Source organism: Grampus griseus (genome assembly GCF_964374135.1).
Source record: "Grampus griseus genome assembly, chromosome: 4".
NCBI classification, from domain to species: Eukaryota; Metazoa; Chordata; class Mammalia; order Artiodactyla; family Delphinidae; genus Grampus; species Grampus griseus.
This window is the reverse complement of record NC_138997.1, coordinates 83,093,553-83,237,731: the sequence shown is the minus strand read 5'-3', so window position 1 is coordinate 83,237,731 and position 144,179 is coordinate 83,093,553. Positions and strand designations below refer to the sequence as shown.

General features: G+C 36.8%; 1 protein-coding gene across 1 annotated transcript; it reads left to right on the top strand.

The window, feature by feature from the left end:
• Positions 1-27,599: 27,599 nt before the first annotated feature.
• On the top strand, positions 27,600-97,820 carry DTHD1 (death domain containing 1; the record flags this gene model as incomplete). Its single annotated transcript, XM_082654028.1, is given in 16 exon segments — positions 27,600-27,815; positions 27,819-27,870; positions 29,800-29,835; positions 29,838-30,007; positions 30,009-30,064; positions 30,066-30,099; positions 30,103-30,298; positions 30,301-30,412; positions 34,119-34,449; positions 37,046-37,225; positions 38,299-38,543; positions 53,657-53,821; positions 55,521-55,810; positions 62,802-63,046; positions 97,397-97,444; positions 97,446-97,820. Coding segments are annotated over 16 exon segments (2,751 nt in total).
• Between the last annotated feature and the right edge of the window lie 46,359 nt (positions 97,821-144,179).

The following is a 144,179-nucleotide window of genomic DNA, read 5'->3' as shown; positions in this document are numbered from 1 at the left end:
CACTAACGATTCACCAATTTTTTTACTGGTTTTTAAAAGGATGCTTGCAGTAACATGGTACACTTAAAATTGTGAGGTCATACCCCATAAATAATTGCTTAATCAGTTTTAAATATCTTCACCTCCTTTTAACCAATTTCATCAGATGGCTTCTGTATGTATCCTAAACTAGGATTGATTGAGGATGTTTTAGGCTACACTCCCCACTCCCACGGTTCTGTAGTTTGCAGTTCAGATTGATGTACAATAATTACAGGCAGGTAGAGATCCTATGATACACAGGTTCTATGTTCCGGGCACTGTTACACTTTATGAACTCAATTCTCTCAACAGGGCTGACAGGTAGATACTATCATTATCTCTTTTTTTAGCCAGTGAGGAAACCAAGACATAGAAAGATTATTCCATCAAAGAACTCACAAGTAGTAAATAAGGAAGAAAGGATTTGAACTCAGTTAATGTAGATTCAAAGCCTATGCCTTAAGCATTCTGCTATGTTGCCTCAGAGAAGACTTTTAAAGTTTTGACCATAAGGACCTTTTTTCTGATGCCTAATTTTGGGGGGAAAATGATGTACAGTATATTCAGGCACATACAACACTCTCTCTTGGATTTTCCCATTACCTTTTCTTTTTACTGCTATTGGAGCACTTTGTCAGTGGGCTTTGCATTATGGATATTGAGACATTTTTCTTATTACTAAATATTTGTATAACTGAAGTACTATTACCTCTAATATAGTATTGTTGTCAGTCTGCCTTGCATTATGGATACCTGGAATCTTATATTTGAATTCTCTGAAGTACTTACCATAAGGCCTTAGATAAATGTTTGCTTTATTAAACTGAAATGCTATATATTCATTAGGTTGACTCTTTTCAGTACTTTGTTACAAGTTTTAAGAGTTGCTTTGAAAGTTTTTTCTTAACTCTTTCTCACCACAAGGGAATAGCTTATTGTAAGGTAGACAAAAGAGCAGTGTAAAATATTCAATCAATTCAATTATTGACTAAAAGTTGATGGTATTGTGGAAATAATTTATTTTAAAATATAAGTTTTTCAGAAACCACTAATAATATCAAGAAAAAAGTGAACACAAATTTTCCTATGAAACTAATATTTCAGGAACTCATTTAGGCTCTAGGGATTAGAGTATTTCACTGATACAGATACACATATTTTAACACTTTACTACTTCTGAAATGGAAATTCATCTTAAAATGAATTGCTGTTGACCAGGCAGCCGTCATAGCATAGTTGTCATTGCCTACATGTTCATGTACTTGATCATAGATGTTTATGTTGTCAACACTTCATTGAAGTTACTCGCACTGACAGTGCTACACATGTTGAGTCTGTCATTTGAAATGTCTTCAAAAAGATTATACTAGATTTCTTTGCAGAAAGGCAAAGAAACAGGGCTGTGTAAGATTTGATAAAAATCTATGTCTAAATAATTCTCAAAGAGCATTTTCATATGTATACATAATAAAAATTCTAAACGAATAGTGTTATATCATAGTTTAATAGTGAATTTTTTTTCTCATAGTATAGAAAATAATCATGTATCCAAAAGTAGATTGCATTTCAGAGTTGTGAACACCCAGTAGTTTCCACCTCTGCTAACATAAAAATCTAATTTTATTTTTATACGGAAAAAAGTTTCTTAAGGAAAACTCAGTGTTAAGAGAAGTTCAGGGCTTCCCTGGTGGCGCGGTGGTTGAGAGTCCGCCTGCCGATGCAGGGGACACGGGTTCGTGCCCCGGTCCGGGAAGATCCTACATGCCGCGGAGCGGCTGGGCCTGTGAGCCATGGTCGCTGAGCCTGCGTGTCCGGAGCCTGTGCTCTGCAACGGGAGAGGCTGCAACAGCGAGAGGCCCGCGTACAGCAAAAAAAAAAAAAAAAAAAAAAAAAAAAAAAAGAGATGTCCAGAAATCCTAACTATCACTCAGTGGATTTGCACATGAAATACATCAGCTGAGTGTAACATCATTGCTTTCACTTTGTTGTGTCAATCTTTCTCAAGTATTTCTAAAATTGAGTTACTAAATACATCACAAAATTCCATTTCTTTCTGCTATAGCTTGAAAATACTATATCGTTTCATTTTTTTTCCTTTGGCTAAAAATGCTGCCCTTAAAATAAATAAATAATATAAATAAGATAATAAACCTTGAGAGTTCTTCTGACATCAAGGAAAAAAGAAGTGGGGAGGGATTCAGAGAAGCAAAGTAGAGAAGTAGAAGTACACAAGCAACAGCTAGAAATAGATCCCTTATAAAATAATGAAATTTAACTGTTACAAGACCAATTTGAAAAGCACGGACTAATATTCATGTAAAAGGTAAATGAAAAACAAGAAAAGGATTGATAAAACCTCACCACAAGGACAACTACCATAAAAGCAGAGGTCACAAACTAGCTGCCCACGGGCAGCATGAAGTCTGAGTATCTTTCTGACTACATAGAGTTTAGCAATTTTTAATTAGTTTCTCAGATTTAGAAGATTTTACATTAAAATATGGATTTTCAGCTTCTTTTGAAAAATCAGAATGTCTGATAACACTGAATTCACATTCCCACAAAGCAAGTGTGAACAGATTGGAAAACTGACTGCCGTTTTTGGACACGAATACACTCTGTAATTTATTATAGTCTCTCCTCACCCTAGTTCTGCTTGCTTAAAACTTAGGCGCTGTAGAAGATGCGACTATGGGATATTGCCTGAAATCCTGACCAGTGAAAGACCAGCTATATGAGCGACCCTCGGAGGCAAACTTATGGATTTCTGAAGTGGAAGTCTTAGAAATACAGAGCCCAGATCAAAAGTCAATAACCTACACATCAATAATGTTTTATCAGCAAAAGCACTAACCGGTGTGATCATCAGAATAGCTAGCATCTACTGAGCTCTTAAAATAAGTCAAATAACATGTTAAACACTTTGCAACTATTATTCATTCAACAAATTTTTGTATTTATTATAAGATGTGATGAGTCACAGAGATGCAGAGATAAAGTAGACCTACTTCACTATCTTTCTGGAGGTTACAGTATGATAACAGAGGCAGATATTACCCAAAGATCATACAAATATATATAGTATAATGTATGTATACATATATATATAACTTATAGTACAGTACACTACATGTGTAGTATACATATACATAGGTATATATATTACATATCTTACTAGTATATCTATGAATTTATATACTGTATTTATATATTTACATGTGTATACAATCTATACATGTATGATTTTCTTTAAACCATATGAATTTGCTGATATTTGTCTGTATTTAACTTCAGAAATGGTCATTGCCTATGGTTCAAATTAATACATTTTAACTGAGAAGGCAGGCACTGCTTTCCCCTATTCCCAGGCTTTCCTTCTTGTGTAGTGAGTTTCTAACCCTCTTAGTTCCCTACCTCCACCCACATACACACCCTGCCCTGCGATCGTGTAGTGACTTATTTATTTGCTGTTTTTCGAAGGGGGAAATGGCCACATGAGCCCTGCTCTTTCATTCCCTCTTTCTCACAGGGAGCCAGAATTCTGTGTTGCTCTTCCAAGCTGTAAAACCTGTGGGAGGTTTGAATGTATCCATAGCTTCCAGAGCCTGGCATGTTGTCAAAAGCTAAGAAGAGTAATGTTTGATTCCTTCTCTGCCTGATTTCTGTCTATCTTTCCATTCATTTCAAACAAAGTACCCCAACATTTGTTGTTTTAGGAACGAATGAGATTCTATGCAAGAGAATAATAAGGGGAAGGAATGGTTTTGTATGGTAAATCAGAAGATTCTTCTTTACAAGCGATGTTTAAACTGAGAAGTACAGGCTGAGTGGGAGTGAGCTTGTGTGCTGTGCATGTGAGTGGGAGGACAGAGGTGTGTTCTAGGCAAAGAAGAACATTTGTAAAACCTCAGAGTTAGCCAAAATCAGGAATTTTTGAGGAACTGAAAGAGGGTCTTTCAACTAGACAGTGAAGAAAGGACAAGATGAAGTTGAAGGAACAGGCAGGTACATTATGTACAATGGTATAGGCCACGTCCAGATTTGGGGATTTTATCAGAAGGTTGATTAGAAGGCATCAAAGGGATTGAAGCAGGAGAGAATGTAATCATTTCCTTATCTTACGTAATCTTCAAAATAACCCCTTGATGGAATGTATTATTATTATGCTCTTACATCAGCTGTATAAACTGAGATGCAGAGAGCTTAAGTTGCAAATGTATTATATGATAGCTAGCACATTCGCATGATTCCAGGGACCATGCTTTTTTTTTTTTTTTCCTAATGCAGCCTCCCCATGTTTAGAGAACTGCCTTGTTCAGAACCATGGTAGAGGGATGACGTGAAGAGCCAAGTCTCCTGAAGAGGTGAAAACAATGCTTCGTAAGAAAAGCCAAAGTGAAAAAAGAGTCTTTTCAGTAAAACAGACTTCTAACAGGGACCATCCTTTTAATCACTCTTCTATTCCACCTATCTAAAAGAAGTACACAGTCTAATCTGTAGATATTTCAAGGGTATATGTCTATTTGTAGACTGCAACTTACAAATAATAGATACGACTGAGTCACAGCTTTCTGAGGGATTTACAAAAACTATTTGATACTTGTTATTTGATATCTCTGTGTTTAGGGACAATAAAATGGACAATCAAGTCGATTCATCCTTCTTGTTTCTACAGTAGAATCCCAATGTTAGGGAAAAATTAAGTTTTTAACTATGAGGTGCCTCTTTTGTGTTATATAAACAAATTTAATAATTTTCCCCAAACCAGGTAATTAAAAATAGATTGGCTAAAGGGGAACAGAGGTTAAAAATGTCCCAGCCCTTCATAAAAAAAGTTTTGGTAGATTTGAGAATGAAGCTGCTAACCACTTTACTCTCTCTGTCTCTAACAGTGCCAGACATGGACTCATGAGTTAAAAGTTCTTTCACCATTGACCTCAGTTTGTACATTGCTTACTAAAACTTCCGTGCCATCCACGTCTGTTGTTCTTACTTTAGAAAACAAAGATCCATATATCCTGTTTATCTGTCTGAAAAGGTAGTGTTCTCAGTTTCTTTAAAACACATTTTTACAAAAGATATCTATCTGCCATTTGATCATTTTCTATGTGTGAAATATGACATACCATCTCACTTATGCGCCACAGCAGGTGCACAGACCTTCAAAGACACAACTCTCAGGTTTGCATTTCCTTCACTCCACACGGTTTCTGTTGCATCCTGTGTAATGGTTTTATATTTTTTCCTGTGGAAACACTCATACGCACACTACTGCAACTTCAGCCTGGTTTAGCAATCAGAATACATTGTGTCTACCCAGTACATTTTGCAAGCCTATAAAGGAGACTGTGGCAGTCATGCTTGAATAAACTTTGCTTTCTTTCACTTGTAAAGGAACTACTGCTCATGCATTCATTCAGCCACGAATGCTTGGCTTTTTCATTACAGTTACTAGGACACTATAAAAGGAAGGTTTCTTGGTTTTTTATTCATCTTCAGAAAAACAAGAAAATAAAACAGCACTGGATGCAGTCACTTGCCTTGGGTAGGGACAATTTTTTGCCCTGGGTAGGGACAATTTTTTACTAAAGTAATATAAAAAAAAAAAAGACACCAAGTTAATTCATTAGATTAGCTTCAGAAGTGCAGAGTGCACTTTTAAATTAAAAAAAAAAAATTATACAATCCTCAGATAGGTAAATATTTTATCGAACCAGCTGAATTCAACAGGGAACACTAAATACAAAGAACTTTAGTCTTTCTTCCATTGTCCCTTTCAAACTGTGCTTTTGGACTTACTCTTCTACTGCCCCTGAATGAAATATGAAAATCCTTAGATTTTATTAACTGTGTCTATGACAAGAACAGTCTAGTGTATGTAATAAAAAAGTCCAGTCTCATCTAACATAACAGACTAATTCCAGTATTATTCATTCAATATAAAACGTACTGTCAGGCTTCCCTGGTGGTGCAGTGGTTGAGAGTCCGCCTGCCGATGTAAGGGACACGGGTTCGTGCCCTGGTCCGGGAAGATCCCACATGCCGCGGAGCGGCTGGGCCCGTGAGCCATGGCCGCTGAGCCTGCGCGTCCAGAGCCTGTGCTCCGCAACGGGAGAGGCCACAACAGTGAGAGGCCCGCGTACTGCAGAAAAAAAAAGTACTGTCCTCGGTCAACACTCCCTTTCCCACAAGTTTGCTTCAGGTTTGGAAGCCTTCCTTGGGGTGGTGGATAGGATCGGAAGGGTAGACTTTTTTCCCTTACTTCACTAGCTGCTGCATCAGACCCCTCAAGGTTCACATCAATGGGAAAAGGAGATGGAGAGGAAAGGTTATCTCTTAAATGATAGGTGCAGCTGTAATTTTCTGGCTCTCTCTCTCTCCTAGCTCTTGCCAACTCTGTCCCCACTTCACTCCTTGCCCCTCAACCACTGCTGGAGTCTGGACTCCACCTGCTGCTCCTGAGATGTTGGAAGTTCTTCCTCTCAGCCAATGGCTTTTGACACCCTCTCCTCAGTCCCTTTTGGGGACTGAGTATCCACCTCAAACTTCTCTCAGACATTCCACAGCCTTCAGCAAGGTTCATAGATAGCTGACATTTACTGCAGATGTGTGGACTGTTGTTCTACCTTCTTCAAAGCTGAAACTGAAACTACATTATGTACTACAATTAACATGACGAGAATAGTGGATAAGAGCCTATGGCCAATTATATCATTTGGTAGAACAATGACAAAAGGAACATGCTACTACATCAACAAGGCTGGGTTCTTGCATTTTTGCAGGAGTGCGTGCATGTGAGCATGTGTGGGTGGTCATATTTATTAAATATTACCTATATGTATTAATATTGGAGTCATATTTATCAACCCACAGGCAAGCTCAGTATAAAAACCCTCTCAATCCTCACACCAACTCTATGAATCAGATTCCACTATTAGCCTCATTTTATAGATGAGGTACTTAGGGGTTTAAGAGTTTAAGTAACTTACTCAAAGTCACACACTTTGAAAAAGTTACAGCTGAAGTGCAAGCTTAGTATCACTGTCAGATGTATAGGCCTAGCTCACTGTAATTACTACATCGGGCCACCTCCCCTTGGGCCTAGATTATTATTAAGTAGTGACTGGAACTAGACTATTCATGCATCTTTAGCCAAAGGTTTGCCCAGATAACAGACCTTAACAGCAGCTTTCATCTCTGTGTTATTGATGGAAATCTTTCACTGAGCGAGGTGTGTCTTGGGTACAGGCCTGTACAAGACTGTAATCATCCCATGAAACAATACAAAACAATAACAACCCAAGTCTTCAAAGTAGTCCACCCACTCCCTCACACATCTTCTTGCATATTGTATCAATAATACAGCCATCAATGTCCTGATTCAAATTTCTTCTGTTAATGAAATTTGTAGTTTATTTAGTTATAATATCTAGGATGCATGCATTTCAAATCCTAGTTTTCAGGTTCCTTGTGGCAACTTTGAACATTGAAGAGAATCTGAATACTCATGATAACTTGTGAGGAAAAAAAATGGGTTCAGTCAATAAAATTACCAGGCAGGTCATCCACAAGCCACATTAGTAACATGATGAATTCAGAGCAAGTGGATAAGCCCTGAAAAAAATTAAGGTTCTTGGCTATTAGGCCTAGAGGGACCTCAGTGGCAAGATTCAGCAGAGAAAGAGAAAGCTTAAGTCGGGCCTGAGGACAGGCCCTAGAAATAGTCATTATTTTAATGCATAGTGTCTAAAGCGGTTAAAGGAGGAAGGTATAGGGGCAAGAAAGCATTTGACTAATGATTTAATCTGATGGGATGGTTATGCCAACAGAGAACCCATTTAGCTCTCCAAGGCCCTGCTTAAGTCAATCACAGAATTAACATTTCCAGACTAGGGTTTCATACAAGGTCTATATAATGCTTTATGAAAACAAGAGCTACTTTACCAAGTAAGTTTGGAAAATGTTTCAATCAATGCTCTCTTCTAGAGACTTATGACACACGTTATCATATTAAAGTCTTCACGGGACTCCTGCAGAAAAGAAACCTGCTTAACCGTGTTTAACTTAGCATTTCCTAAATTTATTTGATCAGGAAAACATACTTTTGTGTAACACCTTTAGTTTTGGACCCACATTCAGAACTTTTAGAAAAGCTAATCCAGTGTAATTAGGGAACACCGAGAGCCCTGTATCTGATAGGTATGCTCAAAGATTACTGACTATTATTTCTTGTAGCAAAACTATTGAGAATTTTTTGGTGGGCATGGTTTAAAGAAATAATCTTTAAAATGTCACTAGCATGCATACATTCTAGACATCTGTTCCAGGTCCATAGAATTCAAGCTGGAAAGAGGGTTGACAAACTTGAATGAAAATTATAGAGCCTCCAGGACACAGGCTTCAATATAAGGTCTACCTACCTTTTAATGGAAATGAAATAAGATGTTCCTATGGATAAAGTTAGGGTTTTTACTTAAAAATCAATTCTAGAATCCCATCCAACTGACAACCAAAAAGTAATAAAGATCACTAAGTACTATACCATAGAAAAATTTAACCTAGGAAACTTGTGGATGGTAACAAATACCCATGAGCTTCGAAAGATCTCACTGACGTGCCCTTATGACATATAACTAATTTAGTTTAACTAGTGATGTAACTTCCAAAGAAACTCTTGAAATAGTTATTTGCCAAAAATACTTATATATAACTTAATGGGTTGACGTACTGCTCTAATATACTAATATTTTTGAAGGCTTACATGGATTAACTATATTAATCCTCATAGCAACCTACATTTTATAGAAGTGAAGGGAACCTGAGGATAAGAGACTTTCAGTCATTTGCTCAAATTCATATTGGTAATAGGTAGTTGAGCTAGAACTAGACACTCTATTCAATAGCCTAGTATAAGATTTTTATGTACTTGGGGTTTTGCGAGTTAGGATACTTGTTTGAATATGGTAACAAAGGCCAAAATAACAGTTACCTAAATGAGATTGAAGCTTATTCCTCTCTTAGTTCACATAAAAGTAGTTCAGAACTGGATAAAGCACTTTCCATCTTTATTAACATGTGGCATATATCTCATGGCTGAACATGGCTGCTGTAGCACTCACCATCAGATCCACATCCCAGCTAGTGGGAAGGGAAGAAGAAGAAAATGTACAATGTTTTATAGGCCAGACCTAGAAGTTGCCCATTACTTTACTATACTGTTTTACAGGCCAGACCTAGAAGTTGCCCATTACTTTACTCATATCCTCTGGACTAGAGCTTAATTAAATATTTATACTTAGCTCCAAGGGAGGATGAGAAATGAAATCTTTATTCTGGGCATCCATGTGATCACCTAAAATTCCAGTTGCTATTATTAAAAGAATAGGGGAGAATGCCTATTTTGGGGAAAACTAGCACTTTTTGCCATAGAGTCATTAGCTACAGCTAGTTTATTAGAGATCCTTCAAAAATTTTGTTTTGGCTTTAGGATAGTTAATATTAGGCAATCTTTTCTGCTAGAAATTGAATAACAGGGCCAGTTGACTGGAATGGTGTGGAGTCTGAGTCAAATAAAACTTCTTTGTTCACAAGGATGGGAGAGAGTTGATCTTTCTGTTATCATGATGGAAGATATGTCCAACTTCTTCAAAAGTATTATAAAGTCATTGAAACTTATTGTCCTATCAATCAAGAGATCAAAAATACTCACCATGTCTCTATGGTGCTGTTAAGATAGAGATTGTGATAAAGCATAAAGGGTCAACATTGAACTCATGCAGAAAATCCCCAAATAATACATGTCTTTCTACAAGGGTCAAGGAATAGTCACTAAGGCTAATAATAGTCTCATTTATTCCTACTGGATTAAATGGATCATAAATAAGAAAACTAAATATGAGTATGAGTAAAGTGTTATTTACCAATTAAAAGTCATATCATAAGAAATAAAGAATATTTAGCCTAACTGAATATATATGTGAAAACCATCAAGCTACCTTTGAGATTAACTTGGACACCATGTGAGAGAAAAATCTACATTAGAGCAATCCATTCCAAACTACATCAGGATACAACACATCCAAAAATTCTACAGAAATGCTTATTAAGAACCATTTTCTTTTGGAAAAAAAATCTGAGAAATCTATGGAACCACAGAGAAATTACTGCAACTATCGCAAGTAAATGGCTCAGTTTTTAAAGACTAATATTTTCCCACATTTTGCTTGTTTTAACTAATAAACACTAGCATATAGTGAATTTATCACTTTGACAGAAATAAACCAGTCTTAAAAAATCCTCTTTTCATATGGCTTCCTCCTATATAGAGTTTTGATTTCTTTTAAATTTTGTATTTTCATTAACCTTTCTTTTGTTTTTTACCTTTTCAAATATTTTCCCAGGTATTCACTTTTATTGAGAAGAGCATTGCAAATATCTACACCTTACTTTTGTTAGTACTTTTTAACTTTCAAATCCCTTTCATATGCAATTTTCATTTACTCCTTGGAACTAATGCATATTAATACAAAGTATAATGTTTTCTTAGAAATCTCTGAAGCTCAACACATTTCTTAATTTTCTCTTGTTTAGTGAAATCCAGGGGTTCTGATTTATGATCTTTTTCATTGATGGAAGTTCTTGTACTTAGTGCCTACAAAGCAGTAAGTGTAACTATTACAGTTTTTCTAGTAAGTTCTTTGCATCCACGAATACAATTTCAAGGAATGTAGGCCTTGAGTTTTCTTGAAGATCATGTACACACAGCAATATTTTTCAACAAATAAGGGAGAAATTCATTCTTTTTACATGTTCTAAAATTTGGGAGAAATTTTTATGTTGAATCCTAAGAATCACAGGCCACGCAAATATTTTTTACATTTGTAGCGGTGGTCCTAGATTAAAACTTAGGTATTTTCACCATTGGATTTAGGTAAGTCTGGACATACCAGGAGGTTCTATGTTAGCAGATTTGAAAAGTTTTTTGTAGCAGAAGACTCCTTTGTACAAATGAAATCTTCAGAGGAAAGGAAAATAAAACAGATAAAACAGATGATACTCTGATTGAAGTTGGGCAGGCATGGGGGTGGGGCCTCTTTGCCTCTGCGGGGACGTGGGTAATTCTAAGCAATTCCCTCTATCAGTGACACAGATTACCTTGCAGCTCAGCCCCATGAGATGGACTGTAAAAGTGGAAGCTATTCCCTAAATGTCTAAAAGATACTGAGAGCCCAATACAAAAGTAACTTGTAATGTACATCAAAGAAAGCAGCCCTGGAGAGTGGAGGTTATATTATGATGGATATTTTTGGAGCAAGGGGTGGGCACAGTAGATTGAGGGGCAGAATGAGTAGAATGGCTTGCCATATTTGGATCTGCAGGGAGAACCTCACCTTCAATGCCTATCAGCAGGACCTAAGTTTCATAGCTTTCAAGTCCTTAGCAGTAGACATCATATGGAACTGGGAAGAAGAAAAACACTGCAGATGCCCCAGAGTGGCTGATAGGATGTTTCTTGAGGACATTTACAACATACTTTAGAAACACTCATAAATACTTGAGGGGAAGAAAAAGGCAAGGAGGAAAATATAAGCCCCCCTTTACTTGCTAGAAGTCATGTAATAGTGATGGTAACAGAGTCCAATGAGTAAAACAGAATTCACATCAAGAGTTTCAACAAGGAAGATTTAATGCAGGGAATGATGACATAGGCTTTGGGGGCCTTCAGAGCAAAGAGGGAACACTGGGGTGAACCTAGAGTTAATAAGGATAAGCAACTACTACCCCAAGGGCTCTGGGAACAGAAGGGAAAAGATAGAAGTTACCAGAGTAGCAGCTTAGAGGTGGGGCCTCACAGAGTGGAGGCTCAGACCTCTGATCGGGAGTCCCCCTTGTTTGGTGCTGGTTTCTCTAAGGCATGTGATGAAACTTATTTTGGAAGTGCCAAAAGGAGTGGGAATAAAGAGTCACTTTGCGGGTAGATTACTGCGGACAGACAGTGCTGAGAGAAAAAGCAAGAAAGAGGAGGGAGGTCCTCTCTGCTCTTCCTGCCCCATCCCCCCATCCCCTGAACCAAATAGAACATCAGCTGGCACAACTACCATACAGAAGCATATGGAAGGATACATTAGTGGCAAAACCAAAATGGACAAACAGAGCAAGCACAGAAAAGAACTGTGTACGACTATAATTATGGACCTATATTTTTTTCCCCAGGTTGGTGTGACAGCACCATTGGTGACATATTTTTTCCATATTTGATTCTCTGTTGTTCAAAATTAAAGCTGAAAAGCATAAAAGAGATAAAGTGTCTCATAAAATTACTCTCAGAAAAAAGTTATAAATTATGACAAAGCCATAATTTTTGGAAGATATTTTTCAACATTCAATTTTATATATTGAGAAAGTAATATTAAATTAGCACCATTCAGTATCTTGAAGATGTATTTTGCAGGGAATTTTAGACACATTAGAAATTATTTAATATTAGGGGCTTAACTGGTAGATAATGCCTGCTCTTAAATTTTCTTGACTAAAGTGTTATCCTCTGCTTTTTAGGACACAAAAATCTGCGATCCCAACGAGGTACATTTGTAGGTGTCCATATTTATTTAATTTTTTGGACAAAATTTTTGCCCCACATATCACACACTGTAGGATGTTTATCTACTTAAAATATAATAATAATAATAACTTTTTGAATATTCACCATGTGGCAGATACTGTTAAAACACTTGGAAAACTATAAGTGAGTTACTTTAATCTCAATAACTTCTGGTCAAATTTTCTTCTTGCATATTTGAAACAGATGGAGCATGCTTGCTTTAATCCCAAACACAGGACATTGGACTCTGAAGGCTGTCTGTGTAGACCTCAATCCCTAGGCTAGGCCTAACTTGCCCATTCTTTCAATAGATGTTTATTGCACCATTACTCTACCAGTCATTGTTTAGGCAGGGGAGGAGAGTCGCTATGTGTTCTGGGAAAAGGAATTTATTATGAGAAATAGACTTTACAATTGTGGGAGGGGCTGGGGAAGTAAAAGTCTGGAAGGGAGCCTTTAGAAGATCAGAGGAGTTAGCAAGCAGTCAGTCTGAGAAGCCAAGTACATCCCATTCCTAAATTAGAACCATAAAAGGGGATTCCATGAGGAGCTTTATGGAGAGTTGTTCTTTCTGTGGAGGACAATCAACACTGTGGGTCCACAGCCAAGTGTTTGGGGGTATACATGAGGTCACTGTTGATCTTCAGGGCCAGTAAGCTGCAAGGAGAACAGCTGGCAGAGCAGAGAACTAAGACACGTTGGAACCCACTGATCACAGCTTCATCTGTCCATCATCTCATCTGGCTGCAGAATAACTTTCAAAGTAATGTCTGCTGCATCACTTCCAAGTTTCAAACCTCTTGCAGGTTATTCTTTTGGCTAACTCTATAGGTAGGGGGATCAGATAGGTGAGGGGATTCTGGGAAACATCGTTCTCAGTTTAATGAAGATGATGTAATAATCCATCACAGCCGGTCCATGCAAGAAACTCATTAGGCAATCTTTTGTAAAATGGGAATAATAACAGGGTGTTTGTGATGGTGAAATAACATAATGCATGTAAAGATTCTAATAGTATCTGCCACATGATGAACATTCAAAAAGTGACTGTTATTATTATATATTAAATAGATAAACAAATATAGAAAGTAGGATGATTAACTCTGCTCAAGGTAAATTAAGGCCATTATATGTACATCGTTTTGGTGGCCATGAGATCTCCAAAGTCCCTTGGATCTCTGACTACTTAGACTATAACTAACTAATGGACCCAGCTGCTAAGCTTTGCTGAATTCTCTTAGGGCCATGCCTTCCCACTGGCCTCTAGCCAGTGACTGGGTGTGGCAGCAATACTAAGGCAGGTCTGCTCCTGGGAGACCAGAAATTCCTCTCGCAGTAGAGACTTTGGCTCAAGACCTACCAGCTGACGATGATGAACTTTCTTTAGAACTGCAAGGCCCATCTAGAATCAATACTCCTCTCTTCTCTCCCTCCCTCCCTCGCTCCCATCCTTCCTTCCTTCCTTCCTTTCTTCTTCACCCAAGGTCAGACCAAGCCTCTCCCAGCTCCCTCCCCTTTTGTCTCATTGGAAGTTCCCCTGAATACATTTCTAGCATGTTTAATCTGGTACTGGTATTTGCTTCTTGGAGGACATGGAGTAACATGAGTGCAAAAGAAAAAGGTCAGTACCCTAAGAAAATAAGATCTAGCACCAAAAAGTGAAAAAAAGGAAAAATTAATAAACAGATGATTAATTTAGAAAAGCTGACCTTCATAATTTTATTAGACCACCAGAAAAAAAAAAGCTGCCTGTGTATTAATTCTAGACTTCCTTGTTTACAGAGTTTCAAGATAAAAGTTGTTTTGTTTTTTTGTTTACACAGAGTTTATGTAGTTCATATACCATGCCCTTCCTCACAGAAGCCAGGCTGTGATGGGGAGTCCTCTAATTAGAAGGGGAAAATTCTCTTTCCCTGAGACCACACGGATGAAGACCCAGAGAAGCCACTCCCATTTCATATCTCCCTACCTTCTTGTTCACATTCACTGGGCTTTTGGCTGGAATGAAGCTATCGCTTGGAGAGTACCCTGTGAAGGGTATCAGCCTTTCCCAGGTCCCAGGAATCCAAGTAGGTAGTGAGACATTTGCTCCTGCTGTTTACAATGTAGCGTTGAATGGACAGGCATCTATTCTAGTCCAAAGCACAGCTGATATAATATTTGAATAAAACTGTAGGGGATGTTAAAAGATAAACTGAGGCATATTAAAAATTTTAAGAGTTTATGTGGGCAAAAGTTGACTCAAGTCAGGGGGTGTCAAATCACAAGTGGTTAGGAGCACTGCATAAACAAGAGCCAGGGAAAGACCTATGTAAAGAAAGTGCAGAAGCAAAGAAAGGAAATTATTCGATTGGCTATAGTTTAAAACTTAGTTGGCTATTTGTGATTGGTTGTCCTTAGATTTTTGATTTCATAAACTTGATGCATTTACAGGCTTAGATTTGGGTTGGCTTATGTAGCCGCCATGGCATTAGAGGTCCCTCAATCTATTGGCCTCCTTTAATTTAACAGAGATAAACTAATCCTCATTTCTTCAACTGCTTTAACCTGTATTCCTGCTTCAACAGAGGTTATCAGTAATATGCATATCTAAGTAAGTACTTAATTGTCCTAAAGTCAATTCTTTTCCCATAATATAATGTTCCAATACTTCCACTAAATTTGATACAAGAACCATGAAGAAATTTTGATACTTTTCAAAGCCTCTTTTGGAGAACTTGTTCATTATTTTATTCCTCTTTACATAAATATCTATATGCTAAAATCATCTAGGATTCAGTATTAGAAGTGTTTTTTACCTTCTTTCATCTAAAAATGAGAACAGTAGACTTCATCCTGCCATGGCCTTGGTGGCCAGGAAGCTCAATGTTAAGTTCAATGCTTAGGAATGATCTTATCTCTTTGATAGTAATTTATTTTCTTTTTTTCCTTGAATGATTTCTAATTTTTCTGGTTTTATTTGTAATGATCATATATTCATGAGTTTATTTTAAGTACCCTAAAATATTTGGATTTTGGTGGGGAGGGAAATACATAGGCTATAAAATTTTAAATACCGTATATATTCCATATGTGCATCTATTTACAAAAACACGCTCAGGAAATGGACCCTAGTCAAGCATTTTCTCTCAAATTAGATTTGAATGTTATATATCACATAATGAGCCTTTTAAAGTTTCCAGAACTCAAAATTCCATCCTGTGGTCTGACATCATGAAAATGAATCCTTCACCAGTCAAAAAGAGCTAATTCATTATGGGAAAAAAAAAATGATGCTAAAAAGACCTACAAATGTCTTAGTCATTATAGTAGTTTTGTGAAACTATAACCAGTTTAAAAAACACTTTTTTAATACATTATATAAAACAGATACTATCAACAATGGAGAATACTCTTAGTTATTATTTGGAACTAGAGGAATCTGTTTTGTTTCAAGCATAACTGTTAGCAATTATTTTATTCTAGCAGTCAAGATAACCAAAGCTATCAGATCTGAAAGAATTTGGTATTAACTTTATTGTGAAATATCAGATAGTCTTTACATGCTGCAACAGGTGGGGAACTGGTCTTTTACCTGTAGCATGAAGATAAACTCCAAACAAAAATACATAATAAAGGCAGATTATATAGTATTAGAAATTATTTATTTAAGTTTATCTTAAAAAGTTTGCCAGCTAGCCTCTCCTAGTAATCTAAGCTACATGAACAGGATACAAGTCACACACTTTAACATCAGCTACATGAGGGATGGGACTTGTGTCTCCCAGTGCCTAAAAAGAAGACCCGACACACAATAGATGCTTAGTAAACATTTGTTAAATGAATGAATATCTTTGTAAGTTATCTTGCTCAATTTAAGGTTTAGAATTGAAGTAATTAGTACTCACAAAAATGGATGGATTTTATTTATCCACAATGCATGGAACACATTTTAGAACGTGTGCGTTATTATATATGTATATTTAGATGTCAGTGATATTTCTGGTCTAGTACACAGTCAGGGTGGTTGCTGTTGTTTTCTTCTAAAATACTAAAAATGAACTCTCAGAAATCCCTTGGGTGTGAGCTTACAAAGTGCTATAAGCTCTACTTAATCTTGATATTGAGGCTCTCCAAAGAACATACCTCTCAAAACCTCAAAAGGAAACAATATTTTACATAGCAGACACAATCAGTCACAGCACAAAAGCAGCGTTTCTCTGAAGATTTATGAGAGCTCCAAAGGCTTTGCATCTGAAAATTCAGCTGAAAGGGGCTAGAAGTAATTACCTGATATTGTATACCATTTCTGTGTCCAAGAAAATCATTTGAGAGTAAACAGGGGAAAACTGTCATGTTGGCCATTAACATAGAGTAGTAGAAATCCCAGGATCCCTAAGAGAAGAAGCCCGTGTGAGAAAAACTATTTCTTTCAGTGCCTTGCATGTTGTAGGTCAGAATGCTTAAGTTTTCATTCAAACTCACATCCACAAAATTTTCTCTGGGCCAACCAAATTCAATTATCCACCAGCCTGAAAGTTTCAAGAATTGAGCAGAAAAACGTCACTGCTAAAAATAAGTTGATATATAACTTAGAGGATTTTTTTTTTTTAAGTTCAAGACGGCTGCTTCACATTTCTTATCCCCACGGAAACAGGATGTGCTTGGTCTCACTAGATGGTGAGTGAAACAACAACCTCCCTGTTGCTGCAGCTGCATCCCTGGGGATGGTTTTACCAGGAAGTTCTCCTGACTTCTGCACTCTTGGTTCACCTGTGGTTCCACTGTTCTTTCTACAAGTTGGGGACTTTGCAACAGTTTTGACGTTGCATCTGAGGATGTCTCAAGTTATTTATATTTAACATCCACCATTCCACTTGCCTGCCTGTGCTATTTGCTGTGTCTTCCCTTTGCTTTCCTTGTCTAATCCATAGCACACACTCTTTTAAAACCCTGTTTAATACATGGCTAGTTTGCTCTTTAAATTTGTGGTTTCCTTTGATCCTTATCAAATGCAATGTTTAGTCACTCCTCCTAGATTTTTAAGATCCACAGGAAGAAGAGCTGTCTTTTAAGCCACCCAGAGGATTAGGACAATGCTTAGCATATCATAAACCCATAATATTAATTGATGGGTGGGCAAATGTCTCACATCAGTGTTCCTTTCTCTGTAATATGTAGATGTACAGGTCAATTGTCCTTATATTTATTCAACAGAGATTTGGTCATAAATACCTGGTTTCTATCCAGTAGATTATCACTGATCTTGTCTTGCTGCCTGTGCTAGTCATGGTTCACAAGTGATGTTGATTAAGGTTGTCCCCAAATGGGCCACAATATCTATTATTGGCCCAAATTTCACAGCCAAATTGTAGTGAGGGTATCACCACTACCACACTGAAATAGTTAACATTATAGGGAAGCTGAAGCTGTATCCACATAGCAAACTTTCTCAAGAATTCACTTTCCCTAGTATATTCTGCTTCTTTATTTTGTATCATACAAAAGGGCATTGCCACAGCTGCTGGAATAAGTCATGATTCAAAACATCAGTCTTCAAGGTCATGCAAATACATTACTGTTTCTTCCTTTGGACAAGGATAAAGTTTTCAACTTCTGCAAAAATCCCCTGTATACTCAAAAATAGCCCTACCATGGATCACCTCTTCCTCTCAAAAAAGCATATTAAAGATAGTTTCTATCTTTTTTTTTTAATTCCTAGCATGTCCCCTGCTATCTCTCCTTGAAGTGCTCCACTTTCTGGGTTCTTAAGAATAAGGTTGTTTTCCAGGTTTTAAGATTACAGCTTGTTGCTGAAATGAGAGTAAGTGAAGTACAATAAAATATTTAGGAGTCTAGTACTTTAAAAAAAAAAAAAACTAGAATTTCTTAATGAGAATATTTTGAATATGTAGAAAATGCATATTTAAAATCTTCCAGCTTATCTCAACAAGCTAAACTCTGAGGGCCCCTGTACTTCCAGTTACTGGATTAGTAATTTTCAATTCTTTAGAAATTGCTCCATTTTTACTATTTTAAGCTATCATTAACATTTTGAAGTTTTAACAGATGAAATTGTGGTTTTTAAAAGCACCCATACAGAGGACTCAGTTCTTCAATGGATGAATACATTACTTCTCTTGTACAATGAAATAAAAGAAGTCCTCTGGTCTTGATCATTCTGGCATATTTCTCCTAGTACCACCAGTCCCTCTTAGGACATGAATAAGGCACTGAGGGATTAACTTCTTCAAAACACAAGGAAGCCACTTCCCATACAGAGGCACTGATTTACTGCATCATTCTGTATAATCAAATGAATTCATATAGCATCTTTACTGAAACACAATTAAATCATTAACCCCCAAGCACCTGGTTTATTTTCTAGGAGCAAACTTAGACTTTCGAAAAGTGCAAACCAATTTAAGACTAAGGAGAGATCACAACCATGTATTTGCAGCAAAAGGGAGTTTGAGAGAGGTGGTGGGGTGGACAAATTGGACTATATTATATAAATTAGAGTTTTCTTACCCCCATCTCCACCTGGACAAAATGGTATATAGCATTCACTACCTATTACGAGTTTTGCTTTTAAACCAAAACTAATATTCTGAAGCAATATCTAAATATATTAAAAAGTATAGATCTGATTTTAAGACCTGCTTTTCAAACAGCACTTTTAGTGTCTTCGTATGTAGCAGCCAAGAGTTAAAAAACGACCCTCATCTTGTGTTAGATAATACCACAGAGAGTATTTCTAACATCAGCTTTAGCTTCTGTCTACTGGTTAGACCTATTTAAATTTCCTAACCTGTTTAATGAGCTCCAAAAATAAATGTATATTATAGAGAAAACTGAAACACACTCACTCTTTACAGAGAAATGACACAGAGAGGGCATTTATGCAGTATGTGACCTAAATAACCCAAAGCAGATTTAATTCAATATGGGAGCCTGGGATTAATTACATTGGGGCCATTATCTGGGTCTACCAGCAACTGTAACAGCATCTTTAAAAGGTGACACAATCCTGGATCGTCTGTGCCCTAACAAAGACTGAGCCCTTCTTGGGAATAGAAATGAATTCATTTTTGTTCTCATTTTTTTTTAAATCAAATGAAGTGTCCTTAACATTTTAAAGCTAGTTATAAATTAAGAAATGAACCAATAAAAAGCAAAATGATGCATTTCTGACAGTGCTCAGAAAAACAGATAAAACTGTTCCCGATGATAGAGCACTTCACTGTGTAGACCTAATGCATAGGCTGAGAGGTACCTGGAAAGGCATTCCATAGAAGCTTCAACTTTACCATCACAGATTCATTCTTTAAAAATTCAAGTAATCCTGGTGAGGAAATACACACCTGCCAAGACTCTAGCATAAATGGGTTTATCCAAGTGATTTTTGGCAGACGATTCAAGGCAGCAAACGAAAAACAACATGGAAGATATGCTTAAAGGGAGGGGTGGGTGGGAAGCAGGGCCAGAAAGGAGATGCCAGTGATTATTTCATAATAGAAATGCTTGCCTAGGGCCAGCTATGGTTGTTCCTCCCACCATCTGCCACTCACTGAGATGCTAGGGTGCCCTGAACCTGCTGATGAGAGCAATGAGGAGGGGAAGTGAAGCAAAAAAGAAAGGTTGATAACAGTTTTCAGATATCAGACCTGGTTAATATCTGTAGTGGATACAAATAATTTAACACAGCAGCTGATAGCGTAAGATCAAATGTGTCAAGATAACAATGGTCTAAGAGGAGAGAAAGTTGTGGTTCTAAGGAACTCGATACTTTCCATTTGTAATGAATTTTACTTCTGAGCAACAAAGACACATGAGGATTCAATGTGTACAATATCTTTCTCTGAGTAATGATGGACACCGGTGGGGGGAGATCCTGAGGTGGTCTCAGCTCATCCATATTTAGTTAGAAGAGTTCAGTTACTTCTGAAAAGCAGCAAATTGGGCACCACTCAGCATCCTTTCCCCACTTTATAAAAGAGCGTCCATCATGCTCAGGGTACAGTTCATGCTGAAGAATTTTTTTTCTTGCAGATTTATTTTTGCAGCGTGAGGAATAAGACTTCTGATCATAATTCAACTTTCAAAGAGATGAGTCTTGGTATGATATGTCCGGGAATAAGGTCTCTAAGAGATATCAGAGTGTGGGTAGAAGGACATTCTGTGGAGGTGAGGTCTAGAATAGCACAGTCCTATTCCTTTGGTGGATTTCCTTGTGACTGCCCAGAGGAAAGGAGGGAAACTGGAGGTGAACTTAAAGGTACATGTAGTGTCAAAACATTATCAGACCCTTTTACTTTTTTCTTTCTCCTTTTTTTTTAAAAATAATATTTTTCTTCTTTCACCTATATTTCTTCTTTCTCTTTGCCAGAACTATGCTTCAAATTTCTAATCACACCCTGGTAGAGGTCAAGCCATGAGGAAGGTAGAGAAACACATTCTCAGTGCTGGGATACCATGCAGTACACAGTAGCAATGCATCTGGCACACCCTCATTTGAAAATCTGTCTCTGAAAATTTTGGCAGAGAAGACAACTGTCTAGTTTTCATTTCACACGAAAATTTACTTCACTGGTTTCATGTCATAGGCCCATGACTGTATAAAGAGTCATAGTTTTCATAAACACAACAGTGACTCAATAGAGAAGGGTTGCAGGGCTTCCCTGGTGGCGCAGTGGTTGCGAGTCCGCCTGCCGATGCAGGGGACGCGGGTTCGTGCCCCGGTCCGGGAAGATCCCGCATGCCGCGGAGCGGCTGGGCCCGTGAGCCATGGCCGCTGAGCCTGCGCGTCCGGAGCCTGTGCTCCGCAACGGGAGAGGCCACAACAGTGAGAGGCCCGCATACTGCAAAATAATAATAATAATAAAAAAATCTAGAAACAATAAATGCTGGAGAGGGTGTGGAGAAAAGGGAACCCTCTTGCACTGTTGGTGGGAATGTACATTGATGCAGCCACTATGGAGAACAGTATGGAGGTTCCTTAAAAAGCTAAAAATACAGCTACCATATGACCCAGCAATCCCAATACTGGGCGTAAACTATGAGAAAACCATAATTCAAAAAGAGTCATGTACCACAATGTTCATTGCAGCACTATTTTCAATAGTCAGGACTTGGAAGCAACCTAAGTTTCCACTGACAGATGAATGGATAAAGAAGGTGTGGCACATATATACAATGGTATATTACTCAGCCATAAAAAGAAAAAAAATGCATTATTTGTAGTGAGCTGGATAGACCTAGAGTCTGTCATACAGAGTGACGTAAGTCAGAAAGAGAAAAACAAATACCGTATGGTAACACATATATATGGAATCTAAAAAAAAAAAAAAAGTTTCTGATGAACCTAGGGGCAGGACAGGAATAAAGATGCAGACATAGAGAATGGAGTTGAGGACACGGGGAGGGAGAAGGGTAAGCTGAGATGAAGTGAAAGAGTGGAACTGACATATATACAGCACCAAGTGTTAAATAGATAGCTAGTGGGAAGCAGCTGCATAGCACAGGGAGATCAGCTCGGTGCTTTGTGACCACCTAGAGGGATGGGATAGGGAGGGTGGGAAGGAGACACAAGAGGGAGGGGATATGGGGATATATGTATAAGTATAGTTGATTCACTTTGTTATATAGCAGCAACTAACAGAACAATGTAAAGCAATTATACTCCAATAAAGATGTTTAAAAAAAATTCCAATGCCTTCTGATTTAAATGTGAACTTTTTTCCTTCTTTGGAGGCTATTAGGATCTTTGTCCTTGATGTTTTGACTGTTCATGATAATATGACCAGTTATGATTTCTTCTTTTTTTAATCTATAGTTTTGATCTTTTTCAGTCTGGAATATGAAGTCCTTCATTTAGGAAATATTCTTATATTATTTCTTTGATAATTTCTTTCTGTTTTCTTTTTCTAGAACTCATATTAATTGAACCACCTAGATTGAACTATTAAATTTCTTAACCTCCTTTTTTCTTCCCCCTGTTGTTTCTTTGTTTTTTGTTTAACTCTGGGATACTTCCTCAACTGCTTCATTCTACCCATACACAAGCTTAAAAATTTCCTGTTATATTTTATTTTCTATGAGGTCTTTCTCATTTTCTGAATGCTCCTTTTTTTAGGAAAATCTTTTCTTATTGTGTGGGCTCATTATCTTCTCATATCCTAGACTTTAAGAGTGCTAATTATAGACTTATTTGATATTTTCTTCTCTTTCCTGTATTGGCTCTATTTTTTTCAAGTTCTTTATTTGTGTTTGCTTTAGTCTTCAGCATTATATGAGGCTTATTTCAAATGCCTAACCCCCTTGACTATTATTTGATACTGAAAAATGAAGCATTAGGGGCATTTTTTGGAAGCTTCACATACATAGATAGGGCTTCTGATTGGGTGCTTCATTATTGATGATCTGACAAGAGCAGGGTAATCCATTGAGGGTGGGGAGAAGGGGGAGGGACCCTAAAAGTTTCACTATGAATTTTTTTTTTCTTGTGGTATTCAGTTACTCTAGAGAACAAACTTCTAATCTTCTGCCTGAGAGGTTACACTTGCTTACCCCTGTTCTTGGGGCTGAGCAGAAGAATAGAGTGGGACCTCACTTTTTAAAATTGTAGAATTTCACTTAACCCTTATGTGTACAGCGGCACTTCCTTCTGGTTTTCTGCTCAGCCCAGACCTCCTGCCTCTGCTGCAGATTTTTCATAGAGAACATCTCTAGCTTCCAATGGGTGCGAAAGAGACTGTTGCCTGGCTATTTGGGGCAGAGGAGAGGGATTTCGGTATCTATCTGCTCCCCAAACTGAATTGGAACAAAACTTGTTTACAGCGCCAACTTCATTCTCACTTCCAGAGCTACTGGTTGTCTCTAATTCCTAGGTCCTCCTGAAACTCCATGGCAAGAACCAGCCTATTTTCCACCATAGAGGGACCCTCTTTACTCAGTTAGGTCATTTACAACTTGTCCATCTGCTTTTGATCTACTAAAAGTTTGTTGACATCTTTTCTCCATCATATTATCACCCATTTTCTTGTTCTTTGTGGTTTATATATTGTTTTATCTTCTTCAGTGGTGTTTTAGGAGGAAGCAGAAATAGAATATGTATTTAATCTACATTGTTTAACCAAAAGTCTTAACTTTGATCTTGACCACCTGCTTTTTAAAAACATTTTAATTTTTTATTCATCTGTTACAAACTTTTATTTATACTGTCTAGTTAAATGTAAAAACATTTTTAAATTGATATGCATATTGAGAATTCTGATATTTAATTTGTATTTTCCCAGTGCGATAAGTTATTGGGGAAAACAAAAACAAAACAACTATTTTGTATTCTCTGTCTACTCATCATCCAGTTGTGTGAGCTTGCTCTAAACAGATAAAAGACATTCAATAATAGAGTTACCAAATGGAGAAAAATTAATCTGGGCTAACTGCACCAAAGTCTGGTGTTGGACACTACACAGGAACTTGAAGAAAATAACAAGATCAGGTAACAGAACTAATAATGTTGCTAACATCTGACTTATCCACGGTTCCCCACCATAAACTCCATGGAAAGTAGCCCAGTTCCTTACACTTAAAAACTTTATTGTCCTTCCCTCCTGACTCGCATCAATAGGTTGTTCAGTCTATTGCAAAGTTTTATTTCTTCAGCTGGTAAATGAGTGATTATCCTACTTATTGGAATTTTCTTTCTACTCACTTTGATGCTTTACTATGAAGAACTGCTGTCTTTTCAACCACATAATGTTTTGTGTGAATTCAAGACTGCATACTAATTCCTTTAATGTCAGTGGAAGCAGATAATTCTCAGTAAAGAAAGTAAAAGAAAGTATTAGTAGTCATAATAACGAGTAGCCACAATGAAGATGCTAATTCAATGTTAAACCCAACGGGATGAATTTTTTTGTAGTTAGCTTCTGTGGGTTACACTTTTCTGGGTGTCACAAATCTTGATTGCAAATGTCAGTTCTTTCCATGGTTAGTGACATCAATTAATTGAAAACAAGATGCAGGAACATGCAGATGCTTGTTTTAATGAGTAAACACAGCGTGACCTGTGGTAGGTCTCACTTTGCAAATATTACATATTTTGGGGAAGCCAGACAGAGAACAAGTTTAGACTTGAGGATAGCAAATGTCAGTGAGGCTGAGGAAAAATGTTTGGGTTTTTTTTCCCCCTGACCTGAGAAAGAATTTTCCCACATCTGTAGAATAGAAGGGAATAAATGTATATTGGTCCAGTGATTTAGCATTTCATTATCAGTTTCATTCAATACTTAAAATGTACATGGTGTAAATTCCCCATCAATCCCTTCTATTTCCAGATAGGGATACATTCACTACCTATTGACTGATGACATTCAAATGTGCCAATATTATTCTGACTTCTAAATTTCTAACATATTCCAAAGAATTGCCCTGTGTATCTCAAACACAACAAATCCCAAATTAGTCAAATTACCTATCAATCAAGCTGAATGTTTTTTTTTCTAAATTCCTCAACTCAGTTGGTTTACCATCTGTTCAGTCACCTAAACCAAAATTTTTAGTTATACTCCATATAGAACAAGCACAGTTCTATACCAGCAGCCAATAAATATTTCTCAAATAAATAAATGAATGGATTTTCAGTGCTTTCTATTCCTTTTCCTCTAACTGATGATTTAGCAAGTTCTGGTTACTCTACTTCGAATCCCCTCTCAAAGCATCCCCTTCCCCTGCCTGCACTGTTGTTGCTCTAATATGGGCCCTCAAGTCACTTAATTCTTGTGTCTCTACCATTTAAACCATCTGCATTCCTACAGCATAGATTTGGCTATATATTTACTTGGTTCAAAAATATGTAATTTCTCTCTTTTGTCTGCAAAACAAAATTCCAGCTTCTCCTCCTGACTCTCCATAATTATTTCTCTTGCCACTTCCCAGACTTATAAACCCTCTTCTAGAGCCATCCTTTTCCCTTTTTGTTCACACGGTGCCATTTCCTGCCTCCCTGCCTTTGATGATATTATTTCCTATCTGGAATGTTCCTTCCCTCTGTTGTCAAGCCTGCTCAAATCCTGCTCATCATTTAGCTCCTAATTTAAACATCTCCCAGGCCTCCAATCCGAATGAAATTTTTACTCCTCAAAGCTTTGGTGATACTCTTAATTCATACTTCTGTTCTAGCCCTCAACACAGTCTGAGCTGATTTTAGTCATCTTTTCAGGTGCCTGCTTCTCTCCGAAGTCTCTCTGAAGTTCCCAGCATGTAGAGAGTGCCTGGCCCACAGCACATGCTACAGAAAGTTTTCAGAATCGGCATCAAATTAAAGCCACGTATGCATTATAATGCGAATTACACATATATTTCAGGCACTAAAGGAACAGAGGTCACTGAAAAATAAGATTTCCACTAGAGAATGAGGCCGCACCCCGAACCTCACCCTCACCACCCCTCTTCGTACCGCCGCTCCTTTCCTGTTCCTTCAGCCTCTGCAGACCAAAAGCAGCTTGGGCAGTATTTTACGCCTGTGGTGGCATTCGTTTTCTATTCCTTATTCACTGGGTTTGTGTTTCCCCGTCTCCTCTTTCAGGTGTCTTGAGTGTGGCTCTAAGAGGCCCAGTGCTTAAGATGAGATAAGGTGATGGCTGTGGGCAGGAGGGATTCGGGCTGTGCTTTGGGAGCTTTCATTTCATTCCAGTGCCCCCGAGAGAACATGAGCCCGTCCGGAATGCACGGCCCTCTCCCTCCGGTGCCGTGTTCTCCCTTATGAGAGGAGGGGATTGCAGAGGAAGAAGCAGGCTGCTCTGGGTTCCTCGGCGGACTCCGGGGCTCCGCCCGGTATCAGGTCCTGTGACGCCATGGTGTCATATAAAATGTGCCGACGAAGGGGCCAGCAGCCGTGAGAACGTGCTGTGACTATATTTTAATTACACATGGTGAAGATTCCTTGCTAGTTCAGAGAAAGCCACTCTTCAGATTTGCTTTCTGTTCGTGGAGGAGCATTTTACCCAATTAGAGAGAAATGATCAGAGAGGAAAGAGGTCAAGTACCTATCTCGATCTCACTGCAGACCTGCCATAGAAGAAGGTACTGATTAACCTAACAGAGCAGAGTGGTAATAGACGCTGCTCCAGCAAAGTAATATTTTTAAAATTCTTTATTATAAAAATGTTCTATGCTAACTAGAGAGAATTGTAAAGACCCCCACATGTAACCATATCCAGCTTCAACAATTATTAACTTACAGCCAACCTTATTTCATCTATACACTGCTCCCACACTCCCAGCTTCTTTTGAAGCAATTCAGACAACATATTAGTTCATTCATAAGTTTTTTGTTTTTTTTTTGTTTGTTTGTTTTGTTTTTTACGGTACACGGGCCTCTCACTGTTGTGGCTTCTCCCATTGCAGAGCACAGGCTCTGGATGCACAGGCTCAGCGGCCATGGCTCACGGGCCCAGCCGCTCCGCGGCATGTGGGATCTTCCCGGACCGGGGCACGAACCCGTGTCCCCTGCCTCGGCAGGCGGACTCTCAACCACTGCGCCACCATGGAAGCCCCATAAGTATTTTTGAGTTTCATATAGTTATTAGCAGTATTATTAAAAGAGTTCACCTTTGATTAATATACTCCTCATCCTACCACAGAATCCATATTTTGTTGCCTCAAAACTTGAAAAGTATATGAGGCTTCCATAGTACATCGAAAGTGTAAAACTTACATGGAAAGTGGGATTGTGTGAGGTAACTCCATCCCTGTGGTTAATCTATTCTGTACACAGTGGCACCCATGGTGCAGGAACGCCCCTCCTTTGGTCACCTAGTAACTTTTCACTGGTCAACAAGAAGCTGAATAAACTATTATGTTGCAGGAAAGTGCTTGGCTAGCTGACTTGGATCATCTCCTAGATTTTAGAAGAAAAAAACCACAGCCAAGCTTGAATTTGCTAAACCTTTAGGCTTTGCTGTTAGAAAACATCCCACCTGTGGAGCATAAAATGGATACAGAAGACATAGGCTCAGGTAAACTAGGCCAAATATTGAAGCAGATTTGGAGACAAAACTTGATGCTAAAGCAGGAGCTCCTGGGTGAAGACCATTGTGAAGGGGCTGGCGGGGGCACTTGGATAGCCACAGTGGTCTTTCTGGGTCAAGAACTCAGTAAGGCCCTTCACCAACTCTTGGAACATACTACAGGGACTCTGTGCTCCACCTAACAGCAGCTGTATGTACTGCTTGACAAAGAGAATTATTGTACCTGGAGACAAGGCAAGTATTTCCTTTATTCTTTCTCTAAGAAATATTGATTGAGTAGCCACTGTGAGAGCGCTAAGGAGCGTACAAAAACCAGGATAGAGTCTCTGTCCACAAGGGACTAACAATTTAACATGGGAAATCAGTTAAGGCAATTGCACAATAATGCAAGGGACATTGAAGCTAATTCCATTAGAGACATAAAAATGAAATGCGTTAAGTCTTCAGAAATAGGTGAGATTCCATTTTTAGAGTGGGGAATTTCACTAGCACAAATGCAGTAACTAACCTGAAGCTTAAGGAATGAATTGGATTTATGCAGCCAGAAACTGGGTACCTTAAAGAGCATTCCAGCAGAGATGTTATTAGTAGGACCCAACACTTAGAAGTAGGAAAATATAGGATTAGTGTGAGGCAGGACAAGCAGTTTTTTCATATTGGAGTATGATACTCTATCTTTAGACTTATTTGAACTTGAACCTGTTAATTGAAAAAACACTGGGAAGAATGGGATGGGATGGGATATGAAATTAGACCCCCCCCACACACGAAGTGGGGTGCAGGTTCTTGGGAATAGGGCCAGTTATGGATGCGAAATACAGCATGGCAGGAAGAACATGGTATCTGATGTCTATGATCTCAGACAACAACAAGTTACTCTAGATAAGAAGATAGGTGGCATCATCAAATCTAACTCTAAATAATGTAGTGTCAAGGCAAGCAGGCAGGTCTCATCAATCAGGAATCCAGATAACGTTAAGAAATTCAGTCTAGAGGGCAGACTGTGGACATGAGGGAAATCTGTCCAAAGGCAGCATGACCTAGAGACCATCAGCTGGATCTCATAGCCAGGAATGGAATCTCTGGAGAGAACTGAATGTGGTCCTAGGCAACACAAATGATCATTCATGGAAAATGATGATGACTCAGCTACCAGAATAGGAGTTCAAAATAAAGCATGAGTCTCAGATACAAGATAAAAAACAAGTTGTCAGAACTGGAGCCCAATGATAAGGCTAGACTAGTTAAAGGATGATTTACTGATGATTTTGAAAACACTGAGCTATAGGGCCTTAAATTACATATTCTTGAGTTCAGAATTGAATTCTAAAGATTGCAGAGTTGCTAAGCCTGTAAGAAGCCATCAAGTGACCCCAGCTGTGAGGAGAGGAGGAATGAACAAACAGGAAAATAATAAGAAATGGGGATGGAGTGAGAGATTATATCAGATCAGATCATGGTGACGGTTTACACCAGAGCAAAGAGGCTTCACTTGGTTTATTAGTCCTTGAGTAGCCAGGTTCTAATCAGAGAATTGATATAATTAGAGCTATTTTTGAAAGATTCATTTGAAAATTTCCAGTCATCACAAGTCCAGCAGGAGAAGTAGTATAAACCTAATCCAATCATAATAGCAAACAAAGTACCCAATAAAATACAGCATCTGCATCAGCAGAAATAATGTAGCTTTGGTATGCCTGCTACCCAAGTCTCATCTGGAGAGCTCTGCTAAACTTTAGGTGAATAATTATATGTGGATCATTGATAAACTGCATAGTACATCCAAAGAAGTAAAACAATTCTCAGAATCATACCAAATGAGGAATGACTGAGGGAGATATTGGCTTCAGTTGAATGGCATCTTATGGATGGGGGTCATGATACCTTTCTGCAAATACTCAAAGCATTTTCACAAGCAAGAGGGATTAGATTTAGTCTTTTCTACTATGTTAAAAAGCAATTTATCCCCAACTTCTAGATGTGTTAAAAGAATTACAGTTGTGCAAATGACTTCTTCAGAAGGGAGGTAGGCTTAAAAGCCTAATAAGGGTCTTTGTAGATTTCTAGGGTAATTTCTCCATATTTCATTACATATCAGTGGAGAAACATTATTTGGTTTAGTTTTGTATTTACTCTTTTTAATGTGTCTCTGTGTGTATGTAGAAATCATTGCATTCATAGATTGCCTCATGAAAAGAAGTAATATTTGGGGAGCACTGCTACATTTCTAAAGAAAGAAGAAAAGGAGATGTGTAATTTATGCAGCATGCATGATGAATGTACTCCACTGCAGACAATGTCCACCATTCAAGATATCAAAGCAACAGACATTGCTGCAAGAGGGGAACAAAATGTCATAGAAACAGCTTCTTGTTTCTCCCACAAATGGAGAGGAAAGTCATTACACAAACCAGGTTCAGTTAAAAAAAAAAAATACATAGGAGTTCAGAACTAGTGGGAAAATAAAACAATACATCATTGAAGGGAGATGTAACAGGGCAAGAAGAGTCACAGAACAAAATGTTCCCAGATAATGCAGAAAATGAAGATGATAAACAAATAGAACACATGACTGTTGAGAACATAAATAGCAACAGGGAAGAGATGCATGACATAATCCAGACAAGAGAAAGAGAAATTCAAGAGACCTCAGAAAGCCAAAGTAAGAGATTACCACATCCTCAACAACATGTGATATCTCCAGTAAATATGTGAATAGTCCTCTTCCCAGTGATTCAGAGAGTCTAAAGCAAAAGCATAACATCATGGAAAAGGAGTGAGTAAATACAATGTGAGAGGTGCTTGTATATTCCTGCTTATATGTGTTTCTACTTGTATATAAAACAATATTTATACATGAATAAAATTTTATATATACATTTCAGATCACCAAAAGATATTACAAATCAATAATTCAGTTTAAATTACTCCCATAAAAATGTTTATGGCTGCTATTAATAATATTGTTTGTTTCTTATAGTTTCAGGAAAAATATTAAAGGTTTCTTTAAAGGAAGAAAGAATTGACTGTATAAGAAAGTAGTTAAAATGGACAATTGTCGAGAACATGGACACATTCCTAAATCACTACTCTTTAGATTATCATAAGAAAAAACTAGGAGACTGCAGAGTTCAAATATTAGAAGAGAATTTCCAAGCCTCAGATTTATTTTATTTATATCCTCAAATGAATTCTCACATTTATCTGATTTATAAATCATCATAAATTCTTAACCCGTGGGTTAAGAACTCTGGGAGGGCTCATGGATAAGCTTCGGGAGGTTCCTAAAATTGAATGTATATTTTCACACCTATTTTATCTCCTTGGAGATGGTCCAGAGCTTTCACCAGATTCTCAAAGAGCCCATGACTTCGAAAAAATATGTTGAAACTGACTGATCTATTTTGTGAATTATCTCCCCTATACAAGGGGATAATAATCCATAATTGTCCAAATAAAATAAAATATTCACAAGCCATATTTTCACAGTAAAATTAAGACCCTTAGAAGGTAATGGGGAATAAAAAAAAAAATCATTGGTTTGGGAGACAGACTTAAATTTATCTCCTGTTTTATTACTTACTAGTTCTGTGACCCTGGGCAACTTGTTTCATTTCTTAGCCCCATTTTCTTATTTATAGAAATTATTGCTGGGATTATTTGGTAAGGTCAAATGAGAAAATCACCTGAAGGGCCTAGCGCCTTGTTGTTTGGCAGATGTTCACTCTCAGCTAAATATTAGTATGTTGATTTATTTCACTCCCAACAACCCTCACGTTCTCCACTCCCACACACCGCCAAACTTCACTTATCCCGTGTCTGCTCTTTCAGAATACAATACCATTTCCAGGACAACAGAATGAATGAGTCTATGATCTCAGGCACGTCATTTTGCGCGCTTTGACCTTAGTTGTCTCATCTATAAAATGAAGAGGTTGAGCTGGTTTAGCTGTAAGGTTTCCTGCATGTCTGAAAATCTAATGAATTCTATAGGTGTCACAGGAGTAATATTTAACCCGTGAAAGACCCCCCCCGGTGTGAAAGGCTTACTGCCCCTGCAAAACAACTATGAAAGTAGTCAATATGCGGTTGCCCATTTCGCTTGAGAAAAACATTAACACTTCATATCCTCACATTCAGAAATGACTCAAAGCATCAACTAATGAGTCATTGCTGAACCACTCCCTCTAACACCTCCTTTAGGTGTTTCCTAGTTAGTGATTTCCTCTTTGTGGCATGAAAACCAATTTTGCTTGGCTTGCATGTTTCAGAAGATGACTACTCATTGCAATTCCTCAGGCTAGGAAGCCATCATGCCACAAGAAAGATGAGAGTCATAAATAAAACCTAGCTCACAATCTGTCGTGATTCCTCCCGGGAGAGTGTTTTGAAAAAAGCCTATCTCTTCCAGGGTAGTTGTCTTAGTGTATACAAAGGGAAACGACACTAGAATAAACCAATGTGATTATTTTAGTGGCTGGACTAGATCTATTTGATTAGGTCTAGGGGAAATGGAAGCATTTACAGGGCCCCTTGCCCTACTTCATCTGTCAGTCTTTTGCAAGAAGAGTGTATTGAGTTGGGTTTCCAGGGCACAAAAGAGAGTCATTTTTGAAGTTATACAAGACTGGATCTGTAGTATTCCCCCAGCCTGAGAGCAAGAGACCAAGAGAGTGAGAGTAAGACCAAAAGGAAGGAAGGAAGGGAGGGAGAGAGGGAGGGAGGAAGGAGGAAAGGAGGGAGGAAGGAAGGACAGAAGAAATTGAGGGGAAACATATATAATGCAAAAGATGTAAACACACATCCTACTGACTGCAATTTGTGGCTTTTATTTGGATTCAGATAAAAGAAACTAATTAAAAACAACAATGGGAAATTTGAACACTGTCTATTTTATGATATTAAAGATTTAAATTAATTTATGAATAAAGTAATGCTATGATGATTTAGAAAAAGACTGGATCATTGTATCCTATATTAAACAATGTATCTAATTTTCTGAAATACCTTTATCACCATGATCAGAGAAGACTCAAACAGACCCATGTGCTGGATAATTTTCTATTCCTTTTAACTTTATGGGTTCAGAATTGTAAATATAAATAAATAACCCTCCCTGAAATTTCAACATATTTTCTAGATTTCTGCGTTAAGGGGCACTATAGCATTCAATTTACTAATTGAAAAATAATTAAAAGCTGATTATTCTAGAACTTGATATTAATGCTGCATTTTATAAAGATCCTCTTATTTCTCTTTGACATTGTTTATATTTCAATCATTTCACTGGTATGAAATGAGAAATAGCGAGAAGAGAGGAAATGCAAGCTGGTAGTTTTAACATAGAGAGCTAACATTTATTGAACACTCATTTATGTTAACCCACTACTGTAAGAGGTTGACATATTTTATCTCATTCAATCCTCACATTATTGTGAATCTGGTATTCATTTCAGTTTGTAATGGATAAAGAAACCAGTGTTTTGGAATGATTTGAGGAAGTATGATATTATATTAGAAAGTTTGGGCTTTTGTGTTAAAGATAGATGGACTCATTTATTGATTCTACAACTTACCATCTGTGTGATCCTCAGCAAGTTAAAATTTCTAAACTTCAGTTTCTTTATCTGTAAAATAGTAATGATAGTAGTACCTGCCCATGGGTGAGTAGTACCTCATACCCATGGTGTGAGGATTTGAATGAAATAATGTATAGCCTAAAACCTGGTACATAGAAAGAGCTAAAATATTAGCTATTTTAATAATAATAGTTGATGTTAAAGGTCAAACAAATAGTAAGTGACTGATCTCAAAACTGAATTCAAATCTATAAGACTCTAAAATCTTAGGCAAAGGTGATGGTACAAAAAGCAAGAGTAAAACCAATTGTCAAAATCAGTTTTTGGATTCATTCTTTGAGGACTGTAAATATTCTGTTTCTATTTACTTTGATTAAACATACATTCACAGTACTTTTGTACCTTTCTTTATTTTTCTTAAAAATGTAATAAACAATTCCAGTACCATATCTATACCTTTCCTCAAAATTTAGAAGACTATTCAGGCACTAGTACTTGGTTTATCAAGAAGCTTCAGCAATCTTCAGATTTATATTTGAAGTGAACAAAACAGGAATGAATCGTCTGCTTAAATAATAATAGTAGTAACAATAGTAACAATAGCTTAATATATATAGTACTTTCTAAGTGCCAGGCACGGCTTTTTAATTACTTACTGTATAATAGTTCATTTAATTCTCAGTCTTCCTATGAGATAGGTATTATTTTATCATTATTTTACAGTTGAGGAAACTGAGGCATAGAGAGGTTAAGTGTCTTGCCCAAGGTCACAGAGTTACTAAGTGGGAGAGCAGGGATTCATACCATGACAACGTGTCTCTAGAGCTTGTGCTCTTAGGCATTTCACTATACAGTCTATAAATCAAATATTTGAAAAAATGATGTCCTTTTTTTCCCCTGCAGGTATCTTGATGTGCTGAGTGATGATACTGTCATCCAAGTGTCTTGTTATATTACAGCACCATCCTATGTTCTACAACATCTAGAATGCCGGATAATTAATAACATGAGTTCTTTAATAGTGAGTGATAATGAAGAATTGGTCAGCAATGTTATCACTGTAGAGTGCTCAGATATGGAAAAGAGAATTCCATTTCCAATATGCATTGCAATTCCATTTACTGAACGTTACAGGGGAAATTACAGAGACATCATGGTGAAAGTGTCTGATGTAGACCTTCAATCAAGTTACCTGACTCCAAATTCACTGGAAGGAATGAGAGGAAGTTACAAGGTTGGTAAATCCTTGACTACACATACATTTGCTGTTTGACTTCTAACTATTACTCAGACTACCAGATCATAGTACAGATACAATTACTCCGTTGGTATAAAATGGAAGGGTTGATAAGATTTATGCCGGTGAATTCATGTGTTTTTGTTTTGTTTTGTTTTGTTTTGCTATCCATAAAGATAAAAGAACAGAGCTTATTGGTCAAATTTGGGAGTGAAGAACTTGAGTCTAGGACCCAGCAAGTGTTATATTTTTGCCTGGGAAACAAAGCCAACATCATGGTTTAATTAGCTTTACACCTTAGACTAGCTTTAGACTAACATTTCTAATGGGATGGACCTCTGTCTAAATTTAAGAATTCTAGGATCCCCAGATGACGTTAGCTTTATTTTTATCATTCATGGGTTGGAAAAATATGTAAAAACAACAATTTGTGTGTGTGTGTGTGTGTGTGTGTATGCCTTGAGACAGTTATTAAGTCTAGTTATTAGTCTGTACATGGAAAACAGTATATGTGGTAGTTAGGATGTGGGTTGTCGCGGAAGATTGGCTGGGTCTGAAGTTTGGTTCCTACACTTTCCTGATATGTGAACTTGAGTAAATTATGTAACCTTGATATGACTCAATTATTTTCATCTAAAAAATGAATACAATAATAGTGTCTACCTGATAGGGTAATAAGAATTAAATGAGAAAAAACACTTAAGAAGATAAAAGGATGTCTATAAACACATGTTAGTAGTTAATAAATTATCTTTTTCATGGTAAACTTTCTTATAATAACTCTCAAGCCATCCATGGTGACAAGTTCATATGTTTTGAAGAAAGAATATATACATAATTATCAAACTTAGCATAGAGTTGATGGGAGTTAAAGTTTAAGGTTCTTCTGTGGATCACTGAACTTATTTTTAAATAATTAAAATATTTGTCTTTTCAGCTTTATATAAGTTTTCATCTTTATATCATTATTTGAAGAAGAGGGCAGGGAATAAATATTAAAAAAAAAAGCCACACATGCAAACAATTCTTTTTAATTTATCTCTTCTGATTTGGGTCTTTTCTGAGTTACAAACAATGTTATACAGTTGAATATGAAAACTAAGCCTGTTCTAATTATGCCAATTCATGCAACGAAAACATTTTATATTTAGTCTAGGAAGTCTGTAAGTATAATAGTCTAGTTATCATTGCCCTTACGTGTGGCTTTTTAATCTTGACCCATCTGTGTGACTATCATAATAAAAACAAAAACAGTTCATAGCACATATGCTTTTCACCAAATGGGTATACAAGATGATTAGCAAATAGAAAATGCAAAAGAAAAAAATAAGAGAGCCAAAGTCTACTGAAAAAAATAAAAGCATATACTTTTCTTTCATAGTTTTCTAATGGTTGTTATCCCTATATTTAGCTCAAGAAAATTTAAACTCTAGGTTCCTTCCAAATTTTTATGTGGTTCATACAACATTTAAGAATTCTAATTCTGGAGTCAGACAAACCATCATCAGAGTTCTGCTCTTGACACTCCCCTGCTTAAAAACCCTTCCATTTCCCCAGAACCTACCAAATGTACTCTAACTGCATGGCAACCATAATGAGTTCCCAGAAAACCTTTCTTTCTTACCTCTCACCATTTTCCCTCTGGCCAATTAAGAACATCCATCATGCCCTGAATTTTCCCAACAATGGATTCATGACAAGATATTGTGAAATCTCTTCCTTAATCAGTTTTCAAATGATAGATTATTTTCCATTGTTACTGTCCCTGAAATGTTTGTGTGTGTGTCTTCATGAATATCCTCTCATGCCTGGGTGGAGCCCAGCTGATGTTTAGGGAAGCATGAATAGACCAGATTACTTCTAAGTCTTCCTCTTCATTTTAAGCTTTGGTGATTATATGAGTAGATAATTTTGTTTTCATTTATGTACTCAATTCCTTTTTTGTGATAAAAAAGCTTGAATATGTCCCTGCATATATGCATTCCAAATTTAAATGTCACTATATAAAAAAGAAACACAAATGTGTCTCTTTGCAATCATCTGCTCCCCCTGCATGGAAGAGAGAAATAGAGAAAATGACTTTATCAAGAGATTGTGAATTGTCAGCAGGAAGAATTTGCTGATAGTATAAGTGCTGTAGGATTTGTGTAAACTACCCAAATGATGAAATTTTTCAGTCCTTGGAATTCCTAAAACATTGTTAAATCTTCTGGATAAAGGGCAATATTTAAAGTCCAAGTCCAGGATAGGATTCCAAATATAATTAATATTTGTGAAAACACTAAATGTGATTACCCATTATCCGTTTACCTTTTGTGGGGAATAATTTAAATTTAAAAATACATTTATTTCTCTCTTTTCTATCATGTAGTTCAAATTTGAGAAACTCCTAGTATCTACTTCTACTTGATCTCATGAAAGGACCATCCATTTGGGGTTAATGAAGTAATTCTCAAATGTGGGAGATTACAGGGACAGCATATAGTTGTTGTTTTTTCCCATAGCCAGAGAATATGTACAGCATGTACTTCCAGAGCAATGCACTATTAATGTCCTTTAATGTCATTGTCTTAATGTCCTTAAATCCACACAGGTGACCTGTGCTGAAGTGAAAGTTTATAAGTTGGGTATCTTTTCTGTTGTGTCTTGTTTAAAGAAAGAGTCCTTGACAGTAACAAAGAAAGGCCTTACTCTTAAGCCAAGCATGGATTCTCAAATATCCTTAAATTACCCTCCAGGAGTTTTCAGCTCACCAGTACTTGTACAATTAAAGGTAAATATTAAAAACTGGTGAGTTTGTTCTCCTAGATTTTGTGGGTCATCTAACGTCATCCAAACAGGATTGAGAAGATACAAATATTTAATATAACAGTAAATGAATTCTTATACTTTTAATAACCTAACTTACAGTGTCATCATTGATATAGTGATGATTTGGAGCATATTAAATCTCATTCCAAAATAAATCCCTGCCTTATTTTAAAGCTTTTTATAGCTAATTTTTTGTGTTGTTTTATTTATGATATTTGTTGACAAAAACAAATGTTGAGTATCTATGATAGAATTAATGCCAGACATTGGGACTTTCGTATGATTCAAGCTTTCCACCTGAGAGGATGGTTAAAAGAAAGGTTAATCAATTAAAATACTTATGATTGTAAATATTTGGTTATATTTAATTATTAAACAGTACTTTTCTGGGATGAGAATTTAATACATACAAACATTATTTACAAGGTGTACAATGACATATCAATGTACATTTTAGAAGACATATTTCCTCAATATTTCCTTCTAGCCTAACTCTCCCTCATGCTCTCCTAGTTTCTCCCAGTTGTTACCATAAGTGGTAAGCAAAGAAGAAAAGTTAGGAAGAAATCATATTATGTACAATTTATTCAAGAATATTTTCCATAAACTTTGAAATTTTGGAATCATGTTAGCTATTTTTATCAGCCATTCTTATGTGAGAGGAAACAAATAAATATAGTCTTGTTTTTCTAGTTTCTGAAGATCACTTGATCTAACAATAGTTCTAATTAGAAATTATATAAAATGTCTATTTTGTTTTCTAGGTCATTTTTTTGCCTACAGTTAAGAGTGTTTCTCAGTTATTTATAACATAGAGCAAGGAACCTAGATTTCAGAAAGACTTTGCAAAAAGAAGACCAAATCCTGTGATCTTTTATAAATTAATATAGTGTAGATTCCAGCTAACAATGTAGAGAAAAATGTATAAAACTATGTTCTATTAAATTTTCAGGAAATTGACTTAGAAATGTGCTGATACTTTGTATCTTCTGCTATTAAAATATAGGAATATATATCTATTTTTTCTTTGTATAGGTCCAACCAATTGACCCATCTCTGGTGGCATATTTAAAAACTCAGCAAGATACTTCCTACTCAGTACTATCCACAAGCCCTCTGATTCATGTTCAGCACCCATCAACACATCTTTTCCAGAAGCCAATCACTGTACTCCTACCTTGCTCTACACACCCTGATAAAAAAAATCTTGGGTCTGAGATAGATCATAAAAGAACAGCTAGTGCCACAACAAACAGAATCATACCTTTATACCTCAACTGGTGAGTTAGACCCTAATGTCTCTAGTTGACTTGATGGTAAACAAAGAAACTTAAATGATTTAAAGTATAATCAGATGTATTTAAATATCGGTATTGAAATATGATGAAATATTTTTAATATGGAAATAAAATGTTGTGTATCCAGAACGGTAATGATTTTAGCTGTAACAGGTTCACAAGTATGCTATGTGAAAAGACTGACACAAAAGAGATAAAATCAATCCTTATTTTCAAAAAATTTATGATATGGTTAATTACAAAGATGTGATATGATGATTGTAATTTCTATGTTTAAGAGCATTCCGTTGATGTGGGAAAAGATTAACCTGATCTTTTAAAAAATAAATTAAATTTGAGTCTCTCTCTCTCTCTATATTTATTTATTTATTTATTTATTTATTTATTTATTTATTTTTGGTATGCGGGCCTCTCACTGTTGTGGCCTCTCCCATTGCGGAGCACAGGCTCCGGACGCTCAGGCTCAGGGGCCGTGGCTCATGGGCCCAGCCGCTCCACGGCATGTGGGATTTTCCCAGACCGGGGCATGAACCTGTGTCCCCTGCATCGGCAGGCAGTAAATTTGAGTCTATATTTGCCATATAGGCAGTTTCCTTTCTCTCCTAATTTTTATAATTCAAAAAAATCCCCACAAATAAGACTAATATACATATTGAGTTACCAGCCAGAAATGAAATCAGAAATGAGATGTTAACAACAAATAGGATACACTGAATAATAGTAACCCTGATCTTATTTTCTGCCCTTTCATTTAATACTTACTTTTTTTTCCTAATAAGAAATGTAGAAGGGGACCTTTCTATTCTTTGGTACTGAAGGGAATCTTTTTTTCTTTGAAAAAACATCAGAGGGAGAAACAAGTTCAGAAAGAAATAAAAATTATTATTAATTGAGAAGTTACTATTTGCCAGTTTCCTTATGTACATTATCTCATCCAATCTCCCCACCACCCTACCTTCATTTTATCAGTGAGAAGTCTGAAACTCAATGAGATTAAGAACTTGTACAGTTATCCCCAGGTTCCACATCTGAGGATTCAACCTACTGTGGGTTGATAATATTTTTTAAAAATTCTAGCAAGTTCCCGACAGCAAAACTTGAATTTGCCATGCACTGGCAACTATTTACATACCATTTACATTGTATTAAGTATTGTAAGTAATCTTGAGATGATTAAAGTATATGGGAAGATGTGCGTAGGTTATATGCAAAGACTACGCCATTTTACATAAGAGACTTGAGCATCCACAGATTTTGGTACCTCTGGGGGTCCTAGAATCAATCTCTTGCATCTGGATACCAGGGAAGGACTGTACGTGAGAAGTGTGCAAGCTTGGTCTGGACTCAACATATCTCTATTCCTAATCATGACTCTATGTAGCCATCATCTATTTAGTTTGAGGCTGCAAGACTAGAAATAGAGAAGTGGATTATTTGCTCTTTACCACTGTTTCTAATTTAGGAAGCTGACAATAGTAGAACATTGGGTTGTGGCTAGGAGATGAAGTTAAACTTTCCCTAGTATTAGGTAAGTGAGAGAGAACATAGAAATATAGACATGATCCATTTGTACCTGCTTTTGCTACTTGGGATATATATATATATCTCCCAATTGGCACTGAGTTAATCCATGTTCCTGTATATCATGGTAAGGTAAGATTTAAAACCGGAAATATCCTGGAGCTTCCTATTTAAATGTATTAGTCTAACAGATTAAGACATTCTCTTTCAAAAGCCCCTAAAATATATAGAAATATGTACTTCATATACACATACATTTTATATGTATATATACATATATATATTAAAGATGAGAGCTTTACTCTAAAAATTTATTCTGACTGGTCACCTATTGCTAGAATCTAGTATTTCTACTGTCTATAGAGTAGATTGCAAAGGATTAATAAAAATAATTTGTGCCTGACATGTACTTTACATCATAAAACAAATCAGTTCTATTTCACAGAAAGATAATAGAAAACCAATTTGCCTGTCCCTGATTGTTGATCCCATAGTCTATGTATACCAATGAGAATAAAAATGTATCCCTGTAATACACAGATATCATTTGTGGAAGTGACTAGATCAGTGTTTCTTTGCCTCTCCTTTGCTGTATTTCCATATCCCTCAGAAACAACAGGGCAGAATGTGGAAAGAAATTAGAGGCAGTGTATTGCATTGTCAAAAATGTAATTGCCAAAAGTATAGGGATAATGATAGAGGGAATAAGATCTCTAAAAGATATGCATGCTGAGTGTGGCACATTTTCATACATTTAGTCGACTCAAAGCATTGTAAATCCAATCAGCACAGATAGGAGAAGGTTACACCTTCATCCAGAGAAATTATACTCAGTAAAAATGACTAGACACTGAAAATTGGTTTAGAAATTGTGCACATGGATCTGCCCTCTAGATCTAAGAAAGAGATTCAAACAGCAACCAAATTGAAAGTGGGCAGAAAAATATTTTCAAGGATAAGAAAAAACCCAAGTCCTCCATGATGTCTTAAGGAAAAAAAAAAAATCAATACCAATCAGTACCAAGACTTCAAAAGAAGAACAAAAATAACAAAAAACAAACTATAGAAATAAGGAAAGAGAATGTCATCCTGACATTTCACAGTAATTTGAATAATGAGAATTACAGTTACCTGGAGGATTTTATAGAAATCTATTTGTAAGTTTAAGTAGTATTCAATAAGCAAAATTTCTAAGAAACAGAAAGCCATCAGGATAGACCAGGAAAAGAATGAAGAACAACAGGATGAGATACAAAGATAAAAAGCTCAGATGAAAAGTCACCAAGGTATGATAAGGACTCATCTGAAGTGATGTAACCTAATAATTATAAGGACCATTGAAAGAGACCAAAACAATCATACAAGAAGCAACAATCAAAGGCATGAAAATGTGATTTTCTGATGTTGATTAAAACCTTGAGTTAGAAAGTGTTGATTTCAAAATTTAGGAAAAAAAACCCTATACTTAGATAAAACATGGCAAATTGAAATGTACATTTAAATAAAACATAATTCTATAAGCATCCATTCAGCACAAACAGATTAAGAAGGAATAAAATCAGTCTAGACCTAGGCTCATTCTTTGCAGCATGAAATATCAAGGAAAAATGGACTAAAGCCTTCAAAGATTTGAAGGGAAGATGTTGTGGAATTAGGGTTTTCACCTAACAAACAAGTTTTTTTGTTTTTTAATACAAGGGCTCACAAAATGTACTACTCACTTGTTCTTAATAAAATAAATAAATAGATAAAATTAATGAGCTAAGGATAAAATAAAATTTAAGAAATCAAGAATAGGAGAGTAATTCTTATTTTCAAATATCTGGTATTGAATATAAATAATATAAAAGCAAAAGAAAAAGTAAAAATTCATACGGCAAAGTGGCAACAGAAAGTAAACAAGAAAACAGCATGGTGACATCAAAGAGAAAATACCATATAAATAAAATCATCAGTTATATTAAATAAATATAAATGGGTTAAACAATTTATTCTGTTGTCCATTTTAATGTTAAATATTTTTTAATACTTTATATGTTGTATTTGCAGAGGTTTCCTTAGATTTATTATATATTTTACCAATTTTACTGTCAATTGTTTAAGCTATTCATTTTATTAATTAAAATTCTCATTTCTAAAAGGCTATTGCTATATTTTAAAGGTCTTAAGAAAACTTTTCCCAAGGTACTATGTTTTTACATTATGCTTCCTATTTCTTCTTTTATTCTTTTAATCATTGTAAACACTTTTTTTTTTAAGTTTCATTCAGATTATTCTATCATCTACGAGCATGATGTTAACTATGTTATCTATTACCATGGTTAATCTAGTAGACTATCATACTAATTCCATTCTATGACTCTTAGCCTTAGAAATTCATTTCTGAGTATTGATTATAATTTTTGATCAGATCAGCTTTTCTTCTCCCCTTCCCTTCCACCCAGAGCAGCTTCTGTGTGCTTCTTTGTTGCTTTCTTGAGCTAGTGTTCAAAGGGATTTTGGTTGTTTTTGTTGTTTCTCATTTCATAGCCAGTGCTGCCCTTTGGGGATTCCAGTTTTTTGACTGAGTTAGTTCCAGCTGACAGCTGGAGGCTGTATCTAATGTGCCTGAGTACATGTTAGACTCTAGACTGCACACATCTGGTGTGTGTGCATGGTTGGTGGCGGGGAGCAGGCTGATGAGGGTGGGAGGATTCATAGATTCAGTCCTTCATGTTCCCAAGAGAGGAAAGAGGATTCTAGCTTTTTGAGATTTTTTTTTCCCAAATCTAGGAGATTTTCTTTCCAGCTTTTGAGTTCCTCCAACTTGTGTGTGTGTGTGTGTGTGTGTGTGTGTGTGTGTGACATTTCATCCAGCATTCTAAGATTGCCATTTGTCACCAATTCAACTAGCCAGTGTCAATTTCTTTTTTCTTCTCCATTTCTTTGCCTTAGTACATGATCTCTTCGCTTTTTCTACCATGTTTAGCTGAAGAACTCTCATTTATTCTATAAGCTGAAGCTCAGCTCTTTCCTTGTCTGTCAAGACAGTCTCTGATCTCCAGGAGGGATTGAACACTCCTCTCTTTGTGCCAGCCCTATTCTTTTGTACATCCTAAATCACACCATAGTGTTATTAAATTCCCTTTTCCATTTATCATCCCTCAGCATAATTATAACATAGTCAGTGCTATGTTGAATTAGGTGAATTAAATAAATTAATGAGTAAATTTGTGGAAAAGTAAATTGTGTCATTAATTTTCTATACTTTCTGACAATACTAAATTGATAAGTTATAATATGCTCTGTTGCTATTAGAGATAGACATGGGTGGTGCATTTTCCCCATCCAGTGTAGCATAAAACAATTAAATGAGAACCTATATGAACTATTTATTTAACATTCTTTCATCAAAGAGTGAAAGCCAGTTGAACATTTTCTGTGGAAATAGAAACACAATGAAGCAATCCATACCTCAGAAGATAAAAACGATTTGAGGCCAAAACATAGTTTGAATATAAAGAATAAAAGGTCTTTGTTGCAGTTCATTCTTTCATGTGTAAATGATTTCTGGGGAAAAGATGAGAGTTATTTAATTACCAGCCAGAAAAGATTTCTTGACAGTAATGAAAGGAGAAATTAATTTCTTAAATGGAAACTTATTCCATATTATGCAAGAAATATTTTAGAGAGTTAGATGGGAAATTTTTTGCATGAAAAATGCCATTTCTATATAATGCTATTGGTTTTAAGATCATCTTATTAAAATGTAATATGTGAGTCATACACAAGAATATTTGTACAATATATGCATCGTATCACAAAAAATAATAAAATGGAGAAACTGGTAAAGCTACCACATAACTTAAGAAATTAGATATTATCAATACAATTACATCTCCTTACTTATCTCTCCCCATCCCATCCCTTACTTCGCTACCCTAATTGCTCTTCATCTTCACCAAAGTTAACCACTACTAGGAAATTATGAATCATTCCTTTGCTTTTACTTTTTAGTTTTATCTATATATATATATATATATATATATATATATATATATATATATATATATATATATTTTTTTTTTTTTTTTGTGGTACGCGGGCCTCTCACTGTTGTGGCCTCTCCCGTTGCAGAGCACAGGCTCCGGACACACAGGCTCAGCGGCCATGGCTCACAGGCCCAGCCACTCTGCGGCATGTGGGATCTTCCCAGACCGGGGCACGAACCCATGTCCCCTGCATCGGCAGGCAGACTCTCAACCACTGCGCCACCTGGGAAGTCCCAATATATTTGTATTCATCACTATACAATACCTTGTTTGGTTTTGTTTGTGCTTACTGTTTGTAAAAGTGGTACCCTACTGTGTATAGTCTTATAGTCTTGCTTTTCCATTTATAAAAAAGTTCATTTTCACTTCTATATAATATTCTATTGAATAACTTTGTATTTTATTTACCAGTGTTCTTACTGATGGACATTTGGGTAATTTCAACTTTTTTGCTAAAACGAATAGTACTATTATGATTATTCTTCACTCAAAGTGTATTTGTGTAAGCATTTCTTTAGAGTATCTACCTAGAAGTCATGTTCAGTCATAGGGTATGCACATGTACAATTTTACAAGTTTTACGAACTGGTAGAACTAAATTTCATGCTCCCACTATTGCTTTTTATCTTTTCTAGCCTTGCATATTGTCAGATTTTGTAATTTGGAAAATTTAATAGATGTAAAATGGATCTCATGTGGTTTTAATCTGCAATGCTCTGATTACAATGAAGGTGACATCGTTCATAATTGCTTTTGTTAGACATTGTGTTTTCTTATATGTGAGGTATCTTAATTTCTTCGCTCATTTTTGAAGTTTTTACATTGATTTGTAGGATTGTTTATGGTCTCAGTGTTAATCCTTTGCCAGTTTGTGGTCTGTATTTTTATATTTATGTGACAGATTTATCATGTTTTTCTTTTATGATCAGTGCTTTTTGCCCGGTCCTAAAATACTTATATCTCCTAAATTATAAAAATGGTCCTTTTTTTATCTTATAATTTTAAAGGTTTGAATTTCAAGGAAGTCTTTGATCCATCTGATATTGAATTTTATATACAGTGTGAGGTAGGAATTCTTTTTTTCCATGTGGATAACATTTTACCAGCATGATTTATTGAACGATTCTTTCTTTCCCTAACAATCTGCAAAGCCTCCTCTGTCACACAACAAGTTTTCTTCTTCTGAGCTGTCCCATTGGTCAGTCTTTTTACATAGTTCTGAGCCAATCTAACACCGTCATAGTTATTAAGGCTTTATAATTAAAAAGTCGATATCTGATAGGTAAGCCATATCATATTCTTTTTATTCAGGAGAATTTTTGTTTCTGTTTATCTTGAAACTTTCCCATTCATATAAAATAGAATCAGTTTGTTAAGGTCCGCAAGAACGAACTCTGTTAGGATTTTGCTAGTAATTTCCTCTGACGTATGGGTCAATTTGGAGAAAAATGACATCTTTAGCATATTAAGCCTTTAAATCTGTTACCTATAATATATGCTTCAATTTGTGTAGTTTTATAATGTCTTTCAATGAAGTGTTATCAAAGTCCCACATATGTATTACACACGCTTTGCTAGGCTTATTCCTAGATACCTTATAGTTTTAACTGCTATTATAAATGGTATGCAAAATTTTTGTTTTCTCATAAAATATATATATATATATATATATATATATATATATATGAATGCATTAGATTTTTCTGCAGTGGTATTGAAGCCAGCCGCCTTTCTAAACCTTCTCATTATTTCTAATATTTGTTTTCGAGAATTCCTTCAAGTTTTCTATGTAAACTCTTGCATCAACTTTAAGCAATGAAAGTTTTGTTTTTCCTTCCAGTCAGCATGTTTATGTATTTAATCCATTTTGAGTTAATTTTTGCATGTGGTGTGAGATAAGTCCAATTTCATTCTGCATATGAATATCCAGTTTTCCCCAAACCATTTATTGAATAGGGTAGCCTTTCCCCATTGTGTGTTCTTGGTATTCTTGTAGAAGATCAGTTGGCTATAGATGTGTGGATTTATTTCTAGGCTTTCTACTCTGTTCCATTGGTCTTTATGTTTGTTTTTATGCCAGTTCCATACTGTTGTTACTGTAGCTTTGTGATATATTTTGAAATCAGGACATGTGATGCCCCCAACTTTGTTCTTACTCAAGATTGCTTACTCAGGGTCTTTTTTGGTCCTATATGAATTTTAGAAAAATTTTTTCTATTTCTATAAAGAGTACCATTGGGATTTTGATAGGGATTGTATTGAATCTATAGATCACCTTGGGTAGTATGGAATATTAATTCTTCCAATCCATGAGCATTTGTTTGTATATTGTTTTTCTTGAAATAGAATTTTGCTGTGTGTTTCAGTTATCTATTTCTTCATATCAAACTATTCCAAACAACAGCCACTTTACTAGTTCTCCTGATTCTGTGGGTTGTTTGGGGTCTCAGTTGGACTGTTCTTTGGTTTATCTTGCCTAGGGTCTGTTATGCATTGCAGTAAGATGGTGCTGAGTCTGGAAAGTCCAAGATGGGTTTATTCACATGTCTGGAATCCTGGCAGTGGTAGCTGCAAGCCTGGACTCCGCTGGTATGCTGAAATGGCTGGGCCTCGTTCTCTCTCCAGGTAGTCTCAAGGTCTCTTTCTTTCCACCTGACTTCTCCTTATGGCCTCTTTCTGTCGTGGGCTCTTTCCAGAAGAATAGCTGGACTAATGACATGGAGGATCAGGGCTTTCAAAAGTACAAAAGCAGACATTGCCAGACTTTCTTAATTTTTAAGCCCGGAGTTATCAGATCACCATTTCTGAAATATTCTATTGATTGAAGCCAGTCTCGGAACTGTCTCTAGTCCATCGTGGGAGAGTGCTACACAGTGACATGAATATTGAGAGGTATGGTTAGTATCTCTGGAGACCAGCTACTGATCTGGCTTAAGATCCTTGATTTATATTGAGTTTTTCCTCATTTCTTTGGGGATATTATGCCACTGTTCATGGACTTAATTATTGATGCCGGGAAGATCTCAGTGAATTTTATTTTCATAACTTTTTGGGTGATCTGCTTTATCTTGCTGGCTGCTTTTAATATCTTTTCTTTGTACTTGGATTTCTGAATTTTTCTATGATGTATCTAGATGTAAATTTTAAACACTTTTTCTGAATACAATACATTATGCTTTCTGAATAAGTGGATTTACATTTTTTTAGATTTAAAAAATAAATTTTATTGCTTTTAGACCTTCTTGTAACTACTTATTCATTTGTGTTTTTGAAGGACTTTATGTACTTATTTAAATGAAAGATTTTTAAAAATTCTATAGTGCTTTACAATTTTAAAAAGTTTCACACACATGATTTCATATAATCCCATAATTACCCTTTCTTCCCCTACCCCTGCTTTGTCCCTCCCCACTTCCCTCTCCCCACTGGTTTCTTCTCTATATCTTTTAGTCTGCTTCTTTTTTGTTTTATTCACTAGTTTGTTGTATTGTGTAGATTCCACATATAAATGCTATCATACAGCATTTTCACATTTCTGAAAAATTCTTATATGTTTTCTAATCAAATATTGCCTCACCTCCATTTTATGTACTCCATACTTCTGAATTTCCAATGAGATGTATATTAGGCCATATCTTTCTAAATTCCATATTTCTTTTCTTCTCTTTTACATTTTCCAACTTCCTGTCTCTGTATGCTATATTCTGTGTAATTTTTTCACATTTCAGTTCAATTGCCACAAATATTGTATACTTTAAAATATACTTTTAATCTATCATCGACTTTTTGTTTCCAGCAATTATATTTTTTATATCTTAAGGTTCTATTTAGTTCATATTCAGATTTCCCTCATCATTCTCGATAGTCTCTTGCTGACTGCTTATTTTTATGATACTGCCCTTTATCTTATTAAACTTTTCATATATAGCTGTTTTTTCATACTGTAACTACTAATTCTGATACCTGCAGTTTTTGAGGGTGTTGCCTGTTATTTCTGCTGGCTGTCATTCATGGTATTTATCTCTTTATATGTTTGGGGACTTTTGTTTGTGATTATGTATATATGAGATTTCTGCAGTTGTAAATGGAGCTGCTTTCCTCCAGATGGCATATATTTCTGTCTATGCTGAGAACCAGGTGCTACTTACCTGGGACTACTTCAACCTCTTTGAGAGTCTTGGTCAAGTTCTCAAGTTCACCTTTTATGGTGAAGATCTCAAGGATCACAGCTCCTTGTTTTGCTCACTTGATTATCACTTAAAGCTTTAGTCTCCTGTATCTAAGTTATTGGAAAGGAATTTGTCCTCATAGTAATCCCATAATTCCTGGCTGTTTGCCCCCTGATTTGACCCTGGCTTCACAGATGTTTTGGAGGGGAATTTGGGACATTCCTTTAAGATTCCTTCTGCTTATTGCAAGCCAAAAAAAAACACATTAGAAAGCATATTTATCAGGATTTAGTTGTTTAGCCTTAGGGAGATAGAGAACTTAGATTACTTAGTGTCAATTTGTTATTTATAATCTTGTGTCTTGTATATTTAATTTATAATAGTTAAAAGATTCCACGTAAAAAAGTCATTTTATTTATTTAATTTTTAGTTTTACTGAGGTATAATTAACAAAGAAAATTGTAAAATATTTAAAGCATACATCATGGAGATTTTATATATGGATACACTGTGAAGATTCCTCCCATCTAGCTAATTTACACATTCATCATCTCACATATCAACCTTTTAAAAAAATTTTTGGTGAGAACATTTAAATTCTACTCTCTTCTCTTAGCAAATTTCAACTATATAACAGTGTTATCAACTATAAGCACCATGTTTTACATTAAGAAATGGTAATTTTATAAAAAGTAAAACCACACATGCCATATTTTTCTTTGTACTGATCAGTCAGTACAATGTTGTTGACACAGGTTAATCTCACTTAATAGAATGAAATTATTTCAGCAAAATTTTGAGGTAAGTGCTTACTGAGCAAATATGATTTTTCACATTTATTAAATTTGGAGGTAGTATACTAGAAATATTTTTACTTTATTATATACTTTTATACTTAAGAACGTATAATGTTACCTGTGGATTGGAAAGCCAAGTGAGGAAGAATTTAATTTAATTTCCAAATCAAAAAGAAACTATTACTCAGAATAGCCAACAGAATATTGAAGGAGAAGACCAACATTGGAGGACTACCTGACTTTATGACTTACTATAAAGCTACGGTAATCAAGACAGCGTGGTATTGATGACAAAAGAATAGACACATAGATCAATGGAACAGAATAAATAGTCCATAAATAGATCCACATAATATAGTCAACTGATCTTTGACAAAGGAGAAAAGGCAATACAATGGAGCAAAGACAGTGGAACAAGTGAACATCCACATGCAAAAAAAAAAAAAAGAATCTATACACAAATCTTATACCCTTCACAAAAGTTAACTCAAAGTAGAATGTAGACATAAATGTAAAACAGAAAACTATAAAACTCCTAGAAGGTAACATAGGTGAAAATCTAAATGATCTTGGGTATGGCAATGACTTTTTAGATACAACATCAAAGGTGTAGTCCATGAAATAAATGATTGATATGCTGGACTTCATAAAATTAGAAACTTCTGCTCCGGGGAAGACAATGTCAAGAGAATGAGAAGGTGAGCCACAAACTGGGAGAAAATATTTGCAAAAGACACATCTGATAAAGGACTCTTATCCAAACTTTACAAAGAACTCCTAAGACTTGACAACAAAAAAACAAAGACCTGATTCAAATAGGCCAAAAACCTTAACAGATACCCACCAAAGAAGATGTACAGTTGGCAGATAAACATTTGAAAAGATGATCCACATCTTACGTCATCAGTGAGATGGATTAGTGGTTTAGACTATTTTTAGTGCAGTTTTAGGTTCACAGCAAAATTGAGAGGAAGGTACAGAGATCTTATTTACAAAGCAGAAATAGACACAGATGTAGAGCACAAATGTATGGATACCAAGGGGGAAGGGGGTGTGGGATGAAATGGGAGATTTGGATTGACATGTATACACTACTGATACCATGTATAAAATAGATAACTAATGAGAGCCTACTCTATAGCACAGGGAACTCTACTGAGTGCTCTGTGGTGACCTAAATGGGAAGGAAATCCAAAAAAGAGGGGATATATGTATATGTACAGCTAATTCACTTTGCTGTACAGTAGAAAATAACATAACATTATAAAGCAACTATACTCCAATAAAAATTTTAATAATATATAGTCTAAAAAACAAGAAAAGAAACTACCCTTGAAAAGTTCCCTGTAATGTCTATTTCTACTTGCAGAGACAAAATATTGAGGTACCTTGGAACAACCTTTTTTATCTCAGGGAAAAATCTTAATTGTGTGGCACTATGGCCTGTACCTGGGAATGATGCATCAGGACACTCTTAGACTTGAAAAAGGCAGCCTGGGGAAGACACTTGATGGTTTGTCTACACTACTATTTTATTTCTGGGTAATTATACGAGAAATTCTGGAAATTATATTTTCTATCCTAGTGGATCTAAAGGAGCTTCCATGTTCTTCAATGTTCCTGTTCATTATATTTGAATATTTGACCCCAAATGGGCCAATCATAATTCCCTTAATGCCTGGAATTTTGGACATTGAAAGAGCCTTGAACTCAAGAAATAGCAAAGTCAGTTATTCTTGAATAAACAAGTTGATTTAATAAAGGTTGATTATGTTTTATGAAACTATTAGTATATCAAACTGTCATCTTTTGTGGAGTATAATCAAGGGCTATTCACTGTCTGGCAATACTAGTTGTCAAAGTTTGCTAATAGTATGTATTAAAAAAAAAGTGTTTAGTTGCAGTGCTGTTAAGAACAGCTGGGATAAATAAGGATGCCACTAAATTATTTAATTTCAATATAAGTTGTATCTATTATCATATTAAAGTCTAAATTTTAGGTGATAGATGTGCTAACTCACCTGTGGTAATAATTTTCAATATATACAAGGATCAAATCATCACATTGTATATACAAGTATCAAATCATCACATTGTACATATTAAACTTGCACAAAGTTACATGTCAATTATATCTCAACTGGAAAAAAAATAGTTTAAATTTGACCTTAATATCATTAAAGACTTTTTTGATTTTAAGTGACAGAAAAACAAACACAAAGTGCTTAAGAGAAAAGGAATTCTTTGATCCACATAAATTACAAATCTGGGGATATTTTTATTTTAATATTTCTCTTGGACCAGGAAAAACCCAGTCTCTCTTCTCTTTCTGCTTCCTCTGTGTCACTTCCATCCTCCAACATGCTTATTCCTCATGCTGGTAATATTACTATGTCTTCAAAACTCCAAGTTCAGCAGAAAAGAGGAAACTTCTTTTCCCCATGAGTATACATAAAAGCCCTGGCTCTTATTCTTACTCCAAATCTGTCACAAACCCATCACTGAACAGATCACTAAAACCAAAAGGAAGATGTGCTGTACAAGGCAGGCTAGCCTAGTTTATGGCATGGTAACACAAACCTGATTCATCAAAGACAGGCTTGGTCGTCTCACTCCTAGACTTAAGCTGAAGGGCAGCCACTGTTTGGTTGCTGTCATGGTGGCAGAAGAAAGACCTTTGGATAGACCCACACTAGTAATTAAATGCTTAGCCTGGAAATGACAGAATGACATTGTTCACTATTCATTAACCAGAACAAGTCACATGGCCTCACTCAACCATAGGGGACAAGGAAGTGAAACTCTATCATGAGCTCAGAATGGTAGGGGGAAATTGGGTATTTTGAAAACAACACTGATGAATGCCAAATGTACTAATTGGCTCAGGTCATATACCCACCTAGACCTGGGAGTAGGGTCAGCTCCACTGCAGCTGAAAACATGTAGGTTTTCACAGAAAACAGACTATTATTAGGAAAAAAGTAGGAGTTATTATCAGAAAAAAAATATATATTACATATAATTAAGTCAATTTCTAGTAAATGACCAAAGTTCTGGATTCAGTATGAGTATATCTTCCTGTGTTAATAGATTATTATCTTCCAAGTGTTAAAAATTTTACCATATTTGTATAAACCAAAAGCCAAAAACTGTTATATTTTCCCCTATCCTCTTGATTTTAATCTGGTTGATCAACAGAGTCTAAAGTTTTCAAAGTAGACATTTTAAATCTAGTTCAGTTCCTAATTTATGATTTATAGGACAGCTAAACCTGTGAAACTAAAGTGGTTTTAAACCCTTAACTAATTCTATTCACAAATAAAGATGTGGGATTCACACTTACGTCTTCATTCTTTAGTACCTAGCTAGAACGGTTCTGTCCCCCTTGTGGGTTTTAGCAGCATTAGACCAGGTTTTGTTTTCCTTTTTCCAGCAAGATGTTCAGTATCAAGTATTTTTCTTTCTGTAGCTTTTAAGTGAATACCCATTTAAGACACCCATTTAAGTGAATTTAAGAAGAGTTTATTGTAAGGCTACAATAGGTACTCTCTGCTTTCTCCATCTCTAAAATTACCCTAATTCTTTCACCTTGTTTTTTTTTCCTTTTCTCTCTTAGCATCTGCTCTGTTTTTCCTTTCTTAATAATCTCTCTGCTTATTCATATTCATAGCCCAGGGCACTACAGCCAAAGGACAATAAGTTACAATCTCTGGGCCTTTTTCTTAGTCAAATTTCAAAGAAAGAAATCAAATTGCCTGGGTATTGGAAGTTGATCTAGTGTTAGCGAAATCAGCTCTGGTTGGGAGAAAGTATCACATAGTATATACAGTTGTCTCTTTTAAGCTTTGGGGTGGGGCAAGTTAGCAAGGAGAATTGTACAAGAAAGCTAATTGGCCATGTCTGCTGTAGGAATTAGGGTGAGAATATCAATACCATTTATCCTTACTACAATTTTAAGTGCTTTACAAATTTTAACTCATTTAATCCCATGAGGTGGATAGTATTATTACACTCATATTACAGATAAGAAGACTGAAATATAGGGAGGTCAAATAACTTGTTCATGGTCATACAGTTAATAAGAGGTAGAGCCACTCAGAATTTGGAAGTAGGCAGTATTGCTCCAGAGTCTATGGTTGCTATACCACAAGACTTGGCTATCCTAAAGCATCAGTTTACATCAGTGAATTTATTGACTTGGGATATTCCCTTAACTCTTTTGCCAGTAGTAAAATGTTTCTCATTCTCCAAAGCTCATCTTCAATACTAGTATTTTCACTTTGCAAGCTTTCCTGAACACCTTCCTTCTGCTGTTAAACCACCCTGTACATTCTCTTCATTACCACACAGATCACCTTGTCCTGTGATTGTTTAATATTGTAATACTGTGAGCTTCTGTTGAGCAAGGGCAATATATACCTTATCTTTATGTTCCTGGTGCAAAGCATAATTACTGGCACATAACATATACTTACTGAATTGTTATTGGATTATTCACTTAATGAAAGAATGAATGCATTAAATATGATTTATGCTACACAAATTTTACCAGTTTCTCTTCTGCTTCCAGATTATAGGACAAAAAGCACTTCCATAAGAAAACCTGGGAACAATGCTTGTGAATCTTTGAAATTATTGGGATTCAGAAGCCAAGACAGTGGTTGGTTTGTGCTTGATGGTTTCATGGTGAGAACCGTGCAAAGTGGCTTGATATCATTTGAATTGTGTGAACATTTAGAGAGGTAATACAACAGTAAACAAAAAATATTGATGATATTATATCCTGATGGTTCGTAATTGATGTTTACAGAAGTAGAATCATAGGATTAGACCTTTTATTCCTCAAATAGAAATATGAATAGTCCTTTAGGGGGTGCTTAAAATGCAAACTAGGCCTGACATGAATATACTATCAGTAATTTCATTCACGATAGTTTAATAGGTGCTGTTGGAAACCACTCTTAACTTAAATTTATTTTTACAGCTTTCTTCTAACTCCAAAATAGTTTTAAAATAGCACCTTCATTTCTGAAATTTCATGGAGATAGTAATTAACCATTCATATTATGCTTATCTCCTATGTATATATAAACTGAATTTGTTATTCCAGTGTCCTCATTTTGCTTTCTCATTTCCATGTTTTCTAGACAGCTCATTATGAGAAGAGTTAGACGTGTTAAGGTTCCTGAGAAGTAGACACTCATAAAGAGAGGGCAATCACATGTCCAAAGATAGCCTTTATCTCATAAAGGAAGAACTTACATCTATAATTGTCTTGGGTCAGTTCCCTAGAAAAAGAGTCTACGATGAGAATGCAAGTGATTCTTTGAGAGAGGGCTCTCAGGAGACTCCTGTAGAGTGATGAAAGAAAGCAGGGAGGATAAGGGAAGAAATGGGAGAAATTATGGCTTGAGCTGAAGTTTTACCTCAGCCTGATACCTCAGGGGAGCTCTGAAGTGTGAGTTCCAAGGAGGCTGGCTTTACACTCTTGCATCAGTTAGTCTTCGTCTGTGGATGTGATGCTGTTCTGGGGGAGGGGGCTCTTATAGAGCAATTTTCTTGAGAACGGTTGGGCTACAGGTGGGCCAGACCAGGAAGAGGGATTTGAATTAGTTTGCTAGGCTGCCATCATAAAGTATCACAAACTCAGTGGCTTAAACAACAGAAATGTATTGTCTTACATTTCTGGATGCTAGAAGTCCAAAATCAAGGTGTTGGCAAGGTTTATTCCTTCTGAGGACTCTCAGGGATCTGTCCCAGGCCTCTTTCCTTGGCTTATAGATGGCTCATTTCATGTTCACATGGCATTCTCTCTGTATGCATATTTGTGTCCAAATTTATTTTTTATGACACCAGTCATACTGGATTAGGGTGTACTCTAATGACCTCACACTGATTTGATTACCTCTGTAAAGACCATATCTTCAAATAAGGTTGCATTCCGAGGTACTGGGAATTTGGCCTCCAACACAGGATTTGGGTGGAGGGGACACAATTCAACTCATACAGGGTCCACCATAACAACTCTTATCACACAGTGACAGAGATGAATATTTCAATCTCCACTTAATAATGACATATATTTTGTGTCCTATTGATAGTAAACAGATTATCTGGATCATCTTTCTCTTTTTGAAGTAATACTCTTTGGTAATGTTAGTTAAAATATAATTTAAAATATGCCGCCATATTTAGAGCTAAGCTGAGGCTGGATGACTTCTTTGTTTATGGGCATCTGTTTTAGAACTTGATTTAAGCTGGTTTCCTGATTGCCAAGAGTTTCATTCAAGTCATTCATGAATTTAATCAATTAGTCATCAGAATGCTTGATTTTTAAAGGAGGTTTGGTTAATAATGGCTTTTTGGGGGTGTTATTAGTTATTCTTGATATTTTTGAAACTGGCTGTTTCCCTCAGGTTACTCCTTCTTTCTTCCATGCAGGTTTATAGTGCTTCACCGGTCTTCCATTGTGGACAATAGCCATTCGGTTTCTTTTGTGAAGTCTTTGGAGGAAGCCATGCTCAGCATCACTGTTTGCATTGTACTTTATCACCAGAAAGACAACCCACATAGAATTGTCATTTTAGTGGTGCTTTCTAAAGATTTACATCAGGTGCTTAGGAACTTGCGCTTGGAAGCGTCTAGTGGTCCTCCAGAGCCATCTCGCCATTTCCAAGTGAAAGAAGGAGAACAACTCCTTTTAAGGTTTACTGGAAACATATTTGCTTCAAGTAAGTATCAAGAAATCTTTTTGCATGTTCTATGGGTTATCAGCCACAAGCTTCAGAAGGAGTCCACTAAACATGTTTTACTAAGGAAATCTTCAAAGAACTGAGGGGAAGCTTTGGAAAAGTAGGAAAAGAAAAAGGACTTATTAAATTCTTTCTTTCCAGTCCGCCTCTTCTCTTTTTAGAGCATGCACATTCCTTAATGGGAAGACCCTAAGTGACACTTTTAGAAATAATCTTCTCCATAATTTGTATAGATGCGTTCAAGCTAGGATCATCTCTTTCCTACACCAGTGTCGTTGCCTCGTAAATATTCCTCTGTTTTCACTATTAGCCATGTGAAATGGAATGTATCAATATTTCCATAGAGTAATAACAGTGATCTTTTAAAAATGAGTCATACTTTATTACTTCCCTGATTAAAACTTTGTAATTACCTCCTATTCCACTTTAAATAATGCCCAAACTCTATGTTGTCCTACAAAGAATCTAACGTGAGGTCAGTGGACTCCCAAGAGACGTGTGGATAGACTATAAGCATAACTGTACTATTTATAATTCCAGTTATTGTATTTTATATATTTAAAAGACTATGCTGGGAAGGAATCAATAAGCTTCACCAAAGTCCAAAAGGGACCATGGCACAAAAGTGGTTAAGAACCTCAGATCCAGATGACATACCCCTGCTTACCTCTTATCTTTATATTTATCTAGTGATCTTTTATTTCCATTATAAATCTTACCACAACTTGAAATCACTTTACTTATTTATTTGTTTATATACTTTTCATTCTTATATTTATGTTCTTCACTGGACTGTAAATTCCATTAGGGCAGTGACTGTGTCTTTCTTGCTGTGTACCCTTGAGCCTAGAATAGTGCCTGATATATCAAGGGCTTTCAATAAATATGTAGTGAATCAATGAATATATGATGATGCTGAGGAAGATAAACAGGGTGAGTGACTATGAGAGGTGGCAGGAGATGTGGCAGAAGTGAGGGAATGGGTGAGACAGAAGAGATAAAAGGAGGGAAAGAGAAAAGGAAGAAAAAGAAGAACAGAGAGAAAACAGCTGTATGAGAGAAGAGAGAAAAAGAGCTTTGGGGGGGTTGCCCTCACAGCCATTTCTTTTTTATTGATTCAACCCCTTTTCCTTTCTAACTCCTTTCCTTGAGGCAGAATAATATCAAACAGCATGCATGTAAAGATGAGGTGTGGGGGAAATTCAGGAATGGGTTCTGTGGGAATTTCTGGCCCCGGAGTCCTGTGATAGACTTGACTTGAAGTAAGAGTCTCTGTTTACTTATAAATTAATATAGATCTCATTGATTTTTAAATGGTGCCTATTTTCTCTCTAATTCTGGAAATTACTCTAAGCTCCGCTGGCTCTTTGCTCTCTGTGGCTTCAAAAACGATGTGGCTTAAAGCTGAGGCTGCCCTGTTTTTGGTATCTCAGAAATAAGTGAGATTCAAAATGTCCCAATTTGAAGTATGTCTTCCACTTTCGCATGCAGAGTCTCAGCCATCTGAGCCAGCTGATGGGACCTATGGAGTGAGTGACAGAATGTCACAAAAAGGGGAAGGGGGAGGAGAGGAAGGAAGGGTGGAAGATATCCCTTCCTACTTGGCTTCCGGAATAGAAACTATGCTAGGATAATCCCTCTAAGAAGAGAGAGTCAAAACCTGGAAGTGTCCCACCCAAACTAGTGATGCAAATGACTTCCTGTAGTACTTGGGACAGCAGCTGTGTTTACCTCCTGCTCCAAACAGGAGAGAGTTACTGTGCTTCTCATAGGCAACGGTTGAGTGTACTATTGCCTATCATGGGGAATAGGGAGTATATGCTAAAATAAGAGTGCCTGGAGACAGGCAGCATGTGTGCGGTCCCTCCATATAGGAATGAAGAACTCCTCTTCACTCAAAGAAAATGAGTCAGTCAGGATGCCAGGATCCTTTCTCCTTTGCCTTTTCTAGAGACTTATGGCCAGATCTGGAGCTTCACTGGATTTTCTCCATCTAAGAGGAGCAAGACCCTCAGTAAAGAATTGATACCTGATCCTTCCATCAGGGCCTGTGGTAGCCTCTGTGAATCTCAGATACAAACTGCCAGAGGTTGTCTGCCTGGAGGTCCTCCCCTCAATCCATCCCCACCGTCTTCTCTAGTCATCTCCTACTGTATTTTCCTATGTCACTTATAATGATCACGTGTGGAGAAGCTTTTCCTATCTTTCCTGATTACCTCTATTCTTATTTTACTTATTCAGATCCTTATGTAATTCTCTTAGTGGACATGGTCATAGATATAACCTTCTATTTATTTTTTAATTGTCTGATCAATGTCAGTGTCTCTGACTACAGTGCCATGAAAGGAGGGCCTGTTTTATTGGTGGGCCTGCTTTATTTTAGGGAGGTGCCTAAAAGTTAGAAGAAGTATTTGTTTGAAGAATGAAGACAAAAGCTTTGGAACAACCTTAACATTATAGTATTATGTGATTAAAAGTATTTAAAACTTTAATTAATAAATTTAGATGACTGCCCTCTGAGAAATATCAAAATCTCTATATTCCTTATATAGAATACAGATGGTTCTTTTGACTGAGGACCTTGGGACATAGAGATAATTTCTACTTCTAAGAGAAAATAAGATAGGTGTTCCTTTGGTTTTTATATTGGCCTTTGGCATTCTTCTGGACACAGCTAGAATCTTCTTTCTCTCTCTAGGTTAGAGCTGTTGATTCAGCACTTAAGCTTTCTATTGCATCACATCTAAGCCCCCAGTGCTCAGAAAATTCATAAAGTGCTAGGAAACGGGCAGACAGAATTTTATATAATGACACCTTAGCACCACTCATAACATCGAGTAATGCCCCAAAGAGGTCTGTGTGTGTCCAAGTTGCCCCAAATGCCCTTTGGCCCAGAGAAATAGTTTTCCCAGACACACGTGTTAGAATGTTAGAATGACCTTCCTTTTACTCATTTAACAAAGATTCCCTGTCCTTATGTACATTATATTTTACTGGAGAGACACAGAGAAGAAGCAAATAAATAATAAAATTTACAGCTTAATGAGGTGGAAAATTCCTTACAGAAGAATAAAGGAAAGGGAATAGAAAGTCTCAGAGAGAGTGGCAGATTTGCAATTTTAAATAGACTCGTCAGAGAAAGTGCCATTTCAGCAGAGACTTGAAGATGAGAGAGCAAGCCATAATCCTATCCCAGGAGAATTTGTCCCGGGCAGGACAAGGAGGCTGGGATGGCTGGATGAGAGGGAGGGAGAGGAGAGTTGGAGGAGATGAGGTAGGTACTGGTCATGCCTTGAAGGCCATTTCAAGGACTTTGCCTTTTATTCTAAATGAAGTGGGAAGCCAAGAAGGGTTTTCAACAGGGCCATCACATGATCTGGGTCAGATTATATCTGTGTTGAGATTAGATAGTATAAGGCAAGTGTAGCAGCAGGGAGACAGGTTAATGAGCCATTGCAATGAATCAAGCAAGGGTTGATGGAGGCTTAGAGGCAAAGGTATTAGAAATTGTTTCTGGTATTTTCACCATAAGCATCTTTGCCATAGACACCTTTGCCGCAAGTATTTTTACTGCATAACTAATTAGCCATAAGGCAATTTTGCCATAAAAGGTATAATGGCAAAAAATAAAAGAGGGACATTTAAAAGCACATAATGAAACATGAAAACTGAATAACAAAATTATAAAGACTTTACTGTGACACAAAATATTTAAATACAGTTAAAATGTGTGTAGATTCATGACAATGCTGCACAGATAACTGATTTTATTTTGTGGGTTGTACCTAAGCACTTGTCTTCCAAGTCTTTTGTTCATAGTATTTTATACATTTTTTTAAACTTGTTTATTCATCTTTCTGTTTGGCATCGCACTTTTTCTTATTCACTAAAACTTCATCCTTCACTGAAAGAGGTATCAGTTTCCATATACTAGGATGCATATTTGTAACTGAGCTTTGTGTTGCATTGCAAAACCTTCCACACTGTTTGTCCTTTGCATATTGTCACATGTCTCTTGACAGATGTTCCAAAGTTCTATGGAAAATGTGGGTTCAACTCTGGGCCTGCCAGGCTCTCAGTCTCAGCCTCTTTCTCCCCCAGTGTAGTGTGTTTCGAAATAAGAAACCAATTCGTGGGGTAAAACATCGTCATCTGTCATGATTTTTTTGTTGTATATGTCAAACCAAACTGTTAACCAGTTATTTTATCTTTTACAGCAAAATTGCCTTATGGCCAGATAGTTATATGGCAAAAATGTGGTGGAAAAAAGGCTTGTGGCAAAGATGTCTACAGCAAAGATGCTTATGGTGAAAGTACCTAGAACTGGTGGAGATGTGTTAGGACACAGAAACATCCTGAGCCAGTGGTTCTCATGAGAGTATTCTGGTTCTCTGTGTTGGTAGCATGTCACTTCTTCATGTGACTTTTCTAAGCAAAAGCATATAGGTCTATGTTTGTACTTCCTATGTCTTCAATGAAAAATATTCCAATATGCATTGTTGAGAAGAAAATACATTGCTATAAAAAATATCTAGTAACTCACAAAATATAAATAAATTATTTAGTTCTTTAAATGACAAATATTTATTGTATAGCTCCTATCCTACTATCCCTGCTAGGAACTATGTACATAATACATTGACGAGAAAGAGGTTCTCAAAATGTCAACTAATGATTGCTTTCGTAATTTTGGTATTTAATGAGTGACTTTTGGTTTTACTTCTCTAAATATGCCAGAGTGGGAGAAAAAAATAAAATAATGCAACTTCTTTGTGCTATTTGTTCTTTTTTTGGTTCTGTTTTTTTCTGTGACAAAGGGTCTTCAAAATATAGTGTTACATCTTAGCAACAATGAAACTCCAACTTAAGTCTACATAATACTTTCTTTGATAACACTAAGATCATGCTATTTATTACTAGTAAATCCTCAATAATTTCATCCTTATTTCATATATAAATGTGATTCTTAGAGATTTATATTACAAATCTTTATTTTTTAAAATTAACTGGCAATTCAAGGTAGGTAAGTTTTAGAAATAGGTAGAACCAATGTGACTACACCTCATCCTCCAATCTTTATATACTTATATACATTATCCTTTATGAGTAATTGTATACCTGGCAGGGAGTATCATTCAAGGGGTGGAAGGAGAAATTTACTAAATTATATTCTGTTGGGACAAAAGTAGCAACATTTTTCTTGGTAGTACTCTAGTGGCATGGAAGTAGAAGTTTGCTAAGTATTCCCACAGTGATCTAGAAACTCTAACTTACTAGATGATATTTCAGTGACTCCAAATAATTTATCTTTTTTTTCTTTTTCCCTTTCTTTCTTACCAGAATGAAACTTTTAAAGCAAACCCTGGCTAGTCATGCCTGTCCTAGGATGTCCTAGGAATCTGTTTTGTTCAAGGAGCCAGGTTGCCTCTAAAATGTAGACTTAAGCAAAGGGACATACTCCTATACCTTCCATAACCTGGAGTTATTCTAATTCTAGATTTAATTGTAATTTAGAAATTCACCAAAATGACGTCTAGCAGTCAAAACAAGGAGAAAAGTATCAGTGTCATTTACATCTCTCACAGAATGCAAGAGGGAAAGCTTCCCATAAGAGAAAGAGACAGAAAGAGAAAGCTCTGGGCAGTCAACTTTCAGGCCTCTGAGAGCAGCAGAAAGTTGCAACTTAGATATAAAAGCTTCATATTGGCAGTCTTTTAAAAAATTTAAGTGGGTTGGTTTTTGTCATACAAATTCAAAACAATGTAAGAATCCGTCTTCGTTCTTCTCATTTGCTGTCATTGCTATTATTTACTGAGCCTTTATTATGTGCCAGGCCCTGTGCCAATCATTCTATCCATACTCCCTCATTTAATTCCCAGAACAATCCTAGGACGTTAGTTTTATTTCTCGTTTTAAAGGTAAGGAAGTTAAGGCTCCAAGAAGTTCAGAGATGTGCAAGAACTGGCTAAATATTACAGCGTAGGTAAATATTAGAGGCTGAACATGGATCTAGATCTTTATGTCAGAAACATATTATAACTGCTACGTTACAGCTTACTTTTAAATTTTGCTAAGGGTAATGCACACTTGCCTTACAAATACCGCAGTGTCTGTTTTACTGTTGCAATGAGAAGGTGAAATATCCTGACTGTCATGGTAAAACCCCCAAGAGTGAAATGTTATGTTCACTAAAGCTCCATTATTTTCAGTGGACAGTTGAGAAGACTTTTACATATGCTTGTTTGGGGAGAATTCACCAGGTTTTAATAGAAATTTCAGTAACTATTAAATCTAGAAACTATTCCATTTGGAAGTTCTAGAACAGCACTGTATTTCTGCATGGTGAAAATGTTTTATACGTGTACTCTCCCATATGGTAGCTACTAGACAGACGTGGCTATTGAACATTCGAAATGTGGCTAGAGCACCTAAGGAATTGAATTTTTGATCTTAATTAGTTTTAACTTTAATTTTAAAAGCCACATTTTGCTAGTGGCTACCGTATAGGAGAGCACAGTTCTAGAATGTCTGTTGCGAGGTCGTGATAGTGTGCAACGTGATATGAATAGTTAAGTGAAAGGAAAAATATCATTCTTAAAAAGTGAAAATAATTTTCTAAGCAGAGAAAGAGATGAGTATTTCCAATGGTTTCTTGTTGTAGCAAAATGGAATAGAAAAAGAAAATCAGATCAATGATGACTCCCACAAATGCATAAAAAAAGAAAAAGAAAATCAAAGATTATTAGACCTAGAAGCAGCCAGAGAACACCTGGTCCAAGTATAGATGAGAATCCTTTTAGTAATTTATACAGTCTCAGCCTAGTGCTGGTTTATTAGGTTATGTTTTGACAAGAGGTATTGACACAAAAAAGACAAATTTTTTAAAATGAATGATTATTTGGATTTTTAAAAAATAAGTAAAAAAAGTGGTATATATTAATAGTAACAAATGCATTTTACTTCTATTTAGGCAATGGGAAGGATTATGGAAAAGACTACAAGCTTATTTTTCATTTACAAAGGAAACCTAGACTGGAACTCCAAATCAAAGAGGTGGACGAATTTGGAAACTATAGCTGCCCTCATTATAAGGGTACCATTGTAGTTTATAAAGTACCTAAAGAAAAGATAGTCCACAACTTGGATCAATCTCTTATACTTAACGAAAACAATTATCAGTTGCCAATTTGCAAATTACCATTGAAATTGCCAAAGGTGAGTCATTTTACTTCCCTAATTACTGTATTTTTTTAATTCTCTATAATTCTCTACCAAATTCAATACTGCATAAATACGGATACTTATGGTTGAAAGGAAAGATAGGAATAATGTTGATAAAGAAGGATAAGCTACAAGAGTGATAGAATGCATGTCAGGATTTCTACTTTCTTCCATATCAACTTTGTAATAGGAACAATTCAAATTGGTCTGGTCCTGACAGTATATTGTTAATGACTATTGAAAATATGTCATTCATTTTCTGTAACTGATTCTGAGTAACTAAAAAAAATCATTTATAAAAACATAGAATACCTTTCAGAACACAACAATTTTTGAAAAATCATGTGGTGACAAGGAAAATGACATAAAAATATTTTCAGTGAGACTTACCAAATCCTGCACGTTTGTTTTAAGAGTTAATTACTCTTTCATTTCTGATTTTGTTTATTTGAGTTCTTTTTTTTTTCTTTTTGGTTAGTCTAGTTAAAGTTTTGTTAATTTTGTTTATCTTTTCAAAGAACCAACTGTTAGTTTCATTGATCATTTATACTGTCTTTTCAGACTCTATTTCATTTATTTCCATTCTAATCTTTATTATTTCCTTCCTCGATTAAATTTGGACTTTTTTGTTCTTCTTTTTCTAGTTCTTTCAGGTGTAAAGTTAGCTTATTTGCAATTTTTCTTGTTTCTTGAAGTAAGCCTGTATCGTCATGAACTTTCCTCTTAGAACTGCTTTAGCATAGATGTTGGTATGTCCTGTTTCTGTTTTCATTTGTCTATGTAGTTTTTGATTTTGTCTTCAAATTCCTAATGACTCATTGGTTATTCAGTAGCGTGTTGATTAATCTCCACATTTTTGTGAATTTCTCAGTTTCTTCTTTTAGTTGATTACTAGTTTCATGTCACTGTTGTTTGGAGAAGATGCTTGACAGGATTACAATCTCCTTGAGTTTATGGAGACTTATTTTGTGACCTAACATGTGACCTATTTGGAGAATGGTCCACATGCACTTGAGAAAAATGTGTATTCTGCTGCTTTTAGATGGAATGTTCTTTCTCTATATATGTATCTATTAGGTTCATTTGGTTTAATGTGTTGTTTAAAGTTGATGTTTGCTTATTAATTTTCTGTATGGATGATCTATCATTGAAATTAGTGGAATATTAAAGTCCCTTATTATTACTGTATTGTTGTCAATTTCTCCCTTTAGGTCAGTTAATATTTGCTTTATTTATTTTGGTGCTCCTATACTGTCTGCATATATATTTATAAATGTTACATCTAGAGGAGAAGTTACAACTGATACCACAAAAATAAAAAGAGATAATAAGAAACTACTACAAACAATTATATACCAACAAATTAGGCAACCTACAAGAAATGGATAAATTCCTAGAAACAAAAAAATCTTCTAAGATTCAGTCATGAAGGAATAGAAAATCTGAATAGACTGATTTCTTGTTAGGAGATTGAAACAATGATCAAAAACTTCCCAGCAAACAAAAGTCCAGGACCAGACAGCTTCATGGATGAATTCTAACAAACATTCAAAAGAATATTTACTATCTATCCTCTCAAACTCTTCCAACATATTGAAAAGGAGGGAATGCTTCCAAAATTTTTTTATGAAGCCAATATTACCCTGATACCAAAACCAAACAAGGATGCCACAAAAAAGAGAAAATTACAGACCAATATCCTTGATGAATGTAGATGCAAAAATCCTCAACAAGATGTTAGCAAATCCAACAATACATGAAAAGAATCATAGACCGGGATCAAGTGGGATTTATCCCAAGGATGCAAGGATAGTTCAACATCTGCAAATCAATCAATGCGTTATACCACATTAACAAAATAAAGGATAAGAATCATATGATCATCTCAATAGAAGCAGAAAAAAATTTTGACAAAATTCAACATCCATTTATAATAAAAATTATCAACGAAGCAGGTATAGAGAAAAGTTACCTCAACATAATAAATGCCATACATGACAAACCTACAGCAAACATCATACTCAATGGTGAAAAGCTGAAAGCATTTACACTAAGATCAGGAACATGACAAGGATGCCCACTCTTGCCACTTTTATTTAACTTAGTACTAAAGGTCCTATCTACAGTAGTTAGACAAGAAACATAAGTAAAAGGAATCCAAATTTTAAAATTGTCACTATTTGCAGATGGTATAATAATATATATAGAAAACCCTAAAGACACTACCAAAAGCTGTGGGAACTAATTCATCAATTCAGTAAAGTTGCAGGATACAAAATCAATATATAAATAAATCTGTGGCACTTCTATACACTAATAATGAACTATCAGAAAGAGAATTTAAGAAAACAATGCCATTTACAATTGTATAAAGAAAAGCCAGTAATAAATTTAACCAAGGAGGTGAAAGGCCTATACACTAAAAATTGTAAGACATTGATAAAAGAATTTGGAGAAGATACAAATAAATGGAAAAATACCCTGTGCTCATGGATTGGAAGAATTAATATAGTCAAAATGTTCATACTAACTAAAGCAATCTACAGGTTTAATGCAATCCCTATCAAAATTCCAAAGCTATTTTTCACAGACCTGGAACAAATAATTTTAAAATTTGTGTGGAAACACAAAAGATCCCAAATAGCCAAAGCAATCTTGAGAATGAAAACAAAGCTGGAGGGATCAAGCACTGTGATTCAAACTATATTACAAGGCTATAGTAATCAAAACAGTATGGCATTGGTATAAGGACAGACACACAGATCAATAGAACAGAACTGAGAAGCCAGAAATAAACCCATACATATAGACAATTAAATTATGACATTGGAGCCAAGAACATACTACAAAGAAAGGATAGTCTCCTCCATAAATCATGTTGGGAAAACTGGACATACACATGCGAAAGACTGAAACTAGACCAGTATCTTACACAATGCATAACAATTAACTCACAGTGGATTAAAGGCTTGTGTGTAAGACCAAGAAAATCCTAGAGGAAAACATAGGCATAACCTCCTTGACATTGGTCTTAGCAATGTCTTTGTAGATCTGACTCCAAAGGCACAGGACACAAAAATGAAAATAAACAAATTCAACACCTCAAACTAAAATGCTTCTTCATAGTGAATGAAATCATCATCCAAATAAAAGTTGAACCTACTGAATGAGAAAAAATATTTACAAATCATATATCTGAGAAGGGGTTAATATCCAAAATATATAAAGAATGCATATAATACCACAACAAATACAGAAGCAACTCAATTAGACAGTGGGCAGAGAAACCAGATAGACACTTTTCCAAAAAAGACATACAGGTGGTTGATAGGCATATGAAAAGATATTCAACATCACTAGTTATTAGGGAAATGAGAATCAGCACCAAAATGAGATATCATCTCAAACCTCTTGTATAGAATAGCTATTATCAAAAAGATAAGAAATAGCAAGTATTGGAGAGGATGTGGAGAAAAGGGAACCCTTATACACTTTGGGGTTGGTGGGAATGTAAATTGGTGGGAAGGTAAATTGATCCAGCCACTATTAAAAACAGTATGAAGATTCTTCAAAAATTAAAAATACAACTACCATATGATTCAGCTCTTCCCCTTCTGGGTATTTATCCAAAGAATACAAAAATACTAATTTGAAAAGATATATGCACCCTATCTTCATTGCGGTATTATTTACAATAGCCAAGCTATGGAAACAACCTAAGTGTCCATTGATGGATGAATGGATAAGGAAGATATGGTATATATACACAATGGCATACTACGCAGCAATAGAAAGAATGAAATCTTGCGATGTGCAATAACATGGCTGAACTTTTATGGTACAATGCTAAGTGAAATAAGTCAGACAGAGAAAGACAAACATCATGTGGTTTCACTCATCTGTGGAATCTAAAATACAAAAAAATGATCAAACAAACCAAAACAAAAGCAAACTCATAGATACAGATAACAGATTGGTGATTACCAACCAGAGAGGAGGGGGGTTTGGGGGACAAAATGGTTGAAGATGTCAGTTGTATGGTGATGATTGGTAACTAGGTTTTTGGTGTTGTTCACTTTGTAGTGTATACAGATATCAAATTGTAATGTACACCTGAATCGTATATAATGTATTGATAACATACCAATTTTACCTCAATTTTTAAAATGAGTTAATTACTTTTTTCTAAAATTCTTATTCTTATCAGGAGTGTAGGAATCAATTCTCTCAACACGTGAAACAAAAAGTAAATAATTTATTGTTGTATGTACTATTTCTTTCAGTGATCCAGGACTTGTACTTCTAAACTACATTCTAATGAGAAATATAACTGAAAAATTTATCACTCCAGAGGAAGAACAAACTTTTTATCATTTAAAGAAAGACAGAAGTAGTTTTACATGGTTTTACTTGTGTTATGAATAGCAGAAACATGTTTTCTATGGGATTAGATCTTGTACTGATTTTGAATAAATTAGTAAAGTAAGTCATTAATTTGACAAATATTAATTGAACTTCTGAAATATGCTATGCTAAGCATTCTGATAAATACAGAGATATATAGGATAATACATGCCCTAAAGCTATGTTGTCCTGGATGCAGCCACTATCCACATGTGTCTATGGAGCACTTGAAATATGGCTAGTCCAAATTTAGATGTACCGTAAGTGTCAAATACACATTGGATTTCAAAAAGTTAGTACAAAAAGATAGAAAATATTTCATTATTTTGCTCATAGTGATTTCATAGTAAGTTATAATATTTTGGTTATGGAGTTAAACAAAAATATATTATTAAAATTAATCTCATATGCTTTAAAAGTTTTTATGTGGCTAACTAGAATAGTTGAAATTATGTGTTTCAAACTATATTTCTATAGGACATCATTGCTCAAAATTGTTTACAATCTAGCAGAGTATGCAAAACATGTATACAAAATCACCTTGTAAGATTGTGAATAATTAGACTAATGGTATAAACAGTGTACAAACAGTTATTCAGAGGAGGGAAATTGTTTTTCTGGAAGCTAAAATCAATAGAAGTTTCATGGTGGTTGTGGCATTTTATCTGAGCTTTGTAAGTTTGTAGAAATTTGGCCATTGGGAATGAAGAAAAATGTATGTTAGGCTGAGGAAATGGAATGAATTTGACCAGGGATGGTAGGCAGGAATTCAGAATTCGTATAACCACCATTAAAATAATTTCTAATGTGCCAAAGATCTTTTAAATGCTTTCCATGCACTGTATCATTAAATCCTCACAAAAATCATATGAAGCATTATCACTGTTCTCATTTTATAGGAAACTGAGGCATAGAAATTTTAGGCAACTTGCCCATGGACCCGTAACTAAGTAAGTGTCAGAAGTGGGATTCATACCCAGAAAATCTGCTTCACACATAGGCAACCACTGTGTGCTATTTCCTCTTTAGCAGATACCACTAGGATTCTTAGTCAAGGATACAGGATGGATTTTAGGACATTCGGGTTCTCCCAGGAAGTTGTATGACAATTTCATGTATACCATGCTTTAGTGTAGAGGTGATATTAAAATTATTTCACAAATGATAGGACATGGGTTCTCGTCATTCACATTGAAAGTAGCCATTTGAGCAGGGTCCTAGAGACATCAACCCTTTACTTGCTGGTTTTGGGGAGATCCTGGAGTTCTTGGGAGGCATGTGTAGGGTAGCATAGTCTAGTAAACCACTGATAGTGAAAATTATATTTTAAGAATGGTATAGCTAGGGCAGTGTATACCCACTATCGGTTTTTCCTCTGAGAGTTTTCACTTCCATCTTAGGGCCTTTGCCCTTGCTGTTCCCTATGTTTGGGGGTCTCTTCCCTTAGATAGTCATGTAACTCGTTCTCATTAGTCAGGTCTCAGCTCAACTATCACCTCCCTATCCTTATTCCTCCATCTCCTTATTTCAAGTCACTCTTTAACTCCTGACCCTTTTAAAACTTCATAATGCTTATCATCAATTGAAACTATTAGATTTATTTATTTGTTTATTTAATTTCGACTTGACTTTCCTCCTTGAGAGAGCAAGTCCCATGAGCTAAGGACCTTGTCTACCCTATTCCGGCTCTAGCATCAGTAATTAGAACAGTGTTGGGCATATTGTAGGCACTCTAAATATTTGTGACTGGATGCATGCAGGGAGGACTATAGAGTTCATTAGATTCTAAAAGTTTAGGAACTGTTGACTTAAAGGAATACTTGAGTTCTCTCACATCAGTGGTTTAGAGCCTGGCTATTCAAACACTTAGCTGGCAGGCCAAGGAGCTGATTTGGATCAACATGAATATTTGAGAGCAGAGAAAGGATACATCAGGGGTGACCTCTTGGTAGCTTGATTTAGCACTTTACTTCCTAAGATCGCTGTGTTGTTCTGATGTATGGGGTGAGCAGAGGGAAACAAGTAAGGGAGGCTGTTGGAACTCTCTGGCAGGAAGTGGTGAAAGTCTCACTGTGATGATGGTGGATGATGGAAAGGAAGACTCCTATGTGAGAGAGGACACACTTGAGGTGTAAAATGTGACCCAAATTCAACTTTCAGTTTACAGTGTTTCCTCTGTGGCCTATCTGACATTGTGAGTTAATTAGCCAACTTAGCCAAGCTATATAATTAAGGGGTTTATATAGATTTTCCTCAAGGAAAGTCTGTGCTAGTGATCGTCCATATCTTTTGCATGAGCTCTTCCTCTGCTTTGATTCTAGAACAACACTCTCCACCTGCTTGCCTGAGCAGTCCCTACTGGTCATCCCATACAGCTCTGCTGAAGTATGACTTCTCCCTGGAAGCCTTTCCCGACCTCCCCTTCAAACCAAGTTAGGTGTTCCTGGTGTGTGTTTCCACAACATTCTACACTTTTCCTATGAGTGCAGTTATCTTATTTTATCATAATCCCTAGCTTTCCAATAGACAAGTGTTTCTCAACCTTTTTTTGTTTGTTTTTGCCTTCCTAAGGGATCTTTAGACTGTATGTCTGTTTATGCATTGTATGTATAGCTATGTTTTATACGTTAAAAGTTTAAGCTTTTCTGTCTTGCCCAAGAGCTAATTTTCTCTCCTTGAGAGTGATGCTACCTTGGGTGGGAATTAGTGCAATCAACCATACAAATGCATCCACTGTTGTACTGAATTTGTATTGTCGGTGCCAAGCATAGTACACGTTGGATAATTATTTGTAAATTATTAGATAAATGAGACAAGTTTTCAAACCTTAAAATTGTCCAACCTTGAAATTTATCATCTTGGAACTATATTGGCATTTTTAAAAAACATTACATTTTAAATGTAAGCTGCCTTTCATATATTAATCTATAGCCAGTATGCCACCTGTTTGTTTTTTTTTTTTTTCTCCAAATTGGTTTGTATAGGGATTTCCAGATTCACTCTTTTGGCCCTTTCTCATGCCTAAAGTAAGTTTTCACAAGTAACATTTTGGCATTGAGAAAGAATCTGTGGCTGGAGAAATTTTTTTCCTCATTTAAAACTAACATACCTAAATGGGAATTGAAACCATGAAACCATGAAACATGGTTTCAATTGAAACCATGACCTCTGTTTTTATGAGAACAGACTTCTTCCATAATTAAAAAAAAAAGCATCTCAGCTAGGCAGTATAAGAATGTGCTATTTTTCAGGAAATGGAAGTAGTCACATTATATGGAGCTTGGCATTAATGAAAACTACATTATGCGTACATTTATGGACGTGGCATAAATTAGGTGAAGGCATCTGTCAAAACTCAAAGTGTTTTCCACAGAGAAGGCAAGCAGTACATATTCATATATATGTATATAGATATAAACACGCACATATTCACATACAAATAATTATAAGATGTGACCTTAATGTACTATGTCTGTTTCCCAAAGATGTGAAGATATCGCCCATTACTTCATGCTTGTGAGGATCTCTTATTTTTCAGCCTCCATATTCCATTCATTCATATATTAATTCATTCAACAAACACTTCTTGTCTTCATGGGCCAGGCATACAGTGGTGTTCCTATGTATATGGTCTCATTCTTCCCTTGCCTCGCTACAGACTACTCTCAACTCAGAAGGCAGAGTGAGCCTTTAAACACATCAGCCAACTCCTGCCTCTGCTCCAAACCCTGCAATGACTTGGTTTCAGATATCTGCATGGCTAACACCTTCATCTTCTTCACTTTGATCAAATTTCATCTTCTCTCTGAGGCCCACCTTGATTCTATTTCTTATTGCAATCAGCTGCAACACACACAGCCTGACACTCCTTATCCTCCTTAAATTGCTCTGATTTTTTTTTTTTTTTTTTTGCGGTACGCGGGCCTCTCACTGTCGTGGCCTCTCCCGTGGCGGAGCACAAGCTCCGGACGCGCAGGCTCAGCGGCCATGGCTCACGGGCCCAGCTGCTCCGCGGCATGTGGGATCTTCCCGGACCGGAGCACGAACCCGTGTCCCCTGCATCGGCAGGCGGACTCTCAACCACTGCGCCACCAGGGAAGCCCCTGCTCTGATTTTTTTCTTTCTTCAAAAGCATTTTTATCTTTGAACATGTATTTCCTCATTCATTATGTTTATCATAGGAGCACCTCCACTCCACAACCAGGACATAAGTTCCTTGAGGGCAGGGACCTTTATCTGTTTTGTTCAGCGATGAATCACAAGGACCTAGAATAATGTCTGGCATACGTTAGGTGCTCAACACATGTTTGTTGCATGGGTGAATTCATAAATAGAGCTTGCATGTTAAATACCAAAAGTTTAAAGAGGGACATAAGACGCATCAAGAAGAAAAGTAAATTAGCATCAGCGGATAGACAGAATTCGCAGTGGACACTTACAGACGGGATGGCCAGTAAGGGCTGCACTGTGGAGGTGTCTTCTGGGCTGAGGAGTTACAGTGACAAGAGGCCTGTGTGCTCGTGCAGCCAGGAGAGCACCCAGGGAGGCAAATGGCAAGCACCCAGACTGCAATGGGCATAAGCTTCTCATCGAGGACTCGAAGGAAGACTATCATAGTGAATGCACACATGAGGAACAGAGAAAAGGGATGAGGTTTGAGAGACAAAGAGGGTCCTGGTGATAGTTCACATTTCAATATGATCTTCTGAAAACGATCACATAGTCAATACATGTGAAAATGTATGGCTGAAAAGAAGGATGATTTATCTCTAAATTTTTCCTAAGTTATGCTTCAAACTTCCTCATTTTACAGAATATTCAAGTCACTTCAGTTCACATTATGTCTATTTGTGCTTTGGCAGAAACAAGGCAAGTTTCAGAGAACTGTCAAAGATTATTTTAGGTGGCAGGAAGTGGCATGCGTGTGTGCTTTTGAAATCAAGTCACATAGGTGACTGTCTGTGCTGTTCCGTTATTTGCACCAGCTTGCGTTGTGGCTGCATTTGAATGCTGACTCTTCCTGTCTGCTCAGAGGCTTTGCTTTGAAGGAGAGAAGGGCTCCAGGTGGCCGCTTCTGTGGACTCTGTTTGAGGCTGCAGCATCCCAGTCATACATAACCTTCACATTTACGTAAGCCAGCTGTTGACCCAAGTTTTGCTTAGCCTGAACTTCCTCTTTTTTTTAAAAAAAAACTGAACTCCTGACATGTGATTTCTAGTAAAGAATGATACTGCTTCAACACTTACTTTCTCACCACATTAAATAACTTGCTGTGTCAAAGGGAGGAAGCATGCAGAGGCTGATGCGACATGCAGTTCTTCAGAATCACCACTTTCTTACCACTTTGGACTTTCATTGCCATATCCCTGCCCTGCCAGGGTTGACTTTCCTTTCTTTTTTCTCTTTCTTTTGGCCGCACTGCGCAGCATGCAGGATCTTAGTTCCCCGACCAGGAATTAAACCCACGCCCCCTGCAGTGGAAGCATGGAGTCTTAACCTTAACCACTGGACCTCCAGGGAAGTCCCTTGACTTTCTTTTCTATCTGATTATTTTTTTTCCCCTAATGATATTAACTACTAGAGAACAACCTTGATTGAATAAATGAGAAGTTTCCCACTACTGAAAATTTTTACACTCACAGGCACTTCAATTCTACCCGGGCTTTTTAGTTGTAATAGTTTACGAAATTATATTAAGGTTCAACAATGAAATGGAGCTTTTAACGCTATTGGTAACTATTAAGAAAGCAGATTAGGAAAAGCATGGATCTTAAAAAACCTGTAAGAGAAATAAGGGTTGTGTGTGTTGGGGGGAATGATGAATTTAAAATAACAATAGTGAATTTAAAATAGTAATTTAAAATTTTTTAATAAGTTAGTTTCATGCTTTCTATACAAGAGTTAATTACAATACTATGTTGCTTCATACTCCACCCCCTACCAATTATAGAAGAAAGTCACTAGAATCTTGGTAAGTAGAGTTATCATGTCAATTTCTTTAACCTGTGAAAGTTTTAAAAGCCTCCTCACTCTTCCCAGTGTTTCAATGCTGGCGCCCCTGGCGCTGCCTAGACATGCCCTTCCTACCTGTAGTCTAAACTTCCTCTAAGCCATCAGAATGATCTTCAAAGACACAGTTTTGACCATGTCAGTGAAAAATAGACTTTATATTGTACATGACATGTGAAAGGAAGAAAATGAGCAAAACTGGTTTAGTCAGCAAGAGGATACTGCATTCTTTTTTGGAAAGTGCTTTGCCCACTGATTTAATCAGAAGAGAACCTTTCCCTTCTCTTTTCCTTCTCCTTCCTCTTCTGCTTCCCCCTCCCTTTCCTTGTCCTTCTCCCCCCATCTCTTTCCCTCCCTCTTCCCCTTTCTCCATCTCTGTCCCTCCTCCTTAATCCTCTGTCCATAAAAGGGAAGGTTTTCTCTGCTCAGTGGGCAGTATAACTAAACCAAGAACTGTGCACTGTTTTGTCATATGACTTTCAATAATTCTTTTTTTTTTTTTTTTTTGCGGTACGCGGGCCTCTCACTGTTGTGGCCTCTTGCGTTTCGGAGCACAGGCTCCGGACGCGCAGGCTCAGCGGCCATGGCTCACGGGCCCAGCCGCTCCGCGGCATGGGGGATCTTCCCGGACCGGGGCACGAACCTGAGTCTCCTGCATCGGCAGGCAGACTCTCAACCACTGCGCCACCAGGGAAGCCCTCAATAATTCTTTCATAAAGGAAGCACATACATTCTTTCCTGTCTGGGAAAATGTAACAAAAATAGGTAATTGATGTATTTGGATATATTCTGTTAAAATTGTAACATTTAATACGTAAAAAATGATGTTCATTAATTCAAACAATTTTCTAGTTCATGAACTACAAATCTTTTTTCTCCTGTAGCTATATCAGCCATGTCAATGAACAATTACTAATTAATTGTTAATTACTAATTAAGGGCCAACTATATACATATTATTCATGTATTATTTCTTTTTAGGCCCTCCTAAAAAGAAGGCACTTTTATATATAATATATATATTTTATATATATATATATATATATATAAAAAGTAATACATGTTAAAGTCTTAGCTTTCAAGGAAATTACACTCTGGTGCAGGAAATAAAGCATAAACTTTTTAAAAGTTATAAAACAATGCAAGAGATAAATAATTGAATACAACAATACAGTAATATTACAAGACAGGAACTGATGATAAATTGCAAATAAGTGGCCGAGATGGCAGGTACAGAAAAGAGAGTGGTTCCGGTGGGCTGAGGTGACTTGGGGACACTTCACAGAGCAAGACACATGTAGAGAATATTTACGTTCTGGAGAGGAAGAGAGAAAGAGGCAGTGGGTTCCACATAAGAGGGATGCCATGAGCTGAAACTTAGAAGTAGCAAAGCACCAGGTGTGTTTCAAGAAAGGACAATGAATAGACCTATGTGGCTTGAGTGAAAGATTTGGAAAAATCATATGGGAAAAAAGATGGGTAAAGATTATGGAGGGCCTTGAATGTCTTATTTAGGTCATCCAAATGTCTCTGTGAAATTGTTACAGGGGGATCCTTTAGTCAAAATTTGTCAAAAGAATGTGATTGATTTCATGACACAGAGATCATGTGCAAAGAAGAGATTCAAACCAGAGATCCTTAGCATATGAGTAAACAACAAAATCTCTCAGCCACTGGTATTCTTGGAATGACTCTGGCCATAACTGAGGATGAAGAAGTAGGTATCTAGTTTTCGTTGAGCTCATATTTTGTCCTATAGGTAGAGGCAAGTGTTTGGAAAATTTTAACCAGGAGGGTGACATGATCAAATTTTGTTAGCATATCACTGTGACGCCTATAAGGATAAATTAGAAAGCGATAAGCTTAGCAACAGTGAAATAATGGGCTAATGAGGTAGTCCTTGGAAGAGGTGGTGATGGCCTGATGTTCAGACCATAGCAGTAAGGATGGCAAGTAGAGAGCAGAATTAGAGAGAGACTTAGGACTTGGGATCAAATGGACTTGGTGATAGAGTAAACACATATGCGGGTTGGTGCATAGAGGGCACTGGGAGATGGAGGAAGTTGTGGAGTGGGTGCTTCCTAGGGTGGCTCCCAGGACACTGGTTTGTGCTGCTGTCCTATGATACAACTTCGTGTTTCACTGACTTTAGTTTGGGAGTATGTTCAAACTTGCATTTCATCTCTATTCCCCCTAATGTTGCCCCATCCAGTAGATGATTGCAACTTTCTCCTTGAAGGCCTATCACCAGTCCCCTTTTCTACTCTAGACTATACAAGTGATAGAGTCGTTTTTCTCAAAAACAAATATGATTTTCACTCTTCTAAAACTTCTCAATTGGCATTTTCTATCCCTTGATCAAAGTCCAAGCCACTTACCCTGGCCTATAAGGCCCTTCACAAAGCCCCACAACTCACCCTTACAAACCCTTCATATTACATTTACCCAACTAACACCTTTTGCTCTAGTTCCACTTAAGGTCTCATTTCTTTTACATATTGTGGTCTTAACTGCCTCGTGGCTCTTCCCACTGCTGCCCTTGTGACAGCACTGCCTCCATACTTAGCTCTATTATCATCTCTTTAGAAGAAGCCCTTAAATTTCCCAGGCAGAATAAGGTACTACACTGTATCTGCAACCAAAGCACTTTGAATATGTACTAACTTATGGTCTGTTATAATTTTAATTCATGTAATAAGAAAAGTAATAAAAGAAAAATAATGATAATAATAACTAATATTTATTGTTATTCCCTGACAGTAACTTGATAAAGCATTTACGCCTATTAAGCCATTTACTAAAAAGGTCAGTGGTTGAAGAAACTGAGGTACAGAGAGGTTTGCTCCAGAGGAAATAAGTAGAGAATGGCAAAGCTACTGTTTGAACCCAAGTTTGTCTGATTCCAATGGTGGCACTCCCAGCCACTATACCCAGTGTCTTCTTTTGTGATAGAGTTCCTCAGGGCTGGAAGCATAGCTCATTAAATTTTGTAATCCCATCTCTAGTACACATTCAATGATGTTTTGTTGAACTATTAAAGAATAAATGAATGCATGCTGGGGAAATTGATAAAACAATTAAAGGTGGAGTCTTAATAGCTGACAAAAGCTTTATGTGTTTCCTTTCCCAGCTAACAGTTACATTTAGGAGTAGCTTTTCATGCCTACAAAGGAATGATTAATGTGGGGGTTTCACATACTCTGGCCAGATATGGGAGGAAGATGTTTGTAGCTATCCAGGCCTTTCCTGGCACATTCACATCACCCTTTCTGTCAGAAAGGCTATTCCTATCTAGAAGAAAAAAAAAAAATCAGGAAATTTAAAAAAATCTGTTAGAATATTCTAGAAAGAATTTTGCTCAGAGTTGAGCAGGAAACTTGACAGGTCTTCATGACTGACAAAAACTTGTTGGGATTATAATTTATAAATGAAACAATAAAGAGAGAAGGTAGAAACTTATGCAAGTTCTAATAGTGTTGTGTATCTTTGATTTGTTGAATTGCTTTTAAAATCAATATGGTCTCCCACATAGCTGCATTTATACATCAAAAGCATCTGCTTTGGCCATAACTGCTTGGAATAGTGAGCAAAATTTTAAGCATATTCACCATAGTTAACACTGACAGAGTGCTTGGTAAATGCCAGGCGTGTTTGAAGTATTCTCTATGCATTATGTCATTTAATCTTCACTGCAACCCCACGTGGTATGTCTACTGCTTCACCCTTTGGTAGATTAAAAAATGAATCTGGAGACATTAATTTAGAAATTAGGTTTACCTATTCCAGACTGCTTTTGACAACTTTCCTTTACTGGTTCCATGTGTATTACATATATATTTCCTGAATTATCCAGACCTTGCTTACTTTATACCTGCACCCATCCCTAGGGCCCCTTCCTTCTATCTCTGCCAGCTCTTTAGATCATTTGGGGTGTCTTGAATTGATCTATCTGGTTTCCTAAAGCTGTCTTCTTCTGTGACTGACTCCTTCAAAGGCTGAGAGATACTTAATCCCTTCCTCTTGACAAAGTCATAATCAAACTGAAGCCTTAAAAATAGTCATTTTCTAAGGAGCAATTGAAAAAATAATGAAGAAACAAAATGTAAGTTTGGCTGCAGTAAAAGGTGTACAGTTTTAGAGCTTCCCTGGTGGCGCAGTGGTTGAGAGTCCGCCTGCCGATGCAGGGGACACAGGTTTGTGGCCCGGTCCAGGAAGATCCCACATGCCACGGAGTGGCTGGGCCCGTGAGCCATGGCCGCTGAGCCTGCGCATCCGGAGCCTGTGCTCCGCACTGGAGAGGCCACAACAGTGAGAGGCCCGTGTACAGCAAAAAAAAAAAAAAAAAAAAAAAGGTGTACAGTTTTAAAACTAAGAAAGATCTGAGCTAAAGAAAGATATGGATGGACATTTCTTCTGGGATTGGTAACAGCCTGATTTCACTTCCAAAAATCTTAATTCCTAGATTTATTTCCAAGTGAGACCACTCTGGGTCAGTTCTTCTTGCTCTAAACTCAGTTTTTACTTTTTTTCCACAGTAGTCTTGCTTCTCCATGGGCTTATTCTGGTCTTTAGATCTTTCTATGTAGAAGCCCTTCCTTTTATTGTGTGGACCAAACCTACAGGAAGTCTGCACTGAGTGTGTAGTTAAAATAATGTCTGTGATGAAAACAATAACAGGATATTTATTAACTGATGCTGGTGTCTTTTAATCTCTATATATTTATTTTAAAAGGTGTGTGTGTGTGTGTGTGTGTGTGTGTGTGTGTATGTAAATTTTCAGAGGCACACAAAAATAGAGGAATTATACAATGAACCTATGTGGACCCATCACTCATCATTTTTCTGCCATTCTTGTTTCATCTAATAGGGTTTTTTGTTTGTTTGAGTATTTTAAAGCAAATCACAGCTATTCTATAACTTTATTTGTAAATAATTCTATAAGTTTCTTTAAAAGGTAAGGACTTTTAAAACAAACAACCACAAAACCATTGCAAAGCCCAATAAAATTAGTAGTTATTACTTAATAGCGTCTACTACCCAGCCCTATATTCACCTACTGATTTACTTTTCTCTTTTTACAGTTAATTTGTTCAAAAACAACATCTAAAATTGTCCACACATTGCATTTGGTTTGTGGGTCTCCTCCACCACTTGCTGAATTCTCAGTGTAGGTGGCGTCCTTTACAGACATCATCTTAATCTAGCCTCGTAGCGTACTTCAGAGGTAGGAACCATCATCTTTGTTTCACCAGTCTGAGACTTTCGCAAGAGCATTTAGATGGTTTGCCTCGACTTGTATAACCTCACAGGGACAGAGGCTGTGTGAGGACCCAGTATTCAAAGTCATTCTTCTCTCATGCTTTTCCACTTCCCCCATTCCTTGTGCAAGCTGGGTCTTTTGTTTCCTTATGTCTGCCACTTTTGTCACTATGTCATACAGCCTCACATATCGTTTGTCCCCCTTCAGTGTGTTTGACAAATCTAGATCTTCCAGAGAGCCAGAGTGCTTGTACCTTTTGATGAAACTAATAGAGCAACCATATCCTCAGATGGTGGCTTCCTTTGTTATCTGGAATTTTTAGCTATTGAGGCAGATCTCTATCATCTTGGTTCTAAATGCATAGTCACTTCTAAACAGCCCAATAAGTTCCTCTGTTCTTTCCACATAGTGACATCAGCTCATAGCTCCTCATTTTCAGAGCAGAGACAATGGCCATCCCTTTAACATGATGAAGGCTCCAGCTTTCTCTGGCTTAGGTTGTGAGTTCACATTCCTTGCTTTTTTTGATGATCTATCACTCAGATGCCCTCAAAATGTTCTCTATGGTTTTAAAAGAACACAAATACTTTCCATGCATGTTTACAGTAAAAGAGAGTAAAAGATATGATTCCTGGCAAATAAAAGTCAATGCTCAGTCATGTTTTTCCTAAATTTTGGAATTGTAAGTGATTTTTTTTTTTTTAGGACAATAACATACCAGCTTTGAATAAAATAGATTCACATGTAAGGCAGTTATTTCATTTTTAATCCTTTTTAATCCATGATCTTCTGAGTAGATCTCAGATTGGTTTTTGCATGTTTTTATCTCTCTCTAACACTTGCAAAACTTCCCTGTTAACAAACAGGGAACAACTCTCAGGCTCAGAGATCTTGACTGGCAAGAGAATATAATAGAGTTTTGCTTTAACTGTGTTTTTAAGGTTTCCGTGTGTTTATACATGTTATATAGTATTTCCGCCTATGACTGAAATATGGTTTCTTTTAAAAATATAGCTGTGTAGGTAAAAAAGTAATTCTAAAGAAAAATGTTAAGTAATAGCAGCTATTATTTTGAGTACTTATTACATATGGTGCCCTGCTCTAAGTTACATGATATGGCTAAAGGTTTCCTTTAATGGCACTATGAAGCAGATACTATTATCATGGCCATTTTATGAATGAGGCAAGCAAGGCACAAACCTATAAAATCACAAGGTTAAAGGTAATGTGATTAGGAGTTGAGCTCTTTCCCTCCATCTAATACTGCTTCTAAGTCCAGAGCAGTGATGATGATATTTGTGAATGGTGAGCATAATGCAAGAGGTACTAGAATGGCCTAGGGAAAGACTTACCTCACATCCTTCACTTTATGTATGTTTTAACTTATAGGTTATAAATGAAGGATCCATAGTCTTATAAATGTTAGCTTAAATATTATATCTGCCACTTAGTGTGTATGTTTTTAGTCAAACTATTTTATCTCTCTAAACCTCAGTTTTCTAGGGAAACTTCCTACACTGTTGGTGGTAGTGTAAGTTGGTGCAGCCGCTATGAAAAACAGTATGGAGGTTCCTCAGAAAACTAAAAATAGAATTACCATATGATCCAGCAATCCCACTCCTGGGCATATAACCAGACAAAACTATAATTCAAAAAGATACATGCACTCTTTTGTTCATAGCAGCACTATTCACGATAGCAAAGACATGGAAACAATCTAAATGTTCATCGACAGATGAATGCATAAAGTAGATATGGTACATGTATACACTGGAATACTACTCAGCCATAAAAAAGATTGAAATAATGCCATTTGCAGCAACATGGATGCAACTAAAGGTGATCATACTAAGTGAAGTAACTCAGAGAGAGAAAGACAAATACCATATGATATCACTTATATGTGGAACCAAAAATATGACACAAAACAGAACCAGACTTATGGACATAGAGAACAGACCAGTGGTTGCCAAGGGGGATGGGGTTGGGAGAGGGTTGGATTGGGAGTTTGGGATTAGCAGGTGAAAACTATTATATATAGAATGGATAAACAACAAGATCCTACTATATAGCACTGGGAACTACATTCAACATTCTATGATAAACCATAATGGAAAAAAATATGAAAAAAGAATGTATATATTTATATATATATATATATATGTATAACTGAGTCACTTGGCTGTACAGCAGAAATTAACACAACATTGTAAATCAACTATACTTCAATTTAAAAAAATAAACTTCAGTTTCCTCAGTTGTAAAGTAGGTATAACAACTACCTCACAAGGTTATAGATGTACTAGACTCTACCAAGATTATATATCTTCAGTTATTAGAATAATTACTGGTACATGGTAAGTAGTTAAAATAGCAGCTGATATCATTATCTGGAGGCAATAATATTTATGATTTAAGTCAGGGCTTTAGACAGACCTGGATTTCAGGATTAGTTCCATGTTACCTTCGAGAAGTTACATCTGTGAAATGGGGATGACAATTCTTCAGACTACTGTTAAGGGTTTGGAATGAAATAATACAGTTACACATTTAGCTCATTTGTTGGCATCCACCCTGCCTGGTATTCTCTGAGCTTCTTGGCTCTGTGGTTTGGTGTCTGACATTAATTTGGGGGAAACCCTCACTCATTATTGCTTCAAATACTTCCGTTTCTTTCTCTTCTTCTGGAATTCCTATTATCCATATGTTTTCATAGTTGTTTCACAGTTTTTGTATGTTGTGTTTTTCTCTTTGCTTTTCAGTTTTGGGGTTTCTGTTGAGATATCCTCAAGCTCAAATTCTTTCCTCAGCTATGTACATGTACTAATAATCCTTTTAAAGACAGTCTTCATGTCTCTTACAGTGCTTTTGATCTCTACTATATCTCTTTGGTTCTTTCTTAGAATTTCCATCTCTCTGCTTACATTGCACATCTGTTCTTGTATGCTGTCCACTTTTTCCACTAGAGCTCTTAGCATATTAATGATAGTTTTAAAAAATTCTTATCTGATAATTCTAACATCCTTGCTATATCTGAGACTGGTTTTGATACTTGCTCTGTCTCTTCAAACTGTGTTTTTTGCCATTTGGTATGTCTTGTAATTGTTTTTCTTGATAGCTGAATGTGATGTACCGGGTAAAAGAAACTGCTGTAAATAGCCCTTCTGTGATGTGGTGGTAAGTGTGAAGGCAGGGAAGTGTTCTATAGGCCTGTAACTAGGTCTCAGTCTTCAGTGAGCCTGTGAACTTCAGTCTCCCTAATTCTCAGTCTCAGTCTCCTCCCCACCCCCAGCTTTGGAGGGACAGGATGGCTAGAGGGGCCTGAAGTTGGGTATTTCCCTTCCCCAGGTCAGTTAGGCTCTGATAAAACACCAAAAGATTAGGCTTTGGTTAAATAGCTTCTTCAGAGGGCAGGCCTGGCTCAGAACAGAGTGTTTGGGGATATTTCAGAATGCTTCCTCTCCCCTCTCCCTGCAGGAAGCACAACGGGATTTCTTTCAGGTGTTCACTATGAGAACCCAATTGAACTCCTGGAGGTAAAATTCACAAAAGTGTGGAAACTCCCCCCCATGACGGGGTCCCCCTGGAGTTTACAACTCTTGGACTTATCCGTACTGAGCCTCTAGCAATTTATCAATTTTGGTTCAGGTTTCCTTACCCTGGCCCTAGTTTCCATGGTGGTTTGTGCTTGTGGGTTTCTGCTCTGGTAAGTTGGGATTCTCTGTATCTGCCTGTCAGTCTCTTCGAATTTGGCACAGAGGTTTGCCCTGTGACCTTACTTCTCTGATTTAAAGAGAGTTGTTGATTTTTCAGTTTGTTCTGCTTTTTTACTCTTTAGGACAGAGTGGCAACTTTTAACCTCTCACATGTTAGTCTGGAAACCGAAAGTCTAGCCCACTTCTTCATGCCAGTATGTCCTCACCCAACACTGATGTAAGTTCTTATTTGATTTGTATTATGTTGGACCCATAACTGAAGCACAGAGTTTTTATGCTGACATTAATCTTTTGTATCAGATTACTTCTTTGATCAATATTCTAATGTATTTACAATGTAAAACCACTAAGAATCTTATAGGAGTCATACATTATAAATTTGAGACTCTACAATTTATTATTATGATTCAATAAATGAACTCAAGCAAATGTCAACTATTACTTAGTTGAAGAGGTCTCTATATGAAATAAATACAGAGCAGAGTAAGCAGTGAAAACTGATACTTGGTTGGCTATGGTATTGTGAAGTCTGGTAAAATCTGTGGTAAAGATACATGGAAATATACTAATTATGCACATTCCCTTGGTTTATTATTCATACCACTCTCACTTCTATATCTTCTAACTACAAAATAAATGACCTATTTATCAGAAAAATCTACAATAAGTGCGTGGAGGTGGGAGGAGTATGGGGGTTAAGGCTGGATGGAAGAGTTGTTGCCACACGATATTAGAGTAATCACCTGTGAAAATCTCTTCATGGATAAGTGCCTTAGGGCAGATGATAAAAATGCTAATGCCAGCATCACATTTTTTTGTTGTTGGATGTGTTACAATGACATTTAGCTGTAAGGTTGGGAAGCATCCATGTTAGGTGGTGCTTCAAGTATCAGAAAGTTCTTAGCATGTTACCTTACACAAAAACTGGTTCTTCAGTAGAGACTCCAAGAGCCAGTAGGCAGGTAGAAATTAAAGAAGAAAACTCTACCACTTGTTATTTCTATATCCATCAAATAGCAATAGTATATTCTTGTAGGTGCCCCTGAAATTAGTGACCACCCAAGTTACAATTTAAAATAGGATATTGCCATTGATCTGTCGATGGACATTTAGGTTGCTTGCATGTCTTGGCTATTGTAAATAGTGCTGCAATGAACATTGGGGTGCATGTATCTTTTAAAATTATAATTTTCTACAAATATATGCCCAAATGGAATATTACTTAGCCATAAAAAAGAATGAAATAATGCCATTTGCAGCAACATGAATGGCCCTAGAGATTATCATACTAAGTGAAGTAAGCCAGAGAAAGACAAATATCATATGATATCGCTTATATGTGGAATTAAAAAAAATACAAATGAACTTATTTTATAAAACAGAAATAGACCCACAAACACAAAAAACAAACTTATAGTTACCAAAGGGAAAGGTGGGGGGAGGGATAAATTAGGAGGTTGGGATTAACATATACACATTACTATATATAAAATATATTAACAACAAGGACCTATTGTATAGCACAGGGAACTCTTCTCTCTCTCTCTCTCTCTCTCTCTCTCTCTCTCTCTATATATATATATATATAAAACTGAATAACTGTGCTGTACACCTGAAATTAACACCATATTGTAAATCAACTATATTTCAGTAAAAGAAAAAAAGAGATAGGATATTGCTCTAGGTGTCAAGAATATCATTGTTTCCCATTATCCATTGGGAAACAATGATATCACACATATTATGAAGCGCAGAATGGGAAACCACTGCCCTGGTGGTGCAGTGGTTAAGAATCTGCCTGCCAATGCGGGGGACATGGGTTTGAGCCCTGGTCCAGGAAGATTCCACATGCCATGGAGCAACTAAGCCCATGTGCCACAGCTACCGAGCCTGCACTCTAGAGCCTGTGAGCCACAACTACTGAGCCTGCGTTCCACAACTACTGAAGACCACATACCTAGAGCCTGTGCTCCACAACAAGAGAAGCCACCACAATGTGAAGCCCGCACACCGCAACTAAAAGTAGCCCCTGCTCAAGGTAAACAGAGAAAAGCCCGCACACAGCAACGAAGACCCAATGCAGCCAAAAATAAATAAACAAATTTACTAAAAAAAAAAAAAAACCAAACAAAAAAACTTCCTTCATTCTATCACACTTTACCATACAACTTACATACCAAGAGGGCTTAGGGTGGCCACTAATGGAGAATTGCTTTGCTTGGGAGAAAAGTAGGAGAGATCATGGGCTCCATATAGAGTAGGTCAGAACGGTATCACTACTGGAAGGATCCAGCAGAACGGTGCTGGGACTGCAGCAGAACAAACCTGTGGTGACCACTGATGTGGAACAACTGTGCTTATGTGCTACCTTGGGAGCAAAAGTGTGGTATGGGTAGAAACCAGCATGGTGCACTACGTGGTAGTGCACATGATAGACTCCATGATAGACACAGGAAGGAAACTGTTGTGCCCACAAAAAGAGCGTGGATGGCTGCATTTCCTGGCTGAGCATTGTGGTGTACCTGGTAGAACATGTGGATACCAAGAGAGTAAAGCCCATAGGACTGCCAGAAATACCTGGAGAGGACTTTGCCAGAGTTGGAGTTCCTGCGTGAGGAGGAATGCACCAGAACTAGGTCATCTGTATGACACCTATGGGGCAATTTATAAATCAGAAATTATTTTTATTACTGTATCTCTATAGCATCAGGACTAAAGTGAAATCAGAATTTCACTTTGGTCCTGACATGGTATTGAAAATCTTCATAACTTCTTGGATAAAATATATTTCTTTCATTCTTCCATGCATTTGCTGGGATACCTTTGGAATGCAAGTTGATAATTGATGTAATTCCTACTTGATTGTGCTTTTCTAGGTGGAGCTACCATACTTCGCTATCAGAAACACCTGTGTTATAAATGTGGCTTTATCTGAGACAAATTCTATCAAAGTGTGGGCTTACTTTTTTGCCTTTTTCTCAAGATTCATTTTTATGAATACTAAGCTTTGAGAATACTGCCTTATTTTCTCAGTGAGTAGAAGACCAAACTCCTTGGTGGGAGTGGTAGCCAAGGGTGAGGTAGAGATCTTGCAAAGAGTAGTAAAGAGTTGCAATGTCTTCTGTAGGGAATGGTGGAAGAAATCTCCAGTGATACATAAAAATAATGCTGAGCAGCCCTGGTGCCCAGGTGAAACTACAGACTTTAAATCTGTGGTGATAATAATCTTCATAATTGTCCACAGAGAGTCCTTGAAGTTATCAGGAATTGATTGAGGGTATGGTGTGGTAACCCTGTGGTAAATAGAAGTGCTGATATAAAAGAAAACACAGAAAATGATACAATAGGTTCTACCAGTGGCATGACTGTAAGAGGTGCTAAAATGATTAAAGAAGACAATTTACATCATACAAATAAACTTTATTTAAGACTTCATGAAGTGGACAGTCTCCTTTCAGAGAACTACAAAATGGGGCGGAAGTCAAGAAACTTTCATAAGATAAAGAAAAAGAAAAAGGATGAGACAAATAGAAAATATCTGATTGGCTGGGGTCACATAGTCACTCTTGTTGGGGGTGAGAAGGCCCAGAGCTGGCTTGGCCTTTGGGGACTGGCTGACTGGATACACTGCCTTTCTGGTCAAGCAGAGCATTTACAGGGACATGAATGTTTGCTGATGTGGCACCTTGGAAAGGAGCTTTGTGTCAGTAGAGGCACAGTGTTGTGGTGAAAGGGGCCATGGCACTCAGAGCTCTGGTTGACCTCTAGGTCAACTGCTTGTCCACCGCTCTGTGCTCAGGTCCACACTGTGATTCTAAAGTAGCAGGGGAAATGCAGCTCTTGGACATCGTGGAACCGGTGGAACCAGGGAAAGTGAAAGTGCTGGGGTCTGAGGAATATTTTGAGCAGCTCCTGTTTCCAGTCATCAGCAAGATGCAGGAGACTATTGTGTCTTGCACCGGAGTGCACAGGAGAGCATATAGGCAGAATAGGAGCAAGTTGTAAGAGAGGGACCATATATTCATCCAAATAAAAACCCAGGTAGAAGCCTTGGAGAAAAGCACTCTGAGTCATCTTCAGAATCCAGATGATGGAATTGAGGGCAGATTGACTGAAAGGTGTGAAAAGGTGGAGGAGAAGGCGAAGGAAACTGCAAAGATAGCAGAGATAGATGTTGGCTGACCTAGTCCAGTGGATAAAGAAAAGCAATTGTCTTGAAAGAGGGTCAGCCGTTTATAGATAATGGATTCTGGTCAAGCAATGGAGATTGGCTGACAACCTAAAGAAGCTGAAGCAAGAGAGTCTTTTTTCTCTTTTTCTCTCTGTTTACACACTGTCCTCACTTACACTAAGGTTCTGCTATGGTCTGTGGTTAATGACCTCAATATGAGTTGTAAGTGTCAAAAATTTTTGTTTGGGGAAGTAACTTTTATTAGGGAAATGCCCTTACATATGAGAATTAGTGCCTAAGCCTCTTGCAGTGGTAAGAGAAGCTGCAAGCTTCTTGTAAGGAATCTTGTAATCACATTTGTTCCTGGGCTTTGGGTTATTTCTAAATTTTGAGGTACTTTGCTCTTTCTTGTGCGACCAGATAGCTCCCTGGAATGTTGGGTCTGTGTGTGTGGCTCATGAGACTCACAGATGGAGTTCTCTAGCTCTGGAGGTGCTAAAGGAGCTGCATTATTATTGGAAGATGATTTCATGCAGCAACTGCTAAAGAAGCTGAACAGGGGACCAGACTCCTACTGGGAGTGTGAATGGGGCTGACTTGGCTAAGATTGATGAATCAGAAGAAGGGGTGGAGGATGGTATTGTCTGTATTTTGGGACTTTAGTTTCTGTGTGAGACCAAAGAAGGAAAGATGTATTTTGTTGAAAATTTATATTTTGTGTGACACACTATCTGATATAATCTGTCTGGCCAGTTTGTTTGGATAGCCTAACTCAGCTTTTTTGACAAGGAAACTAGAATAGGAGATGAGATCTTGGTATTCTGTACAAGTTGATGTTATACTCTGATACATTTCAGGGGATTCTAGGCATAAAATGAAAGAGATATTTGCAAAGGCCCTTGAGGGGCTGGAGAAGGAAAGTGAGAACTATCTGCAATGGACACTAACCTGGACTGGGAACAGGTATCTTCAGGGTTCCATAAATTGTCCAGCTATAAATTCATTTGAGTAGCAGACCTGACAGTTATTTGAGATCAAAACTTTACGATGAGAAAAAAAATTATGATGTTAATAAAATTATTTATTTGATTGAAAATAAAAGGATATAAAAATTACTGAAAGTCTAATTGGGGAGGGAAAACAAACATATGCGAATAAGGATATATGAATGGCATTGATGACAACACAAGACAACATTGAGTTAAGAGATAAATTGAGTGGCAGTGCATAAATTCACAAATAAGAAACCAGGGACTAGTGTAGTTGATAAAAGAGGTGGAATTTGACCAATGGCTTTGTAAATATGGTAGGATTTGAAGGAGGAGATCATTCAAGTCAAGAGAAGGTATCATATAAACAGTTTTTACTATCCTATGTGTATATGTCAATACCATGTAAAGCATGGTGAAGAATTAATATAGGAACAAGATACCTTATTGGCCCTCAAAGAGATGGCAGTCTAACAAGTACAGCCAAGACTGATCATGGCTGGTTCTTGGAGTGGTGTAAAGATACAATGAAAGGAAACTTTAAGATGTGCCATGGAAAACAATGTTGGGTAAAATAAAGGTTGTGCCCAAGTCTAATTTATTGGGTTGCACACAAAAGATCAAGGTGGTACATGTATGATCTGAACTAAAAAACGGTTTGCTTAGTTTTAAGAATTCAATAACAGGGTTGTACTTAAGAAGGATGGAAAGAATAGTCAGTAATTGAAGGAGTCTTAAAAAACAGTGACCTGTAAACTTCAAGACACATACCCCTTCCAGGTGTGAGTGGCTGTCTTTGGTTCCAATCTTTTAAAAACACTTTTAAGTCAATGAGATCTCTGTTGTGCTTTGCAGCATAAATAAAACATATCTGTACATATCCGAGTTATTTATACTTTTATACTGATGCCCTTGAAAGACTTATAGTGAAAGAAAAACTGCCACATAAGCCCCACTACACCCTTTTACAAGGTATATGTATATTACTGAGAACTTGAGAGCCAGGTTTAAATTTGCCAGACAATCTTCCTGAGCAGTAACACGTTGACAGTGACATTTTAGAAACTGCATTAAGCAAAATAAAATATACAATATTAACATAAAATCAGGTTACCTGAGAGGAATAATAAAAATTCCTTTAGCAAATAGTAGATCCTGAGAAGATGCAACAGAATAGCACTTTTTGATTGGAAGAAGGGAAGAGAGGAAAGTAGGGAAAAGTTAAAGCCAGTCCTGCCAATGAAGGCATCCAAGGAAACACATGTAGATACAGAATCTGTGGGAGGGGACACTCCAGGACAAACAGAGGCTTCCCTGTTTGGCTTGGAGCTGACCCTGAGTACCAGTGAAATTTAAAAGGTGGTATGCAAGGCAAAAATAGTGCACAGAAAAAAACCATGGGGGAAAATAAAAAAGAAAAGGGAAGGGAAGGAATAGGAAGGGGGCACTGAAAATCCCTGAATAACGAGGCTATATGGGAGACCAGCACAGTGCCTGGAAGTGTAAAAGAGCCCAAGATTTCCTGTGCATCCACAATCAACTGCTTCTGTGGTTGGGCACCAGATAAAGAATGTGGCTTGTATTTTCACGTATGTGAAAAAATACATAAACACTAGAATCACTCTCAGTGCATCAAGGTGCTATGAGACATCTGCGAAGAAAGAATGACTGAGGGGGTAAATTGTTTACACAAAGAAAAGAAAAAATCCAATGTGCACCTCTTATCCTAGACTCAGTTCAGGTCATATGCCTGTTGATGGGAATGATAGAATCTGCTGCACTATTTAAATTGGCATTTCTCAATTTTTTGAGAGGATTAAGTACATAGTTCATATCTCAAAAATTCTATTCACTTATTTTACAGTGCTACAGTATCAATATACTTAAATTTACATTGTTCTTATGTTGATTCTTAACCTCCTCCCATTAAAACTTCTTAATTTAAGTTTTTTAAAAATTATATAAATTTCAGGTGTACAGCATTATAATTCAACATGTGTATACACTACACAGTGATCACCACTACAAGTCTTGTTACCATCCATCACCATACAGTTTACCCTGTTCACCCATTTCACTAACCCTCCAACCCCCTTCTTCTATGGAAACCACAATTCTGATATCTGTATCTATGAGTTTGTTTTGGGTTTATTTTATTTGTTCCTTTGTTTTGTTTTTTGAGATTAGACATATGAATGAAATCATGTGGTATTTGTCTTTCTCTGCCTGAGTTATTTCACTTAGCGTAATACCTTCAAGGTCCATCCATGTTGTCACAAATGGCAGGATTTCATTCTTTTTTATGGCTGAGTAATATTTCATTGTGTATATATATACCACACTTTCTTTATCCATTCATCCATCAATAGACACTTATGCTGTTTCTATGCTGCAATGAACATAGGGGTGCATCCATCTTTTCAATTTAGTGTTTTTGTGTTCTTTGGATAAATATCAAGAAGTGGAAATATGGTAATTCTATTCTTAATTTTCTGAGGAACCTCCATACTGTTTTCCATAATGGCTGCACCAATTTACAGTGCCATAACAATTAGGGTTCTCTTTTCTCTGTATCCTCTCTAACATTTGTTATTTCTTCTCTTTTCAATAATAGCCATTCTGATGGGTGTGAGGTAATATCTCATTGTCATTTTGATTTGCATTTCCCTAAAAATGTTGAACATCTTTTCATGTGCCTGTTAGCCATCTCTGTCTTTGTAAAACTGTCTGTTCAGATTCTCTGCCCATTTTTTAAATCATTTGTTTGCTTGTTATTGAGTTGTATGAGTTTTTTAAATGTATGTTAGATATTAACACCTTATTAGATATATGATTTGCAAATATCTTCTCCAATTCAGTAGGTTGCCTTTTCATTTTGATGATGCTTTCCTTCACGTTGCAGAAGTTTTTTAGTTTATATAGTCCCATTTGTTTATTTTTTCTTTTGTTTCCTTTGTTTTTGGGTCAGAGCCACAAAAACATAAATAAGAATGATGTCAGGGAGGTTACTGCCTATGTTTTTCTCTAGGATTATTATGGTTTCAGGTCTTACATTCAAGTCTTTAATCTATTTTTAGCTCAATTTTGTGTATGATGTAAGATAGTGGTCTAGTTTCTTTCTTTCTTGTTTTTTTTGCATGTGGCTGTCCAGTTTTATCAACACCATTTATTGAATACACTATCCTTTCACCATTGTATGTTCTTTGCTCCTTTGTCATAAATTAATTGTCCATATTTATGTGGGTTTATTTCTAGGCTCTCAATTCTGTTTCATTTATCTGTGTGTCTGTTTTTATGGCCATACTATACTCTTTTGATTAGCTTTGTAGTATAGTTTGAAATCAGGGAGCATGACACCTCCAGCTTTGCTCTTTTTTTTCAAGATTGTTTTGGCTATTTGAAATCTTTTGAGGTTCCATACAGTTTTTGGTATTATTTGTTCCAGTTCTGTAAAATGTGCCATTGGAATTTTGATAGAGATTGCACTGAATCTGTATATTGCTTTGAATTGTATGGACATTTTAATAATATTAATTGTTCCAATCCATGGACATGGAATATCTTTCCCTTTGTTTGTGTCTTCAATTTCTTTCATCAGTGTTTAATAGTTTTCAATATATAGGTCTTTCACCTTGGTTAAATTTATCCCTAGATATTTTATTCTTTTTGATGCAATTGTAAACAGGATTTTTTTTTCTAATTTCTCTTTCTGATAGTTTGTTATTAATGTACAGAAATGCCACACATTTCTGTATATTGATTTAGTATTCTGCAACTTTTCTGAATTCATTTATTAGTTCTCACGGTTTTTTGGTGGAATCTTTTGGGTTTTCTATATACAGCATCATATCATCTTCAAATATGATAGTTTTAGTTCTTCCTTTTTTGGTTTGGATGTCTTTTATTTCTTTTTCTTGCCTAATTGCTATGGTTAGGACTACAATAATATGTTGAATAACAGTGGTGATCATGAGCATTCTTGTATTATTCCTGTTCTTCAAGGAAAAGCTTTCAACTTTTCACCAGTGAGTATGATGTTAGCTGTGGGTTTGTCATATATGGCTTTTATTATGTTGAGGTATGTTACCTCTATACCTACTTTGTTAAGAGTTTTTTTTTATCATAAATTGATGCTGAATTTTGTCAAATACTTTTTCCACATCTATTGAAATGATCAAATGATTTCTATCCTTCATTTGTTAATGTGATTCTTCACATTAATTAATTTGTGGCTATCAATTCATTGAATCATCCTTGCATTCCTGGAATAAATCCCACTTGGTTGTGGTATATGATTATTTTAGTAAATTGTTGGATTCAGTTTGATAATATTTTGTTGAGGATTTTTGCATCTACATTCATCAAGGGATTTGGTCTGGATTTTGTGTGTGTGTGTGTATGTGTGTGTGTGTGTGTGTGAGTGTGGTGTCCTTGACTGGTTTTGATATCAGAGTAATGCTGGCTTTGTAAAACAAGTTTGGGAGTGTTCCCAACTCTTCAATTTTTTGATAGAGCTTGAGAAGGATAGGTATTAAATCTTCTTGAATATTTGGTAGAATTCATCTGTGCAGCCATCTGGTCCTGGACTTTTGTTCATTGGGAACTTTTTGATTACTGCTTCAATCTCCTTGCTTGTAATTTGTCTATTGAGATTTATTTCTTCATAATTCATCCCTGAGAGATTGTATGTTTCTAGGAATTTATCCATTTCTTCCAGATTGCCCATTTTTGGTCATATATTTGTTTAGAATAGTCTCTTGTGATCTGTTTTATTACTGTGGTATCAGTTGTAACTTATCTTTCATTACTGAATTCACTTATTTGAGTGCTCTCTCTTTTTTTCTTGGTTAGTCTAGTTAAAGATGTGTTGATTTTGTTTATCTTTCAAAAAAACAGCTCTTAGTTTCATTGTTTCTATTTTTTGTCTCTATTTCATTTTTTTCTGCATTGATGTTTATTATTTCCTTCCTTCTACTAATTTCCTTCCTTCTACTTGTTTATTCTTCTTTTACTAGTTCCTTTAGGTATAAAGTTAAATTGTTTATTTGGGATTTTTCTTGTTCTGTTTATTTGGGATTTTTCTTGTTCTGGAAGTAGGACTGCATTTCTAAGAATTTCCCTCTTAGAACCACTTTTGCTGGTGGTTTTCCATAGATTTTAGTATGTCTTATTTCTTCTTTGATTTCCTAATAATCCATTGTTTGTTTGGTAGCATGTTGTTTAATCTTTACATTTTTGTGGGTTTTCCAGTTTCTTTCTTGTAGTTGATTTCCAGTTTTATGCCATTGTGGTCAGAGAAGATGCTTTGATAATATTTCAGTCTTCTTGAATTTATCAAGACTTGTTTTGTGGCCTAGCATATGATCTATCCTGGAGATTGTTCCATGTGCACTTGAAAAGAATGTGTATGCCGCTGCTCTTGGATAGAATGTTCTGTGTATATCTAGTAAGTTCATCTGGTCTAATGTGTCATTTAAGTCCAATATTTCCTTATTGATTTTCTATCTGGATGATTTATCCATTGTTGTAAGTGAGGTGTTAAAATCCCCTAGTATTGTTGTATTGCTTAAATTTCTCACTTTAAGTTCATTATTATTTGTTTTATATATTTTGGTGCTTCTCTGTAGGGTACATATATATTTATAAATGTTATATCTTCTTACTGGATTGATCCTGTTATCATTATGTAATGCCCTTCTTTGTCTTTTATTACAGTCTTTGTTTTAAAGTCTATTTTGTCTGATATGGCTATAGCTACTCCACTTTCTTTTCATTTCAATTTGCATGGAATATCTTTTTCTGCTCCTTCCTTTTCTGTCTGTGTGTCCTTTCTTCTGAAATGAGTCTTTCATAGGCAATGTATAGATGGGTCTTTTTTTTTAATCCATTCTGCCACTCTATATCTTTTGATTGGAACATTAGGTCTATTTGTATTTAAAGTAATTATTGATAGGTATGTACTTATTGCCATTTTGTTAATTGTTTTCTGGCTATTTTTATAGTTTTTTTTTGTTGTTGTTCTTATTTTTCTCTCTTCCCTTGTGTTTTGGTAGTTTTCTTTAGTGTTTTGTTTAGATTTCTTTCTCATTTTCTTTTGTGTATTCACTATTATTTTTTTTCCTGTGGTTATTGTGAGGCTCACATAGAACATCCAATGTAAATAGTACCCTGTTTTAAGTTGGTACCTACTTAAATCTGAACACATTCCAAATCTTTATCTTTTACTTCCCACCCCCATTTTCTATTTTTGATGACACATTTTACATCTTTTTATTTTATGTACTCCTTAACTAATTATTGTAATTTTAATTTTCTACCTTTGTCTTTTACCCTTCATACTTGCTTTACAAGTGATTGATCCACTACCCCTATTATATATTTACATTTTCCAATGAGATTTTTACTTTTGTATGTTTTCTTACTATTAATTAGTGCCATTTCTTTTCAGCTTAAGGAAGTCCCTTTAATATTTGTTGCAGGGCTGGTTTACTGGTGATGGACTTTAGCTTTTGCTTATCTGGAAACTATTGATGTTTCCTTCAACTTTGAATGCTAAGCTTGCTGGATAGAGAATTATTGGTTGGAAAAAAATTTTTTTTCAGCACTTTGAATATATCATGCCTTTCCCTTCAGACCTGTAAAATTTCTGCTGAAAAGTCTGCTGATAGACTTATGGGGGGTTATTTTGCATGTAACAAGTTGTTTTTCTCTTGCTACTTTTAGGATTCTCTCTTTATCCTTAACTTTTACCATTTTAATTGTAATGTGTTTTGGTGTATGTCTCTTTGGGTTCATCTTATTTGTAAATCTCTGAGCTTCTTGGACCTTGATGTCTCTTTTCTTACTCAGATTAGGGACGTTTTCAGCCACTGTTTCTTTAAAGAATTCTTCTGGCTCTTTCTCTCTTCCTTCTCTTTCTGGGACCCTGATAATGTGAAAGTTATTCCATTTAATGTTTTCCTAAAGGTATATTTACTTTTTAAAATTCCTTTTCTTTCTTTTTTCTTTTTTTCTTTTTTTTCATTTTGCTGCTCAGTCTTGGTTTTCTATTGCTTTGTGTTCCAGGTCAGTGATTTGTTCTTCTACCTTATCCAGTCTGCTGTTGAATCCCTCAAGTGTATTTTTAAGTTCAATTATAACTTATGTTTAGTATTTTATTATATTTTCTGTCTCTGTTGAAGTTCTCACTGTGTTCATCCATTCTTCTTCCAAGTTTGGTGAGCATCTTTATGGCAATTATGCAGAACCCTTTATTAAGGCAGTTGGTGAATTCACTGAGGGGAGGGGACAGAAATAGAAAGGGCCTGAGATAGGAAGCAGTAATTCAGCACAATCAGGAGGAAGACAGTCAGCAAAGGGAAAAGAGAGGGAAGAGGAAGAGCAGGGCAGGCCATGGAACCCAAGGGAAGGAGTAAAATGCTCTGTGGAAGTCGGAGAAGATGTAGACTGACAAGCAGTTGCTGTAAGTAGTATTTAGGAGGGCTCTAGAAAGATTGGAAAATAAGGCTTTAATAGAGTTTTAAAAGAGGATATCAATATCTTGTGATGAACCATAATGGAAAAGAATATGAAAAAGAATATATATATATATATATATCTTAATCACTTTGCAGTACAGTAGAAATGAACACAACATTGTAAATCAACTATACTTCAATAAAATAATTTTTTTAAAAAGAGGCTATATAACCTCTAAAGCAAGGGCTTAAGGAGTGAGTTGACAGTGATGGACTTAAGGCATCAGATTTACAATAGGCATGAAAAGATTTTATGGTAAAAGGACGGGGAGAGATAGCCTGAGAGCTTGAAACAGCAGCAGAAGCAAGGAAAGGGGAGGCTTGAGAGTGCCTGTGGGAAGAATGGAAAGAACCTGATGAGGAGGTTAAGGAACAGGTGTGAAGGGAAATTATTAGATGAAAAACACTGTGGGGATGGCACCCAGAAAACATGGAGGAGTGAAATTCTGTAAGAAAGTGATTTTGAAATGAAAATGAGGTTATGAGAACTCTGGTCAAATGGCTTTGGGGAAAGTTAGGAGAGACTGACACTGGCCTAGTGAAACAGAATAAGAGTGAGATTGGGGCTTAAGGATGGTAGGAAAGTATTATGTCATTGCTCTGGAAAATTTTAAATTGAATTCAAGAAACAGAGTTTTTAATGGATTTGTAAGCTGCTAAAGGCTTAAATTGTGTACAAGGCTTAGAGCTTGTTGATCACATTCAGTATCATTTCATAACCCTGGGCATCCCTGTAGTTGACTGCAATGTGAGTAAGACAGAATTGGAGATTGACAAATTGAGAACATTGAAAGCTAAAGAGGACAACAGATTTTAAGGTGGATGCAAGACAATTATTGACCTACACAGCTGATCATTAGGGCAGTATGGGTACGGAGGCAGAGATGATGGAATGACTGCGGGCGTCAAAGGACTTGCTGTATTAGTGATGGGGCAAGAAACATATTAAGCAGGAACAAAGGAACAGAAGCTGTGGAAGTTTAGGGGGTAGTGGTGAGCAGTAATATTGAGCAGCTGAAGCCATGGAAGTGGAATAGTTCTAGCTAATGATGAAACATAAGGATTGGCCATGTAAGTCAGTTTTTAATATGGAGACACCACACAGGTCAGTGATGTTGACAAGATTAAGAAATCATGTGTTCAGAGGTATGACTGACTATCAACAGGGTTGCTGTTGCTGCTGCCTGCCAATGGCAGGAGACAGTTGATGTGGATGGAGAGAGGAAAGCCTACCCTTGTAGCATGGACAATAAAATGAATATACTGCAAGGGGGAAGCAGAATGTTGGTTTGAAAGTGGCAATGGAGGGGAAGGATGTGTTGGCTCCATTTCCTGAGTAGCTTTCACAGAAAAGTGGCATGATTTATAGTGTAAAAGCAGATGCAATTTATGTGAGTAGGTAGATGGAAAGAACAGAGTAAAAGGTGGCAGACATAGAATTCTTTTCTGACACCAAACCAGGGAAACTGGAGCAGAGTTTTGCATGAGTGGGAGAAAATCACTGATGCAAGTTAGGGCTGATGTGTACAAGGAGAGAGAAGGGCTTGAGGGGTTTCCTGAGAGTGATGGATTTGAGCTACACAATAAAATAAATAACAACCAAACAACAGAAAATTGGAATCTTGAGTTTAGGTGGTAGCCAGGAGTCACAGGGTAAGGGAAGGGGTATGCTGAACTTACAGGATATATTCAGAGATGTGTGTAGTTCTAAATAGTCCAGAAGCCAGGGGGAATGTTGGTGAAATGGACCTTCTACAGAATTGCTCTTTGGATATTGAATTTTGGTGAGTTTGTGTGTGTGTGTGTGTGTGTGTGTGTGTGTGTGTGTGTAGTTGGGGGGTTGGGGCATGAGGATTGCCTAGCTGCTGCTATAATTTATGCATCAGGTTAGTACAAATTAAGGGAAGTAGTTTTTGAATCTAAAAATGTCTTCTAATATAGTGCTACTCAAAGTGTGGTTGAGGACCTCAGCGTCAGCATCATCTGGGAACTTGTTAAAAATGCCAAGATTTGCCCCTATCCTAGTTTTACTTAATTAGACTATCTGGGGTAGGGGCCTAAACACCATTTTAATGAGCCCTACTGGATCTCAGGGAAGTTAAAATTTGAGAAGCATTTCTAACCCTTTGCAATAGGTGGTTCCCTCAGAAGAAGACCCCAGAAAGGGCAGGGATTCAAAGACTCTCAACTCTCCATCTGGCTGGTCCCAAATCTTTCTGCTTCTCAGAGGCCAAACCAGAGATTAAGTTTCCTGTGAACAGTTGGAGGGTTAGATGAGCACACCCTCCATGAAAGGGTCCTAACACTGAGTGTCCCACGTGTGCCTGGCAGAAGCCCTGTGGGACAACTTGCTCTACTGGCTGGCAGACGAGCTCTCAGAAGAAAACGCCCTGTGTCTCTTCTCATCCCTCCCCCTTCGCCACAGCACCATTCAGCTCATCAAACTGAAGAACCCTGATGATCTCACAGACCAGACCCACGACCTTCTTTGCTTTTGGAAAAGATCACTCCCAAATTCCACAGACAAACTTCGTCTTCTGGCTTGCCATCTCCGCAAGATCAGCAGGAGTGACCTTGCAGAAGAGCTCAAATTCAAGTGGGAAAATAAAGTGTTCACTGAACCCCAGCAGTGGTCTGATGTGGTGGAGTTCAGCCCCGTTGCTCTTTCTTTTGCCCTAGGAAAAGTGTCACAGTCGGTTTGAAGACCGTTTCTGTCAACATTTTACTAGCAGTTTCCAAGTAATGTTGTTTGAAGTGAATCTCTTTGATAGATGTGTTATTGAGACAAGTGAAGAAGCACTAATCAGACAATAAAAAGCATCTGTGGGTCTGAATTCTCACTCATGGTTCAGTGATACATGTTCTGCAGCCAAACTTAATAGCATTTGTAATAGAGTTTGCCCTGTGTGTATTTTAATAGCTGGGGTTGCTTTTTAAGTGTAAAGGAAAGGTATGGTATACAGAATCCCTTTTTTTTTTTATTGTTATCTACATAAAAGTAAACTAGTTACCCAGGACTCCAAGCAACTGATTCACATTATGTGTATACCATGGAGCCCACAGATAACAGTACAAAATAAATTGGGCTGCAGACGCCTGATGTTGATGATAGCATATCACTTTAAGAAAACATCTAAGGTTGAAATAAATTAAAAATAGAAGAACACTTCAGCCATTTACTCCCACAACTATTAATAAGATTTAGCCTAGAATCGGGAAAACCTCGTATGTTATTATTAGTAAAATGGGGCAGCGCAGAGATCATGGAGCGTAAGTGAAAGAACTCAGGGCCTTTTGCACTGACTTAGGAAAGCAACCTGCTACTAAATCAGTTTGACAGAAACCTTACTACATAAGCCCTATAGCAGCATTATTTTTTTTAAAAAACCACCTGTAAAAAAAAAAAACTAAAAGAAAAAGACAATAATTACCTAAGCCCCTCCATCATCGATAATTCCTGTTAATGTTTATGTTTTGAGGCTTTGGAAACCCTAAAGCACTTTAGCTTCCTGTAACAGCATGACATGAGTGGGCCTTACATTAGTTACATGAAAAATTAAACATGTACATGGTTCTCAGATTTAAAGGCAGGATTTCCTTCTATTAAATTAACCAGAGACTTAGAGATCTATTTCGTTATATGTTAAAAAAGAGAATTCCAATTTTCAAACACGTTCCTATCAAGAAACCTTTCAGCAGTCAAGATTTTTATCATTTTTACATGTTTCCAGAAAGGTACAATATTTGTCACATATTCTTGGAATGAAGCAAACAGACTGAAATGTTCATTGTCTTTCTGACTACGAAGTAAAAAAGAAGTCACGAAAATAAAATTTGCCTCTTATTCCGCCACTAGAGACTACTATTATGAAAATATTTTCTTCCAGTTTTTCTTTTTTCCTGGAAGGAAAGGTTTCTACTTCTGTGTATGCAGATGTATATAAACACACCTATGTGCACACACACACACTTACACACAAATACATGCAAATCTCTTCAGATGTACCACCTCACTCACTCACACATCTCACACCCCCTCTCTGTGTCCTCATACCCCCCAAGCACGCTCACTCATATAGACACACGCATAGCCTCCCACACACCTGTTACGGACACTCCTGCCCCTTTCAGGGACAGACTCTCATCCACCTGTACCTTCTCACCTGCATTCATACACTCTCACATACACACACCGCACTCCTGCCGCCTCACACAGACACACTTCTTCATATACGTCTCCCCCGCACAGACACCCTTACACAACATACAGTCTCAGATTCACGTGTACACCCTCGCATATGCCTTCACCCATGCATACACACCACCCTCCTGCAGCACATGCACACATATACTCGTCAACATGCATACCCCCTGACACACACACACACACACACACACACACACACATGCTCTCTCACGTTCCCTGTACACCTTCACATACAAACACATCCTCATGCACCTGCACTCTCTCTCTCTCTCACACACACACACATAAACTCATTTACATCCATACCCTCACGGGCACATATCCCTTCACACACACATGCTGACACACATTTTTCCCCAGAATTTTAAAAAATGTATGTATTATGGCAGCAGTAAAATAATATAAAGGTATATAAAGAAAAAAAATTGATCATCTCTGCAGCACCTCCTCTCCCTTGGGTAACCAAAGGAATTATCAGTCCCATATGTGGCATGTGTGCCACATCCATGCCCTACCCTTGTGCATCCTGCTCTCTGTCTGGTGGGCTGAACTGTAGGGACCACATTGGCAATGCTCTGGCTTCTGGGTGGCCTTGGTTAATGGGAAGCCCCAGCAGGAGGCTGGGAGGAGGGAGAAGAGTGAGTTAGATGATCCCCTTTCTTCCTCCCTTGAATTCACTGAAGCCGGGATGCATCCCTCACCCAAAGGCCACTGCCCCTCTCCTCTATGGGCAGCTCTCTCCTGGGATTGGGAACCACTCCTGTTCACGTCCCATCCGGTCTGGGGTAGTGACAGCCGTATGGCTGCACTGTTCCCTGTGGTCCTCCATACCCTGCCCCCCCTTTTAAGACAAAGCCTCCTCTAATTATCCTAATTTGAGTGTATCATGTGTTTCCTATTGAGACCCTGACTGGTACTTCTAATAGCAACTTATATATATTTTTTTCCAGAATGGGGGTCATATATTATATATACAGTTTTAAATTTAAATTTTAAATTAAATTTTAAATTTTATTAAATTATGGGCATTTTCCAATGTCTTTAAATGTTTTAATAGCTGTATAATATCTCACTTCATAGCCATAGCATAATTAATTTTAGTATTACCTACTTTTGAAAATTTAAGAAGTGAAATAATGCAGTATATATTCTTTTATGTCTGGCTTTCGAATTCAAATTTATGTTGTTGAAATCCATCCATGTTGTTTATGTGGCAATAGTTTGCTCCTTCTCATTAATAAATAATATTCCATTATATGTAGATACTATATATTGTACATCCATTTCACTGTAAATAGGTATTTCAGTAGACTCCAGTTTGGAGCTATCACAAACGGGGTTTATATGAACTTTCTGTAGACACATTTTAGTGAACATATATATTAATTTCTTCCAAACATATACTTAAAGAGTACTACAATTGGTTACCATAGTTCATTTAGCCTTTTCCCCTCTTGTTGTATATTCAGATGACTTCCTTCTTCTCATAAGAATAACGATGCAATGATCATCTTTCTACATATGTATATAAATTATTATTTCATTAGGATACATTTTTAGAAATGGGATTACTTACTAGGAACATTTTTAAGGCTCCTGATACACATTGCCAAATTGCCATTTTATATTCTAATCATCAGGTTATGCAGATTCTTAGGAAAGCAGTATATTTAAGTACATTTATTACATAAATTAATCAACTTGAGGCACACAACATGAAATTCTACATCCTAGGTAAGCCTGGATTGTCTTCAATTGCTCTATTGGAAAAAAAGATATTGGTTTAAATCTTTTACAGTATTTCTTCTACTAATGAATAGAGCATATTCTAGTGGCATTGTCATCTTTAAAAAGTATCAAAAGGAGGAGTAATATAGCATATGGACAGATTCCAGGATGTCAGAGAACTTAGCAAATATAGCTAATTTCCAAAAAAAGGAATGTTAAATTCATTTATTCAACAGATATTTACTGAACACAAAGCCTGGGTCAAGCAATCGGCAATCTGTTCAATGCCAGAAGTACAAAAATGAGTAAGAGACAGTCCCCTGGGTTACGCTTTCTGCGTAAAGGGAGATCGAATGAATGAGATCATCATATTGTTCATTGCCTGTAATGAACCAAGCTCTTTCGGCTTAGCCCTTTACAAGGATTCACTTATTTAATTCTCCCAGTGTCCTATGAGGCAGGTACACAGCCCAGTTTTACAAGACAGGAAACTGGAGATTAGAAAGATTGAGTGCGTTGTTTAAGGTCACAAGTGAGTGACACAGGATTCAAAGTTAGGTTGTTGGCTTGGCTCCCACCATATCATGTTGCCTAAACTTTATTCCTACTTCTCATTTTGCAAAACAGTATTTCTAATTCATATCAGCAGTACAAATAGATATTAGTTTTGAGGATGGGGATGGGGGAAGGGTCAGGAGGTGGGAAGGGGTTGTGATCATTGATAGTTGTCCCAACTCCATTAGTTAAATGCTCTCTTAGACTTGTTTAAGAGACTGACTGATTAGGATCATATTGCATATTGACCTAACACAAACTGGTGATGTACAAATATTGTGCTATTTGCAGTAGATATCAGTAATCACCAATAAGTAGAGCCACATTACCACAACTTGGCTATTCAGGCACATCAAGAGCGCTTCAAAATAGCGGCTGCAAAACAGGACCATTTAGCAATAAAGCCTTAGGCATCATTACTGACATGCCTGTTTTATACCATAAAGGGGTAAGAATGTTTCTACCATTTAGAGCTGATCTACATATCTCTATTAATATCAATTTCACTAATGAAAACCCATTACAACCATCATTTTGCTAATCATTAAGTACCATATTTTATAAATTAAAATACTTCTAACATTTATTATTCTAAGGAACAAAACCTGTGATATTACATCATAGTTATCTTGATCAGATGCTTGCCATATCTGGGGTATAAATTTATGACTAGAACAATTGATTATTCCTAAAAAATATAACCTAAATGAATGCATACACAATATCACATTGTATATTCTGAAGTATTTTAGAGTAAAATAGAAATACCTTAATAAGCAAGTGAGGTAGACTTTGAGGGCATCATGATGCAACTTTTGAAAGAGCTAAATTTTGCAAGGAAAGTTCTATTTTCCTAACCCAGTGTTTCTCAGTGGGGGTGTTACTGGCGTTTTGAATGGAATATTTTTTAAGTGACCTGAACTGGCTCATGCATCGTAAGCCATTCAGCACCCTGAGCTCTGCCCACCAAATACACAGAGCTCTGCCTGACCCTAGTAACTATGAGAAACAAAATTCCTTCCATATACATCCAGGCATGGGGGAGGGGGGTCGGCAGAGTACAAGTACTGTCACTGGACTTAAAAATAGGGTGTCATGAACCTTGAAGGAGGGTGCTGAGAACCACTGTCTTAATCAACTTTTGGCTTGAAGACGGGCATAAAAGAAAGGGGGAAGAATAAGTTAAAGGAAATTTAGAAATTTATGAGCAAAAGAGGTCCTAGCTTAAACTCTCACTGCTATCAGTGTTTGCAAGAAATCTCAACTGCTGTCTGATGACATGCCCAGAAATATCCCCAATGAGGGTTCACCCTGGGGTATAGCCCAGAGCTGTGCTTTAGAATGAGAAGTTCATCTAAGGTACATAGTCAGGCTCCCTGAATTTAGAAGAATTTGTAAGAGTAGTAGGTCAGAAGAAAAGGGAAATGTTGAGTGAGGTCAAAAGAGCGGCTGACGCAGGTCTCGGGTTTCCCCTGTATCTTGGCTAAGCCGGCTTCTGGGCCCTAACCTCATCAGAATGCCCCTGTGCTACGTCAAGGTGTTTTGACAGATGTCACATCCTTTATCCTCAACTCGCCCCTTCTCCCTGGTGTCCTCCACTGGCACTTTCAATTTTTATCACTCTGCACTTATTATCTAACATACTAAATAACATATTTCAATTACAGTTATTTATTTTTGTAAATCACCACCTTAGTGTATGTCATGCAAGGGTCAAGGAGCTTGTCCCTTTTGTTCATTGATGTAATCCTATTACTTAGAACTCTGTCTGGCACTCATTGAATGTTTCTCTGTTTTGTTATTCTCATTTTACAGATGAGAAAATTGCAGCTCAGAGTTACAGTGATACCCAGTCAGTGGTAGAGCCTGGATCAGAGCCCAGATGATTCTGTTTACAAAGTCCTTTTTCCTCTGCTTCCAACACTCTGCCCCTGGCTCCCTCGCCCCTCTCCCATCCATAGCCCTCTCTCTTCCATAACCTCGGGTAACGTTTTTCCAGTTTTTTGAATGACCAAGACTCGGTTAATTGTCCTTGGCACCCTATTCTTAAGTCTAGTTATAGCACTTCTATTACCCTGTTGTAGTTGCCTATTTATCTGTGTTTTTCTCCAACCAGTCTGTAAGATGGCAGAGACTGAGTTTTGTTCATCACTGAATTTCCATTACCCTGTCATGTCACAGCATATTGTAAGTACTCAATAAGTCTTTGTTGAATTAATGCATGAATGACATCTCTATACTGACATGCTTGGACCCTCTTCTCCTGTTCCATCTTCCTTCTGGAAGCAACACGGTGTGGGCAGATATTCTGTCTGAAAAGGTAAAATTTAGCTTGGACTCTAAACATCTGCTCTGTCATTCATCAGGCTGGAATAACAGACACAGATGAAACCTGCTGCAAAGTTACCAGGATCCGATTTTTCTCCTCCAAACACACCACAGCTGTAAAGTGTCCCTTTCTTTGAGTGACTGCTGCTTTCTTACAGGCTGAGAAACTTTGTTCTCCAAAATCACAGACTATCAGAAACTTTGCTGTTTGAAATCATATCCATAAGAAAGAAATATCCCTCTCTTGGCTGGAGGATTTAAGTCACTTTGACAAAGAAAAGCAGTCTTGATCGACAACCTGGATGCAGAGCATCAAATAAAGGATTTCTGGATACAACACTGCACATCTGTCTTAATGTTAGTGTTTCCAAGGAAACAGAACACTAGGCCCACTTTGCAGTGCAGACCTGATGTTGATCCCTTTACACAAGCTCTGCTTTGCTTTGAGCCGGTCAAAACACTCAGCTCCACTCTATGCCTATGACCTAAAATAACTCTGTCTTTGCCTTTGTTCAGTGAGACACCACTGTTCCTTTGGTGTGTAATCTCCTTCATTGCAATGAGTCAATCAACCCAACTTTGTTGAACTTTAAGTATGTGCTTGGTAGTCCTAGGCTGTTTGGGCTCCGACATCCATGCTTCTGTGCTCTAATCCAGTAGTTTTCAATGTCTGCATGTTAGAATCAGCAGGAGGTTCCTGGACCCATCCTGAGAAATCCTGATTGAAGTAATCTTGAGTGAGTCCTGGAAATCAGAATCTTTTTTTTTTTTTTTTTTGCGGTACGTGGGCCTCTCACTGTTGTGGCCTCTCCCATTGCGGAGTACAGGCTCTGGACGCGCAGGCTTAGCGGCCATGGCTCACGGGCCCAGCCGCTCTGCGGCATGTGGGATCTTCCCAGACGGGGGCACGAACCCCCGTCCCCTGCATCGGCAGGCGGACTGTCAATCACTGCACCACCAGGGAAGCCCAGAAATCAGAATCTTACAGCACGCCCCCCCACCGCTCCATCCCCCACAGTTGATTCTGCAGCCAAAGCTAAGAATCATTCTTCTGGCCAAACGGACCTAGAAAAATCTGGAATGGGTGCTAAAATTCAGTTTCACAGGACACAGCTCACCCCCTTAAGTCAGCAACTTTGTCAGTAGACCTCAGGAATCTGTATTCTCAGTGAATACCTCAAGTGATGTTTACATACATACAAATTGAAGGATGTTGCCTACTCTATTTACTTCTTGCCCAAAGCACTTTATTGTTATTTTTCATGGTTAGCATGGACCCAAGAGTAACACAGGAGGGAAAGCAAAAGAAACAGAGCAGGTTCTGTGCTGTGCTGAATATAAAAGATTTTTTTTCTCTTAGTTTATAGTCTTCTTTTGAGACAATTCATTTGTTCACAAGACTAGGCAGGGCGGCATCAAGAGCTGAGGCAGGGAACTGGGATAATTGGGAAGGAGGAACATCTGACCCAGAGGAGCTACATACAGAATTTTAGTAATCTGTCTTAATGAGAACAGTAGTGCCAAAATCACAGAGATGAACTGACTCCCCTGGAAGCTGATTATTCTATGCCTTTAAATTTGGTCCCATTAATAGATTACATACCCAACTGTACACTGTGAATTAGTATTTTTGAACTTTTGTCTAATTTTAAAGAGGAAATTTATATTTCATTGTATTAGGTGTGCTAAAAATTTTAAATGCACTATATTATATTCTTTGTAGACATCTTTTTGTCCATTTTTATATATGTTGAGGGCCTCAAAAATTGAAAGTGACCCAGGCCTTGCTCCACCTGAAAGGCCATGTCTGTGCCAGACAAGTTGAAACTTAAAAAAATAGTCACTGCAAATGCCTAGATGCCACCACAAGAGGGCCTCTGTGTCTCAGATAAAATGAAGGAAACATTCAACACTACAGAGAAATCCCTTTATGTTGTCAAAGGATTGTTTTGCATGATGCTTACAAATTTTTTTATAAGTTATTTTGGGGCATAACCTCACTTATGGCCAATATATTGTTAGTGTATCGTACATCATTTTGTGGCTAAATTCTGCTCTAATGTTCTGAAATGTCTAATTCTCATTTGATATAAAGAAACGAAGTATACAGAAACTCCTGCATTTTTAGAGGCCTTTATATTACATGATATCTTATGTTTCTTCAGTCAAAGCAATGGAAATAAGACTGCAGTCTATTACTGACCATAGGAAATGATGTGTACAATTTCCCTGAAATTATCTCGAAATAAAAATTAAAAGTATAAACTATTGAATGTATCATGGAATAAATGTATTTTTGACTCACTTCACTTTCTAAGAAAGTTAACTGATTAAACTGATTTGATTTCTAAATAATTACCTTCTAGCTTTTAAAATGTTCTGAATACAGTGTTGTTATGGTTTGCCAGTAAGTAAAATTGGCTTACATACATTCAAAGTGGATTTCTGAATTAAGATTATTATTTAAAAATAATCAAATGATATTTTTCAGAATATTTTTAGTTGTGATTTTAAAATAGTGTATTTCTGAGATTAAATTCTAAAAAAAAAAAGTGAATATTACCCCTCCACAAAGCATCACAAAACACACAAACCAACAACAGTGTGATGGCAATAGAGCAGCCCCTGAACATAAAGCAAAAATAAGCAGAGCTGAAAACAGTCAATATACAAGGATAACTACTAAAATGTGATTGATTGTATTAAAATATTTGCCACTTCTCTTTGTGGGAAGGCAATGCATTCCTGCCCCATGGTTGTTACTCTTGGTCATGTGATTTAAAGCACCCAGTGAAATATGAGTATTATATTTGAGCAGAAGCTACATGAGCCATCGAGTGGTTCCATCATGTTTCTTTTCTCTCTGCTTTGAGATCAGCAATGTCTCAATTAAGAATGTTCTATCAGCCTGGATCCTGGAGTATGGAAGAGATTCATAGCCTATTTGTGACACACAGCATAAAAAGTATGTGAGAAAAATATATTTCATTGTAACTCCCTGTTTTCCTGATTGATGCAATTAATTTACCAAGCATAAGGAAGAAAAAACTATGGTTGGTTATCAATGCTATCAGACTTTAATAAAAGGAGCAGAGCCATGGGCTTTATAAGGAAAGCATAAAGAAGAAAAAGTGATGAGAAGTGCAGCAAAAATGCAAAGATTGGAATTGTTGGCGTTAACAGCAGACTGCTCTAGCAAATGGGGGGAAGTGAAAGTCATTATAGGTATGACAAGCCCAAATACTATGGCACTGAAGAAAGACTAATAATAGATACCAATTTATTGAATGTTGACGGTGTGCCAAGAGCTTTTTACATGTCATTTCATTTTATTCTCATAAGTATCCTTCAATTCGATGCTATTATTTTTCTTTCCTAGATGATGAAACAGGTCTTGAAATGTTAATTCATTTACACATTCCCTTTTTCATTTGTTCATTTATTCACTAACTCATCATTCAATGAAGAAGTATTGGTTTTGTTGTTGTTGTTGTTGTTGTTTTTGGTCTATGCTGTGCAGTTTGCAGGATCTTAGTTCCATGACCAGGGATCGAACCCAGTGCTCCAGCAATGGAAGCGCAGAGTCCTAACCACCAGACCACCAGGGAATTCCCAATCAAGAAGTATTTGTTAAGCACCTATTATATTACTGGGTGGTGAAGTTAGGCTTTAAATCCCTCTCTATCTGACTCTGTGGTTGATGGAATTCTAAGTTGACCCCCAAGATTTCTCACTCTCTTATCATACATACTCTGAATAATCCCCAGCATTATGAATATTAAGGATTTAACTTAATAATTAGGTTATGTTACATGGCACAGTTGACTTTAAAATAAGGAGATTATTCAATTGGGCCTGGCCTAATCATATGAGCTGATCTCAGAAGAAGTCAGAGAGAATTGAAGCATGAAAGAAATTCAAGATAAGGAAGGTTCTCAATTCCTGAGATATAGAGGGCCACATGGCAAAATCTAAGTGTAGCTTCTAGGAGAAGAAAGCAGTCCCTGATGACAGCTAGCAAGACAATGGGACATCAGTCCTATAACCACAAGGAAATGAATTCTATCAACAGCCTGATGAAGCTTGGAAGTGTATCTTTCCCTAGTCATACCTCCAAATGAGGACACAGCTGCCCAACATCTTGAATTCAGGCTTCTGAGACCAAGCTTGAGTGAAGGACTAGCTAAACTATGCCAGACCCATGGAAACTATAAACATATAAACAGGTATTTTTCAAGTCATTAAGTTTGTGACAATTTGCTACACAGCAAGAGAAAACTAATGAATTCTCCTTTAGGCTAATAACTTTGAGTCATCATTAATCAAACTATAATTTATGTTCAGAATTATTTGCTTGAAAAGGTAGGAAAGTATGACAGTAGGTTTAGAAATATGTTCAACAAAGAACAAGGCAAAATAAGGAAAAAGAAAAAGCAATGATAAATGAATATAATAGAGGATCTCTAAGCTGTCCTCTAAATCAGAGCTTATGATTTTATTTTCTATGATTTCATGACCTCTCAAGTCTCTTCTTTTCAAAGTTATTCTATGAATTTTATTAATTTTTCCAGATACACTGAGTTATTCGTTGACTCTGGTAAAAGTTTGTGGCAGTACTGGTCCACCTGTAATATATAACTTTGAATGTGAGATATTTTTCAGGGCTGTGAAAATTTAATTTAGACATTTCCATTTTTAAAACTTTCTTATGACTACACGTCTCTGCAGCAGCTGGACTAGAATTCTTCATTATTTCCTTATGTGAGACTCAGGAGTCTCACATAAGCAAAAGCTTTTCCCCTGAGAACAGTATGAACAAGTATAAGGGCACTTTCATTACTATTGTCTTTTACGTCAACGTATGTATTTTCTACCATAACCTTGACTTCTCTTCAGTTATGTTTTTTCCTCTCTTCTTATTTATCTAGCATGGGTTAAATATTCACTGGCAATTTGAAATTTTTTGGACAAATCCCTGTAATTTTTGTTCAAGATCCTTTCTTATTTAACCTTACTATTCTTCTGTAACAAAAGCTTCATGAATAGTTTCAATTTTCCCTATTCATAATATGTATCTATAATGAAATATCATTTAACTAAAATATGTGGAAAATAAATGACCTTTATTTTAAGAGACTCCCTTCCCCATTCCAAGATCTATGTAAAATATTACTCCAAATACAAAAATAAGGCATAAAAGCAGCAAACTGGTTTTCCATCCTACAGTTTTGTGAAAGGAGATCTTGCCATGAGAAAGTAGTCTAAGCTTCCTAAGTAATGGATCTTCTTTGTGTCTCTCTTGAAGTATGCTCCATTATTCATTAGTATTTGCTGTCAGGATGCCCTTCATCCAGGTTCAATTTCCTTTTCTTTCATTTTTAACTCATTACACTGAATTATGTATCTCTATTCAAGAAAACAATCCTCATCTTCTTCGTTCTTCTTATGTATTTGGGAATGTAATTACCTTTAGATTCAGTAACATTGTTTCAATTAATGTCTCAAGTTGTCTTTCTAGAAGAGAATAGTTCATGCATGTCTTGTCTGTTTAGGCCTTGCACTGTTTTGAATAACATGTAAAGAAGTTAAATTGCCACTTCTAGTCACTGAATAGAATACAATAAGGAGCTATATTTACCTAGTTTATAAAATCTTGCAGAGGAGCAACTTGCCTTTTGGAGAACAGTCTGGGTTAGCGTATGTAAAAATTGCACAGTATGGGCTGTCAATCTACTGCCTTATGACATATGTGAAAGTAACAGTATTAGATTATGGGTCAGATGTCCTGAATCTCTAGTTCAGGCTCTGAAATTCACTCACTGTTGACTTTTGGCAAGTGCCTTAATATCTTTGTCTCATTTTTTTTCATTTAAAGTTGAAAGGATTGGATATATTTGAGATAGCATATTTACTACTTGAGGGTTGTTATTCTCTCATCTCTACATGTATCCATAACACATAGTTTATCGTGACACAATTCATACAATCATTCATTCAAGTTCAACCAAAATCCTCATTCTTAAACTCAGTGGCTTTCAATATACTTACTAACATTGAGTTATCATTCAACATGAAACAATATACCACTCCTGGAATACATGGTTCCCAAATCTTCTTCTATTTTTCCAGTGTTCTATGTTTCTTGTTGCACCTTCTGTTACAAGGAAGTTTGCATGACCTCAAAGAGGGTCCCATTTCGCTCCAATTCTTGACTACGTGCCTTGCTTGCCTGCCCTTTCCTTAAGGCAGGACATACTTTGTTCCTGAGTAGAAAGGACTGCTAGGACAGTGGTTCCCAAACACTGGTGTGCATCAGCATCTGCTGAAACACAGATTGCTGAGCCCCGACCCTGGTAAATGATTCAATACGTCTGGGGTAGGACACATGAATCTGTATTTCTAATAAGTTTCCAGGTAATTGTGATTTGCTGGTCTGAGGATCACATTTTGAGAAACACTGCTCCCTAGAAGAATATTCATTATCCTAGAGTTCATAGATCTCAAAGGTATCTATGGATAGAATTCAGAGAGTTCATGAAAAAAGATGCATTAAAAATTATATTTGAAAAAAAATTATATTTGTGTTTTTACTAACCAATGCTGAATGTAGGCAATAAATCACAGAAATAGTAGTAGCACCTGGCCTTGTCACAATAGAAATCAGGGATATTTTATTATCACCTTCCAATTATTTCAAATTGTTTCAGATTTCAGTTTCTTAAGATAGGGTTTACGCACATTGCTATTTTGACATGACATTGGTTATTTTTACTTCATTAGATTTTGTTATTTTATGAGTTATTAAAAGACCAGAGACTATTGTATCTCAATTAAAAATATATTGATGCCTTTACTTCAATATAATTTCTCCTTTGTAATTTTATGTATTTAATTTTGAACTGGAAAACACCAGTCTGAATAGAAGTCATAGGCTTCCTCTATCTGCCCGAGGCTTCATGACAGGAGACGTGACCTCCCTTCCTAAAGGATGGGTATAATAAAGACTTTGAGATCAAGTCATATTTCACTGACCAGGACCATTCTGGTTGTACCAACACCATTCAAAGATCTGGTAGCAATAGAACAGAAGGTGCTGGAGGAAGCCTCTCTCTCATCTTTGAACCCGAGCAGGTAAACATCAAGCTACATGACCGGACAAGTGAAACTATACATTAAATTTAACCTTTCCCACGTTATTTTTACTTCTGTAGATGGCACTACAGTGAGATGTCACTGATATTTCTTTTATCTTAACTATTGCTTAGGGCAACAGTTCTCAAAATGTGGTGGTAGTGGTGGGGTCCCTGAAACTCTGTCAGGGGATCTCAGAAGATGAGGTCAAAACTCTCAGCAATATAACTAACATGTTATTTGCCCTTTTCATTCTCATTCTTTTATTAATATACAGTGGAGTTTCCCAGAGACTACATAATGTAAATTGTTTAAATTGCAAAAATTTAAACCATGCCACTCTTCTCTATTGTTTTTCTGTTTTGGAAAATATAGTATTTTTAAAGAAAATATGTTATTTCTGTTAACAAATAATGGACTTATAATTGTTATTTTAAAATGTATTAATAAATATTTCACGAATTTTGTTTTAATTATAATATGGTAACTATAGCCAGATATAACCAACAAGAAAAAAACACTTTGATGTCTTCCATTTTAAAAAGTGGAATGGGATCATGAACCAAAAGGTTTTTTGTCTTAGAGAATTTATAGCCTGTAGAATATAATTATTAAAATATCAGGGACTTCCCTGGTGGTGCAGTGGTTAAGAATCCGCCTGCCAATGCAGGGGACACCGGTTCGATCCCTGGTCCGGGAAGATCCCACATGCCGCGGAGCAACTAAGCCCGGGCGCCACAACTACTGAGCCTAAGTGCCACAACTACTGAAGCCCGTGTGACTAGAGCCTGTGCTCCACCACAAGAAAAGCCACCGCAATGAGAAGCCCGCGCATTGCAACGAAGAGTAGCCCCCACTCGCCGCAACTAGAGAAAGCCCGTGCGCAGCAACAGAGACCCAACGCAGCCAAAAATAGATAAATTTATTTTTTTAAAAAATGTAGATGTGCAAAGCTCTCATGGTGTTGGAGAATATGAGAGTGTCAGCTAGACTGGACTTCGTTCAGATGCTGACCAAGCCAAAGAGGCCTTGGCTACAGGCTTCCCCCGGGGCAACATGTATTTATAAGCCTTCCCTTAGAGGGAGCTTTGATAGAAAGTAGAGAAGAAAGATGACCTAATGGGGGCCTGAAGGAAATGCCAGCCAGTGGAAAAAGAGTAGCATTTAATATAACATATATCCCGTTCAAAATCATGTTTTGGGTAAACATCAGCAAATCTAACTCATGGCTGAGAGTGAAAATAATGTCTGTTCTCTTATACACAGCAGGCAATCTTCCGTAGGAAGTTGAAATATGTAAACCTCTTCATTCTCATTTTAAGTTCCTCCTGGAAGCAGAGGCGTTTGAACTGTGTTAAAATAGTCTATTATCTAGGAAAGAAAGCTCATTACCCAAAAAATACATTAATATGGTTATAGATTAATTACTATGATTAATTCATAGGGCTTCCATAAATCATTACTGAATGAATGATCACATTAATCGAAGAACTAGATTTATTGGCTAGGTGCAAAAACTATAGCAGCCCCACCACCAAAGAAGCAACTAGTTATTTCCAGTTAATAGTAACTTGTGGTACACGTGGGCAATTGGTCACCAAAATGCAGACAGGTTCTTTATTTTGTTCTTTAATATTTCCCAAGTGCTGAGAATAATATGTAACACAAAATTGGTGCTCAGTAAATATTTAATAAATAAACTGGTTAAGTTGCTTTAGGGTACAAGAAAGGCAAAATTTAACTCAAAGTAGTTAAGATAATAGAATGAATATGTCAGTTCACATACTGATAAGTATACAAGTTGGGAAAAATTTAGAGCATCCTCTCCTATAAAGGGAGGGCTTTGGAGCTTTTATACTAATTCTCAGTGATTCTCTCAAACCCATTGTTGTCAATGAGTTGTCCTGTACACAGGCTGGCTTCACCCATGATTGTAGCATAGAGTCATCCCTCAGTGTTCCTGAGGGATTTGTTCCAGGATACCAGTTGGTTCATGGATACCAAAACTCACTGAGGTCCTTTTATAAAATGATGTAGTATTTGCGTATAACCTATAAACATCTTCCCATATACTTCAAATTATCTCTAGATTACTTATAATACCGAATACAATGTAAATGTTATGTAAATAGTTGTAAATACAATGTACATGCATAAATAGTTGCCCATGCATGGTAAATTCAAGTTTTGCTTTCTGAAACTCTCTGGAATTTTTTTTTCTGAATATTTTTGAGTCACTGTTAGTTGAATGCATGAATGTGGAGCTGGAGGATACAGAGCGCTGACTGTCCTAGATGCTTTCACATGTTTCTGAAGAGAAGGATTCTCACCCAAAATGAATGATAAAACCTCCACATCATAGTATTTGGACCATCCTCAATATAGCGTCATGACCAGGAGGGTACCAGGTTCTGGAACACTCATGGTGACAAGGAACAGAGTGATCAACACACCCCTCCATCTTTATGCTGAACATCATCGCTTCTCCCTTAAAGTCTGGTACCATCAGCCCCAGCCTTGGGTGAGAGCCTTACCTTCTTTCTACACTTAAGCATTAATTAAGGTATTTCACTCAATACCAATGTGGTTATTTTACCAGAAGAAAAAAATTGGTTAAACAAAATGTTCCTCACTTTGCTGAACTCTAAAAGAGTGGCTGCCAATCCTGGCTGACTATCAGAGTCATTGTTGAGTTTTCTAAAAATTCAGATTCCTGGGACCAAAGCTGGTGGTCCTGATTCTGTCCCTTATGTCATTCTGACTATCAGTTAGGTTTTAGAATCATCGCTATGAAGCACTGTAAAAATATATGGTATGATATTTGAAACTAAAGAGCTTTCTTGTATTGGGTTTGACACTCATCCTTGCAGTATTGGGTACTGTCTTCCTTTGTTTTCCTTGACGCTGTAAGCATATTAAAAGGAGAAACTGTCTCACTTATATTTAAGGCTCACTATATCATCACTTTTGATATTTTGCGCATAGCGTGCACTCAACAAATGTGACTGGGTTTGACACGACACCACAAAGGAGAATGGTAGGGATTTGGGACCAGCACATCTGGGAGTTTCACCTAGAATCTGAGTTTTGCTTTCAGACACTGAGGGAACTGTGCCTCACATTTCACCTGGAAACCATCATGCAGGTCAATCAGGAGCACTGCTCTCTCACAAGAATCAGGAAATACTCAGTATGATAGGTCAGTGGGATGGTCAGATTACAACCTGTATTTTAGCTACATAATAAAAATATTTCTAATGTAATATTAGACATTCACATAAATTCTATGCCAACATTTATCAGATAAAGTTTGAGAATAAGAAGAGACTCGATGTAGATTAAAAATTCAATATTGCTTTGATTTTCAAATCAAAACAACAGTGAAGTATCACCTCACACCAATCAGAATAGCCATCACTAAACAAATCTACAAATAATAAATGCTGGAGAGGGTGTGGAGAAAAGCGAACCCTCCTACACTGTTGGTGGGAATATAAATTAGTGCAGCCACTATGGAGAACAGTATGGAGGTTCCTTTAAAAATCTAAAAATAGAGCTACCATATGATACCACAATTCCACTCATGGGCACATATCCACATAAAACTATAATTTGAAAATATACATGCACCCCAATGTTCACAGCAGCACTATTTACAATAGTTAAGACATGCAAGCAACCTAACTGTCCATCGATAGAAGATGTGTATGTGAAGATACACACACACACACACACACACACACACACACACACGCACACACATATACAATGGAATACTACTCAGCCATAAAAAATAAAGAATGAAATAATGCCATTTGTAGCAACATGGATGGACATAGAGATTATCATACTAAGTGAAGTAAGTCAGAGAAAGACAAATATAATATGATATCACTTATATGTGGAATCTAAAAAAATTATAAAAATGAACTTTACAAAATAGAAATAGACTCACAGACATAGAAAGCAAACTTATGGTTACCAAAGGGGAAAGTGGTGGGGAGAGATAAATTAGGAGTTTGGGATTAAAATATATACACTACTATATATAAAATAGATAACCAACAAGGACCTACTGTATAGCACAGGGAAGTGTCTTCAATATCTTATAATAACCTATAATGGAAAGTAATCTAAAAACTAATATATGTATGTCTATATATATCTATCTAGATATATAGATATATATATCTGTACCACTTTGCTATACACCTGAAACCAACTCAACGTTGTAAATCAACTATATTTCAATTAAAAAAAAGAAAAAATTCAATATTGCTACTGGAGACAACCAAAGAATAAATATGCTAGCATATATTTTCCTCTATTATAAATTATATTAAATCTTGTGGTTTTCTACTGTAGTAAATATTCAACAAGTAATTCTTATTTATATCTTAAGTCAAGACAAATAGAAATCTTGACAGATAAACATAACACAAGTTTTTTTTTTGGATAGTTGGAAGTAGTATTTATTTGGATACTTCATTTAGGATAAAATGATGAATACTAAAGTGAACACAAATACATATAACATTTTATGAAAATATTAAGATTCTTGATAATTTAATCTTTCAAGTGAATTATAAGCTCTTAGAAATCTGGGGTACAATTCTATGGGAGTTATTTAGAGAAAACTCACTTTTATATAATTTTTCAATTTGTGGAGTTATTTTTGTCTACATTTTGCCAATAATTAGTCAATTTTTTAAATTAATGGTCTCAGCTAGTAAAGCAGAGGAACTTTTTGTGGGCTATTTAATATCTTCACTTATTAAAGTAACAATTAACATTCAGTGTAATTCATCAAGTATCCAACTTGCTGCCAGGAAGTAGTTTGCTCCTAGGGAAAATTTGTCTCTCTGAGTTCTAATTTCAGTTCTCTATTCAATAAACAATGTGCAACAATTAAAAACAAGTGAAAAATATAAGTTTACTTACAAAAATATGAAATATAACAGAAGCTGGAATTGGAAAGGCTCTTAGGGATCTACGTGACACCTTCATTTTGCAAATGACAAGATTAAAGTTTAGGGTATTTAAATAACTTTCCATAGGCTATGTACCTAATTATTGGCAAAGCAGGAGTAGAATCCAAGTTTCTTGATATCCAGTCCATTTACCTATCAGTATAGTAGCATATTTCAAATTCTGATACTTAACAATGCTGGCAGTAAACTAGATGATTCCAGGTGGATTTGGATGAACACTAAAAATTATTATGCATTCATTTTAAAATGCATTGGGAACTTCTGGCTTCTGCTCAGGACATAAAAGTCTGAGAAAGGCATTGCTTATACCCTAACAACCAGAAACAGAAAGATTAACTACATTTTCTTGAATCCATCAGAGACGAAGCTGCAAGTCCACCAACTAGCCTGAATGCAAAGGAAAGACAGGTACTTTCAAGGAGATACAGGCCTTATGCACTGACTCATAGGAAAGATCACATGTGGAAGGTGGGGCTTCCATGCATGTTGGTAGGAGAAATTCAGCTAAAAATTTTAGTGAAAAGCTGCTAAAAGTGTAGTATGGGCAAGTATGAGAGTATAGAACCTCTCAGAGCTGAAGATGCAAGGGCAATTTGCACCCACCCAGAGGCTCTTCTCCACAGCTCTCCACTGGATGCCCACAGAAAGATTGGGAAGAGGTAAAAACAGAGAGGAAGCTTCCCTCATGGTCCAGGTGTGGAAAAGGGGAAGGGCCACGACCAGGGGAAAGACAGAAAGTCCACCTGGATGCTTCTCCCCATGGGAAAAAAAAAAAGCCTTGAGCTACTGAGGGATAGGCAGCAAATCCTGCCACATCCAGGTCACAGGTCAAGACCCACTGTGGCTTGGAAAATGGAAAAGGAAAAAACTCTCTACATCTTGGTAGGGGCAGGAAATATCCAGGGCCCAGGCCATAAGATATCTTTTACCACTGAGGGAGGGGAAGGATCACTAAAAGACCTGAGATGCAGTGATACGGAGCCTACCTAAGACTGAATCTGAATCAAGGCAATGGTGGACCCTGCTTCCTTCTACCATCAGACTAGCAACAATGTAGTAACAAGCAGAATGGGTACTTTACCACTGTGGTCTTCCTCACAAAAATCTATAACTCCTTCTCATAAGAGAAACATCAGACGAATCTAAGTTGAGATACACTCTACAAAATATCTGACCCACATTCCTCTGAAATGTCACTGTTATCAAAACAGTGGAAGTTAAGGGGATATGATGACTAAACATAATGTGGTAACCTGGATGGGATCCTGGAACATGAAGGAGAAATTAAGTTAAAACTAAGGAATTCCAAATAAACCATGGCCTTTAGTTAATATTAATGTAACAGTATTGGTTCATTAATTGGAACAAATACATCATACTAATGTATGATGTTAAAAACAGGGGAAATTGGATGTGGGTTATATGGGAACTCTTTGTACTATCTTCACAATTTTCTTATAAATATAAAACTCTTCTAAAATAAAATGTATATTTGAACATTTTAATTTTAAATCTCATTTAAATAATTATACAAGTAGTATGCAGAAATGATTAAAAATAATTGAAGATCATACGGAAATAACAGGTTTGGGAAATGCTGCATTTAAAACAGTTAAGTGACTATACTATGCCATGTTATTTGTCAATTTATTTATTTATTTACTTAATTTTTATTTTTTCGCTTTTTTAAACATCTTTACTGGGGTATAATTGTTTTACATTGTTGTGTTAGTTGCTGCTGTATAACAAAGTGAATCAGCTATACGTATACATATATCCCCATATACCCTCCCTCTTGCATCTCCTTCCCATCCTCCCTACCCCACCCCTCTAGGTGGCAGGTGGTCACAAACCACGAGCTGATCTCCCTGTTCTATGCGGCTGCTTCCCACTAGCTATTTATTTTACATTTGGTAGCGTATATATGTCAGTGCTATTCTGTCACTTCGTCCCAGCTTACCCTTCCCCCTCCCCGTGTCCTCAAGTACATTCTCTACATTTATGTATTTATTCCTGTTCTGCCCCTAGGTTCTTCAGAACCAAATTTTTTTTTTTTTAGATTCCATATATGTGTTAGCATACAGCATTTGGTTTTCTCTTTATGACTTACTTCACTCTGTATGACAGACTCTAGGTCCATCCACCTCACTACAAATAACTCAGTTTTGTTCCTTCTTATGGCTGAGTAATATTCCATTGTATATACGTGCCACACATATATACATTCATCTGTCAATGGACACTTAGGTTGCTTCCAAGTCCTGGCTATTGAAAATAGTGCCGCAATGAACATTGTGGTACATGACTCTTTCTGAATTATGGTTCTCTCAGGGTACATGCCCCATAGTGGGATTGCTGGGTTGTATGGTAGTTTTACTTTTAGTTTTTTAAGGAACCTCCATAATGTTCTCTATAGTGGCTGTATCAACTTACATTCCCACCAACAGTGCAAGAGGGTTCCCATTTCTCCACACCCTCTCCAGCATTTATTGTTTGTAGATTTTTTGATGATGGCCATTCTGACTGCTGTGAGGTTATACCTCATTGTAGTTTTGATTTGCATTTCTCCAATAATTAGTGATGTTGAGCATCCTTTCATGTGTTTTTTGGCAATCTGTATATCTTCTTTGGACAAATGTCTATTTAGGTCTTCTGCCCATTATTGGATTGGGTTGTTTGTTTTTTTGATATTGAGCTGCATGAGCTGCTTATATATTTTGGAGATTAATCCTTTGTCCGTTGCTTCATTTGCAAATATTTTCTCCCATTCTGAGGGTTGTCTTTTCGTCTTGTTTATGGTTTCCTTTGCTGTGCAAAACCTTTTAAGTTACATTAGGTCCCATTTGTTTTTTTTGTTTGTTTGTTTTTATTTCCATTTCTCTAGGAGGTGGGTCAAAAAGATCTTGCTGTGATTGATGTCATACAGTGTTCTGCCTATGTTTTACTCTAAGAGTTTGATAGTGTCTAGCCTTACATTTAGGTCTTTAATCCATTTGGAATTTATTTTTCTGTATGGTGTTAGGGACTGTTCTAATTTCATTCTTTTACATGTAGGTGTCCAGTTTTCCCAGCACCACTTATTGAAGAGACTGTCTTTTCTCCATTGTATATTCTTGCCTCCTTTATCAAAAATAAGGTGACCATCTGTACGTGGGTTTATCTCTGGGCTTTCTATCCTATTCCATTGATCCATATTTCTGTTTTTGTGACAGTATCGTATTTTCTTGATTATTGTAGCTTTGTAGTATAGTCTGAAGTCAGGGAGCCTGATTCCTCCAGCTCTGTTTTTCTTTCTCAAGATTGCTCTGGCTATTCGGGGTCTTTTGTGTTTCCATACAAATTGTGAAATTTTTTGTTCTACTTCTGTGAAAAATGCCATTGGTAGTTTGACAGGGATTGCTTTGAATCTGTAGATTGCTTTTTCAAGTTATTTTTTAAAATTCTGAATTTCTCAGTCCTGGGTTTATATTTTTACTCAGTTCCTTAATGGTGTTTTATGGTTTCACAGCTCAACAATATAACTTTCCTTCTGATTGGAAACTTCATTAGGGCAAAACATATATGCTTATTCAATTCCCTTGGGGTCCTCTATGACAATGTTCAAAATGAATATGGAGCATTTATTCATACAATCAATTTGTACGAAGATGAATGCTTCCTTGTGCTTTTCTTTAATTTTACATCGCTAATTTATCTCAAGTGTTGAGAAGCCCAGATTATTGCTATATTTTCCTTTGGAGTGACTAACATTTTGATAATTGATAATCACAAAATTGTCACAGGGATTTTTTTCTGTGATCTCTTGTATGCTTTATACTGAGATCAAGGCAGGTGAATCTCTTAATCTCTGCCAGCTCTCGGTAGATCTGTTTAGAGCTGGGAGAGCAAATATGTATCATTTTGTAGTTCAGTTCTAATCCCTTGGCATGGCTGCCTAGAAGTCTGTTCTGAGGATTCTACCACCATGAATGCTGTGACCAATTTAAAAGTGAAGGAGAGAGTGATTATGTCATGAAGGCTCATGTATCACATAACTGGCAAATTCAACTTAAAGACTATTTGATACTAATAACTGCTATCACTCTCATAAGGGGCCTCTGAAAGCCTGAAACACTTAAAGAGTAATATATATAGATTTCAATGGGCAAATTCAGACATTTCAGCCAGTGGTAGAGTGGGTGAGAGCTTTCTTGGCCTCCTTCAGTTCTTGCCACAAAGAAGGTTACTAAATTTGCCTAATTGTGAGGCTGCTCTTTTGGGGTATTATTTTTCATACATTTCCACCAAAATCTTTTATGAAACATACATGAAACTTAATTTTTAGACAAAAATTTTAAGTAAAAAATATTACCATCATTATCATTACTGATGAAAAAAGACAATAAATTCACATGAACATAAAGAGGTAAAAAGTTCCATGTAATAGTACAGAATATTTTCTACTGGAAGAAGAGAGACCAAATGGCATGCTCTCAAATTTAAAAAATGTTTCCCAGTTAGCCTGGCAATGATCTCAGCCCTGGTTTCTGGGAAGGCTCTGAATCACCTCTCACTTACCATATATTCTAATTTAAGTATGATTCATCCCAACTGAGGCCAAAGGCAGTCAATTACCTCCCTAGAGTACCTCACCTGCCACCCCGCTCATTCTTGACTGAGAAAGATACTGCTGTGATCACCTACCTGATACCACTTCTCCAAAAGTGTTTTAGAATTTCCATTTAAAGGAACTGTTTGCAAAAGACTAGTTAGTGAGCAAACTCTCCATCACTTGCATCACTTATCAGATAGATTGTAAGCTCTTTGAGCACTGGGAAGATGTTTTATTTAGCATTACATGTCTGGGACCAAGGGCAAATAAATGAGATGATTCCTCCTCACACTCTTTCCATGTTGAGGGCTGCTTGGTTTTGGTATATGCAGGTCCGTCCCATCTGTCCATCTGTCTCTCCATCCATTCATCAAACTAACCAGCAAACATTTATTGAGCATCTATACTATCCGGCATACAGAGATGAATACATCAGTTTTTTTTCCTCAAGAAGATCCCACTCTAGTGTGGAAGAATTATAATATAATACCTCTACTTCAATTTTCTGTAGATAGATCAGAAGTGCAATTAGTGTCTGCTCATCATTCAGGAAATTTTTTTTTGAATAATAAAATACCTAAATGTCCACCCTTTTAAAAGAAACATTACTTCTGGGATGGTTTTTCCTGTAAATTGGGAGTCAAAGTAGAGGGAACTTCTGGCTGACTATAAAGGGCTCTACAATTGAATAGCAAGCACCTGGATCAACACTGAGGCCAAGTAGGTAAGAATAGGAGTGCATCTCACTCCTGAGCTCTGGCAGAAGCATGAGACTGATGGATGTGGTCCTTGCTTTGGAGGAAAACACCCACTCTATCATTTTTTTTTCCTTAGTAGAAATATCTATTCCATTCATTAATCTGACAACTGAACACCAGAAATATCCTTTAAAACACATCCATCTTTCCTTGGACTCTGCAAAGATACTTTTATTGGCAGCTGAGAAGTCAGCAAGTACACCTGTGGTGACACTGGCACCATGAGCAATAGAAACAGATGCAGAGCCAAAGCTGCCCTGCACAGCTTGGAAGGATCAATGCAAAAGTACTTCCCCATTAATCAGTTTGCAGTCTTGGGGCTTCCATAGTACTCTGCTCACCAGACAAACAGGGACTGTATTCGTTTGACTATATTAGGATGATAGAGTCAGCAGACAGATTACAATTTTTGAATATCTCTCCTAATAGAGAAAAGCAAATGTGAGGTAGTATCCACCCCTATTGAACACCTGTGCATTTTTCAAAGAAGATCATTTCTTGCATTCATTCATTCATGATTGTTTTCTCATCAAATTAATTACTGAATACCAATCAGCTAGAGTTGGGTAGAGTGTTAGATGCTGTGACTTCAACAACTTGAAAACATTTTTTTTTCTAGAGAAGATTTCATTCAGTAATTCTTTCATACAGCATATATTATTTGGATGTCTACTATGTGCCATATACTATGCTAGGTTCTGAGGATATAAAAGTAAACAAGGGCTTCCCTGGTGGCACAGTGGTTGAGAATCCGCCTGCCGATGCAGGGGACACGGGTTCGTGCCCCGGTCCGGGAGGATCTCACATGCCGCGGAGCGGCTGGGCCCGTGAGCCATGGCCGCTGAGCCTGCGCGTCCGGAGCCTGTGCTCCGCAACGGGAGAGGCCACAACAGTGAGAGGCCCACATACCACAAAAAAAATTAAAAAATAAATAAATAAATAAAAGTTAATAAAACCAGACATGGCCAGGTGTCTGCCGTCATTATTTTGGACTTTTCCTTTTAATACTTTGCCGAGAATACTAATAAAATCTAATGGATTCTCTGTGGCTTGTAGGTAGAGCTGTAGGCTAAATGCTCCCAGCAGGGCAACCTATTCTTTCAGAACTAAAGAATCAGGGAGACAAAGAAGGAGGAAGCTTGTTTCCTACATGGAGGAGTACTGGAAATGAAGGATGTTAAATAAACTGATTAATCTTATATATATTTACCATATCAGTATATTATGCTGAAACGTATATTAGGTTCATTGCAAAATAAATTTTGAAAAGTAGAGTTATAGATATAAAACTGATAAAAATGTGGAGAAACAGTAACAAATATGTCCCTTTTTATCAGTATATTGTTTTCAGGACACTTTGTTTTTCACATTGAAATGACTGAAACAGTACAAAAAGAGCCTAAAAGGAATAGAAATGTGACACAGCTGGATTTCTTGTCATGGAAACTTCCCTCTAGCAGACAGTCTTGTTCTTTGACATTTGGCATCCCTAAATATCAGGGCAGGAAGTTAGAATTAGATATCCTGAGACAACTTCAAGATAGTGAAGGTGTAAGACGTGGAGATCACCTTCCTCCCCACAAATACATCAGAAATACATATACATTTGGAACAACTCCTACAGAACACCTACTGAACACTGGCAGAAGACCTCAGATGTCCCAAAAGATATATATGTTTTTTCGCCTTTCTTTCTTTTTGTGAGTGTGTATGTGTATGCTTCTTTGTGTGATTTTGTCTCTATAGCTTTGCTTTCACCATTTGTCCTAGGGTTCTGTCTGTCTGTTATTTTATTTATTTACTTTTTGTATAGTTTTTAGTACTTGTTATCATTGGTAGATTTATTTTTTGCTTTGGATGCTCTCTTATTTCCTTCTTTCTTTTTTTTAGTACTTTTAAATATTTTATTTTTAATAATTAAAAAATTATTTCAATAAATTTATTAAATTTTATTTTTTCTTATGTATTTCTTTTTTTCTCACTTTTCTTCTGAGCCCTGTGGCTGACAGGGTCTTATTGCTCTGGCCAGGTATCAGGCCTGTGCCTCTGAGGTGGGAGAGCTGAGTTCAGGACATTGGTCCATCAGAGACCTCCCACCCCCATGTACTGTTAAACAACGAAATATCACCCAGAGATCTCCATCTTAATGTTAAGACCCAGCTCCACTCAACGAGCAGCAAGCTACAGTGCTGGACACCCTATGCCAAACAACTAGCAAGACAGGAACACAACCCCACACATTATCAGAAAGGCTGCCTAAAATCATAATAAGTTCACAGACACCCCAAAACACACCACCGGATGTGGTCCTGCCCAGCAGAAAGAAAAAATCCAGCCTCATCCACCAGAAGAGAGGGACCATTCCCCTCCACCAGGAAGCCTACACAACCCACTGAACCAAACTTAGCCACTTGGGGAAGACACCAAAAACAATGGAAACTACGAACAAGCAGCCTACGACAAGAAGACCCAAAAACAGTAAGTTAAGCAAAATAAGAAGACAGAGAAACACAAAGCAGATGAAGGAGCAAGGTAAAAACCCACCAGACCAAACAAATGAAGAGGAAATAGGCAGTCTACCTGAAGAAAAATTCAGAGTAATTATAGTGAAGATGATCCAAAATCTTGGAAATAAAATGGAGAAAATACAAGAAACATTTAACAAGGACCTAGAAGAGCTAAAGAGCAAACAAACAATGATGAACAACACAATAAATGAAATTTAAAATTCTCTAAAAGGAATCAATAGCAGAATAACTGAGGCAGAAGAACACATAAGTGAACTGGATGATAAAATAGTGGAAAAATCTACCACAGAGCAGAACAAAGAAAAAAGAATGAAAAGAATGGAGGACAGGCTCAGACAACTCTGGGACAACACTAAATGCACCAACATTCGAATTATAGGGGTCCCAGAACAAGAAGAGAAAAAGAAAGGGACTGAGAAAATATTTGAATTGATTATAGTTGAAAACATCCCTAATATGGGAAAGGAAATAGTCAAGTCCAGGAAGTGCATAGGCCCATACAGGATAAATCCAGGGAGAAACATGCCAAGACACATATTAATCAAGCTTTCAAAAATTAAATACAAAGAAAAAATATTAAAAGCAGCAAGGGAAAAACAACAAATAACATACAAGGGTATCCCCATAAGGTTAACAGCTGATCCTTCAGCAGAAACGCTGCAAGCCAGAAGGAAGTGGCAGGACATATTTAAGGTGATGAAAGGGAAAAACCTACAACCAAGATTATACTACCCAGCAAGGATCTCATTCAGATTCAACGGAGAAATTAAAACCTTACAGACAAGCAAAAACTAAGAGAATTCAGCATCACCAAACCAGCTTTACAACAAATGCTAAAGGTACTACTCTAGGCAGGAAACACAAGAGAAGAAAAAGACCTACAATAAAAATTGAAAACAATTAAGAAAATGGTAACAGGAACATACATATCGATAATGACCTTAAATGTAAATGGATTAATGCTCCAACCAAAAGACATAGACTGGCTGAATGGATACAAAAGAAGACCCATATATATGCTGTCTACAAGAGACCCACTTTAGACCTAGAGACACATACAGACTGAAAGTGAGGGCAGGATGGAAAAAGGTGGAAAAAGAATGGAAAAAGAATGATTTCCATTCCATGCAAATGGAAATCAAAAGAAAGCTGGAGTAGCAATTCTCATATCAGATAAAATAGACTTTAAAATAAAGACTACTACAAGAGACAAAGAAGGACACTACATAATGGTCAAGGGATCAATTCAAGAAGAACATATAACAATTGTAAATAAATATTTATGCACCCAACATAGGAACAACTCAATACATAAGGCAAATGCTAACACCCATAAAAGGGGAAATCGACCATAACACAATCATAGCAGGGGATTTTAACACCCCATTTTCACCAATGGACAGATCATCCAAAATGAAACACAAGCTTTAAATGACACATTAAACAAGATGGACTTAACTGATACTGATAGGACATTCCATCCAAAAGCAACAGAATACACTTTCTTCTCAGGTGCTCAAGGAACATTCTCCAGGATAGATCACATCTTGGGTCACAAATCAAGCCTTGGTAAATTTAAGAAAATTCAAACCATATCAAGTATCTTTTCCGACCACAACACTATGAGACTAGGTATCAATTATAGGAAAAAAATATGTAAAAATACAAACACATGGAGGCTAAGCAATACACTAATAAATAACCAAGAGATAACTGAAGAAATCAAAGGGAAAATAAAAAATACCTAGAAACAAATGACAATGAAAACACGACGACCCAAAACCTATAGAATGCAGCAAAAGCAGTTCTAAGAGGGAAGTTCATAGCAATACAATCCTACCTCAAGATAAGAAACAACTCAAATAAACAACCTAACTTTACACCTAAAGCAATTAGAGAAAGAACTAAAAAAACCCAAAGTTAGCAGAAGGAAAGAAATCATAAAGATCAGATCAGAAATAAATGAAAAATAAATGAAGGAAATGATAGCAAAGTTCAATAAAACTAAAAGCTGGTTCTTTGAGAAGATAAACAAAATTGATAAACCATTAGCCAGACTCATCAAGAAAAAGAGGGAGAAGACTCAAATCAATAGAATTAGAAATGAAAAAGGAGAAGTAACAACTGACACTGCAGAAATACAAAAGATCATGAGAGATTATTAAAAGCAACTATATGCCAATAAAATGGATGACCTGGAAGAAATGGACAAATGCTTAGAAAAGTACAACCTTCTGAGACTGAACCAGGAAGAAATAGAAAATATGAACAGACCAATCACAAGCACTGATATTGAAACTGTGATTAAAAATCTTCCAACAAACAAAAGCCCAGGACCAGATTGGGCTTCGCAGGTGAATTCTATCAAACATTTAGAGAAGAGCTAACACCTATCTTTCTCAAACTCTTCCAATATATAGCAGAGGGAGGAACACTTCCCAACTCATTCTACGAGGCCACCATCACCCTGATGCCAAAAGCAGACAAAGATGTCACAGAAAAGAAAACTACAGGCCAATATCACTGATGAACATAGATGCAAAAATCCTCAACAAAATACTAGCAAACAGAATCCAACAGCACATTAAAAGAATCATACACCATGATCAAGTGGGGTTTATCCCAGGAATGCAAGGATTATTCAATATATGCAAATCAATCAATGTGATAAACCATATTAACAAATTGAAGGATAAAAACCAAATTATCATCTCAATAGATGCAGAAAAATCTTTTGACAAATTCAGCACCAATTTATGATAAAAACCCTCTAGGAAGTAGGTGTAGAGGGAACTTACCTCAGCATAATAAAGGCCATATATGACAAACCCACAGCCAACATCATTCGCAATGGTGAGAAGCTGAAATCATTTCCTCTAAGATCAGGAAAAAGACAAGGTTGTCCACTCTCACCACTCTTATTCAACATAGTTTTGGAAGTTTTAGCCACAGTAATCTGAGAAGAAAAATAAATAAAAGAATCCAAATCATAAAAGAAGAAGTAAAACTGTCACTGTTTGCAGACGACGTGATACTATACATAGAGAATCCTAAAGATGCTATCAGGAAACTACCAGAACTATCAAAGAATTTGGTAAAGTAGCAGGATACAAAATTAATGTACAGAAATCTCTTGCATTCCTACACACTAATGATGGAAAATATGAAAGAGAAATTAAGGAAACACTCCCATTTTCCACTGCAGGAAAAAGAATAAAATACCTAGGAAGAAACCTACCTAAGGGGACAAAAGACCTGTATGCAGAAAACTAAAAGACACTGATGAAAGAAATAAAAGATGATACAAACACATAGAGAGGTATACCATGTTTTGGGATTGGAAGAATTAACATTGTGAAAATGACTATACAACCCAGAGAAATCTACAGATTAAATGCAATCCCTATCAAACCACCAATGGCATTTTTCAAAGAATTAGAACAAAAAATTTCACAATTTGTATTGAAACATAAAAGACCCCAAATAGCCAAAGCAATCTTGAGAACAAAAAACGGAGCTGGAGGAATCAGGCTCCCTGACTTCAGACTATACTACAAAGCTACAGTAATCAAGACAGTATGGTACTGGCACAAAGACAGAATATAGATCAATTGTACAGGTTAGAAAGCACAGAGATGAACCCACGCACATATGGTCACCTTATTTTAGATAAAGGAGGCAAGAATATACAATGGAGAAAAGACAGTCTCTTCAATAAGTGGTGCTGGGAAAACTGGACAGCTACATGTAAAAGAATGAAATTAGAACAGTCCCTAACACCATACACAAAAATAAACTCCAAATGGATTAAAGACCTAAATGTAAGGCCAGACACTGTAAAACTCTTAGAGGAAAACATAGGCAGAACACTCTGTGACATCAATCACAGCAAGATCCTTTTTGACCCACCTCCTAGAGAAATAGAAATGAAAACAAAAATAAACAAATTGGACCTAATGAAACTTAAAACGTTTAGCACAGCAAAAGAAACCATAAACAAGACAAAAAGACAACCCTCAGAATGGGAGAAAATATTTGCAAATGAAGCAACTGACAAAAAATTAATCTCCAAAATATACAAGCAGTTCATGAAGCTTGATATCAAAAAAAAAATAAACAATCCAACCCAATAATGGGCAGAAAACCTACATAAACATTTCTCCAAAGAAGATATACAGATTGCCAACAAACCCATGCAAGGATGCTCAATGTCACTAATCATTAGAGAAATGCAAATCAAAACTACAATGAGGTATCACCTCACACCAGTCAGAATGGCCATCATCAAAAAATCTACAAAGTAAATGCTGGAGAGGGTGTGGATAAAAGGAAACTCTCTTGCACTGTTGGTGGGAATGTACATTGATACAGCCACTATGGAGAATAGTATGGAGGGTCCAAAAAAACTAAAAATAGAACTACCATATGACACAGAAATCCCACTACTGGGCATATACCCAGAGAAAACCATAATTCAAAAAGACACATGCACCCCAATGTTCATTGTAGCACTTTTTACAATAGCCAGGTCACGGAAGCAACCTAAATGCCCATCAACAGACGAATGGATAAAGAAGATGTGGTACATACATACAATGGAATATTACTCAGCCATAAAAAGAAACAAATTTGGGTGATTTGTATAGACGTGGATGGATCTAGAGATTGTCATGCAGAGTGCAGTAAGTCAGAAAAACAAATATCGTATATTAATGCATAGATGTGGAACTTAGAAAAATGGTACAGATGAACCGGTTTGCAGGGCAGAAATTGAGACACAGATGTAGAGAACAAATGTATGGACACCAAGCAGGGAAAGCGGCAGGGTGGTGGTGGTGGTGGTGTGATGAATTGGGCGATTGGGATTGATATGTATACACTGATGTGTATAAAATGGATGACTAATAAGAACCTGCTATATATATATATATATATATATATATATATATATATATATATATATATATATATATATATATTATTCAAGTCATCCAATGATGGAATGACCCAGTCAATAAAAACAAAACAAAACTGTTTGTGATAATGCATGTTTTTAATCTTTGCAATAACTGGGAAGTTTAATTTTTTTATTGCTGTACAGTGTATTTATGTTGAATGTAATTAAGTAGAATCCTTTGCTATCAGAGCATATCATTTCAGCATCCCCTATTTTTTCTGATTGCACCTTAGTTAGTATATATCACTGTGTCTCCAAGAAATAATCAGGATAGGATCCAAGGATATGTAGGCTATTTAAAGAAAATGAATCAGGGAATGACTATTCATCTATCCATCCATTAATTTATGTATTCCAACAATAATCCAGTTACTACTCCAATTTAACAAATACTTATTGTTGAGTTACTATATGCTCAGTTTTAGGTATTTGGTTATTGTAGACAAAACAGTCAAAAAGAAACAACACAAAACCAAAAACTACTCTGCTCTCATAGAGCCTAAGTTCTAATAGAGTAATAAACAAAAATCACCCCCAAACACAGAATATTAATTTGTACAGTAGGGGCTATCACATACCTAGGTGTTGTCATTTTGGGAAAGTCTGTCCCAAATAAAGTGTGGAACCCACCCTTGTAGCCTCCTGACCTTTCATCACCCTTCCTCCTTCTTCTATTACCCCTCCTCTCCTTTTGTTTCTTCCCCTTTATATAAAGTGGGTCTCCCATAGAAAGTTATCATTAAAGGTCCTGGTAAATAAGAATAGGGTTCAAATGAAGAGCCATTATTGAAGCCACTACTTAAAGAGGCATGATCAAAGCTACGGGAATGACAAAGGATGGTGGGGACACTCAGAAACTAACAATGGCAAGTTCCTGAACCCAGAAGGAAGAACCCTAGATAGGAGTTATGCTCATGGAGAGACACAGCCCCTGCCAAAGGCACAGCACCCAAGCAGGGAAGGAGTAAAGTAAAACACTGTGATCTCTCACTCCTCCTGCCACCTGTTCTCCTGCTGCTGCCTCGCACTGGCCAACCCACCCAGAAGCCAGAGAGCAAGGGAGCCTGGGTGATGCAGTCTGCTGTGGTCAAGACCTGGGGTTGCAGAGGTCAGAGACTGGATCCAGATGAGAGGCAAATGGAGAGTTAGGAGTACAAAAGTAATTCTAATTACGCTGCAAATGGATAAACTATATTATTGCATATTAATAAGGGATATACCTTAAACTAAAGATATAATCTTCAAATACTGTAACTTAAGGTAATGATAAGAAATACCTTGGGCTGGTGAGGGCTACCTCTTGACCCTCAGATCATACTGATCTCTTACAAGGTGCCATCCCTATCACACACCTTCTGTGTTACTAGAACTCACTGCTGCTTTCAGTCATTCACCAACTTTTAAGTTAGCTGCAGTTGCTGATTTGCTAAGTTAACGTGTTTTCAGAGGAAATGCCATGGCATGCAAGAAAATAGTCAGATACAGGAGATGAGGAGGTTAGGATGTCCCAATCAGACTGTCTTTTGGCCTCTAATTTATTAGTGTTTACTTACGTAAAGTGAAATCCTGCCCTTTAAAGAATGGATCTATGGAACACTTTGGGTGAAAGGAAGCCTTCTGGTCCTGCGGGCATTGTCCTTACATGGGCAGCCTTGAGAAGTTACTCACTGATGTGTTTGGAGAAACATAAGCTCTTGTATCATGTACACTCTTAACCAGCAGATGTCATGCAAAGTCCTGTGCATGTATTTTTCTGCTTATTGCTGTCAGTAGGACAGCAGTGTATGAAATCAAGGAAAAATTCTCATAGGCTTGAAATACCAAGAATTATCTCTGTTTTCTTTGAGAATAAATAGCAAGTTTAATAAAAATAGTTTACATTTTAATATATTTGGGGGAAGAACAGCAATATATTAAGATATTTAATATATTTGGTGAGAAGAGAAACTATCAGGAAAAGAAGTAATCAGATAGTCCCAGATTTGAATCTTAAAGTACAATTATTCTAATTATTCTCCATTGGCATTCTAGCCTTCATAGTTTAGAACTATGGTGTTCCAAAATGTATGGAGGACAGGGTAAGTTTAGAGTGCCTTTCGCCTGCATTGATTCTGTTCCTTTGATTAATGGTCTGGGGTATTTTAAAATCTAAATCATATAGGTTTATGACACAGTGCTCTAGACTGAAAACATGCTATTATCCCCACCAAACGTGCTTGTTAACACACAGAGAAGCTTCCCCACAGTCACACAGAAAAGGACAATCATACCCTGTTCTCAAATGGCTCGCATCTTACTGGAATATTTTTCTCACTTCATACCACATTGATTGGGATATTTTTCCATATTCAATCCCACTTTGTTCATTCTGTGTACATAAAATCCCCTGAAAGTAATACTTACTCCATTTTTTCCCTTTCTGTTAGTTGTATCATTTATAATCTTTGCATCACCCACATATTTTATACATTTGCTATTATCTTTCTCTCTTCCAGATCTAACAATGTCTAATGTCTAACAATTTGTTAGACATCACTGGGCTAAACGCTGGGTTTTGTGGTGCCCTAATGGCCATCTCCTAATTACTTGGGAAAAAATACAGTGTATCATTATAATCTAATATATGTGATTATGTTTTCATTCAAGTGAATGTGAAACATAATTTATAGCCAGTGGATCAATAAACCAAGTATAGAAGAACAAATGATCCATGCTAAGCACACAGTGATTGTTGATGACAAATATTTAGGAAGATAAGTTTTCATTTTTTTCTTACATTTTACTTCAGAGTTACACACCATATATTAGTCAGGATTCTCTAGAGAAACGGAACCAATATACATAGAAAGAGATTTATTATAAAAATGAGATCATGCAAATATGGAGGCTGACAAATTCCAAAATCTGCTACACACTACTATATATAAAATATATAAACAACAAGAACCTACTGTATAGCACAGGGAACTATATTCAATGTCTTCTAATAACCAACAATGGAAAAGAATCTGAAAATATATATATATATGTATATGTATACAACTGAATCACTTTGCTCTACATTTGAAACATTGTAAATCAACTATACTTCAGTTAAAAAAAAAAAAAACACCTTAAACAAACAAACAAATTCCAAGATCTGCATTTAACAAGCTGGAGACCTAGGAGAGCCAATGGTGTAGATTTAGTTCAAAGCCCTCAGCCTTGAAATCTGGGAAGAGCCAATGTTTCAGTTCCAGTTTGAAGACAGGAAAAAGCCAATGTCCCAGCTCAAAGACAGTCAGGGAGGAGGAATTCTCTCTTAATCAGGGAGGCGTCAGCCTTTTTATTCTATGCAGGCCTGAATAGAACAACTGATTGGATGAGGCACATCCAGATCATTGAGGGCAAACTGCTCTACCCAGTCCACCAATTTCAATGTTAAACTCACTCCAAAACACAGAAACACCCAGAATAACATTTGACTAAGATAGCTGGGCACCCCATGGCCCAGGCTAATTGACACATAAAAATAAGCCATCATAGACCATAAGACACTTCTCTTTGTTCAGTTTCCTTATTAGAGAATGAAGGGTTTATTCCAGGTCAGGGTTTCCAAATCTAGCTGAATTTCAGAATCACCTGGATACCTTAAAAACACCAATTTGGGGGGAACTTCCCTGGCGGACAGACAGTGGTTAGGACTCTGTGCTTCCATTGCAGGAGGGCACGATCCCTGGTCAAGGAACTAAGATCCCCGCATGCCGTGCAGCCAAAAACAACAACAGCAACACCGATTTTTGGAGTTTTTGGTACTCACTTAACATCTACTGAGTCAGACTTTCTCTCTATGAATAGAGCCCAGGAATCAAGTCATTGTGATTCTATATTCTGCAGGTTGATGGCTGGAGATCTATAAGTTGTATTTCTCTATTGTCAGCTGGTTTCTTACCATTTCTCCCAACAGAGTTCACTAAGAAGAGACTGGAATGCAGGAAAAGGAAGGAAGGAATTTCTTCATTCCTAGTTGCTTTCTATTCCTGTCAGCATCACTCTAGAAGTGGCACCTTCTGGAAGAAAGTTGATTCTATTTTTCCATTTTTGTTGGCACTTTCAGAACCAGTCTCATTCTGACCCCTGAGAACATCCAATTCACAGTTCTAGGTCTCAGTTCTCCAGTCCCCTCATTTGCTCCTCTGAGGCATCAGTGCAAATGGGCAATGGTTCTTCCTCTGCGATACGGGACAAAATCTTCTGGGTTCCTCCTCTGAGCTCCTGAGGTCCCAACACCAGATGATCAGCACGCCAGCCTCAGGTGTCTGAGCCGCATCTCCATGGCCACTCTTCTGAGCTGCTGGGTTCTGATAGCCCCAAACCCTTCCATTCTCTTCTCCTACATATAGAGGTGGTAGCTGCTTCCTGCCTTTACTATCTGGTGTTAACCTTACTGTTGCTTTTGGCTGTTCCTGTCCTTCACCTGATTCACCAATTCCATATCAAATCTTCTCTGTTGAAAGACTTCATTTGGTTTGTGTTTCCAGGCTGATCACTATCTGCTGAAAGTTAGTGAACCACCCATGTGAATGTCTAGGTGAAGGATTGTCCAGGCAGTGGAAGGAGCAAGTTCAAAGCTCATAAAGCAGAAGCATGCCTGGAATGTTTGAGAAATGGCCAGGAAGTCACTGTGGTTGGAGCAGAGTAAATGAGAAGAAAGTATTTAGAGATGTCAAAAAGGGCCAGATCATGTACACCCTCATAACTTACAGACAAAAAAAATCTTTAGTTTTTATTTTGAGTGGGAAGGGACACCACTGAATCTACCAAAACTACTCCTCTTTAAATCGAGGAGTGATATGACGAGAAATCTGTTTGAAAAGTATCACTGTGGCTGCTATAGTAAGAATATATTTAGGGGAACAAAAATAAAAACAGAGGTAACATTTAGGAGCCAATTGCAAGCATATACACAAGAGATAATAGTTTTTTCAAGGATAGCAACAGTGGAGGTAAAAATAACTAGAGAGCTTATGAATACATTTTGATAGTGGAACCAACCAGGTTTGACAATAAAGTGGATAAAAGAAGCTTTAAGAATGGCTTCAAGGTTTTGGCCTGTGCAATTGGAACAATGAAACTACCATGAACAGAACGGAGCCATTTCTTTTTGTGCAGGTGGGGGACAGGCAGCAGGAGCTACGTTTTAAACAAGGGGTCCCCAACCCCCCCAGGCCGCGGACCTGTACTGGGCTGCAGCCTGTTAGGAACCAGGCCGCACAGCAGGAGGTGAGCAGTGGTGAGCTAGCACAGCTTCATCGGCCGCTCGCCACCGCTCCCCATCTCTCGCGTTACCGCCTGAACTGTCTCCCCGCCCACTCCGGCCGTGGAAACATCGTCTTCCACAAAACGGTCCCTGCCAAAAAAGGTTGGGGACCGCTGCTTTAACATGTTCTGTTAGACATCCAAGGTGTTAAGTAGACAGTTAAATATGTGGGTCTGAAGTTCAGAGTAGGGGTTCAAGGTGGAGCTCTAAATGTGAGAGACTTCAGAAATATAAATGATATTTAAAAGGTACAGGAATGGATAAAGTAATCTAGGGAATACAGATAGAATAGTGGTGCAGGAGACGCCAACATTTAGAGACTGAGGAGACAAGAAGAAACCCAAAGTGACTGAGGATCCAAAAGAGTCGGAGGGATGTTAGGAGAACGTGTTATCCTGAAAGCCAGTGATGGAAGGAGGAGGTAGTATGAACAGTGGCAAAAGTTGCTGATAGGTCACCTGAGATAAAACACTGAGAACAGACAAGGTGGCTTTAGTAACATGAAGGTCATTGATAACCATGATAAAGGGCAGTTTCTGTGGAGTGGGGTGCAAGTCTATTTAGAATGTGATTAAAAGAGAATGGAATTAGATACCTTGCAGTAAGAGAGTACAGACAACTTTTTCAAGTCATTTTCTCCCTTCCTTCCTTCCTTCCTTCCTTCCTTCCTTCCTTCCTTCCTTCCTTCCTTCCTTCTTCCCTCCCTCCCTTCCTTCCCTCCTTCCTCTCTCTCTCCCTTCCTTTCCTTTTCCTTCCTCCCTCCCTCCCTTCCTTCTTCCTTCCTTCCTTCTTCCTTCCTTCCCTCCTTCCTCCCTCTCTCTCCCTTCCTTTCCTTCCTCCCTCTCTCTCCCTTCCTTTCCTTCCTTCCTCTCTCTCTCCCTTCCTTTCCTTTTCCTTCCTTCCTTCTTTCTAATGTAAAGGAAATGAGAGAAATAAGATGGTAAATAAAGTGGGAATGGGGATTGAGAACATTTTTTAAAAGATGGTAGAAAAAAGAGCATATTTGAGTGTTACTGGGGAAAATCCACTAGAAAGGACAATTTGATGTCCTTGATCTTGGGCATCGGTGGAGAGATTTGCTTTAGAAACATGGAAATTCATCTACAGTATTTTTAAGTTATAAAATATATTATTTCACCCCCACCCCACTTAAAACCTATGAATGATTTTTCCTTGTTTTAGAAGAAAATCCACAATCCTCACCCTTGTCTTCAAGGTTGACCATGACCTGGGTTCTACCTCTCTTGCCTGCACCATCTCTTACTGCTTTCCCTGCTGCACAAAACTCCAGCCAGTCTGGCCTCCTTTTTGTGTCTTGAACACATCAAGATTTTTCTTGCTCCAGAACACTTGCACTTGTCTTTCCCTCTACCTGGTAAACTATTCTCTTGGCTTTTTAGGCTCCGTCTTTCACATATTTTATGTTTCAGCCAAAATACTTCTTTTTCAGAGAATCCTTTCCTGATAACCTTATGGAAAGTATGTGCTTAGAAATTACTCTCTATCATTATGCCCTGCTTAATAGCATTTGTCGCCATCCATAATTATCTTGTATGTATTTGTTTACTAGCTCATTATTTTTCTCCCCAACCAAAATGTAAGTTCCAGCTGTATCTCTAACACCTAGAAAGTGTTATGCTCACACAGTGACCAATAAATTGTCTGTGACATATGTAAATATTTATTAAAATAATAATCAAAACCTCAGTGTCCTGAAGTTCTTCAGCCCTCTAAGATGTTTATTACTTTTAATATATGTGCAACAATAATCTGAGCTCCAATACTGCATAACTGCAAGAAGTCTAATTCTTTTCCTAAGTATTTCTGAAATCACTCCTTGTGTGTCCTAGAAATTCATTTTGTCTTGCATATCACTTCTTTTCTGTCTTACAGGTTGCCTCCAGCTGTCTCATCACCACTTTCTCATTCCTGAACATACTTCATCCCAAAACATGGACACAGGCCCCTAAACATAGCTAGAGCGATACTCTTATCTTTACTATTTTAGTAACTCTTGGGGATAATCATAATGTTGGTAATAATAACAATAATACATTCAGCACTTGCTAGGACTAGACACTGTATATATATTCACTTATTTATCCCACCAATCCTATGATAAAGGTATTATTATTATCCCTGCTTTCTAGATAAGACACTGAAACATGGGGAAGATATATAAATTTCCCAAAGACATTTAACTAGTAAGTGATCAACCCAGGATTCATTCCCAGGCAATCTGTCTGTGGAGTCCATTCTCTTAAATGGAAAGGAATTATAATCTAGATAAGGAAAGGTTAAAACTGGCTCTCTGATAATTTTCTTCCTCTAATGTGTTGCCTCATTATCTTTGATCTAAATTTTCCCACTAGACACATCTTTGTCAGCTGATGGCTTATTTCCATATTAATGGGGCTTGATTCTCTTTCTTTGGAATAAATTCATCTTTTCTCAGCTCTTAATTCACCCTCCCTACTTGTTCTTAGCCAGAGAAAACAATGCATCCTAACAACGTAATAATCTTTGCAAAGACTAACTCAACTCAAAATAAGCAGTCTTTTATATGATTAAATATTAGTAACAGCTTGGTCTGAAGCATGAGTGTTTTCACTTTCTCATGTCCTTATATACGCAAGGCTAAAAGAGTCATCGAAGAGGTCCTTAAAAGAGCAAAGGGAGGATGTTGGCATTCACCCTAGAATTTAGAAATGGCTGTAGCCTTTAAAAGGGCACACTTTTGTCCCCACTTTATATGCTGGACACTGCAAGGGGTAGGTGAAACAACAATGGCATTTGCTACACCCAGGAAACTAACAGGAAGAGAGGAGAAAGCATGACACATGACTTCAAGTGTTATAAAGTATTACACGTAGACTCTGAGAGCTGGGAAATAACAGAAGTTTGTTCAGCAAAGGTTATGCTACAATGCCTAAGGAGAGAAGTAAAAATCAAAAGTGACTATCACAAGCCTTTAAGAGTGCATTCATGTGACGAATTGGGAGATGGGGGGCAGGGGTAAATGCTGTTGAATAATAAGGATGTTAGAAAAGACTGATTCTCAAAGTCTAAGAAGGTAGAAACACCTGATATATTGGAAACTCAACCGCACACCTGTCTTACCTAAATATTTTAAGGATGGGCCCTGCCTAGGTGGGTTGGAGATTAAAAAGAAATCATGATATCACTTTTCATGAACGTCATAAACCACGTGACCTTACATTAACAACAAATACAAAAATAGCAATATAAGCAGCTGCTATTAATCAATTAATTATATAAAATGTAACTAAGCAGGGCTAGGAGCTGAGGTTCCAGTAATGAACAAATCAGATAAAAAAATCCCTGCCTTCATGGATCTTATGTTTATGGAGTACTTACCGTGTGCCAGACGTTGTGTGCTGAGTTTTCATAGACATTCATTATTATTCCTCACAGCAACTTTTGAGGTTGTTCCTCTTTGGCTCCTGGCCATGCTGACCAACAGTGACCTCAGGTTCTCCCCCAGTCCCTTGGCTGTGGACTCACTGATTCAGCAGCTACTCAGAAGCAATGGTTTCTCATAGTCTTCTCCACAAACTCTCCTTTCATGGTTCTATATCTATGGCTGGTAGGACATGGCTTCTCTAATTGACTGGTTAGTGACTCAACCTCTGATCCAAAACCTCTTCTGGACCTGTATTTTTCAACAATTCTGTAAGGTCTACTTCCCATAATAACTCAAAAATACTCAGACTGACACTTCTCCACTCATTGAAACTGGGATGATTCACCAACAAAAGATGAATGCTAATTATTAGTAACATGAGAAGCAAGATGGAAATTATTTATTTCCAGACATATAATTCTCAATAAAATGTTTTTAATCTATTCTTAAGAAGTGTTGTCTCTAAAGACACCACCAGAAAACTAGAGCTCATCAATGAATTCGGTAAAGTTGCAGGATACAAAATTAATATACAGAAATCTGTTGCATTTCTATACACTAACCACAAACTATCAGAAAGAGAAATTAAGGAAACAATCTCATTTACCATTGCATCAAAAAGAATAAATTACTTAGGAATAAACCTACCTAAGGAGGTAAAATACCTGTACTCAGAAAACTATAAAACACTGATGAAAGAAACTGATGATGATGCTGTGTTCGTGGATGGGAAGAATCAATATTGTTAAAATGACCATACTACCCAAGGCAATCTACAGAGTCAATGCAATCTCTATTAAAATACCAATGTCATTTTTCACAGAAGTAGAACAAATAAATTACAAATTTTGTATGGAAACAAAAAGACCCCAAATAGCCAAAACAATCTTGAAAAAGAAAAATGGAGCTAGAGAAAACATGCTCCCTGACTTCAGACTACACTACAAAGCTACAATAACCAAAACAGTATGGTAGGGCTTCCCTGGTGGCGCAGTGGTTTAGAGTCCGCCTGCCGATGCAGGGGACACGGGTTTATGCCCCGGTCTGGGAAGATCCCACATGTCACGGAGCAGCTGGGCCCGTGAGCCATGGCCACTGAGCTTGCACGTCTGGAGCCTGTGCTCCGCAACGGGAGAGGCCACAACAGTGAGAGGCCCGCGTACCACAAAAATAAATAAATAAAATAAAATAAAATAAAATAAACAGTATGGTACTGGTACAAAAACAGATACATAGATCAATGGAACAGAATAAGGAACCCAGAAATAAACCCACATACTTATGGTCAGTTAGTCTACAACAAAGGAGGCAAAAATATACAATGGGGAAAAAACAGTATCTTCGATAAGTGGTGCTGGGAAAACTGGACAGCTACGTGTAGATGAATGAATTTAGAACACCCTCTAACACCATATACAAAAATAAACCCAGAATGCATTAAAGACCTAAATGTAAGACAGATATCTAAAACTCCTAGGAGAAAACATAGGAAGAATACACTTTGACATAAATTGAAGCAATAATTTTTGGGTCTATCACCTAAAGCAAAGAAAATAAAGGCAAAAATAAATAAATGGGACCTAATTAGACTTAAAAGGTTTTGCACAGCAAAGGAAACCACTGACAAAACAAAAACACAATCTACTGAATGGGAGAAAATATTTGCAAATGATATGACTGATAATTATATTTCTTTTTAATTTTTAATTTAAGGACTTAATATCCAAAATATATAAACAGCTCATACAACTCAACACCAAAAAAACAAACAACCCAATTGAAAAATGGGCAGAAGACCAGAACAGACATTTTTCCAAAGAAGACATACAGATGGCCAACAGGCACATGAAAAGATGCTCAACATCATTAATCATCAGAGAAAGGCAAATTAAAACCACGAGATACCACCTCACACCTGTCAAAATGGCAATCAACAAAAAAACCACCAAAAACTATTGTTGGCAAGGTTGTGGAGAAAAGGGGACCCTCATACACTGTTGGTGGGAATGTAAGTTGGTTCAGCCACTGTGGAAAACAGTATGACAGTGTCTCATAAAACTAAAAATAGAACTATCATATGACTCAGCAATTCCACTCCTGGGTGTATATCCAAAAAAAAAAAAAATCCCACTAATTCAAAAGATACATTATCCCAATGTTCACAGCAGCATTATTTACAATATCCAAGATACAGAACCAAAGTGTTCCGTATGGACAACCAAAGTGTCCATCAACAGATGAATGGATACAAAAGATATGGTATACATACATACATACATACATAAAATGGAATATTACTTAGTCATAAAAAAGAATGAAATTTTGCCATTTGTAACAACATGAATGGACATGGAGGGTATTATGCTAAGTGAAATAAGTCAGACATAGAAAGATAAAGACTGTATGATATCACTTTTATGCAGAATCTAAAAAAATACAACAAACTAGTGAATATAACAAAATGGAGACAGACTCACAGATATGGGGAACTAGTGGTTACCAGTGGGGAAAGGGAAGGGAGGAGAGGCAAGGTAGAGGTATTGGATTAAGAGGTACAAACTATTATGTATACAATAAATAAGCTACAAGGATATATTGTACAACACAGGGAATATAGTTAATATTTTCTAATAACTATAAATGGAGTATAACCTTTAAAAATTGTGAATCATTATGTTCTACACCTGTAATTTATATAATATTGTACATCAACTATATCTCAATTTTTAAAAAGTTTTTCCTATCTTGAAAAGATATCTCCACCCCCGTGTTTATTGTAGCATCATTCACAATAGCCAAGACATGGGAACAACCTGTGTCCATCAATAGATGAATGAATAATACACACACACACACACACACACACACACACACACACACACGGAAGATTACTCAGTAGTAAAAAGAAGGAAATCACGCAATTTGTGACAACATGGATGGACCTTGAGGGCATTATGCTAAGTGAAATGAGTCAGACAGAGAAAGGCAAATTCCCTTTGAACTCAATTATATTTGGAATCCAAAAATGCTGAACTCATAGAGAGTATAAAACTCATAAAAACAGAGTTGAATGGTGGTTGCCAGGGGCTGGGAGCTGGGGGAAATGGAGAGATGTTGGTCAAAGTGTACGAACTTCCAGTTATAAGACAAATTCTGGGGATCTAATATGTCGCATAATGACTATAGTGAAAAATACTGTATTATATACTTGAAAGCTATGCTAAGAGAGTAGATTTTAAATGTTGCCCCCCCATACACACACACAAAGTAATTATGGAAAATATCTGTCCTGTTGGGAAAGTTGATATAATACACATGACTTGGTAGTTTAGTGGTTCAGATGCTTTTTAAAATTGTCCACCTTGCCTTCTGTTGATTTTAAAAAGCAATAGCCTGAAATTGACAAGTCTGTCCCAAATCTCAAAACAGGCTGATTTTGCATGTAATACACAGGATTAAAAAATACTGATAAATATTTGACTCTGCTTTTTTTAAGTCTTTACTGTAGAACATAAAAAATTATTCAACTGAAATGAAATGAACCACAAGTTGTTTATGTAACTGTCTGAGGATAATATGTCAAAGAATATTATGATAGTAAACTGACAGGGAAAAACGATTTACTAGTCTCAATTTTGAAAGGATAAAAAAACTGTTGGGGGCTTCCCTGGTGGTGCAGTGGTTGAGAGTCTGCCTGCGAATGCAGGGGACGCGGGTTCGAGCTCTGGTCCAGGAAGATCCCATATGCCGCGGAGCGGCTGGGCCTGTGAGCCATGGCCGCTGAGCCTGCGCGAAAAAAAACTGTTGGAGATCATGTTTGAAATGTCATTCTGCCTCACTGAACTGCATAATTTGTATTAATAATTTATGATCACACTATTTTTTATTTAATGTGCACATTGGCTTTTATGAGCATGTTGGGAATTACTGCAAACTGAATTTCACATAAAATATACCTGTATTTCACAATACTTTGCTTTACGCATTTTAAGTACAGTACCAGATGTGTAGCTGATCCAATTTTTTTCACTTACTTTTTAAAATAAACAATTTTTGAAAAGTTTTGGATTAACATAAAAGTTGAGAATACAGAGAATTCCTATATAACCCAGGCCCAGTTTCTTATTCTTTAATAAGTAATATTACTAACATCTTATATTGTTTGATACCTTTATTATAATTAATTAACCAATATTGACATATTATTAACTGTAGTTTATAATTTATTCACATTTTCTTACTTTTATCCTGATGCCCATTTTCTGTTCTTGGATCCCATCCAGAAAGCACATTATCTTTAGTCGACTCCTCTAGGCTGTGACAGTCCCTCAGGCTTTCCTTGATTTTGATGACCTTGACAGTTTTGGGGAGTACCAGTCATGTATTTTGTAGACTGTCCCTCAGTTGGGATTTGTCTGATATTGTTCTTATGACTAGACTGGGGTTATGGGTTTTTGTGAGGAAGACCACAGAGGGAAAGTGCCCTTTTCATCACATTACATTAAGGATAAATAAATGTGACTCATCACTATTGACGATAACCTCTATCACCTGGCTGAGATGGTGTTTGTCAGCTTTCTCCACTGTAAAGTTACTCTTTTTTCTTTCCATATTCTACTCTTTGAAAGGAAGTCGCTTCAGTTTAGTTTCCTGGGGCTACCGTAACAAAGTACCACTATCTGGCTGGCTTACGTATCAGACATTTATTGTCTCACAGTTCTGGAGGCGAGAAAATCTGAGGTCAAGCAGTCGGCTTGTTCTGAGTGTGGTGAGGGAGAATCTGTTCCATGCCTTTCTCCCAGCTTCTGGCGGTTCGCTGGCATCTTTCAAGTTCTTTGATTTGTACACACATCACCTCGATCTCTACCTTCATTTCACTTGGTGTTGTCCCTGTGCTTGTGACTCTGTCCAAATTTCCGCATTTTAAAAGGACTCTAGTCATATTAGATTAGGAGCCCCCCCCCGCTCCAGTATGGCCTAATTACATCTGCAATGGCCCTATTCCCAAAAAAGTCAAATTCTGAGGTACTAGGAGCTTGGACTTCAACACATGTAGTTTTGGGGGACATAATTCAACCCATAACAGTTGCTCTATGCAATGCACACCTAAAGAGTGGGGAGTTATAGTCTAACGCATTTATTTATATTAGGATGGACTCATTGGTACTTGCTTTATACTTTGGGTTATAATCCAATGATACTTTATTTTGTTGCTTAACTTTGGCATTTGGAGCTCTTTCATTAGGCCCTATAGTGCTTTGAACATACTCCCATCAACATAGTTTTTATATTTATTTTTTAAAATTTTAGCACTTCCTAACTTTCTGACACCACAAAATGCTCCAGTCTCATCTTGTATATTTCCTGCCCATATTACTGTCAACCCTTTCTCTAAGGATCCAAGGAGCCCTGGTGTCTTTTATTGGAGAATGGTATCAGCAACCAAGATCAGGGCACTAGGTGTGCTTGTTGCTACCAAGTTGTTTCTAGACCTTCTCAGCTGACAAAGCAAGGAGATGTATGTGCATATACTAGCCTATGTATATACACATATCTCTATATATTTCCACATGTAACCATTTGAAACTACATTAAGCTAAATGAGTCATACTGATGTCTCCAACTATAATCCACTACCATGTAGATCATTATAGCCTCTTAGCTTTGCTTATCTGTAACCTCCCACTATAACACTGAGAAACCTGGCACCTACCACCCACCATCCATTCACATAATTGTTCAGTTCTAGTATGTATTTATAGCAGGTTTTCATTTACTTTTAATCTACAGAATTATTAAAGTATAAAATATTTATAAACCAATCATAAATATTTAAATGTGCAAAATTCCACACAGTAATAGCTTACATGTCCTAGGAATAGCTGCAGACTAAATTGAAATATAATTTCTTCTCTGGATCATTGTTAATCAGGACAGTGCCATTACTGAAGTGCAACTGGCTTTCTGTTTAATGTAATTTGTTAAAATGCACATTAGACCAATTAGAATAAATGATACAAACATCAACTTCATGTTTTCATCAGCGTAGCACATAATAAAGTGTATGTAATCTCCCCAATTCCTCCTCTCTCTCTCCATATACATATATATGTATATATATTATTTGTATTTATGTCATGTAGCACATACAACATACTCTACATATCCTTACACACATATAATAAAAACTTAACTATGGACATTTCAGAAGTTATGAAATAATTATTGAGTTTCTAAGATAGAAATAGCATATAAAGGTAAAAGCCAAGAGGCATTTTCAATATATTAAATGTCTTTTGCTATAAGAGGGAAAAGAAGTTTCTGATACCAGAGGTTTGTACTGGTAGAATTCCAACTATCTCAAATGTAACAAAATGTCAGATTTTCTCTTTGTTCATCGTATACAACATTGAATTTTACCAGCCATAAACTGCATATAGTATAGTCTTTGGCCACAGTGGGGTTTAGTTGCTGTTGTTGTTACAAATTTGGTTACAGGTGCAAAATCCTGCTTGCTTCAAGGCAAAGAAAAATAAATGGAGTAAGTTTGGGTAAAAGTCTGAA